The following is a 144,179-nucleotide window of genomic DNA, read 5'->3' as shown; positions in this document are numbered from 1 at the left end:
AGTTTGCAAAGCAACCAAATGGTTGTCTTCTGTTCATAGTGGTTCATCACCTCCTTTTATAGCTGTGGGTAGTGATGAAAGTAGTGCAAGAAGCAAATCATTTCCCCAGAACTATAGCAATGTGTAGAAAACCTCCTTAAGCAAATAACCCTTATTTTCTTCTGTCTTCTTACTTTTTATTAGTTGTTGTTTAATTTGGTATCATCTGCTTTTAAGTTTATCAGACCAACTGTTGGAAACTGAAGTTTTGACTTGCAATATTACAGTGTTAAATGCATTATAGGGATGAATATTGAATTAATTGAAAAATCTGTTTCTGATTGTTAAGGTCACCTAGCCTTAATAGTGCACAGGCTTGTTTTCCAGAGCTGATTGATACTTGTTGACATTAAGAAGAAGGATATCACCTTATATACAAGTCCCACTTTTCCTCCTCCTCGTTGTATAGGTTAAAGGTGTCTAAGCACAAAATGTCAGTCATATGCCATTGATACATTGTGTCCAGTAACTGCTATTAAGTCCATTTTGATAGGAAGCTTATCAAAAATTGTATTGGGAATCTTACTTTTGAAAGACTTTGTGATATACAGTTCAAAGTCAGATATATAAAATCCAATGTGCAAAGTGAAATTCCTTTACAGTTACTCTAGCTGTTAGATTTAATGGTAATTTAAAAAGTTAAAAATTTTGTCCAGTTTTACCTAGTACAATTAAAATATTATCTTAAGCACAGGAGAAGCATTAGAAGGTCTTTAATGTAGAAATTGTTGAACCACCTATTATGTAATTCTACTACATAATTTTCAAGAATGCAGATATTGGATCTAGTGTTTAACCTACTGCTATACTGAGATAGTATTATAAAAGCTGGCAACTGGCATGATGACCCCTTTAAATTCTCTAACAGCAATGAGTTCAATAGCTTTAGAAAGGTCCTTTTGGAGCTATCTAAATCAGTCCTGTGATTTAGAAATAGTCTTTAATTCTCTGCTAGAGCTATTCTGTGATATGATATAACTTTCTAACAATATTGGAAATATTTATCTTTAATTCTTTCTTCAAAGGTATTTCTTATTCCCATTTTATAGATGGCAGCCACAAAATATTAAAGAAAGAAAAAAAATCCTACTTGTTTTGGTATCTCTTTTTTTCACCAAAATGAGAATGGAGTGCAATCTCTGAGAGTGAAATTCCCCATTTCAAGTCAGGAACACAACTGTTCAAGACATTTTTTGACTGAGAATCATCTTAATAGAAAAAAATAAAAGCCTTCACTGTATATTTGCAGCGTATCATCTCCCCTTTTCCCCTGACATCTTCTCAGCTCCATTGTTCCCTTTTCTTCCCCACTTAAAACAATTCCACAAAAAAAAAAAAAAAAAATTATGTCGTTAAAGGCATAGAAAACAAAGCGTTGTTAAGACTTCTGATTATTTTTGTAGAGATTTTTGTCTGTGTCTCATAAAGGATGATACTGTATATTCACAGTGCTGAACTGTTAATTTCTTTCTGAGAAAAGTTAGAACACTTTTAAGTCACACTGCTGCTTTACACACAGTGGCAATGAAGATGGCTCTGGTACTCGTTGTTCCCATTGCTATGCGCCACCACATCTAATACTCAGAAATTATGCGGGCCCTGATTTATAACTGCTCTTAGTTGTTATTAGTCTCAGCTGCTTCACAGTGACTCTTCTGTGTGTAAAAATAAGCACTTAGATTTTTGCAGAATGAGGGTCTTAATATGTAACTGCATATGATCAAGTCTTGCCCTGACCTCATGAAGGAAAATAAACAATACATAACTATGGGCCCTGTTAATATTTTCTTGAGTCCTTTCACCCAGCTTCAGTCACTGTCACTAATTTGTTATGATTATGGTAAAATTTCAAGCGTTTGCATACTTTTATTTTGTCTGAATGACTCTACGGGGTCTTGGTTATTTTATATTACCTTGACTGTCACAAGCAAAATCAGACACAGATAAAATTATGTAAATGTAAATGTCAATAAAATAAATTATTCTATTTTTGCAGATGTTCTTCATCTGGATTGAATTTGATTGTGGATGCTTGTCTCCATGCATAATGATCCAAAACTAAAGGATGAAAGTGTTCTTGGAGCAAAGAAAACACATTCTGAATCTTTACTGTAAATTATACACTATACAAAATCAGTCCAAATTGTTCAAACCCTTGGACAATTACAATGTTATTCTACTCACCATGCTGAGTACTGTGTAATTATCATGGTTAGCAGCAGTTTGCTTGCTCTCAGTCCTGAAGGGAGATGCAAGCTTTACTGAACAAAAAATACATGCAGATGTTAGACCTTATTTTGTTTTCTGACTCAGCAACTGAAAATACCCACAAAATGTGGACAATTTTTCCCCTACTTATTTAGTTGAAATAGTATTAACAAAAACAGTGCTATTGATAAAATATGCACTGTGCTATACATAATGGATAGTGTGGTTAGTTGCATGATTTAAGAATTTGCTAAGTTGCAACCCCAAGCTTCATTTGTAAAAAAGAAAGAAAAAAAATCAGAGAGATTGTTCTCAAAGAAGGAAGATCCAGTTATTAAGAAACATTTCATTAGTTTTCTAGTTTATTGGCTCACCCCTCTCCTATGAAGTCCATGATAGATTTGCTTACATAGTTAATGATGCATGAAACATACTTCATATTAAGTCCATTTGTTAGGGTTAGTTTACCCGTTCTCTTAACAAAGATGATCAGTCTTCCAGTCTTTCTGACTAAAAGCTTTCCAACAGAATTAAATTCCAAGAACTTGTTTGTCTTATGGGCCAAGCTTTTGAACCTCAACAAAACTGGGAGATTAGCTCAGTTGGTTAGAGCATGGTGTTAATAACACCAAGATCATGGGTTTGATCCCTGTGTGGGCCATTCACTTAAAGAGTTGGGCTTGATGACCCTTGTGGGTCTCTTCCAACTCAGAATATTCTGTGATTCTAAACTTCTGTGTAATTGCTGTAAGGCTTTAATCTAAATCTCCAATACTGCAAACTTTGTGTGGGCCTACTGTCCACTTGACATCAAAATTTGGAGCAAATGTATCAGGAAATCAGTAATAGAAGACACCTTTAGTTTGACCAGTTAGAGAGGATAGATATGGTATTCCAGTTGTCATCAGGCTGTTTTGATTAGAAGATAGTAGTTCATGATTTTTTTATACCTCTGTGTAATTTCTGTCCAATAAAATCTAAGAAGTATTTCTAATATACCCACAAATATGTGACAAGAATATTGAGGAACAGTCTGAAAAATATAAAAAATGGCCCTTCTGCTTGGATGTCCCATTAGATATTATAGTCTTTCTTTCCCCAGAGAGTTGACCCCTGAGATGGGAACTCCCCAGTGGTAGTGTTAGCTAAATTAATTCTCAGCTGAATTATGCAGTTCTACCTGGGTCTTCTTGAATGTGTTACTGGGCACAGCATGCTGCTGTAGCTAGATACCTGAAAGACTAGGGCACTAATCACTGTGCACCTTGTCTGAAGGTGGCAGCTGAAGAAGGTAGAAAATAGGATTAGTTGCACTCTTTTCCTTCTTTTGCATGGTACAACACATCTTGAAGGAACTTGCAGAAACTTAATGTGTGGCCTCAAACTGCTTCTTGCTATAGACTCACCTTTAAAGCTATGTGAGGTTAGTAGTGGAACTGTTGTTTCTAAGTATTTAGGTTGTCTGTGATACCTCTTGGGGGTATTTCTGTCTGGTTAATGCACTTGCAGCTTTGACTTTTTATTGGCTACAGGTGTGCTCACTTTCTTTCTCGTCTTGTCTGTGTCTTTACGCATTTCAGTAGCTCTTGGCATTGGCTACAGGTCCCACAGTTGAAAGATCTTTTTTTCTACTGAAGCCTTATTAATTCCAGGGATCTGATTGCTTGCCTTCTACATCTGTCTTCCTACCTTCTAAACACGTACAATAGTAGAGATCTTTCTTTCTAGGGAAATTGTGTATTCCCAACACCAATTCTTTTGGTAAATATTTCACCTTCTAGCCTAGTAGGGGAATAAAAAGGAAAGTTTTCCATTAATTTGCATGGACTTGGACCATTTTTTTTATTCTGTGGCTTTTTAATGTTATATGTCAATGTGATTAGGTCATTCAGTTGTTTAGATGCACATGGGCTCTTGGTGGCACTAATTTGGGCAAAGCTTCCATGTACCAGAGCAATCAAGAGCCAAATTAGGCCTTGTGGGTCACGTTTTTATCTGTGTCTTTAAGAGGGTGAGGGGCCCTTTTAAAAAGTGTTTTATAAGCAAGCTTTGTGCATTTTGTAACTACTCAACAACACTTATGTGCATTGACTATAAACAGCCTTAAGACCTAACAATAAAAAGGAATCTACATAAGACTGTAGCATTACTATTGTAATAGGCTGTAGCATTACTATTGTAATAGACTGTTTCTATGAAGCCAAGTATTGTTTTGATTCTTGGTAATCAATTCCAGTTCTCAAAAAAATTGAGCTTTTCCTACCTTTCATACATCCTTGTGTCATGCCAGTAAATAAAGCTGACTTCAGGTCGTTACTCTGTACTGGTCTTTTCCTTTCTTTTTTCCTTTTTTTTTTAACTGAGATTGTAATTTTCTTCAACTCAAAATTCTTGATTTTACTTTACTGTAACATAGTCTGTAAATGCCAGAAGGACGACAGTGCAAAGTTGTTTTCTCACTAACATATTTTGTTTCAGTGAAAATTCAGTCTCCAAAAGAACAAATATATTTACTGAAAGAAAAGAAACTGTTAGTTGGTGAGTTGGTGATATGTTTACTCTATCCTGTTTTATACTTTGACTTGCTTAAAATGGCGCACTCTAAGTTCTTACATGGATTTGTTTTTACCAAAAAAAAAAAAAAAGCACTAATATTCCTGTGCATATATATATATATCTTAGAAAGAAATGGACTAAATACACAGACACTGAGTGGCTGTTGTATAGGATGTTTCCTTCAAAGTACTGCAATTAGGCATGCAGACCTGAAAAATTAACCTATCAAGTGCATGCTAATAATGAACTCTTTTTTGATCTGGACAGAAAAAAAATATATCTGTTATAAGTAGTTTTACTGCAAGTTCACTTTACAGGTGCAGTGAACAAAATCAGCCATAAATGCCACAGTTTAATTTTCACCTCCTACTTAAAGTAAGTTAGGAAGAAACCACTTAGAGTCTTTTTTTTTTTGCAAAGGTCTTGAGTGGTAACTTGAAAACCAGTCACTTTTTTTTCTGTGAGAGAAGCCAGCTCCATAAAAAATTATACAGAGATTAGGTGAGAGCTGTTGCTCATGTGAGGACTAAACCCGAAGATGATGCCTGCTAGGGAAGCAAAATAGGTCCTGTTAGCCATCTGAGTGTATTTCGTGTCTGAGAGTGATGAAGGTCCTGGACTCACAGCCTCTTTTTTGTTGAGCACTCATCTGGCAGACACCATCACTCACTGAGAGCAGATCTTCTCTCTCACTTTTGGCAAAAATTACTCATTTAACTCAAAGAGAAAAGTACAGAATGCCTTACACACAGAGGGGAGATTTCCTCTAGGCTCTGTGCTCCTGCTCAGCACAACTGCCCAGAGCCGAATGGCATCCTGTATTTCAGGGAAAATACAGAATGTCTTGGCTATTGCTGGGCTTGGTGCACATCTCTACCTTATTCAGCCCACAGTAATGTTGATGAGGAGTACACAGTACAGTAGAATGTTCTGAAAATCAGGATGTAAAATTGCACTTCCTCTTGCATATTCTGGTTTTCTCTGAATATGTGACCAGTCAGTTGCTTTTGATATGGATTTAGGGGAATCCTATGAAAGGTTTATCTTAGTCTAAGCATCCACAGCAGTGGAGGTGGCCAAAGAACCAAGCTCCACAGGTACACAGTTCTTAATTTCTTCTGGTTTGGCAGCTCTTTTTCAATCTCCAAAATCAGAAATCTGAAAATGGAGCAACCAACATGGGTTTCTGCTTTTCTATCAGAAAACCTGTTAGTATCAAATGAAGTCAGTTGACCAGGCTGTGGTGGAATCTGGCACTGGTTTGCCATCCCGAAAACTCAGTGTTAGTTCTACTCACTTTTAGCCAGCTTTAATGAATTCACCCAAGCTCTGCCTTCTGAGATTTGCCCAGGTTATTGTACAGCGACTCCTGTGCTGCTGAGCAAACACATTTCCTGAGCCTCCTTGTAGTATTCAGGACCGGGAATTGCAAACTGAACAAACGGCTGGTGCTTGAGCAACAACTGCTAAATGCAAACCAGTTTTGAAGTCCTTTCTGCAGCTAGTGGGTGTCTTCTCAAGTTCTCTTGTCTACCTGGAGTAAAATGAGTTCCTGCAGAGGTATGGTTCTAAACCCAGAGTTCTGGTCTCCAGCCATACTGAGGGTTTGATGTAATGACATTAAAGTAGATTCTGTATTAAAACACTGAAAAGCTGACATTCGAACATCTGCTTTGCTAAGTAAATATTATTAATGAATAAGTAGTTCCTCAAAGAATTGCCAGTGCTTATTCTTTATACTTTTATTAATCTTTTGTATATTTTTTTTCCATTCCTTCCTCCTATGAGAAGGAAATAGCTTCTTTTCCTGAGCTGTGGGTAAAAGAAGAGCTCTGAGGAATCACATTAATAACCTTGCACCCTGCATTGAATGGACAAGAACTTCTCTGTGGCCCACAGTTTTCCCAAGATAATTTTCTGTTTATTTTCCACAGTACTATCTCGTGAATAAACATTACTGTTCCCCACTTCCCATCTCTCACAGCTCGCTGTAGGTGACCAGTCAGCCAGTTGATGCCAGATTAATGACAGAAAACAGATTTTGTTGTCCAAGTTAGCTGTGAATGATGGGACTCTCTGTTAATTCCCATGAAAGCTAACTAATCTTCCAATTGAAATTCTGCATTTACAATCCGGGCTGTCATGGGGAGTAGATTTTCTTTTTTTTAAAAAGCAAAATAAACCACACACAAAATCTTCTTATTAATGGGGGGAAAGAGGAGGAAGGGCAATTTCATATATTTTCCTGAATTCTATTCCACTGAGGCCACTTATATTCCAAGGAAAATGCAAAAGCTCAGGGTCAGCCTGCTTTCATGGGTATGCAGCAATCCCTGCTTTCTCCTTGCCATCTTCAGCACCAGCAAATCTAAAACTTAGAGAAGTGGTGTGTTTTAGTAGTGAGAGACTGTGCAAAATGTTGGATTCAAAGTTGGAATTAAGTGATATATTCTTTGCCAAAAATATTCTATAAATATTACTCAAAAAATGACCAAACCATTAATTTCAGTGACCTGCTACTATTTATCTTGGTATTATTTATTACCTGTCTGTGACAAAATTATAGATAGCTATGGATATGCAAATACACCTTTATGAATATTATCCTCTTTCAAGCGTGAATGTTTGAAAGAAGGAAAATTCTGGCCTACTACTAATGTAACTCAGACTTAAAGAAAATACTATTTGTATATATCCCTTTTATTCAATATTATCCGTTCAGTAGTACCCCTGTCATCTTTGGACCTTTTATTTTTATATAAACCAAAGCAAAATCATTGTCTCCAACAGGTATGGGAGGGGACCTCAGGAAAAGTGTCAGAACTATTTGCCTTTGAGGTTTCTTTAAGTGTGTTTTAGAGAAGCAAAAATCTTTTATAACCTGTAAAGCAAAAATACAAAGATTAGTGGCAGTGGAGTTTATTTATCTTCCATGGGAATGGTTTCAGCCACAAAGCTATAATGGAGTCAAGCATTAGGCAAGCCTGTCCTTTCACCTTCTGTTCATGTGTGGAGAAATAGGTACTGTGCTTGAAGAAGCAGCTTTTGTATGTATGTGCCCATGTACATTTATTAGCAGTAGACCATTTAGGCATACTTTTTAGAGACAGCTTTGAGTCAAGAATTGTGTGGAAATCTGTTTTGTAAGTAAAAAACCCCAAAACATTAAGGATTATTAAGAACTGGATGTGTTCTTGAGTTACGTTAAGTAGTCCATGAACTTGCAGTGGGAACCAGGACCCTAGTGCAGTGACCTTGGAGAGCCAAAGTATAGTTTGAGTTGTAAGGACAGGGCTTCTGCTTTGTTTTATCAGCAAACAGAGGAATTAGCCCGCAATTCCCCACCTTCAGGCCCCACTTGGTCTGAAAGATACTCCAACCACGTACTGGACAAGACTACTCAGTACTTGGTGTTCTTCAAGTATCTAAGCAGCTGTGGGACGCTGAAAAACACATGTTGTTTAATCTGTTTGGTATTTTTTTTCCGCATCCTACCCTGAGGACTGGAGGAATCTTTGTCTGACAAAGTCATTATTTGAGATGTATGGTGCAGGTTTTGTCTCCTGGCCAGCTCCAGCTCCCTCATCCTTACTTGCTGACTCTTCAACCATGCACACTTGTTTTACAGGCAATGTGCAAAAAGATCGAGCAGAAACAAACAGCTCTGACTCTTGAAAGTGACAGCAGTGCTGGAGGTAGCAAGCTGCCTGCTTTACTTACACCAGAAAACAGGGTTTAAGCTTCCTGAACTGCCACTCCCTGCCATGGATCTCCACTCCAACAACATGTGTAGGTATGGGAGGACATACTTTTGAGAGAGTGGCAGCATTTGTGGTCACTCAAATGGCTTGACTTTCTCTTACGTGCATTAGGAGAGGACCCTGCCCAGCTGTTTTGCATAAACCCATCAGCAGCACAAGAAGATGAAGGTGGGCAGCAAGGTGAGCCATGGTGCTTGCCCTGGTGGATCAGAACAGGTGAGTGGAGGGTGTGAAGGATGACCAGGCAACTGTGGCCTCCCAGAGAAGGTAAAGAAGGTTCAGGTACTGCAGAATACACCAGCAGGATACAAAGGCTTCTAACAAGCCAAATCAGTTCATCAGGTTAATATACGTGATAAATTTATTTTCTATGTAATTACTCAAAGCACAATATTGATAATTTTTTAATTACTCTATTAATAAGTACTGAAGTTTTTGTAGAATACTTACATATTTAACAACCTACAGATAATTAGCTTATAGAGATATACATATATAGATAATTAGATAGTAATAATTTAAACTATAATTTAGGAAGACTGTTAATTGTCATGTAACTTTGTAAGCTATCATTTTAACTACCAATGCCATTCATTTATATTTCTCAGCACTTCACTGCATATTTTCTATTAAAATAACTCTAGGGCAATAAATCCATAAACAAATGCAATACAACAATTCTTTTACCTTTAGGTTACAACTTGCTGATCCAAACCCAACTCAGTAGTGACTACAATTTGTTTCTGCAAAACAATACTGGCAGAAGAACAAATGGATCCCATGAATATATTCAGGTTGATAATTAGGAGACAGTTTCTAGCCATCTGGAATAGAAAGCAGTCTACAGAAGGTTGTGGAACAGCCTTCAGAAGAATATTGAAATGGGATGGTTGAATTTTTTTGAAGATAAAACTCGATAAACTCCTGCGTTAAATTGTTCGGGATGATTGTCTGATGCAACAACGGGGGTTGAAATCAAAAAGTTTGTGCTGTAGTGTTCATTCCTTTGTGCAATGGGATCTCAGTCCATAAGGTTGAAATCTGTGTTGTGGAGTGAGGATGATGAATGTAGAGGCCAGGAACAGAATGGATATGGATCACTTCTCACTAAGCAGAGGTGAGTTGTTGCCCATCATAGTCCTGCTCCATTGTAATTGCAAGGAATTTCCACTGACATCAGGGGAAACAAGATGTTGTTAGCTGAGAAGTGGCTTCTAAGAGTGCCTTTAAAGATGATTTTGTGAGTTGTTTCTAATGCTTGTACTGTTAATGCCTAGTTGCAAATAGCAATTGGACTAACAGAGGAAACAGGAGTCTGGGATGTCAGTTTAGCTAACACTGGGAGAAAGATTGTGTTTCCTAAGATGTGCTTGGCTGGCAAGAGACTGGAGTGCTATACTGAATTGAGTGAAGTTTCAATGACTGGCATTTTCTGGTGATCTGCCTCAAAATCTATACTCGCTGTTTATTGGTTTTGCTGCATGAATCCTTCCTCAAAATGGATTCCAAAAGAGGGCAGGCCAGTTCATGGAGACTCGATCCACCGACAGCTGCAGGTCATAACCGTCAATACAACTTTTGATTTAACCTGCTGATTAGCAAAGTTTAGAGGACAGGTAAGGCATGAAGATGCTTACTAGCCATGCACTTGTACTTTTTTCCAAACATTCACTACTACCAGTTATAAGAACTGGGCTCTGAAATAGATAGTCTACAAGCCTCACTCACTATGAAGCCCGTATGTTGATTCCTGCTCTTTAAATATGCAGGTTTTTTCTCTTTTTTTGTTCTGAAAGAAATAGATTTGAAGAGTTTTGAAAAATCAGTATATCAGTTTACATTTTCAAAACTGTAGTTTGTATTAACAAATGCCACAAAGGAATATAATGATTATTCATCTTCCTAAGCACCTTTTGCATTAAACTTTTCCCCAAAAATGAAATCCAATGGAAAAATCTATTAATATTTTACCGTATATACAATTCATTTGTTCCATGGAACATCCTGAGTTTCTGGGAGTTTTTAATGTGAATTTTTCTTGAAATTTTGCCATGTAAAATGAAACATTCCACCATAATCTTAGGACCAGTTCAGTTAAGTGCTAAACTCTCAATGATGTTAGCAGTATCAGCATATTTTAAAGCTGAATCTTTTATTTACCTAAAAAGCTTGATATTTGGTTACCATTAGATCATTAAGTATACTTAAAAATTGTGGCTAAAATAATTTATGTGACATTTTTAATAACTGTGAAATGCTACTGAATCAGCTAGTCTCTTGACATCCTACTTATCACAGACTATTACTTTTAACCAGAACTTCAAAAAGCTTGTGATAGATCAAAATGTTTTTGTTCCTTTTGCCCCTCCCTACAGCTTGAAACTCCTTAGTTGGTAGAAACCTGTAATATTTGCTCATATCCTTAAACTATTATTTGCTTCTGTTTTCACCTACTTTCTAGAACCATTTCCCTAAATATGTGCTGCCTTTCCAAGCTAAGAGAAATATTTTAAATCATTTGTTAATTTGAAGGGGACGCTTTTTCGCAAAGAAAATTCTTTACATGAAGGAGAACTGCAGTGTGGGATGAAGTACTTTTCTTTGCAGCAGCGTAAACTTGGAGGGGCAAATCCTGAGAGCAATCATTTGTTTTCTCTAGGTTAATGGCTTTCAGCTGGATGTCTGCCTGCTAAACAGTGACTACACTGCTACATCAGCCACTCTCTTCCACTGCAAAACACGTGTTCAGTTAATGGCATTGACATATTGGAAGTTGCAATGAGCCTCCCCACTTGAGTTGTTCAAATATGATACATCCTACCAGAATGAAATTAAATAAGGAGATGTGACAAAAGAGAAGGATTCAAGGAAGACGATATTGTGTTCTGAAATCAGCATCAAAGAGACTTTGGTTTTTGACATCACTTGTGCTACTCGTTATTTAATCATTCCCATCCTGAGTATTTATTTTCTAAAGGGAAAAATTGGTTTTCAGATTTTAAGTCCTATGGTTTTGATCTTTAGTATATACTTGTACTACTGAGTGATGTGGAAAAATAATAAACAGTAGAAAGCTTGAAGTACTCTCTAGAATTGCTGAGAGAAAAATTTGAAAAGCACTTAAGCAGCACATAAAATGTCACGTCCTTTTCTCATTTAGTCATAGAATTAAGTTATCTAAGTTACAGAGACAATTTTAGAAAATATCTTGCCTTTTCTACAGCAGGGATCAGTATCTGGACATATGGGTACCAGTTAATACTTTGGCTGTACCATAAGATATATTAGGTTGTGTGTATATATTTTTTTTGTGTGTGATTACAGATGGGAAAATCCATTATTAGCTACTAACAAGGAGACAAATTGCTTATAAAAATTTAAAGTTTGATTTGATTTTTGCCTTTCAATTTTTGTAAAATAAAGCCCTCTGCCTTCCTCCATGTACCTTGCCCTTCATAGCTGCTCACCTGCCTGATGGAGGTTGATTGTAGTGTGAAGCCTGAAACTGCTTGGGTTTGGGTGTGATAGATTTCCATTTAGCCAGGCTAGCTTTTGCTAGATCTCTTTTGTTTCATGCTCAAAGGCTTCTGACCCCATCTGCCAGCCTCTTGGGTGGGCAGAGGTATTCCAGATAATGTGTGCAATGGCACTACACATGCAGGGAGTGGGAATTGGTGAGGTCCTAGGTGAAAGTTCATTGGCCGCCCAGAATTGCATTCCAGAAACGACAGAAGCTCTCAGTCTTGTGGGTGCAGACCCTTTCAATTTGCTGACAGTAATAATTCCACCCCTAACTCTTTGGTAACACATTAGCATTAACTGTAATTTTTGCCTTTAGACAGGCTCTGCAGTATGGCATGATGGTTCCTACCCTGTAATTGTAGGATCCTCATTAATCAGAAAGAATATTATGACATTGTGAGCTCACAAGAAAGACAATTCATGACTGACACAATAAAGGCCTAAATTATGCTGCTTTGATGATTGGAGGTGCAATTTTTTTTCTTTTTTGTTTTTTCCTCTTGTGAAAATAGGATTTAGCAGCTGTATGAAAAAATTCTGTATAATGAAAGTAGGAAGCATTGAGAGGCAAGCAACACCAGCTCTATCTAGATGAGGCCTTTATTTCAAAAGGAAATTAAAATTTCAAAGTTTGTAGGGGATTTTTATTGATAAACCTGAATTTAAATCAAGATCTTGAGGAAGAGCTATGTTAGAAGCTCATTGTTGCTGCACTGTGTTTAGCAGTTTGCTGCTCTTAACCTTTAAAATTACAGAAATTTATATATGGCTTTGGCTAGCTTACAAAATGTATTTTGACATATGTGAAATGATTAATACTCAAACACATCTCATAAATTTAATGCAGTTATATATAGTGTCCTATGTTCCTAGGGAGCCAGAGATTCTAAATGATAAATGACGGAGAAAAAAAATTAAAGCCAAGTTTCTTCTCCTGAAGGTATGTAGGCAAACCCATTCAGTTGCTAGAGAAAACCTGAAAGCTCTTTCACTAAGCACTGGTTTAAGTGAAACCAGTCCAGTGGTAACTCAACATTCCTTAAAGACAGAGGACTGGAGACTGAAAGATTGCTGAGGAGGTGCTGGGCTCTGAGGAGGACCTTGTCTTGTTTAGCTATATGTGATGGGCTTCTTGTACTCTGAAGGGCTGTGATGAATTAAATTAATCAAAATGGTGTTTTCTCTGCAGAGATTCCTTCCTCCAGAACAGACTGACTGCAGCACTCGTGATCCAAGCAACCAATAACTTAAACAAGCACCTAAAACTTAGGGAGACCCCCTAAAATTGCTTCCTGAGTTGGGCTCCTCATATGCACTGATGTTAAATGACTTATTCCAAGCACTAGTGTTTATCCATAGGTATTTATATTTATATGTGTTTTTAAGTATAGCTCTGACTGCTTGGATGGATAGATTTTGTCTGAGTGCGTTAGAAATTGCTCCCCTCTCTTTTCTGGAAAAATGATAGTTGAGGAAAAACAAGTGAAAAAAGTTCTCTCTGAATATTAACCAAGTCCCCATCTCTTTTCCAAACAGAACATTTTGCATACTGCCTCCTTGACCATTGTTTTTATTTGCTTGAGATTGTGACTTGTAGAGTGGTCAAAATTAACCATTGAATGTAATGAGGAAAATAGCAATTTTAGTTAAAAGTATTTCCTGAAATATTGTATATTCCTTACTTGTTGTTACATAAATGATTTAAAACAAGTGTTTATACAATTTCTTTCAGGAATGACCCCAGGAAGTTAATAAAATCTTTGTTTTCTTCATGTCTCATGCCATGATACAAATAATATGTGCACACTGGCATTACTTGGGCAGTAATCTGAGGATGCCTAAACTTCTACTTTTCCTTTAAATTCAGAAGGTCCAGACTGAGATTCAGGCATGAATTCACAATGGCATTCTTCTTCCTAAAATCACAGAGGAGTGATCAGGTAGGAGCTACTGAAGTTCCAGAGCAAGTTAGGTGTGGTGTCTAAACTAGGAATAGCTTGCTTTGCCCTGACCCTGCTTTTGAAATCAATCTCTCCCAGCTGCACAACTTGCTATGTTGGATTTGCATTGAGGAGCAGTCCCAGAGGACACAGACTGAACCTTTCCATAAGCTTCACCCGGAAGTCAAGCTTTCAGTACACAGGGCTAGACTGGAGTTAACTTGATATAAAATTTCCCTGAAATTCAGGTAGGGGTGTGTCGGGTCTTCAACATCAAAGATTTTGATCTATAAATCTATTCCTGTGGGGATATGCTACTTGTTAACAAAGATAATGCTTTGGATGTTCCTTTCCAACTGAAATTCTGTGGCTCATAGCAGTATCTCAAACTCTGTTGGGTATCTTTGTAAACACCATCAAGAAAATATCCTCAATATCTGCTTTTTTTTTTTTTATGCACAACTACCATTTATTTATATCTCAAATTCTTGTAGTTGTGTTTTTGCTGACTTCAGGACTGTACCATATGGAGTCATCTCAAGTATTAGTTCATTCTTTGGGGAGAGCTCCAGAAGTGCACAGCAGTTGTGCTGTGGGACTCCCATGACTGTTTCAATGATCACATACAGATGGTATGAAAACACAGGGATCCAGATGGTTCCCATGGTATAAAGACAAAATTACACGGAGCAGAGAATTCCTTCTGAGTGACTGAAAAACATGAAGATGTTTCTATTAAAATCTCATTCCCTTATTTTTTGTTACATTGGACCTATCCTAGCAATACATAATCAGACTCTTGTGACAAGGGGCCAGTGTTGTTTTCTCCTATTCTTCTGAGAGGGAACTGCCATGTACCACTGCACCGACCTGAGGTCAGAGAAACAGAATGACAAAAAAAAGGTCATCTTAGTCAGCTTAAAGAGTCCCATGGCAAAGGTCTCTCAGTCAAAATTTTATGTAGAAAGGTGGATTTAATGAAGTACTGTAGAAACTATTGTGAAATCTATTTAGAAGATACCTGTAAAACTAAACCTGAGGTAAAGCTATGTAGAAAACATTGTATACGTGTGTTTATTAGTTTGAAAACTGCTTAGAGTTAAATATGCATCGAGATTTTAAAAAGAAAAATCTCCAAAATGAAAAATTATTTCTGTCATTGGAAGTGATGAATTTTTTCTATTGTCCAACTCTGCAGCATTGCATAATGTCATTAAAATAACCCAAATGAAGACTTACAATGATGCAATTGTGTTGGATTTTTTTTCTCTGTTAGTGGAAATCGATCTTCCCTGATCTCTTCAACTGGATTGTATGCTACTTAACGAGGAGTATTACTGACATCAGAGAGAGGTTCCCTAAAGTGCTAAAACCACAGAAAGAGCATAAGAATTCAAACAAGAATGATTCATATTGAGTGGTGGTATCTGCAGTTGTTGTTTGTTCTTCCCAATTGCCTGTCCAAACACTGAAGTTCAAACTTTATTGATAAAAAACATGTTTTAATTATAATTTTACTTTTAAGGATTGTGCCCCTTCTTAGTCATGCTCCAGTAATATGATTATTTAATTTTATCCAAATATTGTGATGTATAATATTAATGTCTTAGATGATATTGGGTACTAATAAACTTACTAACAATAGTCATATGCTTAAAACAATGGCAACAACAACAACAACAGCCAAAAAAGTAAGAATAACCAGAAAGACAGCCCAACTATTTTTCTTAGCAACTGGACAAGTTTTCTTCTTCTAAGTCTTATCAGCAGTAAAGAGAAGTTAATGAAAACCTTGGGAGACTTACTGGTTGCAGGGCAGAAATTACTTCCATTATACACTGCAGAATGAAATCCATTTAATCTCTTTTAACTCCTTACTGCTCAACAACTTGGACGGGTTGAAGATTTCAATCTACATGCACAGTACAGGTAGTGTTCTTGGTTTCATTAAATGTTTCTTCTTTTCAGTAGTCTCTGTCTACCTTTCCCAAAATTTGAAATTGGCTTTATGAAAACCACTGCCCTGGTAGATATACATCTGACAGGAAAGGGCATCATTTAACAACAATTTACAATGATGTAAGTCTAGAAATACTAATGGAGGTAATTACTTGCCAATAGCCCTTATTAAAGCTTTAGTATATTAGTCTCAATAATTAGTTGCCCTATATGAGGACAGCATCTGGCTCTTCAAATCTCTTCCCGAAAAAAGGCACCGAGTTAGAAGTCCAGGTCTCTACAGACTCAAGTTTTTATGCTGTACATATAGTTTTTTAAATCATAACAGGCCAAGCTTTTTCCTTATTGTTTTTTAGATTTTCAGGTTTATATGGATCTCCAGATCTAGTAATTCAACTGTGATATATTTGATACCCTATCTTTTTCTTACTTTTGTTTTTCAGTTTTTTCTTGTTCCCTGTCACAGTAGGCTTTATGACGTGAATTCCAGTTACAGCTAATCCTGTTAAAAGCTCCAGTTATTTGGAAACATGTTCATTGGCAAGGACTTAAAAATGTAGAAAGTCCTATCAGGACTCCATGAAGTCTTTGCAGGCATTTTTATTCATTGGTCTATCATTAAAAAAAGACAATTCAACCAAAAAAAGAAGTTAAATTTTAATACATTTTTGGATTTATTTTTTTTTCTGAGCCCTATGAAGGCCAATATCTGGCAACAGCAACTGGACAGATGGGTCAAGCTTGTCTTGCCTGTTCATCAGACTAAAGCAATATGGAAATATTCAAACTCTGCTCCTTTCAGAACAAAGGTTCCTCCATTTTCATAGCTCAGCAGACATGCTGAGTTCATTTGCAAATCCATAGTCTTTCACTGTGTATTTTATCTTTCCACAGCATTGCTAAGGACAGGAAAAATATCAATTTTCTTTCCTTAGCAATGGCAGAATCACCAGTGAATTTAGCACAAAACATTGCAATACAGACCTCACTTGCAGAGACCTGCCTTAGAAGAACTGTTTGACAATCACAGCCTTTTAGCCACATAATTACTGCTCCAGAAGCTTCATCATCTTGTTAACAATTTCTATTGTCCTATTGTAAATATATATTTTTTACCATGATAAATGTATTTTATGAAATTTCATAATAGAAATGGCACTTCATCATACAATAAAAGATTTGCTAATATCAAGTCTTGCTGAAATAGCTAATTGTGTTGCATTATCATATTACATGAACAGCACTTGGGAATTTAAATAAAGAACTCTTGTCCATACAGCAGTGCCGTTATTCAGAATAAGTGTGGTGTCAGCTGGAATGCCTAAATTGTTGAGCACAAATGATTTTGTCATATTTTCTTTGTTTCTTTTCCTCTTTTTCTGATAAGACTTGGGTAGTGTCATAAAAGAATGGATTTAAGAGGTCTGTCCTTCTGCTACTGGTTGGAAAAGGAGTAAGATAGAAGTGGTTTTACACATTTTCAATTTAGTTTTTACTTCTAGATTGCCCATCTGAAAGCACATCACATTTACTGATGTAGTCCTATCTAAAAGATGAGATTTAAATGAAACTGCTCCCAAACCATCTTTCTTTCTTCCATTCCATATTTTATGTGTAAAGTGTTTTAAATTAGAGATATTTTGCATACCCGCATGCCCCCCTCTACCACGCTTCCCCCCAGGTTGTTTATTTAAATCCATTTTGGGACAATGATATATAGGAAAAAAAATCTTAGATAATGACATCCAAGCTTGGTAATAGTGATGAAAATATAGTCATTTTGAAGTTTTGAAACTCATAAAATTGCCACATCTAGTTTATTCTGCATTCCCCAGAGCCTTAAGCTGTTTAGCACAAATCTAATTTCCCACCAAACAGCTCAAGGCAGTTAGTGCTCAGTCTGGTTCCAAAGAATTAAACACACTGTTATAAATTGTGATAGTCTATGTAACTCTGTAGATAAACCCATTTTCCAATATATGTGTACCAAGCATGAAAATATAAGAGGCTGCTGTTGTACAAGGGATGATTACAATGGAAATAAAGGTGAAATTAAAGGGACATTTCCTTCAAGGCTAATTAATAATGACTAATAAGAGAGAAAGCACTAGCAAAGCTCAGCAAGTAAAGGATAAATTAAAGGAATTCACAGATAAAGGATATTCAATGTCCTAACCATCATGAGGTGTAAATCTTACCATGGCTATGCAGCAGACTCCCTGTATGAATCTAAATTTTTCATGTCACAGTGATGTGGAGTGAGATGGATTTTCTGGGTCCTCTAATCTTCCACTATCTAAAGTCAGGAAAGGAGCTGTGGTAGTTGTGACTGCAGTATATTAATCTGGACAAAAGAGAATATATGAGCTGAAAAACTCAGTTCTGCAGTACTACTATATATGCAGCATAAAAAAGTATCAGGGACTCTGGAATCTGACCCAAATCATACACAACGTATGGGCAGAGAGATAAGGATTTCAACTTTCTAAATTCAAAGCTCAAATGAGCCTGGGAGACTAACATGGCAATAACATGAAAATTGAAATGTAAGTTTTGTCTCCAAACTGCATACACTGTACCCTTTAGGAGAGGGGAAAATAGTGAGAGTAACTCACTAGTATATAATGGCAAACTACTGTATGTATAATCTAGTACAAAAGTAATTGTGGCCACCATCACAGATATTTTCAAACCTCTGTTTCAGAAGGAAAAGTTAAAAAAAATCAGAAACTTAAAAGACCAAAACCAATACTGCAACTCAGAAATGCCTTTGAGAAATTGAGGAGAGTTTCACCACTGACTGATTAAAACCAGACTTTTACCCTTATTGTTTATAATCAAGTGCTATTTTACATTTCTGCATTCTCTGTCTGGGTAGAATAAGCAGAGGGATTTTGGCTGTGGGACCTAGAGATCTCCAAAAGTCAAATGATTGCTCACTGCCAGGGTGCCCTTTTAAAAGGTTAACTGTGAGGAACCTTTTTATCCCCTCTCCCTCACTTAGGGATGACTCTGGTAAGCTCTACTGGGAAAAGTTGTCTTACGACATTCTGAAACACACCTGTTTCCTCCCAGTGACAGCCTGATATTGCTAGATTCGCTGAAGGTGTATTTTCTTTCTCCTAAAGGAAATGTGTGTTTCACAGCAATAGGATCCAAATTGAAAGTATACTGCCTGAGGGGGGAGAAGCCATCCTAATCTCAAGAGACTTGGAGAGGCCCAAAAAGAGTGATGGTATATTCCTCCATTGTTATTTGTATCACACGAGCCTCTTGATATCAGAGCTGCACTGTGCTAGGCATGGGAGGAGACCATCTTCCTTTGATGTTCCTAAAGCAGGAAGGATGCACAAGAAAGGATGATGTCCCTGGGGTGACGTTATATACCAGTGATGGAGCTGACAACTGAACCTTGTTCTTACTTCCTGTGTTCCCTGCTGTGTCTGCAGTGAAACTGTGCATGCCTCTTCTAGCCCTTGTGGGTTTAAGCTAGTTTTCAGTAGGTCCTGTGTTACTGGGTACATGGGTAAAATTCCCTGGTGTGCTGAAAGGCAACTTGAGACTCAGACTATCAAATTCCCACTGTTTTAATGTATAAGTAGGTCGAGTGTATGTTGGATGCTTTGCAAAAGGGGGAGTTTTGCAGACCCTGTTGATTACGCTGAAATCTTTGGATGCATTCTTGTTATTTAATTGTTTGTCTCTTGAGTTTCTTCTTTTTGTGTGCTGTTCTTCCTTCATTAACCTGACATGTCTAATGCAACTTTTACAGAATTTATTAATCTGACTGGCAGGGAACACAGAGTTCTGTTTTTTTACTGTACATTTCAGGTTTCTAATTAATTCAGTAAATTTCAGTTTAATGCAGCTGAATTACTAGTAGTTGCAACAGTAAGCAGCACTGCTAGCACACTTCATTGCTGCTTTTACAGTGTCAAACTCCCTTCTAGGAGAGATGGCCAGTGTTCATATAATTCTACACCACATAAAGCAGGCAGATAGATAGCTCTGTTTGGGATGTGTAAAATGGAAGGTCACTGAAATTAGGTCTTTGGACTTAATTTCAATTTGTACAGGAGTTTTCAAGGGCAGTTTTCTAGATTTTGTGTCAGAAGTGATTTGTCACAGAAGAGTGTGAGAGAAAGTCAAGATTTCGATGGACACAGGTGGCATCAAGCTAATAATTAGTTTCCTGATCCTTAATGTTTTTCTCTTCACTTTCTTCTAGAAGTTTTTCTTGTAAGCAGATACTTCATAGCAGGGAACCTCTATGTTGTACTGGAATATATGCTGTCAAACATCAAAGAAAATACACATAAATCGCATTTTAAAGCTAACCCAGGATGTCATCTAAAGTATTTACTGTACAGGTTGTCATTGTTGGTGTCTTTATATTTCTTCTCAGTCTTGCCCTTTGGTAGGAACAAAGAAACTGGTTGAAGGTTGAGTTCTGCTCTTTAATGGTGTATTGTTCATAAAGCTAGAGAAGTGGTGAATCTTTGACTAAAAAGAAACAGTTTTATTTTCTTGGTGATGCATTTCTTAAGTTATTTCTGACAATAATTATGTTGAAATGTCAATGTCTAATCCATTCTTCTACTATACAGGAGGAATAAAAAACCCAAAAGTGTCAGGCTGTCTTATCTTTGAATACTCTGCTTATATTCAGAATTGAACAGCCTAACTTCTTGTATCCTTCAACTTCTGGCTTTTACCAGCCAAATGCATCTGGTGTCTTGAAACAGCAATGAAACCTAGGTGGTATTTAGGGAGTCTTAACATCACCCCAATTACATTCCAGCGAGGAGATTTTCTGAATGTTACCCATATGCTGTGAACCAGGGAGGAACTGTGCTGGGGTGGGGGATAGGTGTGCTTGGGCTGGAAGGGTGCTGAGCAGCCAGTTTCTGTCTGGCACTGTCAGTGGGAAAGTGTTTGAGTTTGAAGGGAACATGCCTGCTTTTGACACACTAGAGTAATAGATTAAGACTGCCAGGCATCTGGGAAGATATGGCTTAGAAATGCTGAGAACCCTTGTCCACACACTGAGCTGTGTATTACAGCTCAGGTTTTTTCAAACTTGACTTCCTGCTAGCAGTGCTGTGTGCTTGAGTGTAAACCATGGTTAAGTTTTGCTGCCTTGTCTTTAGGTGCGTGGTTACCTGACTGAAGGTAGCCTTGTTTCTGCAGAGAGCTATGACTGCAAAGAAATGACAGAGGACATTTCTTTTAAATGCAGCATTGTGAGTGAAAGAAGGGAAAGTAATATGAAGAGAGACTGATAAAAATCTGGAGTCTATTGTTTTATGGTGTTATAGTTAGAATAGAAACTTTGTCTCTTTCTTTCAGGAATGAGGAGGCCTGCTGAAAAGTAATTGTACAGAGTGGAAAGTGAGAAGGGGGAAGAGGGGATCTTTCGGGGCACTGATGTTCTCTGAATACATAGTGCTCTGTGGAAAATAAATCAATCAGGTTAGCACATGATAGGCTCTTTGACCTTTCCATGCAAAAGATCAGGCATGATAGAACACTAATAATAAAGCCTTTTGGAAACTTTCTTGAATTACTAACTTTTATTAGCCATACTTAAGTCTAAGTAGTTTAAATCTCCCTCAGGGACCACTGCTTTATTCCACTTGATTAACCATGTTTTGTGCTTGCCTCCAAACCATTCTTTTTCTAAGAAGATATTATACAGTTCTGCCTAATAATATACTATGTGTTTCTTTACAGTAGATAACATTAACAGGTCACAGTGTCAGCAATGTCCCTTAACTGCCCCTCTCCTGTATTGGCTCTCTTTCTGTAGCAGGTATATTTATCATTTCTGCCACTCTGACATTTCCAGCTCTGCTTCCCAGGAACGGCTTCTTTCTCTCTGTAGATTAGTTTGCATTCTTCAGGATTAAAAGGGTTTAGAAAGCAACAGGGAGTTGGCAGGAAGAGCACGAGGTTTTAGAAATGTCAAAAAGTATCAAACCAGCAGCCATGTGGGGGACAGAAGCACTTTTCAATCAGTCTGTGCCAGAAATAGCATCACTAAGAAAGGACCGGGGGCACCACGGAGATGGTAATAAAACGTTCTTCTGTTCTAAGCTGAGAAGGGAGAGAGATTTTCTCACTCCTTGAGGCAGCCAAAGCCCAGTAAATCAAGCAGCAGGGCTTACAATATAATAAATCGCCACCCTTACTAAAAGAGCTCCATAGGGGTGTCTAGAGGGGAGGACAGATATAGCAGGATAAGATGGCTCTTAGCTGCATGTTTCTTTCACTGGGTTTATTCTTTTCACTGTCTCACCTTTCTGTTTTCCTCAGCATTTTTTTGGCTCTCCTTCTTTTAGAAAATATGTGAGGATTGCTTATAATGTTACAAACTATAGCACATGCCATCTATGGCAAAGATTAAAAACACTGCTATTGCTTGGTGTGCTGTAATGAACAGCAGCAGTATGTTGACATACCTCAGAGTTAATCTCTTTGCATTTAGACTCCAGGTATAAATTATTTGTGGTGGTGAATTAAATCCCCTGCCTCTCCTGTATGATATGTGTGTTGGTTGTGGCTCTTTTATAGGTGATAACTGTGCACAGTGGTTCAATGTGAGTATGGTTTGGTGGGAAAGGGAGAGAAGGGAAATACATCAGTGAAGGAGCTGTGAAGGTCTCTAGAAAGTCAAATGGGAATCTAGTTTTCTCACTGAGGCTAAACCAGATCCTTTGCTCTGCTGGACCTGATTCCTCGCAACTCTAACGGAAATAGGCTATTTCTGTCAGTCTGATGATTCTACCAACAATTCTCCTTCACTCACTTTCCAGCACACCAGGAGTTCATCCTCTACCTGGTTACAGTTCCATTACAGGAGAGGGTGATGCAACCATCATATTTATTTTGAGGACAAAGGCTTGTTTATATTTAATCTCTAATTTGGGGTCACCTACTCCAGCGATCTGGCAGAAGACCTGCCTCAAAACTTTTGCTCTGAAAGCAGTCCTTGTTTTTTGTTTTTTAAAAAAATCATGACTCAGTCCAGGTTTTAGAGGTTGTTTTATTCTGAGTGAGTGCCATCTGTAGTCAGCATATAGTTTTAGTCTGATAAAGGTTTGGAAATAGTTTGCTTCAAGAGTTATCATCTGTAGTTTCTTATTCAGATTGGAGTGTGATTTCTCACCCATGTTGACTAGAATAGAGACTTGCTTGACTGATTGATTTAGGAGAAGCTTGAATATTAGACTAAGGATTTTTATTATATCTTTCCAGGGGAAAAGGTTGATAGCCGTCAGTGAAAATGTCCCAATTTGCAGACACTTTCCTTGGCTAGAATGTAGTCGGTGCTCACAGATATTTTTCTATAATGTCATAGCAACACTGCCTTGGATCCTAGACTTAAAAAAATGCAGTCCTGAGTCCTGCAAAGATCTATATAGCTGTATAATCTTGCCATGAAATTAAAATGTGCTGGGCTAAGGGCATGAAGCTAAATCTTAATAAGCTGTTCCCAATCAGAACACAAGAGTGAATCTATATATTCAGAAGAAAAAAAAAATAAATTCTATGACAGTATAAGAGCATTCTTATCTCCAGAATCTAGATGAGCCTGAGAGAAAAGGAATGAAACAGAAAAATAATATTTTCTTACAAGACCTGTTATCCAAATGTAGACCAAAACAGTTGTTTCCACATGGTTCCGACCTGAGAGCAACCAAGTCAGTCAGTGGGGAATCCATAATGCAAGAACAGAAGGCTGCTGAATGGCTTCACTTTGATCCAGGTTACAGGAAGTCCTTGGAAGACTTGGCATTTTAATTCTCAAAGTTGATGAGTGTTGTGTTTTAACCCCAGCTGGCAACTAGTGTCTCACAGCCACTTGCTCACTACCCACATGGTGGGATGGGGGAGAGAATTGAAAGAGTAAAAGTGAGGAAACTACTGCGTTGAGATAAAGAAACTTTAATAGGTGAAGCAAAAGCTCCACATACAAGCAGAGTAAACAAGATTTAATTCACTGTTTCCCAAGGATGGGCAGGTGTTCAGCCATCCCCAGGAAAGCAGGGCTTCATCGTGCTGAATGGTGGCTAGGGAAGACAAATACCATCACTGCAAACATCCTACTTCCTCCTTCTTCTCTCAGTTTTATATACTGTAATGATGCCCTATGGTATGGGATATCCCTGTGGTCATTTGGGGTCTGCTGTCCTGGCTGTGTCCCTTCCCAGCTCCTTACACACACCCCGCCTTCTCACTGGAGGAGGAGTAGCAGCAGGAAAGGCCTTAGTGCTGTGTAAGTGCTGCTCAACAATAACGATACTCCCCCTGTGTTATCAACACAGTTTCTAGCACACAGCCCCATACCAGCTACTATGGAGAAAATTAATGGTCTCACGCTCAAAACCAGCACAATGAGCACTTAAAGTGCTTTCTTTTTCAATCAGTTCTCAGGAATTTTAGCAAACTAGATTTTACAGTATCATCTTTAGGTCTTTCAACATATTTAGGAAAATATGCCAAATGTCTGCATCGTAAGATAACCATGTGTCTAGGACTCCCTGTGGAGGAACAGCTTTGATGTGCTGTGGGTTGAAGGAGAACTCTCAAATGAGCACTTCAAGTGCCCAGATCTCTTACTTTCCTCTGGAGCTTTAATTTAACCACTACAAAACTAACTCCCTTCCTGACTTTCTGCATTGTGATATAATTCATTCATTCCCTTTACCAAATGTGTATATATGAACTTCTTTCTGGACTCTCCCATCCAGCCCTGCAGTGAGTTGTTGAGTACAGGAGGCAGCTTGGGGAAGTGGAGTCAGGCCACAAGGAGATGGTGTGGATGGGTTGGCTTTGCAAGATTACGGTGTCCTTGAGTGATATGACATGGAACCCCCCAAGGCTGGTGCCTTTGTCTGGGGATACTATGTTCCTCCAGAGCTGGGATAAGACATACTAATGACAAGGTCTTTTGCAAATGAAGGTGGTAGCTCTGTGCACTTTGTATTTTATTGTCTCATGGTCTGCTTTTTATTCCTGACTAATGCAGAGTAATCTAAAACCCTAGGAACTGGCTATAGGTTAGGAAAGGGCTGCCTAGTGAGTGAGAAGGCTCCCTTTTTCCCATGGAAGTGCTGGGTGAAGAGAAGCTGCATTTCATTGCTGCCTTTGTCAGATGGCAGGCTGTGCCCACAGGTTGGGGTCTCTCATGACAATTCACACTCGGGGTTTAAATAATTGTCATGCTCATAATTTGATTGCTAGTATAGCCTGGACAGGTGGCTTCATGTATTATCTCTGAAGTCATAATGTTCAGGCATTAGTAGGTTCTGTTACAGCCTCTTTGAACCGTCTTAATAAACTGCTCTTGTACAGGCTGTAATCTGGCATTACTGCAGGCTTCACTACAGGAAAAAAGCACTTTTGCTGGATACTGTATTGTCCCAAGGCTGAGCTTCCAAACTGCCTTTTTAATTTCAGTGTGGCACCATGCCTCCCATGTTACCTGGAAAATGCAAACACATGTGTTCCCACACCTTGTGTGTGTGTATATCTGTCCCCCGGCAGAGGCACCTCACTAGATGGCAGCAGCACCCCAGCTTTATGAAGTAGCCTCTGGGCATCTTTCCCCTCCCCCAGACTGCTCCTGTCTACAGCAGCAAGGTAAAAAAACAGGAAAAATAAAAAAAAAAAAAAAAGAAAGAAAAATCCAATACAATCTAATACAATCCTTCTACTATACAGGGCTTGAACAGAAAAGCTTTGATATGCTGAATTCTAAGCTTCATCATATCTCTCTGTTATGCTCATATATATATACACACACATATACATGTATCCACATGTGAATGTAAATATATATATACACATATGTGTGTGCATGTGTGTATATTTATGTCTAGGCTTTTCTTATAATTAGGAAGCTTATAGCTGAGACTGACTCCCCTAGAGACATAGGAGAGTCAGAGCTGGGACGGGCCATCTTTGGCTTGCCACCTCCCCAGTGGTGTCCCCCAGTGTCCTTTGTCATAGACTTGTGCACTGCAGTGCAGGCAGGTATGGCTGACTCCCTCCTCTCACACAAGTCTGAAGGAACCAGTCAGCCAGGAATGGGCCTTGCTGCCTGCTCTGCTGATGACACCATGTGGTAGCAACACTTGGTAAAGGAAAACAGCTGCTTTTTTGGAAGATGCTAAAATTTGGTGGTGATTTTCTTTCTCAGAAGCCCCCCAGCCAGTTTCCTGGACTAGTTCACAGGCTGTCACAGCTGCAGCCAATTTCTTCTGTTATAGGATGGCTCAGCTAGTTAATAAATATCGTGCCATACATTTCATTGAACCCAGGATTAAACGTCACATCAGTATAAGAGAATGTCACTTTTTCTGCCAGCTGCTGGCCATGTCCTCATCCTCTCTGTGGACAGTCACATATGCTAAGTGTGATGCCCTGAACCTTCTGCAGCAGATAGGCGCAGGAGTGCATGCATCAGGGAAAACACAGAGGTGTAAAAGAAAAACGTTGTTGGGTTTGCTTGGCTGGGGCAGTGCAAGGGCTGGAAGTTGAACGTGGCAGGAAGGAAAGAGAGAAAAAGAATTTCTCTAAATGAGTCTGTTGGCCTCTCTCATTCAACATAGATAAAAATATACTTTGGAAAGGGAGTATGAAAAATAGTTTCAGCTCCCAGGGTTGCATGTAGCCTTCTGCACGTGTGCCTGTAAGTCTAATGAGTTTGGGTGAGTGCTACTAAGTTTTGGAAAAAGCTACATCTGAAATTTGAAAACAGAAACTTTTAGTGACTATAGTTGTTATCTATGTGTTACAAAGGGTATTTGAAGCTAAGGAGGTATAGTGCTGGGCCAGTGAATCAGGGTTGTTTTTCTATCTGTAACTTGTCACCAAGCTATCCAAGATCTGCTAATCCTGCTTGTGTGAAGCATGAGAAAAAGTAGAAAAGGGCAATAGACTGGAAAGTACCACTTTTGACAGACAACACCCATATGGGTACACACAAATGAAGAAATTGCAGAGGCTTTGGAGCACAGCATGGCCTCTTTTAGAATAAAGAAAGATCCTTTAGGACACTCTGGCTCGGAGTGGTCCCTTGTCTGTGTGAGGCTGAGGTTGCTGTGCTGAGGGATGAGGCTCCCTCGCTGCCCTTGGTGCACTGTCCTGCTGCTTGGCAGCAATATCCAGCAGCTACATCAGGGAATTGTTTCCCCAGTGCTCCTAAGGGCCCAAAGCCAGTGGGTTTATAATTTGGCTTGGACTAATTCTTACCTTTTAACTTGGTAGCTGTAGTAGTGACAGTGCACTTTTATTTGGCTGGGTACAGGCATGCAGAAGTATAAAGCCTTTTTTTTGTAATGTAAAGGTGTTGTATGTATCTTGCCCACACCACTAATCTCCAAGTTCTCTACTAGACTGTTCAACTGAACATAACTTGTGTCCACAGAAGACTAGGTGCATGACACTCACTGGTGTCAGTGCTTATTTACCGGTCAGAACTAAAGAATTGCATTTGTGCTTTTTCATCATGTTTTAGAAACTTAAATATGCTTTACATACCACTCTCTGTCCACGGGTTCTGTCTCTACTGAAAGCATAAGTAGTAGTGAAACAGCAGTGGTATTACAGCTAAAACTGTGTTTGCATTTCTATGGCATCACATTTTAGCTGAGGTGAAGAAGGTCAAGGTTCTGGAAACATTGATTACAATTTTTAAGATCAATTCCAAATTAGCATAGTTTGTGAGGTTTTTCAATATCTGTGTTCACTTATGGTTTAAAAGTAGTATAATATTGATTATGACTTAAAATTTCTCTTTGACTAAAATGTCTATAATATCTGAGATACTTTCAGATTCTCTGACAATGAGATTGATTGTGTGTGATCCTTTAGTGAGAGTAGGTTGTACAAGTTTGTTTAAAGTATGCTAGTTGAATATAGAATACTTTAAACATACTTTCCAATTTAAGGTTGGGAAAAATTCCTGTCTCTGATATAGTGTGACAGCAGATCAGGATTATTGTCCATGATGCAAGGCAAAACGTCCCTACCCAGGACAGCAATTAGCTTAAGATCTAGGCTGATAATTATGTTATGTTTTATCACAACTTTATGATTCAATATCTACCTGATGTACTGGTTACTACCAAAAGATGCACTTGTATCACAAAATGAAAACCTCTCTTCTCTTACAGGAAGCGGAGCATAGAAGAGTCAGTTATTGTGTTTGCACTTATGGAAAGATCATGCTTATAGAGGATGGTTAAACACTTGCTAAAACATCCAAAAATCTGAAAAAGTACAGGTCACTTAATCCTGGGGACAAAAGAAGTATCTTTTGGTTATCCAGCATTGTCCTGAGTGTTTGTAGAAGTTTAAGGGTTGTCTACTGCCCTTCAATTAATCCACATGATGTTTTACCAGCTGAGGCAGTGTTTCTTGTCATGATTAGACAAAGCAGTCTGTGATGTATAAGACTGCATGGTTACTCTCACAATTTCACACGGCAAGGAAACTGGGACACATGTTGTGTGTTGATAGGCACTGGAAAAAGCAGAGAAGTCTCTCCTGGCAACTTGTGCTGCTGATATGAAAATGGCAAGGAATCCTGGAAACTTTCCCAAAACTTCTTGTTTATAGATTGTGACAACATGGGGATTCCTTTAGTCCTGGGCTGTGTCTCTGTCGCTTGTCCTTTGCCAGAAGGCACTGGTTAGTGTCTCACCAGAATGACTCTTTCCATGTCTTGGCCCTTGATGGTTTTATCCTTCAAAAGACTTTAGCAGGTTGGTGAGAAACACATCCCAGCTGCTAAGACACTCCAAATTTGTCTTGGTTTCTCAGCACCAAAGGGATTTTTCTGTAACAGTGCATTATGTCTATTTAAAAAAAGGGTACATCAAGTACATCAACGGAGTAAGCTCCTGATTCTAAGGTTGGAAACTCAGCTGTAAGTGAACACTATTGAGAACAGAAATATGAAGACTCGGCAAGTGTGCCATGAATCTCCTGTTCCTGCTGGCTCTGAGCAGTCCTTCAGGGCATCTCTCAGCTGCAGACATTGAAGGCACACCACAGCACTGCTGGTCTCCAGGGCTGCCCGTAGGAGCATGCCGCTTTGAGGTATGGCCCCACCCCACTGTAGGGTTTTGGGGACACCTCTGATTCAAATGTGCTCTCTCAGATGCATGACATTTGTTTGAAAGCTAAAGCCAAATTCCCCTAGAATCATGTTGCTTAGATTTGAGAGCTTGCTGGAGATATATTTTTTTTAAGATGACTCATGTTCCTCTTTCTCTCAGCCCCCTGAAGGATGTCATCTGAGACCTGCTAATCTCGCAAGGAGGAGGAGGGCGTGGAAGTGGGGCTCAAAGGAGCCAGGTGGCATCACAGGCTCACAAGAAACCATAGGCAACTTGGGAAAAAAACAGGAGGACATCAAAGTCCCAGTAGGCAATCATAATTATATAAAGACAAACAAAACAGAACATTAAAATAGAGGATCAGAGTTTGCTTAGGAAGGACTGACTGACAGAAATGAAGGAAATGAGGTGTGAATAAAAGGATGCCTATACCAAAAGAGTCCAAGAGGTGAGGAAAAGTAGTCCTCTTGATAGCCTCAATGCCATGACAAAAAGAGAAAACAGGGATGTTTTAATGAGTAGTTGTCTACTGTCAATCTATAATAAAACAAGGGAATTTCTATCACAGCAGAAGGATCAGATGGATGTGGATTTAATCTAGCAAAGTTATCCAACATCTGACTGTCAATAGAGATCTTTTAACTACCTGTCACGGACTGATTGCACCTGAACAGAAGGGATTGTCCAAAATTTTATCAGACTGTGTTGGAATAATTTTTTTTGTATGGATGGAGAACAAACAAATTAATGGGGACCTCTATAAAATTTGATTCTGACAAGAAAATCTTGCAGAGAATGTGAAGGAGAAAGGCAGCAATTAGGAAAGGAGAGTTAAAGAAAATCAATCCCAATTAAGCCGATTTTAAGAAGTTGATGAGTTTGATTTCTCTTACATTCTGGGAAAACTGTCTAACATTGAAGTAAAGAGGTAGAGTGCCAAGGAGAAGTGTGAAATGTCCATCGCTGGGAGTTTTGAGTGGATGAGAAAGATGGGTTAAGGGTCTGGTATTCCTGCGTTGGAGCAGAGGTTGCCCACTTGTGATATCTTCTGTACCCCCCCTTTGATGATCTGATAATAAAGAGGTTATTGAGTTTACAACATAAGTCATATCCTGCTTATACCTAATTGCCTATAATGATATTCTATAGTCCTATGAATGTAACTATCTGCTTTGCAAAACATTTGGAATCATCAGATTACACAAAAAGCACCATTAGCATGCAAGTTGCTCCCTCACAATAAACACCATTTTAAAAAGTAGTAAAGTTGCCAATATTTTATCTGATATCTCTAAATTGTTTTTTTTTCCCCACTGTAGTCACCAACTGCTGTTTTCAGACCATATTTGATGAGAGACAAGTCTATATTAATATATTTGTATTTGAGGAAGGGATAAATCCATGTTAAAGCAGTTGAGGAAAAATGCACAACATATTAAGTGAACACCACAAAAAGTGGCCCAGAATAGTATGGAAATGCCTGACAAATGTGAGTCTGCTGACATGGAAGAACACTTTTAATGCATTATTTATAGCTATTGCTTTACTACAAGCCACTGAGATCAAGGTCACTCAGTGGACTTCTGGGCAATGGGTCAAGACTTGAGAGGCAATATTGATAACAGCAGCTGACAGTTTCTTGGATACAGCTGGTATTTTTCTAAGCAGCAGCATTTTCTAACTTCTCAGGAACAATGGAAATCTGTTTGCTGTGAAACTGCTCATGTCTGTCTTGGTCACAACTCATTAATTGTGGTCAGTCCCAGGCTTGGTATAACTGCTCTCCCTCCTCCCTGCATCTTCCCTGCAAGTAAATGCATCTAATACAACAGTTCTAGATCGGGTTTTATTTTTTTACTTTGTTTTTAAGTTTCTCAGACCCTGTTTTTTCCCTCTACCTGTTTTCTGCCAATCAAATTTTCTAATATTTCAGAGTCCCAAAGCTGAACACTTTCAGTGTGCTGGGAACAACAATAACAAAATATATGCTGTGACAGAGGAAAACATAAATAGTTTTTGTTACTCTCGACATAGGATTTCTCTGGTTTTAAAGTTGTCTAGTCCCTTTATGACCTGTTCTTCATGATTTTCGTGACTTGTGCAGTTTTATTTTGGTTAAGTGCCATTTTTTGCTGGGTTTGGGTTTTTTTTTGTTATATATGGGGTTTGGTTTTTTTCCTAATGCTATTAAACATAATTTCTCCTCGGGGGAAGTTGGAAGGAAAAGCCATTTTGATTTCTTTAGTCAAATCACATTCTTTAGCAATCTAACTCACATTTCAAGGTGAGCTGTGATATTTTTCCCTCAAAGTGCTTTTACCTGACAAGGACTCCTAACTACGTAGAGTGTTTCCTCAGTCTTCTTGCTTAGAGATTCTTAATTTCTCTCTGACTTTCTCCCGTTCCTTCAAGTATTGCTTCTTATTGCTTTCCTGGTCCATTGGTTTACAGTCTAAACCAGTTAGCAAACTGCTGATGGAAGGCTTGATTAGCATTTTATTAAAGTATTTTTTTTTTGTAATTTCTTTTCTGTGCTTTTATCTTACAATTTCAGTGGCATTAAACCAGACAGGTTTATATGGGCATCTTATATTGGATAATGCACCTTCCTTTCCAGAAAAATCTGTCAACTTTTTTAACATAATGATTTTCATTGAGAAAATAAGCAGGAAATCCAGGTGACCTCTTTTCCACAAGTGACTAATATGTATAGGTAGTGTTAATTTTCTTCAGAGTGACCAGACTGCAAACTAGCTCAACGTCTAATAGAAGAAAGAAAAACTCTTGAAAATAAATTACCTCTTATAATCCCCATATTTCTTTAAGAGACTTAGGAAAGACTTCATTCAAAGTAACCAATAATCCCTAAGAATAACCAGAGTGAGGTGAAAATTGATGGATTCTCTCTGTACATGCTTTAATCACTTGGAAAAAGATACAAGATTATACAAAGAAAGCTAAAATCTGGGCACTGCGTTTGCCAGAGTTACTGAGTTTCCATTAGCTGCCAGACATTGTGGCATATTTTGCTCCTAGTGATCGTGGTGTAAATTATTCTTATTGAAATTGAAGGAGTTGCACTGAAATTAATCTGGCATAATCTAGTGCAGACTTCCTCTTCTTCCTTTTCTGAAGCAATTTGGTTCACATAATGTATATACAATAATTAATTTAAACTAAGATGAAATAACCCATTTATGCTTGAAAAGATTTGGCATTTGAAGACTTCTAGTCCAATTTTCAGGAAGATTTCTGTTCATGTGGAAAAACCAGTTGCAAAAATAAACTAGGGAAGCAGAAAAAAAGGAGAAACTCTACCAACTGTACTTTGAATACTTGTTTTGTTAAAGTTTGATGCGGAAACCTTTTTTTTGGTAATATATGATACCAAATCATTTCCTTGTATTAGTTTAAAAAAGAAGTAATCTTTGGTACTCCATGATGCAAGACATGCCCTAAGAGACAAAAATGTCATGTCTATATAGTCTGTAGGCACTGGTGTGTGTTGTGCCACTCATCAATCAGTGATTTTTTATTGCTGCAAATAAGATCAATATTTGTCACTTGTAAAATGTGGCTTCTAATCCAATATTTACATTGATTTCAATGGCTAGTGGCTACGTGCGTGTCTACTGTTTACTAGTGCAGTGGGGATCTGAGATTGCCTGGCAGGAGTGAAGCATTGATCATTTTGTTGCTGCTGGGTTTCACTGGGGATTTAGTGCAGTACCACTTCAGTGTCACTGATGAGACAAGGGTGAGTGCAGCCAGAGATCCAGGTCCAGGTCCTTGCCTCTGGTCATGAAAGAATGAGACTGGCTCCCACAGACTCTCTTGGGTGTGTTTGCAGCAGTCCCCATCTTCTGGTGTGGGGCCTGTTTGATTTGGCACAGTGTAAATGCACAGAGTTGGTCCCAGCTAGACCCAGCAGAAAGGCACACAGGTCATGTGGAAATACTGCATGCTGGGGTGTGCAAACAGTACTGTTGGTGGCATCAGCCTGGATCCCACATGCCCAGCGATCCCACGTTATTTACACCCTGGTGCACACCCAGCACATCTCTTCAATGTTCTCTCTGCTTAGTGTATGCAATGGGAAGACACCAGCCCTGGTTCTGTGTGGGCATAGCTGACACAGAGCAGTATTATATCTGTTCTGCTGTGCTCTCTTCAGAACTGACCTGGCCTGGCAGCAGTTTGGCCATGTTTATGTACCAATCACACCTGCAAATCTGACCAAGTGAAGGTACCTCTGTAGCTGGTATGTGAGGATCCAACTGCTCGTAAGCAGGACTTAATTGCAGGTCCTCATCTGCTAAAGTGTAAATGTCCAATCCAGGAATTGCTTAACAAAATGTATCTTAAAGTGGCAGGTGAGGTGCAATGATGAGTAATAGCTGACGACACATATGGTCTCAGAGACAAACCCTGGCTTTCCACACGCACCCGTTTCAGGAGATTTCATCATCTGACATCAAGGAACGTTCCTGTAATATTTCTTTCCTATATCACACAGAAATAAAGGGTCTGTTAAACAGATGGCACTGACCCAAATATTTCTCCTCCTGTCACTTTCACAAGTGATTTCCATCCTAAAATTATGAGACTTGAAACCTTATTGGCAAAGAAAAGGTGAACCTTTTCAGCTGCTTATTTACAACACCAAACAGGAACGTATTCCTTTGCTCAGTGTTTAAAATAACCTTGCTCAATTTAATTTTTGCTTTTGATTATGCTCTGATGTTTCTATGAATTTTTCAATTTAATTTGGAAAACCTAGTGATCAGTCAGGACTGTATAGTGAATTTGCTGATTTTTATGAGAAGTATTAAATGTCCCTTCACCGTTTGCAAGATGGTGCTTCTTCTTTTTCCTGCCCACCATGAGCTTGCCAAGTATTTCTTCTAAACGCTATGAGGGAAAAACACTCAGGCTAACTTTCAGTTTCTTTTGCTTCAATGGATTTTATACAGTTTGCTGGATATACCAACTTTTTCATAGTCAAGTATTTCTTAAACAAAATCACATGTACAAAAATAAATCCAAGTTATCTACTAAAACCTGAAAATGAATTAATATATCAAAGCTAAAAGCATAAGGCTTACTTTCCAAACTCTCTGGAGCTGTGCTCAGCTGTGCACTGCTGTGTGGAAGAAGACTCAGCATTAAATTGCTATTATGCCTCTCTAATCCCAGGGCCAATTGGGAACTGTGTTGGTCCCTGGCCACTTTGAAGTAATCTCTGAGCCTTACTGTTACTTATGACTCCCAGAAGGTTAATGTAGAGAGATGTAGTATTACTAAGGTGTGGACTCTCTCTGGCTACAGTTACTTCTGCCTGGTAATGCCTCTTGCAGTAAAGACTAAAAGAAAAATTTTATGTTGCTTGAAGTCACATGTGTGCAAGGTGAGGGGTTCTCCAGCTGAACTGGATGCCTTGAGCTCCTGGCGAAGCACAGAGCGTCTGGGACAGGGGGATTGAGGTTAACGACCTGTGGCACAGTTAATGTGTATTAACTGAACATGAAAAGTGTTGTTGGACTCATATTTTGCATGGGAGACCTTGGTGAGAATTCCGGATAGGAAGTAGTTCTTGCAGGAAGTTGGTAAGTGAATGCTACAGAAAGAGTGGTGTAGCGGCTGATGGATGCTGAAGTGTGTCACTGAAATATGCAGGTAGGGTGACTGCAGCTCCAGGAGACGATCTTGAGGATAGGTTGCCATTTGAACATGCAACATTGTGGAGTCATTCCTTCGTTCCCTTTTTTAAGATTCACCTTCCATCATCTTTGCTTCACTGTATTTCAAATATTCTTGTTACACCAACATATTTAAAAGGGGTGAAAATCATAAACTTGAGAAAGGGGAAGGGCAGTTAAGTCTAGACTAAGTGTTCGATCACAAAACAGAGCTCAGTTTTATAGTCCAAATTTCAAGGTACCCTTACTGATCTCCCTATAATCAGAGGACATGATTCATTCCTATGTCAAGGCAGATTACACCTGCTATACTCTATGTTCTCATGTGCTTTGTCCTCTCTATAGGCAAATGCCTTGAATGATGGTATTTCCATCTATACCCCCTAGAGACCATTCTGTGGGCTGATACATTGTATTATTAAAGCATATATTTTCCTTACTAATTGTGCATGAGGTTTACTTCCTTTCTTTCATTTTTTTTTTATTTATTTTTTGTTGTTGTTGTTGTAACAATCTCAAAAGCTTTTCCTCTCTTGTGATTATTCTTGGATATTTTATCACATATATTTGCTATGGCAGGAAAGAGATCACTTTGAGAGTAGATTTCCTGTACTAACAGATTGGACATATATTTCCTATGCTTATGGTGAAACAGCTAATGACCAGGTACCTGATAAAGTGTGTTTTATTCCTTTGTACCTTTTATATTTAATTTTAAAACTGTTGATGTCTTTCCCACCAACCATGTTCCTCTTGCAGTTCTTATAACTCTAAGGAATCCTGCAGATGAAGATATTGTTCCCTACTGTGCTTTGAAGCAAGAGACCTCTTGTGCAAATAGCAATAGGAACACAAGGAAAAGTAGCCATGGCTTTCGTTTACTGAGTCTGAGCTCTGATGCTCTGATGCACTGTAAGTCTAGGTCCAAAACTTTTACCTCACTGCTTATTAAAGGTGTGACATCTGGTGATACTAACCATGAGCAGGTTCTCTCAACAGTAAATTGCTGACAGTTCTGGGTGGTGTGTGTTTTTAAATACGGAAGAGACTGGCTGTAGATAAATATCTACAGAGAACTTCAAAACAGCAAGTTCTTAGAAATGACAAATCTGCACCCCCTTGGGGAATGGTTTCAACTGAAATGAGAATAACTGGCAGATGATTAAGCTTCAGCTTGTGTGTGTGTTTGTGTTGGGCTTGGGTTGAGGGGAGAGAAATGTCCTTTGCAAGCGGATGGACTCCTTGCAATGGACAAGTGCTGTGGCTGCAGTAATTTTATCTGCTGGAGCTTCAGAGGAACAAAGCAGGGAACAGGAGGCACTCTTTGGTACATTTTCCATCAACAATTTCAGGTGTAGAATAATGGGATCAATCCAGAGGCCAGGGACCAAACTCCAGCTAAAAGCAACGCAGCTTCTTGCTTTGACTATTATGGTAAGAGTTAAGTTTAAGCCAGCTAAAGAGTGGATGTTTGAGCAGTGACTGACATGATTGATAGGATAGTTGTAAAGTCAGGATCATCTGAAAGTGGAAATAAGCAGTCCGTATTGGGTATGACAGAGAAAGAAGCTCGTGAATGGTGCAAAGAATGGAAGCTGTGGTCAAAACAACTTCAGGGTGCAGTGTTTGCAGTAGCATTCTGGAGAGAGCTCAGCTGTGCCAGATTACAGTTGTTCAAGGTTTCATTTTTCAAGGAGTGCAGAAAGTGGATGTGGTGTGAGGGGAGTTTCACCTCTGCAGCTGCATGGGAGAAAAAAAAAAATCCAGATGTTAACACTGGGACTTAGACTACAATGAGTTTGAGACTGGACAGGCTGTTGTCAAAAGAGACACCATGTTCCTCTCAATTCCGTTAGTTTCCGTGGAGCCATGCTACCAGCAGGATTAGTGCACTGATCCAGTTTAAACCTCACCCAGAAAAATTGAGTTATGCTTTTTGTGGCAGCTCGCACTTAGGCTGGCCTAAAATGATGGAGACTGCCAGCTCAGACTGCTCTCCAAAGCTGATGTCCATATTGTGAGCCTGAGTGACAACCAGAATAATGGCATTGTCTACACAGATTGAGAAACCAGGTTGGGGAGGGGGAATCACGGTTTTGTTTTAACCTCCCTAACTTCAGCTGACAGCTAAACGCACATGACAAGACGTCAGAGAGACAGACCCAGACTTTAGCCCATAAAGAAGTCTGGAGCAGAAAGAGACGTCTATAGGTCATCAGGCTAGCAAGAGCAGATGAATTTAGATTGGTGTATAAAATTACTTCCATTTTTTTTCTTGCCTTTATCAGAATTCTTTCCAGTATGCCAGTTGATATATTTCTGTTAGAGAATGACTTCACACTCACCATACTGCAGCAGACTGATCTTCATCAAGATCGTGAAGTGATGTCCTGTATCTAAAGATCAAAACTGTGCTGGCCCCTCCTCTGAGTTTGGGGTATTGTAAATTCATGCTCTTTTCCATGCTTCTACTGTGTGTTTCTGTATTTTGGATTATTTCTCTCTAAGAAACTAGCTGATAATTTTTCAGGATATGTTTTTTAATTTCTCCAGGGGCTCTGAATAATATCTTATTATCTTTGCAACAATGTATGCAGTGCTTCTCATGGTACAAGTGAAACGAGATTTGTAGAACCTCATGGTATGTACACCTTGGCACACAACCCTTGTGAAACAACCACATAACCTGAATAAATATAGAAGATAAAATGTTTCTTTTCAGCAGTCATGATCATCTGAGTATTTCAGATTATATAATTTGCTGTTTAGCCTGTGTGGCCTTTTCTAGTCTCTATTTCCTTCCTGTATATACCCTGAGATACTGTAAGCATTTAGTTTCGATTACCTTGGTGGTAACAAACCTCATAGATTTTTGTATAAAAATTGTGAGGACTCAAAGACATGTTTAAAACAATGTTGTCAGTATTGTACAGTGATTTAAATGTCTTACAATACATTTACAGGACATGACAGTTATATTATCAAGCATCACAGATTACTGCAAACATAGACACTATACTACATTATAAAAATTTTCCTTTTACATTAATGGCTTAGACAAGCTCTGAAAACATATTTAATAAAATGAATAGCCTTTATCATTGAATAAAGGAAATTTTGTTGACTGTTGATAAGTTATAACTATTTAAAAAGCCATTCAAAATAAATTAATCCATTTGTGGATGTACAGTGAACAATTTATTAGAGTATTAGTAAAATACTCTACATTTGAGAGGGTGTTTTTTCTAATGAAATTTGAATTTGTAATCTATTATGAAATTTCCATCATATTTTAAAAATTATTTGGAATAAAACAATCTTGAAATTTGTATATTAATTTGTTCACACTTGAATGTGTTACAAACAAATAGAACCACTTCAAAATAGTGTATATGTTTGCATATACATATTATATGCAAATATGAAAATGCTAAAGTATTTACTGCAAATACTTTTCATATTTGCATATACATAAGTAAAATATGAAAATCTAAGGAGTATATGATATGCTAGGAGAAAAATATTTAATAAAATATTCCCGAGCTTCCCATAAAGTTTTCAGTTGGGAAAACTACTGTATTTTACTCCACTAGAATAAGATAGTGTTATTTTATGGAATAAAATAAACTGAAATTTTATAGAATAAAATGCTCCCTGAAATAAAATATTGGAAGTAGAGGAGTTATTTTCTAATACACTGGAAGAAAGGTTTAAAAGGTCAATAAATTGACTGTCTTCTCCCTAGACAAACTGAGGAGTGAGAAGCACAAGGGGAGAGAATTGTAAAAGTGAAAGAAAACTTTTTCATCTTAATTACAAAAAGTTTCCATTTTGATTAAGCCCATTTTTCAGTTCAGACTATTTTACTAGGAGGAATTTTAACTGAGGTTGCAAATAATGGATAGCCATCTTTCCTGAATATTAGGTTAACTCTCTGCTGTTTATTAATAGATAGAATTGAAAAATGATAAATAATTTGTCTTTCTTGATATAATTGTATCTATTAAAGGCATTTATTAGTGTTTCCAGAAAGAAATCAGAGGTGGATTGGGTTTGGAGTAAATTGTTTTGTGTAGACTGATGAAAAAGAATGTTTCAGTGGGAGCAGAAGTGGTGGTTTGTGTGATGACAGTGTCATCTGCAGCCACACAGAGGAGAACAGAGGCACAAGGGCAGGTGAGAAAACACGAACAACACCCTGTCCCAGTCCCCTCCCAGCTGTCCTAGGGGAGCCTTCAAATTCATGGCAAAGATGAGTATGTGGACAGAACTCATTGGGATGCAGGGAAGAGCCTTTTGTGATTACACAAAAGTTATTATGGGTTCTTTAGGGTACTCACCAAAGGGGGGGAAAGGGAGGGATTGAAATGGAGGAATATGGGAATAGCCTGGCCATCCAGAGGGGGACAGGGAAGGGGCTGCTGGTGCTGTGTGTGCGTATGTGAGTGCTGAGCGTGTCTGTGATGGTTTGTGTGGCTGGCCATGTGTCTGTGTGTGTGTATATGTGTGTGTGTGTGTGTGTGTGTGTGTGTGTGTATGTGTGGTGTGTGTGTGTGTGTGTGTGTGTGTGTGGTGTGTGTATGTATCATTATGGGTATTTGTGTGTACCCCTATTGGGAATATGTGCTCAGCTTGGCTGTTGGATGGACCTGGGGGCATGTAGTTGTGACAGCCTTGCCTCGATTGGTCTACTTGGTATTCCCTGCACACTGAGTATGCTGAAGAAATCACCATATACCTATTCATACAATGCTCTCAGTCAAACTTGCAAGGTTCACTTACTATTAAACATACTGTAATACTTTCTGTGTAAGTGTTCACTGTCAGTGACAAAGTCCTGGTGTGTTAACTTAGCTGAAGAAGCTGACAGAGTTCTTACCATAAGCATACTACTATTGCTCAATATATTTTACTGATATACATATATATAGTATAGATATTATGTATATTGTGTATATTAATATTTTTTACATATTTTCTTACATATTGTACTGTGGTTCTTTCCAGGTTTTCAAATTGTGAGAAAGTTAATATCCCATCACTATACATTTAGCCTCTTTCCCATTCCTTTTTGTGTGGTCTGGAAGTAGAGCAAAGCAATAGTAACTGGCTGAGAGCTTCACTGTTTTAGGGAGATCTGAGGGTGAGTGCTTCCTCTGCGGAAGGAATGCTGCTCTTTTACCCTCCTGACATACAAATAAGATGCATGTTTGCAAGCAGAGCAGACTGGGACAGAATGCCCTTCATTAAATTTATATATACTCTTTCACAGATGCATACCTCTGCAGAGCACTAGGGTAGACTGAGTAACCTCCATGCCTTAATTACATTCAGAGTTTTCCAATGCAAATCACAGTGGGATTGTGTAGGGCAGGTGGAATCCAATTTTTGCTATCAGTTCTTCATATTTTTGGGTCTCACACTGCTGAAGTGCCCCAGGAGCACTCGGAAACTGGATCTCTGGATGTATGATATTTTGGCCAACATAGACAAATCTGAGGAAAAAGGCAAGATGAACAGGAGTCTGAAGCATAATAGTTTGCCTGCCTACTCCTAACCTTGCCTACTGGCAGCTCAGCTAATCTGTCCCCTCTTGTATTTTACAATCCAAATTACATGGACTAAATACTCCAGGATCCTCATCTCCTGCAGCGTATGTCATCAAGTGTTGCAGAGAAGTGACTTTGTGCTGCCCTATATGGGTAAACTTCAATTGCATATGCAGAAAAGGAGGATAATACCTTAGAACTGACCTTGGGAATTGCTTTTTTTTTTGTTTTGTTTTGCTCTGCTTGCTTTTTATTCTTTGCAGGTTCTGGGAGACAAAGGCAGCTCTCCATTTTTAATTGCTGTAAGTAGCTTGTGAGTAGCTGGAACAGCTTTTTATGCAACCTGATTTGAATGTATTCCAGGCTGAAGATAGACATCTATTTTAAAGGCACCGCATGCTCATCGTGGCCTCCTGCCAATCAAGCAGTTGTCACTTGCTAGACAGTCCTAAACAACTTCTGCTCCTTCCTCAATTCACTGTCTGTCTGACTGATGGAAACGGCAGGGCTTCTCCCTTTCCCCCTCCCCTTTCTTTTCCCCTGAACCAGTGTCACCACATGGCAGGAGAATTCAGCCACTGCTGCTGAGAACAAGGCGCTGTTTGTGCTGTTGGCCTCAGGACTTGGATAAGGAGCCCCGAAACAGAACAGGGTAGATTATCGGTGTAATTCCCCAAGAATCCTCTCCTTTCCACAGCAACTTGGGGTGGATATGGAGGTGAATAGGGTTTAATTGGTTTTATTTTGCTTTTTGAGCTTCTCAAGCTCACTCAAGACTGAAAAAAAATGAAATCCAGATCTGTTTTTTCTGAACTCTGCCTAGCCAGATTATGCATAGATTGTGTGAGTATTGTGGTCTGGCCCTGTAACAATAACACTCGGAGACCTAGTCTGAAGCAAAGCTAACATGATAAGTGCATGGAAATATTTATTTTTCTGTTTTATCTCCACAATACAGTTATGGGTAAGCTTTGCTACTATATCAGATCAGCAGCAAAACAACCAATGTACCTCAGCAACCCTACAGAGGACTCAACTGAACTTCAGTATCTTTTACTCTATCTCTTCCCTTACCTATTGTTGGACTTCTTGCTTGCTTGCTGGCTATAGGCTCCAAGGATTTTGAAGAACATCAGAGAATCAGAGAATCACAGAATGGCTTAGGTTGGAAGAGGACCTTGAGGATCATCAAGCTCTAACCCTCCTGCCATGGGCAGGGCCACCTTCCACTAGATCGGGTTGCTCCAAGCCCTGTCCAATCTGGCCTTGAACACATTCTCTCTGGACTAATGAAAATATTCCAACTTCTGGTTCCTGATTTTGAGACCTTGATTCTTTGGAGTCCTTTATGGTTTTACATACACTTTTAAGTCTTCTCTTTGGCCAGTGACTTTGTCTTAATTCATTTAAAATTTGGCTGCTGGCCATCTGGGTTAAAAGCATATATGGGTATCAATCCTGCAATTCATTGTTCTTTATTATTTGTGATTTCTAGAACTTTTCCATTTAAGTTTTCAGGCAAGTTTTGCATTGCCAGCTTTACTAAACTTTTGACCCTGTGATGAATAAAAAAAACCAAGTTAATTCTGAGCATTATGATTCTTTATTGTATCCTTAATAATGTTAAATGTAAAAGTCTTTTTTCCCTTGGAATGGAAGTCTTCCCTAACTGACCATCATTTCAAAGACTTAGAGTGCAAGGTATTATTTCCAGTCTCTTTGTTCTTTCTTTGATTGGCTTAGACGAGATGCATCACTGCTATTAATTAATTAATAAGGAGAAAAAGAAAGGAAAACAAAGATTTCCCTCTGTGTCTCTTCTCTTTAAAACAAAACTGCTGCACATTTTGTTTCTGACTGAGATGTTTGGCAGAGTTCAAACTGCTGAAGGAGACTGTTCTTGGTATGAAACACTTTTCTCCCACATGCCTTTTCTTCTTTACTCTTTCTGGTTTTCGCTATTGCCTATGGCTTTTCCTAGAACTTTATTTGAAGAATGCTATAGTTTTTATTTAAATAACTGTTACCAGGATGACTCACTGCCTGTCACCAATGTCTTCTCTGTGTCTATGGTGTCCCATGCATGGTATCCAGGTTCTTCATACTCTGATCTCTGGACAGTTATAGAAATAAAAAATCAGAAAATGCTCTGTTACATTGTTCAGCACATTTTCTTACCAACATGGATATAGGATATTCTGTAATTTTCCTATATTTCCTGTATAATATCAACTATATTCTTTAATATTTCCATTTGTTTAGTTTGTTTTCTGCTTCCTTTCTACATTCCAAACACTAAGGCAGTGTACTCTTAACCTTTTCCATTCTTTTACTGGTAATAGTAAAATGGATACCACCTATAAAAATGTACTCTGTGTCTCTGACGTCCTCTCTTGTTAGGCCGCCCCATGACTATGTGTCCTTGATGTGTCTATGACAGCATGTGTCTAACTAGAGAAATTCTCTCCATGCTCGATGTTTATGCAGTTCAAATATGTTTAAACATCTATTTGTCTTTCTATCTTTGTCAAATGTTTGCCCTCAGCTTTTTCAATTTTTCCTTGCAAGGCAAGTTTTCCCAGGCTCTATGCCTTTGTGTTTGTTTTTGGCTTTTTCTCAGAAGTCACAATCTGTCAATGCAAAAGTTAGTTGGAATTTTCCAGTGAAAGCTTCTTTGTTTTGTTTTCTATTTGAAAAGTAATTTTTGGCAAAATCAGAGACAATTCTCTTGTAGAAGGTATTTGCTTCCCCTGCCCCCAGACATGTTTTAGGGTGGTAAGATCTGAATAGACACATGTAGCTTTTGAAACCAAATGGATGCCTCTTGCTTCTGGTTCACTGGCCAAAATATCTAAACTACTCTTAAATATTTTTTGTGGAAGAATTCAGGCACCCAATCACACAGCAGCCCCTTATCTGGTTGAAATATTACGTCAAAAATCCCATTAAAAAAAAAAATAAAACAAACCAACCAAACCCTAACATGATGTAGAGTGGCCAGTAAGGAATAAAGGGACAATTATCAAGCTAAGATGAATATTGGTAGTATTGGCTGCCTTTCCCAATCACAGCATTATGGAGTAGGAAGCTTTAGGTGATCCCTAATTCCAAACTCAGCAATGTTTGGAATGACTTGTCATTGCTGCAAGTCAGCAGCAGGTTCATTCATTACTATTATTACTGATTTCCCAGAAAGATGAGCTTAATTAAGCTGGCTGCTACCATCACATGAATTTTAAGGCAAACTTCTAATGCGAGCTATTTATTCCATGCACAATTGAACATACTGCCAATACTGCATATAATAATTCAAAAATGTTGTTATGATTACTAAGAGTGTGTGCTAAATGACTGAAGACATTTGTCACTTGGCTTCCATAAGGTTTAAAATATGTTGGCTGGGGTTTAGCACTAAAAAAGAGCCTAAAGAAGGGGAAAAAAAAAAGAAGAAATAATTGTTACTAAATGGTTTACCACTCCTAAACATATCATATTATGTTAGGGCAACTGGGTGGTTGTTCTAATTGAGTATAGCACCTCTCTCCAGGCACTGCTTTCTGTATTTCCCTCTTTTGCCTGTATTGGGCTCACTTATATGTATTTACTGCTACATAGGGTATGCTGAAACAAATCAAAGAAAAGAAAGCTGAGGGATGGAAATTCAAAGCCTTAGGACTTAGTAATAACAAATTCTCAATTATCCTGTGATGTGTTTCTTCAGAAATCTCTTTTCATACACAAGGCTCTTTGAGAGACCACATTATCTCCTGGTATGTAGAAATGTATTTTGCCATTGCACAGCCAACACTAATATATTTATTATTCATCTGATACTAGACCAGGCATTAAGCTGCGCAATGCTTTCCTCATCACTTCATTGTTTATTTGTTTTAATGAATATCCATGAGCTGGAGCCTGAATGCAGACCTGTTGTTTTACTCATGTTTCCAGAAAAGACTTCAAAGAAAATGTCTTATATTTTTTTCAAGGTGCTTAACTCCTAAATGGAAGTTATTTAAATGACAGTATTATTTATTCTTTTCCAGATATTCATGTACAAAGATATTGCAACACTTAGCAGGATGGACCTCTTTTAACATTATTTTATATCAAGGTGTTAGCACATGACCATGCACCATGAAAATCTTAGTTCATGGTTGCTTCAGTTCACTATAGAAAATAAACGCATCTGATCATTTCTAGCCTTGTTTATAAATTACCAAATTTGAAACTAATTAATGTCTCCAAAACCAGTGCCTCTGAGAAGGACTCAAAAAAAGAACCATTCGAACAGGATGTCCATGTATGATGTTGGAGGTACAAGAGCCAATTGAATCCTCAGAAGCCAAAGCAGGGAATGAAGTTATTTTTCCTATTTTTCTAGTGAGACCTAGAATGGGGTATTTATACACTGTTCCATAGTCATCCAGTGAAAAACAAAAATGCAGGAAAATAGATAACCTAATTGCCATGGTATACTAAGTAAATTCAATCTATTGCCTTTGTACAAGAAAATAAGAAAAAACTAAAAGAAATTATTTTATTATATGCCAAAAAACAAAAATGGGAAGACGATTCTTTAAAAATAGAGGCCTAATCAGTAAATTACCAGTATAGCATGGTACAAAGCTAAAGCAAAGGTGTGACATCATTCTAAAAAAAGTAGTGGACTGTGGCAGTTAACAAAATTGGCCATTTGCAGAAGTGACTTAGTAATGCTGACTATTTCCGTCTTTCATCCAATCTGCTCTCTAGACGAAGGCATGAGAACAGATCAGGTCACCAAATGACCTATTTCTACTAAGATGATCTTTGAATCTGCCTTTTGGTGGAGGTTGGGTCAGGCACCAGGTCCCCATAGGCTGTACCTCCCTGCATGGGATCAGCCAGAACCCAACAGGCTCCCTCCCTGCAGAAGGTACTCTCCCTTGGTCAGCAATTTGGCATGGAGAAATCTTGGCTCCTTTCCACATGAAGGTCTTATTGAAAAATATACAACCATTTTCTTTTTCCATTTCTTGTGCAGTTTGACTGACTTGGGCTCACAGTTGGAACGGAGTAAATAGTTTCTGTGTGAGCAGCTGAAGTGTCCGAGTTTGGCCTATATTCAGCTACAAAGAGCTTAAAATAAAATATTGAGAGAAATCGACGAGAGAATGGAAAAATCATGCTATATAAGTCAGAACATATTCACCCTCTATGAAATTAAGGCTAATGATAATAGTCTTGCCATGGGTAAAAACAATAGGCTTTATTTACAGTGTGTTAAGTTTCTGTTACTGTAAGGCTGAAGCGTGTACAAGTGTGTAAGTGTGGTAAAGCAACATGAGCCAGGCCAAACCTTGATAGGCATGTGAATTCTGCCAAGATACTTCAGCATGACAACTGGAAAATGTAGAGGATGAGACTGAACTGAGAGAGAAATAAACAGTGGTGAAAGCGCTGGAGCTGCGCTGGCCGTGTGCTCTGTAAAACAAAAGCAGCTTGTGTGGGATCTCCCATGCTAATATTCTTGTTGGGTCAAATTCAACTCACTTATATTGTAAAAAAGTCTTCTATTAAGACAAGAGAGGTAAGAGAGAATAATAGCAATTAATAAAGTATGTGAGGCGACTAGGTATTCTTAGAACAATGGTCTCCCTGGCTACATTTTTACTAGTAAATAAAATGGATTGGGGATTGTTCCCTGGCCCTCAGGTTAGAGCATTAGCATGACTTTTGCCCAGAAAACTGAAGTTTTTTCCTAAAATAGGCTGGGAATCCAGGCTGCCTCGTGGCACCGGCCTTGGACTTGGGCTAGCCGTGAGCCATCACAAGCACAGCTCTTGCATGGGATTTCAATATATCTTCTGATTCACTTTTGTTTTTGAGGAGCAGCAGAACAGAGGACCTGCTGTCCCTGGCAGGGCTTCAAGTGAAAGATAAAGCAACTATGTTTTTCCAAAGGTTCATAAGATCTTTAAAAATAATATTTTCTTAACAGAAAAAATAAAAGTCTGCAGTATCAGATACAACATGGAAATCAACACAGCTTACTGGAAAAAAAAATGATGAATATTGGGTTGTTGAGAAACAAACACCTTTTTTTCACCACAATAAAGATCATTTTACTTGGGTATCTGCACCTGAGTGGAAGTGCTGTGAGTGGGCCTCTGAGCCTTGCTGTGTGCTCCTCAGCTCTTTGGTACTTTTTTTCAGTGACATTCCAATGTAAGAAAGCATAAGCAAATTCTTTATCTGGGACCAGAAACCAAAACCCATCCTCAAACCAGAGGTTCTAATGTAAGCTAGACCACAGAATCAGGCTTGGCTTTTCTTAGGCTGTGTCACTCACTTGCCCCATAGAGATGAGGTATGGCAAGAAATAACGCAGTTTGATCCCAACTCAGACTCAGTTGCCTCTTGGAATATGGAAGCAACACATCAAGTCCCCCCAGGCTGACTCTCAAAATGATTTCCATCTCCCTGTGTGAATGCTGTATTTAAGAAAGTATTTTGCAGAGGTGAGGAGTAATAGAAGTATTATATCACACGTAATCATGTGTGGATTTTGGATTGAAATGTCTAAGGGATTAATATGAAATCTAAATGTACAGGACAGTCTGGGGTCTGAAGTGGACTTCTGGAGTTTTTGCTCAGGTGCCTAGGGAGCTCACTAGTCAAAGTGGAGAAATCAATTACTTTCAGGTACTTTCAAAACTGAGAAGATGTCCAAGAATAGCTTCTCCAAACTCCTTTTCAAAGATTAGACTCCTAGTTTCTATTTCAGGTCAAACTGAGGCAGAATTCAATTAAGAACAATCAATCTCCAAATTTTTATTTTTTTTTTAATTTCTGTCTATTCTATACTCTGCCCTTCAAAAAGAATTGTTCAGAACACATGGAAACAATGAAAGTATTTTTCCAGTAACTAGAAGGAAATGAAGAGACTGAATGTGGCCATAGATATCTTGGAGACATTACGAAGGCTCATCAAGGCTATGAGAACAGCAAATGTCCAGTGCAGGACAGCTTGGTGAGACTGCCACACCTGTTGTCACCGTTTTATACTGGGTGACAGACCGAAGCTCCCTCCTAGGCATTGACTTGGCCAGGGGATGGACCCTGGCCTGGGAGTTATGACATATATGTAGGTCTTGGCTGTGCTCTGACAATCAGACTGCAGTGCCTTGTACCCCTCATGCCACTCCTGCCTGACTCTCCGGCCTGCTGGTAGCTCAGCCAGCTCCAGTGCCAGGGCAGAGAGAAAGTCTTGGCTACTGTCTCTGAGTGCTGCTTTGCATATGGCAACTTTGATAAACAGGCTTCATTAAAATTGATATATTAAAAGGCTTCTGCAGTTGTTCAAAAGAGGCAAGATGGTTTGTGTGAAATGAGAGCAGATCGTTTTAACATAGATTTTTATCCACAGTTTAAGTGGAGCTTTCAAAAAATGAAAGAGACATCTTTAAATAAGTGTTAGTTATTTCACAGAATCACAGAATATGCTGATCTGGAAGAGACCCCACAACGGTCATCGAGTTCACCCTTAGCCCTGCACAGGACCATCCCCAGAAATCACCAATGTCCTTGAGCCTATCATCCAAACACTTCTTGAACTTCTGTCAGGCTTGGTGCTGTGAGCACTTCCCTGGGGAGCCTGTTCCAGTGCCCAACCACTCTCTGGGTGAAAGAACATTTTCCTAATACTCAATCTAAACTTACCCTGGACGCAACTTCAGGCCTTTCCATCAGGTCGCCAGTCACTATCACCGCAGAAGAGTTTCTACTGACCTCTGGATATTTCAATCCTGCTTTGAAAAAATAATAATAATTATTTTTATGATTTTTTTTCTGAAGTGGCTTTTTACTTAAACAGATGTTTTCATTTGTAAGATGGAATTTTTTTTATTTTCAATAAAGTGGCCAGGCTCTAGTGAAGAGAACATGCAAATCTAAAATCATTTATCTCCTCTTTCTTGCAAACACAAAAATCTTTTGTTCTTAAACAGAAATTAAAGAGGGTAGAGAAGAAATCCCAACACCCTGACTTGAAAGAAAATAATGATATTTATCAAGCTCTCCCTCTCTCTTCCCTTAGTATTTAGAAGGCTCAATTATATTTTCTTTTGGCATTAAGGTGTTAATTATGCAGTTGCCTGTTATTTTGAATAACTGAAAGACTGTGCCAGAAAACGGATCAGAGAGTAAAAGAGAGAGGGGGAGAAGGAAAGATAGAACTCATTACCTCTTGCAAACTGCTAATCATTGTAAATGGCCACAGAGGCCAGAGGAGACTGCAGAAATTACTATCAAGTGTGAAAGAATAAAAATACCCTAGACTATTTACTGGGAGGGAAAAAAAAGGAAAAAAGTAAAGAAATCTCCTTGATACTAAAGCAACTAAACTGGAAAGAGTAATAGAAAGGAAGCACAGTAAGGGGTCCTGGCAAACCCTGTAAGCAAGAAAATAAACAAGGGAGGTAGGAAATGGGGAAAGAAATAGATTTTATCATTATGTGTCGAATATATTGGCAGAATCCCTCACTATATCAGAGGTTGCTCTTGACGTTTATTAGCAGGGGCTCCACGAAACCTTGTTGTTATTCTGTTTTTCATGTTATTTCCTTGTCCATTCCTACACTCCTTCCTTTCTCTGGCTGTGAGCTACAACGAGGACAGCAGCTCTGCTTCCAAACCCAGCAGCCCCAAGACCCTCAGCTGAGCCAATGGGCAGACAGCACCTTGAAGGCGACAGCAGGACTTTCGGCTTGGTGTTGACCTCCAGCTCCAATCCTTTGCCCATGGCTGTGCTCTTGAGGGTGGATCAATACGAAGGATACAAAGAGGCTTGGCTGGATGCAGATAGAAAGCTCCAGGCACTGAAAGCAATATCAAGTAGCAGCCTTTGCAGGCCTGGCTTCATGAATATCTCACAATCCTGGCCCCAGTGGTCCCTGAGCCATTTAAAGGGTTTATTGCTTGCTCGGCAGCCAGGCTAAAGCCGTGTTGCTACCAAGAATTCTGCGCTAAATATAGCACTGTAGCTAAGAAAGCTCTCCCTCTCCCCTTTACCTCTATCAATATTAAAGAAGATAAAATAAGCCACTGAGGGGGAATATTGCTCCTAGAGTACAACAGAGGCCTGCTGAATCAGAAGAGCATATATAAGAACTATATTTCAGAAGAAAAAAGAAGAAGTATCTGTGCAACAAAAGAAAAGGAGCTCATTTTGCTAAAAAATAGTTTAGAAAAGAGCCTTAGACTGCAGAAAATTTGTGTCCTGCAGCCTGGACTCTTTTCCTTTGGTATTGTTTATGTCTTTTTATATTTAGAATGAACTTTCATTCAGGACTTTCTTTGATTGGATTCTGTTTTAGAAACACTATAGCTGATATGAAATCATGCAAATAATACTGGTGTCCTCAAAAACACAATAGAAACATTGTCAATATCTAAAAACACCCCTGAAAATCTACATTAATATTTATTTTAACAATCATCTAAATTTCCAAGGGGGTTCCTACAGTTCCATATCCAAACACTCACATGTACAGAATTGTTTATGTGTACAAAAAATTAGAAATAGGGCAGTTGTCTGGGCACAGTGGCAAGATATATAATATTTAGGTGTTATGAAATGTATTTGAAAAAGGAATTTGTTTATTCAAAAAGAGTGTTACATTTTTGACATGAAGTTTTATCCCAACTAGTGTCTAACTTTGACTCAGCTTAAGGTAGCAAAGGGTTACACAAGACTGAGCTCCGGTCTCTGTTAGGGTCTTTGTTACCATCCTAATGGTGCCAAACCCATGTTGACTGTGGATAATTCTCTGTCTGAAATCCTGGTTGTGCAAAGCACTACTGTGGCCAAACTGAAAGTCTCTTTAACCTCCTTCCCCCTGCCATCCTGAAGTAGTTTGATTGCTATGCCCCTCGTGTTTGGTAGGGCTGGCGCTCAGAGCCTGGGGTGGACGGGTGAGGTAGTTTCTTGAGGGGAGCAGAGTGTGTCATTGTTCTTCAGGGTGTTACTTTGAATGGATGTTTGGGGGATGGGTCCTACATGAGACTAATTTCTTCTGTGAAGAGGTTTTCTAAAGAATTTTTGGTTCTGTAAGACCAGGAATAGAGGAATACACTTATCTTGTCTATTTAGCATGGAAAACTAGGAATTTCTAAGTTGCAAGTTAGCAGAAGAGCTTTCTCTCTACAGTTCTTTCCCTTCCTCTGTTCTGTGCAGTGATGAGCACTTTCCACTGCTGACATCACACTGGGCTTTAGCCATGTTCGGCAGCTCAGTGTGGTGAAGTTTCTTCAGAGAAAACATGAAAGATGGACACTTGCAGAGGGCATTTGTATCATGTTTCTGTACATGTAGCAAGCTAAAGTTAAGTAAGCACACATTGTGCATATGTTTATGTTACCCTTTCATAAATAAAAGGCTCCTGTCTGTTGATAGCACGTATATGTTACTGGGTACAGGATCTATGTCCAGCACAAAATTTTCCCAATTTTCTTGTGAAATGTGGCATGAGAAATATAGTGTGTGAACAACTTCTTTCTGCATCACCTGGTTAGCATAATGGTAGTTATAATTGTGATATCTCTTGGGAAAAGGCTAAGAAAAATTAAATGGAGGCATTATTAATGTAAGGCATTATTAGAGAAAGGGGAGAGCAAAATTTAGATTTGCATGAATTCTCTAGCTTTTGCTTGTGGGAAAAGCACATATAACCTATAAATCTGCGCATGTGTGTGATTTGGTGTTACTTTTTCTACCAGGCCGGTTGTTCATTATTCTTTCAAGAGCCAGATGATGTATTTTTATAATAAGAAAGAATCAGAAAGGAGGCAGTTCTGAGGAAGCCCTTACTGGTAAGGCCAGGCTCTGCACTCCCACTCCAGGGACTGCTGGATCTGCATTGCCATTCTAGGACTTGGGGTAAGTGCTTCCATATCAGTTCATATATGTTGATCTAATGAAAACCATAAGAGGTTCATTTCTCAACTGATGTTCAGTTTTAGGCCAATTTTATCAAATGTTGGACCCGACACTTTCCTTTGGCTGATTTTGCTTTTTCTTAACCCAAACCTACAGACTGTTCTGCTTATCAAAGCAACAGCACATCAGAAAGCTCCCTGGACATGTACATACCCACGTCAGGAATGCTAACAGCATACTTACCTAATCCTGCTGTGCATTTTCTAGCCCACATTTCTTTCCTCTCCCTTCCTTTTTACTTCTACTTTCTCACTCTGCTGTCCCTATTATGTTTGTGGTTCATTTCAGAAATGTACCTAAAATGGAACACTTTTGCCAGTCCAAAGAAACAATAAGGAAATGAAACTACAAATCCACTGTAATTTTCTTGTTGTTCAACCCTTGATTGTGACTCCATGGCCTGTCATTGTCTTTCCTGGCAAAGGGTGAAAAAAATACGTATCAGAACATGAGTATATGCCATCAACTTATTGCAAAGGTACAATCAACCACTTCATTCTGACTTTTGCAGTCTCTTTTTTTTTTAATCTGACTGAGCTAACTTAGCTGGTTTTTTGTTTATTGCTGGTACAGATTTACATTTATCTTGATCTCTCTCTGCTTCTGCTCTCATGTGACCTGTGCACTGGTTATTATGTGCTAAGCAGAGCATCCCAACCAAAGGACAAGAACAATGCTTCATGGCAGCAGTGAGCAAGCAAATAGCTCTTGGCAAAATCCTCTGCTCTCCCTAGCAGGAAAATGTCAGGTAGCTACAGTCCCAATGGCAGTGATGAATGGGCTGTTTTCCAGTGTGTTGGAAATGAGGTGCCATGGCTTTGTTTTGGAGGGGTGAGACACAGGTCCCATGCAGCTGATCATCTCAGAGTGACCAAGCATATTTAACCGGTAATGTATTAAGATGTAGATGATAAAATATACACCAAATAGTTCACATTTACTGTTTTATTTTAATAAGCACACAGCTCATTACAGATCACTTTGGATATGACTGATGCTTTCCATGAACCAGCTATTTGACAGTAATCTTTATTTTACATAACTCAAGTTTCAAGATATTTTTCTAAAATTCTGTTTCCCAAGAGAAGTCTTGCTGAAAAGATGTGCAGCTTTGCCAGAGACCTGTATTATGTAAATCTTAAACTGAAAATTCAGCCTCAACATTTCAAATCTAATACCTAATATCCTTAAAAAGAAAGAAAAAAAATGTAGGTGGCTTTCAAGATGTTTCCATTCTGGTATGATGCAGAGAACTACAAAGAAGCAGCGCAACCTTCTTTTAACCCTTCAAGAAAGTAGCCCTTTTCTTTCCAGACTGTAAGCTTTCCACCAGTTAGTAATAATCTCTGCTATGTTTGCTTTAGAACATGCAGGAGTTGAACACAAATATTATGTTAGTAGAAGTGCAATAGTGTGTTCCTTGGCACAGATAGCCAGATATTTATTTGAAGAGCTTAAGGTAGTGTTAGATGGCTGGTGTCCATTCCAGGACTCTGTGCCCACCACATGTATGTAAGGGTGGTGGTAAGTCACAGCACCGTCAGGTTGCTCATTGTGGTGCCCTGAGACCCAGCATGACAGTGGGTGAAAGCGCTGGGCTCAGAGCGCAGCAGAGGTCCTGTGCTCCCTGTGCATTTCCTTATGACACCTCCTCTGTGCAGGATGATGTAACTGAGGTTGTAACATCAGCTGGAAAACTGTCTTCTTTCTTCCTCTCTCCAGAGGGTCCTGTGCATGGACTCCGGTCAGATCCTTTCTACCCCTCATTACATCTCTCTTTAATTTCATATTCAGCCACCCTTGTGCACAGTGTTGTTTTCAACAAGGCAGACTAAACTTGGCTCTCTGCACTGTGAAAACCAGTGCTTTTTAGTCATCTGGAGAAACTGAGCAATGCCTGAGCTCTCCCACTCTAACTGGCATATAGAGAAATGGAAATTGTGATCTGCTATCAAACTTTTGTGTCAAAAGACAGTTTAGTGCAGCACCATGAGTTTGCCAGGCAATCGGCGCATGCCTTGGTGGGAAAGGAAAAGGCAAAATATGAACTTGTTCAATTTCCAAGACTGTTTGGGAACCCACTGAATGAGTTGTAAGAGCTCCAGTAAATCTCAATTATTATTTGATCTAATTATTCTGATAAACAATGGAAGATTCAGGGTCCAATGGCAACAAAAGATGGATGGATGAGTCCCAAAAAGATGAAGTGAAACAGGGATAAATAATGTAGTCATAAAACTACATAATATTACCATCCTATATATAGAAGTTTTTCAGCAGCTAGCCAAAGACAAAATGTGTTCTTGATAGACTTCATAGCTTAAAAATTAGAGAAACTCTACAGAAAGGGTTTTGCTGTGGGGAGAATGGGAAGGTTAGGCTTTTTCACCTAATGGTCATTTAGATAACTGGCATTTTGACTGCTTATCAGAAAACAGGTTATGAAAACACTGAACCAGAAATTATAGAGTTCAAATACTTCAGTCAAACTCTACCAAGCCTTTATCCTGACAGCTTCACTAGAGAACTAAACATATGTCACTTCTATAGGATCTGTTGGTAATGTTTATTGTTATCCTGCTCCATTTTAGAAACAAATATGTATCAGGCCACTTTCTAATAGCACCTTCTTTTGAAGATGGTTTCTTCCACACATTTTCAAACGCTGACTTCAAGCCAGCCTGGAGATTTTGCCGTGTGTTCAGATGATTTTTAAGAGAAGATGTTTGTTTGCAAGGGAGTAGCATAGTCCTCAGTGGAGTTACTCCAATAGGTTATAACACATCTTTGTGAGGTATGATCATGCAACGCAACCTTGGGTGCAATGTGCTGTGCTGCAGTGTGATGCGTATGAGAAGGGTCAAACATTACAGACCCCATGTTCTTCCTTTTTCCTTTATTCTCTTTCATACCATAGAACTCTCTATGCCTGTTCCATTTCACCCCCTTTCACTGGTCTAGCAAGCAGACAGAGAAGATCAGAGCCAATCTGGTTCAAGGACAAATTGAACATATAAAGAAAAGCAGTGTGGGACTGAAAAGGAGGGAAGAGAGTAAAGGAAAACTAGCTCTTCTTAGTTGGTGAAAAGCAAATATTGGCAGTTCTGACCTTCTACACCCTGAAATGTTGGGACAAATCTTCCCAGGAGAAATCGAACTATGATTCCCGGATTTTGTTGCTGTAATTTGTACAGTTTTGATATATGTCTTCTTCATATTCTGGCAAGACAATAGCTTTAGAAAATTCAGACCTACCATACGAGGCAGGTTTATGACCCAAATGAAACCAATTGCTGTAATACCGTTTTATGCTATAAGAATTCCAGGATAAAATATGGTACAAGTCACTGATATTATCTCCATCAGCATAGTAGAAGTGTCAGTGGGAGTGGACTTTCTGAAACAAGGAGAACTCAAAGTGAATATTATTCTTTGAAAACACAGTGCAGCAATAGGGTCTGTGAAGGAAAGTGCACAGGGCATCAAAGACATGGATCAAAGTCTTTCTTTGTAATAAAAATAAAGCTTGTATAACTTTGTGGGAGAGGCGTGACCCAACCTATTGGATTTTCTATTTTTATTTTATATTCTTGTTTTGCTTTTGCCCTTCAGAAAACTCAGTGATTTTCAGAAATGCAAGACTCTACAATATGCTAGTGAAACATAGTATGAGAATTATTCTACTGTGATATTTGCACAAAACCTGGCATGACTGAAAGAAATCATAATTTGTGCTTAACAAACATGTCTTGATCTGCCTTTTACTATGCAATCTCACCTGAAGAGAACCACAATTTGTACAAAGTACTCATCAGCATGCCTAAAGGGTTGCCGAGTTGGCTGAGCATGTAAGGACAGTCATTGGTATCTTTTAGAAAAATGTCACCTTAACTGCCAAGTCATGGCTAAAATAGACCTTCTGTGCAGGAGATTTGTTAGTTGCATCCCACTTATAGATTCAAACATGTTTGAATTAGTGATAAGCTAAGTACGTCCTTGCCATTTCCTCTTCTAAGAACACACTAGGAACTTAGGTAATCATGTAACTCCCAATATTACAGATTTTTTCATGTCTTTCTTTAGAACTGAGTCACAGGGATAGAAATTCTGCCGTAGATAGACAGTTAGATAGATTGTTCTATTTAGGAACAATTATAAAATAGAACTGGATGTAATAAACAAATACATGGCAGGCAGATGATGCCTCAAGTTCACTACAGAATAAGAATTTATTTTAATTTATCTTGAACATCAAAAGCCAGGTATTCAGGCAGCAGTCATGAAAATTTAAGTCAGATAATAATTTAGTAGGGTACATCTGAACCCAAGCTGTAATAGAGATAATCTGGAGACTGATATACAATTTTCAGCCCTATAAAATGATAATCATCAGGAAAATTAGGCAAACAAGAATAATATGAGCCATTTCTTTTCCCCTCATTTGCTAAAAAGCAGTATGAACCTAGGAAGCTAACCTCAGTTTAATACCTACCAGTGAACTGTGGGTTTTTATTAAATGTTTTTCTGTCTCATTTCTTTCTGCTCAATTAATAATTTAGACATATAGTTGATAATAAGGTTTATCCAGTTACTACAAAGCCAATCTGATAAACTGTTATCTCAGCTTGTCAGTTTTGCTCAGACATGTGTCCACCTAACATGGTGGTGACATTCCATGCTTTTTTTCTACCCAGGTAAAATTTAGAACTAGAATGGTATCATAGACCCATCTCTAAACATATCAAAGACTGATTTCTCTAAATTCATCCAGTATCATACCACTTGACAATCTACAAACTTAATAGACTTACACATTGGTGATAACTTATTAGAAAGGCTCCATCTGCATTTAGATTTGGACAATCTAGCATTTCATTTCATGCATGCCAAGAGAAATATATTTACCTTTCTGAAGCATCATTTTCACAGACAAGGTTAATACTAATTTAATTCACTTTAATAGTAATCTAAATTAAATATCTCCAAGAAAATGAAGAATCAGAGAGACCTCTGATGAAATCCAATCAGATTCCTGTTGTTTCAGCAGTACAGCTTTATCAAATAGTGGGTGGTGAACAATATGTTTTCTTCTGTCCATACTGTTAGTTTGGTGAGAATATCACTTTCCTTTAGCTGGGCTGAAATTAATGGAGCAATCAGCAAATGTTTGAACTATGTATCTTGGTCTGGTATCCAGTATCTACACTCCTCTGGTTGGGAACAGATAGACTTATATCGATATAGACACAGATCTATATGGTTAAAGATTATCTATCTGTCTGGATCTATCTAGATATCTGTCTATGTAGATATTTGTAGATCTAGATAGGTAACCATACAGCTCTAGAGATCTAGATAGATTAGATAGATAGATAGATAGATAGATAGAAAGAAAGAAAGATTATGATACCTTTATCTACCTAGATAGAAATATTGGTATATGATATAAAGAAAGAAAGAAAGATCTATATCTTGATACCTTTATCTACCTAGATAGACAAATATTGGTATATGTATAGAGCCAGCTAGATAGACATCTGTGTATCAATCTACTAGGAGATAAGATACCTGGATGTCTATATCAGTAGCTATCTGCACCTAGATACAGTAGATAGATAGATATCCAGATATTTATATCTATAACTTAGTCTTTGTAGATATGTAGATGTCAATATATATCTGTCTTGCAGATGTCCCAGTCATGGAGCAGCAGGTAGTGTCAGAAAGCTCTTAGGTACCAGTGTGTTATAGAAGCATGGCAGGAACAGATCTCCCAGTTCATTCTGAATCTGATTCAGAGCCATAGTTTTGCTTATTTAGTCAGGAGAAGGATCAGGATGGCCATCAACCACTTAACCTGGAGAAGGAAGTAATTCCTTATGACAAAAGATTTGTAGTTGCTGATCTCTGATCCCTTGTTCTTGAAATGATGTTAGTGACTGTACTGCATTTCTATCAAAAAGGTAAGCCAGGTGAAAATGAGGTCCCTTTCTTTGGCATTCCAGCTTGGGAACAAGTGTCTCTGATGTCTTCTCGACTACTAATGAATGTGATATATGCTAACCAAAATGTCAATCAGCCTTAGGGTGTTAACAAGCCAAGTAGAAACAATCATGTTGCAGCAGTGTATTAAACATGGTGGATTTAGTGAAAAGGGCACAAAGCTGAAGGTAAAATGAGTATCAGGAGTCCAGGCTCTGTCTCAAAGACTATCAGTTTTCATGGTAGTCTCTCTTTCTCTCACTCTTTCTTTCCCCCGCAATAACCTATCCCAATAGTTAGCATGAACCCTATGGGATTACAGACACTTTTTGCTGGGTTCTGAGTGACATCTGTTAACTGTAACGTCCAGGCTAATAATGATATGAGATCCTCTTCAGAAACTGTTAAACAGCATCTCAGAGTTGTGCAGCACCAGGTTATTAAATCTGAGCAAACAAGCCCAACAGATTGATTTGAAGCACTGAAATTAAATGTTTTTCCATTCTTCACAGAATCATAGCAGGATTTGGGTTGGAAGAGACCTTACAGATCTTTTAATTCCAACCCGCCCTCCACAGGCAGGGACGCTTTCCACCAGATCAGGTTGCATGCAAACACTATCGTCAACCCTAATTGGAGGTGTGCATGCAGATGTGACTGCACAAGTGACAGTTTGATGTTAATGCTGGAAAATGGAATTCCTTGCAGCATTCACTGGCAGAATGTTGTTTTCATTTTCCTTAAACCAAAAACATCAAAGCAGTGGATTATTTATTTAATGTGGTTTTGTCAAAGAAATGGTGAACTTCAGTACACTGAAGGGACAGACTTTCAGTGTAGAAACAGAATAATATTTAAAGAGTTATTGGTGCAAAACTACCCTATAGCATATATAAAATATTATACACAGCTGGCTTAGCAAATGTACACATAGCTATGATTTATAATGAATTCTGTGGCTTACTGCACATATTCCAGACATGCACTCTCTCTTTCCTCCCTCTGCTAATTTGCTCGATTGTCCTCTTCTTTCTCTGTGTAGAAAAACCGTCTGATCAACATAATCTTAACATTGGCTTTGTAGTTGAAACCCTGAGGCTTCAGATAGCAGCTACCCTATTTAGCCTGATACAGTTTTATCTTGTCACTATAATGCTGCAGTGCTCATTTCTTACTGCTCTTGTTCTTCAGTGTTGTGAAGAATAATGGTAAAAACATTGGATGATTGTGATGGGACTGCAAACAGCCCTCTGAGCCTGCTTTCTTTCTTGTCTGAATGACCCAGGTCCATAAATAGCTTATGTAAAACAGACACTACATTTGTTGAATGTTGTTCTGTTGTAAGATTCATCTGTCAGGCTGTGGCAAGGCCAGGCTACCCTGCAGGAGGAACAGAGCAGGAGCTGAGGGTGAGGGAGGCTGGCAGGGCTCAGCCCTACCATACCTGAGCAAGGTGACCACAGGCAGCTGCACACCAGCCAGCTCCTGGGAGGCTGGACAATATCCCTGCCTTGCAGGGAGGCCACATGTATGGTACACTCAGAAAGCCCATAGGGTGTACAACACAAACCCTCAGTGACAGGTAACGATCCTTCAGTGGCATAGTCTCCAAGAAAAATCCTCTGACTTTCAGATCTCATGCTGTGTACTGCAGTTATAAACTTTAAAATATCCTCTGCTTGATGCCTTCCCTTGGAAAGTAAGGCCATTCAAGAGAGCTAATAAAGGGAGAAATTCCTAAACAGTTTTATTACATTTTTCTAATCCATCTTTCTTCTTTTTCAGTTTTTATGTCACTGGGCAGCTGAAGCAGGTTTGCTCCAAGCCCCAGCTGGCTGCACTGCGTTCACCTTCCTTCCTCACAATGGGGTGAATTGGCTTTCCTTCCCAGTCCTTACCTCTCAAATTTCTTAGGTCTTCTTTCTTTGAAAATTGCAGTGGTTTGGCCTTGCTTAGCTACCAAAAATAGTAGTGCCTGATTGGATGACCTTGAGTGGAGCTGGCTGGCTTCTTGCCAAGGTAGAGCCTATTACCTTCCACGACTTGCATGGTGTGGAAAGTCAGAGGCATATTTAATTTTGAACTAGTCATCATGATGAGTCAGTTATTACTTCCTGGAGCAAAGCTGCTTTTGCAAGGTCACTCTTAAGGAGGAAAATTAAATTTTATTCTGTGAGTGCATTTTCACCCATATTCAACTCAGCTAAACATTCATTTTAATAGGTATGATATTGAACAACTCTGTTATTTTCAGCTCCCCTTTTGTACATTGAGATGTGGCTTTTGGAAAAAGATTGAAGAATAAACATTCTGTGATAAGTATTAATTGGATATTTTTACGTGAAAATTAATGAAAGCCTTGGAAGGCTTTTTTTTTTTTTTGTGGGGCTAAGATATAATTTCTAATTGTTTACATGAAATCCTGTGTGTGCAGTAGTTTTATACTAAGAAAACTTACAGCATTAGATGACATTTAATATATTAAATAACTGTGATCCATGTAGTGTCACTTACATAATTCATATTTCTTTGCTAATCTGTTTCATTGACTGGACAAAAATGTTTTTCAAAAAATTAAAGCAAAATAAATTAATTTCTCCACCTCTCTGCAGATGTGGTACATGATAATTGTTAGTGAGAGAGGATACCTATACATGCAGGGCAAGCCTGGACAGTCTGAAATACAAGAGTAGTATGAAAGCATCCATCCACATCAATGTAAGGAAGACTGTACACTCATCCTGTAAGGATAGCTGGAAATGAGTTCTATCTGTTTGTTTAATGAAGCTTCAAGAACAAAGAGATTTAAATGGAACTAATTAATTAAAGATCCCTACAATAAGAAGTATAATAGCGGTCTAATTTGTGAGGGCACTAGTCAATATGTAAGGAAATCAGCTAGAGTGCTGCCAAAGATAACATCAAAGCCTACTGAAGATATGAAAACCCATGGGAATATCTCCAACATAGTTTGGATAATGCCTTGTGGTGTTTGTCTGTAACTCAGGAAAGATTAAGATGCAGTTATCAACAAATTAATCTTTTAATAATAAATTATACTTTGGAATGGTAAATTCTGGTCTTGACCACTGTGTTCTTTCCCTGTGGGGTACAGAGGAAGAAGGAAGGAAAAATCATCCTGTAATAGGCATGGGCTATTGACAAGTTACCCTGGAAGCTATACTTCTCCCCCAGAACTTACACAGTTAAAGCTGAATATATATGATGGATTGAGGTTAAGTGAATGTGGTATAATATTTATACTCCACATTCACATTATACATTTTTTATATAGTACATGGGCAAAATATCCTGATAGAGAACATTTTGCTTCTAAGGTATCATGGAAGACTAAAAACTGCAGCCTTTTTTCAAGTTTAAATGTTATTAAACCTCAGTCAGATGTAAACAATGCATGATGTAATTGTTGTGGGGTTATGTAGAGAGCTTATTTTAGGGCTGATAAAAACCTACATCAGGCAAAGGTAGAAAACCATTTAATTCTGCACTGAATCTTCTATTTGAGTAATGATTGACCTATGGACACTCTAAAAAGTGCTTCATTTTTAATGTCTGGCTTCTACATCTAAATATCCCCAGTTATCTTAACTATCCCTAGTTAAATTAATCAAATATTGATGACCATGACTTTGGAATTGAAAATATGGTGGAGAAACTTTGGCAAAGATAGAAGTAGATTGCATGTGAATGGAGAAATTCATCATAATGTCACTGAATACATTGGAGTGGAGTTCAAGCTGATTTATCACAACACAGTTTTTCATTTTTACTGGATGTTGATCAGGCTTAGGCTCAAACAGCCTCATTGTGCTCTCCAGTCAAGCGGTGAGAGTGAAACTGCTGCTTAGTAGGCACATTTTTTTATGCTGCTGCTAGGTAACATGCAGCTTTTTGAGGCAGTCAGCCTTGTTGGTATATACCTCACAGTGTCCAGAGCTGTGAGACTGCAGCTGAAGCCACAGTGGAGAGATGTCTTGAGAATTTCAGCACTAGGAAGTGTGTGTCTGCTTGCAGGGTAATGTAGGCTGCATCATGAGCAGACAGTGCCATGCATTCAGAAGTCCTGAGGCAGATCCCCTCTGATGATGAGGTGCACTTAGAAATGTGAAATCTTCAAAACAGTAAATAAGGATCTTTTTTCAGCTACAAAATACCTAAAAAGGTTACGGAACTGGAAAAAAAAGGCATTAGAGTAGCAAAACTGCAGACACACAGAACTTGTTCTTTCCAGTTTGCTATGTTGGGAAATTCTGAAGTAGATGTCAAATATGCGGGGAAGAGATCCATTCTTCAGGCTAGGAGTCTACCTATCCGAGGCTATCAGTGTAACCTCTGTGCTCCCCTTTCTCCATCTTTGTTCAAGTCATCAGCTCTAGAGTTGATGTGAGTGAAGAGATCAATAAGGGAGGTTGAAGTTAATGTACCAGATTATGACCTTCAGTAGCTGAGGACCCAATGTTTCCAATACCCCTGCCATGGCAGAAAAGTAGATAAAAAGCTCTAATCCCTTCAACTATTTCTGCTTTTTGTGTCATAGTACGCCGGTGAAAACTTGATGGCATGTGGTCTTCCACCCATTGCTGCTTGCACAGCTATGGGCGTTTTGGGATGCAGCCACCAGATCATGATGCTGACACTGAAGAGTGTTTCCAGTGCAAGAAGCTGAAGTCCATGGAACAGTGCAATAGGAGATGATGTAGCATGGTTGGTCTAGAGGAGTGCTCAGGACTCAACACTTAGGCTTTCTGCTCCATTTACTTGTATATGCAACCAGCTCCTGCTATTCCCTCACTATGCCTTCTTCAAAATCACTGGCTCTTGTATTTTTACCTGAGCTCAGGTATCGACCTCTTTTTCCCCTGTGATGACTTATGAGGGAATAATACATCCCTGCATGCTACTGTGGCTCTAGTACAGCACACTGAGGCTAACCAAAGAGGCTGAAGATGTTTCTGCACCCAGAACTCTCACTCTTGCTGTTTGCCAGTTTGCCTGTATGGTTAGGGCTCCTCAGCACCTATCTGGCCCTGTCCAAGGCTGCAAGTTTGTGCTGTATGGAGAGGAGTCCCATGCTCGAGCCACCACTTTGAGTGGGTGCCTGACTGCTGTGCAGCAGAGGCAAGGGGCAGGTAGCCAGATGCAACTGCTGGGCAGAGATGCCACTGAAGGAGTCAGGAATGGCTGGGACGTGACTCCAGCTCAGCCATATCACCTGAGCATGGTGGAAGTCAGCAGCTATGTGTGGTCACATACTGCTTAATTTTTTCTTAGGAGCAATAAATTAGGATGAAGCCATGTTGACCCTCCTATTTATGGCTTACAAAATAAAGTAAAAAGAAATTTGAAAGGTACATCAGGGAAGGAACACTAATGGATGGCACATTTGCAGTAGTATTTACGAAGAAAATTAAGGGAATAAGACCACAAGTGTACCACAGATTTTGCTTCCTCGTAGACAAAAAGGAACAACTTTTTGTATGTTTGTTTGTCTTTTTTAATCCACAGGAAAGACAGGTGATGGGAGCTAAGCAAGAAAAGGACATATCTCTTCTGCACCTCTGTACATGACTCCAGAGATCAGCTCCAGCTGGTGGCAGGTGATGGTTCATTCCCCTTTGCACCACAGGATGTACCTGGCCGCAGGCACAAGCAAAACTCTTCCATGCAATTTCTGATATTTCCCTCACACAGAGCCCCTTTCTTATCAGAGTCTGCAGTTACTGTTTTTCTTCCTGATTAAAATATGCTCTTGGGAATACAGGCTATTTGTGCTGTGCTCTTAGTAACCTTTCTACTGCATAGTGGGGGTGAAATGTCAAGACTGATAAATACCATGAAGTGAACCCCCAAAAGACAGGCTTGGATACTGCATCATTATTTTTGCCAGCCAGAGTAGTTTGGCCAAGCCCTTAGAGTATTGGTTCATGCAATTTCACTATAACATGTGTAAGCAGTGTGTATGCGTGTTTGTCCAATGTCAGATCCCTTTCTTTAAAAAATCAGAGCATCATATGTTCCTTACTTTAAATTAGGTGCATTGGTAAGAACTTGATATTGTAAGGATTTTTTCTATATTGCATAGACTTTTTTCTTACTGGCATTGAAAGGGTAATATTTTCTCAATAATTGATCAGGTTTTTTCAGCACTTTGATTTTAAATGAATGTGGAAGATAAAGCTATTCTAATAACAAAGGGAAGTATTTTATTAAAGGTTATAATTTAGCATTTTTCCCACTTCTTAGTGGGAAAAATAAAGAAGTTAAGAGATATGAAAGGCAAAGAAATTTGATGAGTGAAGGAAAAACAATGGAGAGGGAATCAAAACAAACCTAACTTAATTAGCGTTAAAACAGAAAATAAAAGACTACTCCTATAGAACTATGGAGGGGACTGTGTATATAAGCTGAGAAACCTAGTGAAAGGAAGAGTCCATATTGTGCTAATTGCATTATAACTGTAAGGCTGTAACACACCTGGGGTTATTTTGGTTTTGTTTTCTTTGCCTAGCAATGAAATTAAGTGGGTGTGATCACTGGTCGGAGCTGCTTCCCTTGAACTTATATACTTAGCATATAACAATAATTTTCAAGCAAGAGCTACAGCTTTGGGAAACTTGCACCATTTACCCACCTCCAGGATATGAATTAATACATTGAGAACACGCTTTATGGAGATTAGGCATCACTGCTTAATGCAGCAGTCTGGTTAGAAAGTCTTGGATATATAACTACAGGCTGTTTAAAACAGTTCAGATAATATAGTCTATAAAATACTTAGTAAAGCTTTGAGAACATGGGCTTTTAGGAAAGGTGCAGGCTTCTTCAAAGGAAATCCTGTCTCAGTAGCCTGATCAAAGCACTTGGAGTGTGTCAATGATCATGTCAATAAAAGGATAAAGGACATAACCTGGAGTTTCTGAAATTTTTAAGGTTCCACACCAGACGTTATTATGGAAATAAGCGTCATGGATTTGGAGGAAAGGATCATTTATGGAGGTTAAACTTAGTAAAGGGACAGGAAACAGATAGCTGTCCTTAAAGGTGTTTTTTCTAAATGGATATGAGTCAGTAGTTTGTTCCCTCAGAATTGGTGTTAAAACCAGGTTTATTCGGAACCTTCATGAATGATGTGGTGGTGGGAGTTCACAGTGCAATCTCCAAGCAACAGGCAGTAAGCACTCTCAGACAGCAAATGCCATGTAATGGCAAGGAACTTCAGAAGGACCTCAGAAAATGAAGCTTGAGGGTAAAAAGGGGGCGAAGGATTACCAATGCACATAAACATAAACAAATGCATCTGGAAATAAAATAATCTAAACTGGTTTGCTGCACTGAATTGAACATAGAGATGACAGTGATGGCTCAGGGAAGAGTTCTTAGTTGTTGCTGAAATCATTAGCTCAGCATGCAGCAGCAGCCGAAAAAATGCAGGGCGTTGTCAGGAAGGAGGAAGGAGGGAATTACACAAAAGCTGATGGGCTCACATCTTGAATGTGGTGTATACTTCTGATCTCCATAACTGAAGAGGATATTGTGCAGCTGGTGAGGAGGAGGATAACAAAATGTTCCAGGAGTTGGAGCAGCTACTTTACCAGGAGACAGTAAAAAGTTTGGGACTGTTCAACTTCAAGAGACAGCTGGGTTAGGAGAGACACGATGAAGGGTTATGAAATCCAAAAGCAGTGGGTAAGGCAAATACAGAACTTCTCTTTGCCACGCTCTACAATGACCGGACTTGGGAGCATTTGACGCTAGTAAGAGATTGGTTTAAAACAGAAAAAAGGATGTCTTTACACAGGGTGTTGTGAGCTTTTGTACGTGTTGCCATTTGAGCTGTGGAGGCAGAGCATACCACTAGGTTCAGGAAGAATTAGAGGAACTAATGGACAGTATTGGAAAGAATTAGAGGAACTAATGCACTAAGAATGAAGTGGACAGAATATGTCCTGGAATATCCTTAAAACAGTCTTTCTGGATGCTCAGAAGATGAGAAGAACAGACCACAAATGTGGCCTAAATTGCACTGTCCTTTTTGATGATGTGGACATCATTAGCTCTACCAAGCAGATATTTTTATTTTCTTAAAAATAAAAATAACAATATGTAATTAGGATGCAAAGAATTATTCAAAGTTACTCTGCTATTCTTCTGGACTAATGGCCCACACTTTAATGTCAGAGTGGAAATCATTTTAGAAAAAATATATTTTAGCTTTATAATGCTGTGCATTATGAAGAAACACTACTTCCATGTTCTTTCTATCAGCAAAATTCTTCCCAGATGTTTGTGTGAGATTTATGCTATCCCAGGCCATATCAAATTGCATTTGGAAAATAAGTCCCTGCTGGTTTTGAATGCAGCCCAGAATCAAAACCTAAGGAGATTTGAGGCTTGAACTTTTCCTTCAACCTTGAATTTCAAGGACAAGAGGTGTTCAGTTTTAAGTTTATGATTCACTGAACTGTTTCCAGTCCTTCTTAAAACTGAATCACACACAGTTTAACACAAAATCCCCCCCTTACTCAATACAGCTTTACTCATTTACTTTTTCCATTAGAAGAAAGAGAAACAATATGCAACAAAATGCACTGATGACATGGTAACCAAAACATCGACTAAGGTTTATAACACTATCCCAGTATCTCATAGCAGAGGTTCTCTCTTGCTCTTGTTCATTCTTGCAGCAAAACTCCCAAAGGCATCCACAAGCACAGAACAGGGCCTTGAGTTCCCAGTAAAGTTAAGGCAATGGGAAAACAAATGTGAAGGGAGATATCAAGGTCACTCTGAGAACATTTATTCAGTACTGATGGAAAAATCTCAAATACAAAGTGAGCAGAGAAAAGCTGGTGTCAGGGGCTAACTGTATCATAAAAGACAATTTCAAGGAGGGGATAAATTGTGGAGTACCTTGGAAGTGAAAACAAAGATGTCATAAAGAGAAGGAAGCCACTGAAAAATGTGAAGAGAGTTTTGATACAGTCAACCCAACAAGCTAGAAGAAGGTAAAACAGCTCTCCAGAGAGATGAGACAGCTTTTGATAAGAGCAAGGGAAGGAACACTGCAATATTCAAGATGGGGAATGAGAATTTCTGCTCTGAAGGAAAGACTTCAAGAGCTTTGGAGCAGAAAATACTAACAACTTTTATCAATGCAGAGCCTGGACGTGGTACCTCAGCATGAAGCTTGAATGGAAGATGTCCTGCAGAGAGATGAGACAACAGCAGGCCAATAATAATGACGGGTTTTGTACTGAAGAAGGAAGGTTATCTGTGTAGGGCTGAAAAAGGAAATCAGAAGGTCTTTTGCAGTAATGCTGAACTTGGGCTGATGTAGTATATCCCCGAAGTAAAATTAAGGGCATCAGCTGAGATGTAGGCTAGCATATTTAAGGTATTTCCTGTTTAAACATGTTTGCTTTTGGCAGACTAAGCTATGTTAATATAATGATGTAGGCAGTGTTTTGCACAGGTCCTTAAATTCCTGTCTTCCCACTCGCTTTTAACTCTTAGCTGAGGTACTGTTTACAGCCCTGATTTTTCAAGATGGTCTCAAAGTTTCACGCTTCAAGGGGTTGGAGACACAGCTGTGGAAAACAGATGTTATTAGCTTCCAGAAAATTTTTAAAATACCATACGGTTCCTTAATGAAGCAAATATTTAATATACATAAAAAATATTGTAAACGGTAGCACTAAGATGTATTTTGAATACCCTCAAAAAATTTTAAACAAAACTTACTAGAGTATTTCTGTTTGTATTCTTTATGCACTTCACTCACTTTCTACTGTTTTTATATCCAAATATGAGGTTTGGGCACTTTTTATGCATACAAAGGAATTCCCTTCTCATCTTGTTCCCAAGGCAGTTCTTAAATTTGTAGCATAACCACAGTATGTTTGTGAAACTGTCATCTGTGCTCAGAGTCTGAGAAGACTGTCCCAGCCACAGCATTTCCCACTGCTCACTGGCCTTCTGAGTCTGTCAGAAACTGTCTGGGGTGTCCGACCTGTTCTCCCAGCAGTTCTTGTCTGAACTGAAACTGATAAAGTTCTGGGACTTGGCCCTGCCAGCAGACATATCTCTTGATTCTTAATCAGTCAGGCTCAGGACAGTCCTTAACTTTCACTTTTACAAAGAATTTCTCATGAGCAAATGTGGATGACCCGCCAGATGGCTTTCCCACAATGGAAAGTTTTTTTAAAGCTTCAGAAACAGTTACCAAACATCTGAACATATTTAGTAAGTGCCATATCCTATGTCTACAGATTTCTGTGTAATCTACCCAAGTTACTCTATCCCACAGTTTTCAAATGTTTGGAGATCAAATTAGATTCCATATACTCTTCTCTGGCTCGCTTCCATTTTCTTGAGACAGAAAGAGCAAATGCCATAATACAGGATATGTGACTTTTCCTCCAATTTTTCAAAATGTAGCATGTTGATATTTTCCCTACTCTCTCACAGAGGCAAGCCTGTGCGTCTTCCACCATCATACAAGTGTTCATGGATCTGAAGAGTCCTTTTAGTGTAGAAAGGAAGGATAATTTTCTCTTGTATTCACAGTGGAATCTATCCATCCCTGGTGACAAATAAAGTATATCTTATGTTCTGCAGAGTTTTTGGTCTCTTGATTCAGGTAAATGAAACTTAGGCTGCCTCAGTGTGTGGAAAAATTAAAATTGCATTACACTATGGTCTTTGGTGTTGTATCTAGCCATCATATTATATGGTCCAGAATATATGATTTATCTCAAATCTCTGCAGTTGTAAGTATTGTTCTTTCTAATTTAGTTAGATTATAGCAAAGAAGTGATTCAAAACATTTTCTTTTGATTTCTAGTCATACTTTCCACTAAAATAATTCTGGAAGACAATATCTTGTTAAATGTACTTGTAGTCTGACATTACTTCACATTTGAGAGAGGCAGAATCTGCTGATGCAATGCTATTTTCTGCTGCTTTAAAAGCTACCTACTCCCCTTCTGGTGGTCTAACTGGGAGTGTGTTTTGCTACTGAACCAATGGCATCTCAAGAAGGATCTGCTCTCTTGAGAGCACATTTGGAGACTTGGGCCAACTAATGCAGAGAAGCTGGAAGGTGGATACTTACTGGCCTTCATATGGCTCCAGATTTTAGTGACAGAAACAGGTTTTAAGTGGCAGGGACAAAATGATGAGGTAGTGATGGGAGTTGCAAGTTCCTTCTGCAAGTGTTGGAGTGAGGCAGTTAAGAGGTTGTGTCCTTGCAGCTATAAAATACGTTGGTTTGCAGGTTAAAACCTGGCCTTATAAATTTAATTTGTTTTCGGGAGTAAGGTCTTTCTTATTCAAATTATCTTTCTAGTAAGAATTTCTAAACCAAGCACTCAGTTCCTCTTGCTCAATTTAAAGCTTTATGAGCCTTGAATTTGCTTATTAAATTAACACAAAATCAGAATTAAGATTAAAGGGAATCTCCACATATGAACAGTCTAGAAGGATGCATCTAAATCACTTAAACCATTGCCTCAATACAGAATGTCTTAGTCTTTTGTACAGGTACAAGGATACAGGCAAAGACATGTATATTGGACAATATGGGGAACTATGATAAAGCACTATTGTAATCCCCCTGATCATTATATGTGGACAGCACTTAGACAGCAGTCAGACAAATGGGGATGAAATAGGCATCTGGACTAGAATATTTTAAATAAACACTATTTTAAATAAAATATATTTTAAAAGAAAATATACCAAAGAAGGAATGTTTTGTATTCTTCAGGAATGGTATCTCTGACTAGCAAATCACCATAATTCTGCCTCCCTCAGTGCCTTCTCATTTCTGGAGAAAAAGAAAAAGAGACCCCTTGTCAGTGTGGTTTTAAAGGCATGCAAGCTTGCAATGGACAGACTCATTTCTCCTGCTCTTGGATTCTGCAGCAAGAATGGATGTACCAGATGTGTGATGGGAAGAGGGAGTGGATTGCAGAGGGGACAGTGAGATTTTTTCTCTGCTTACCTCCTACCTGTGTTATCCCATTCTTCCCTTTGCTCCCCCAATTCAGGATGCAACTGGCAGTCAACTCTCAGGTAAAAATCAGTGCTCAAGAAGCTCCTGTGTTAAGTTTTGTGTGTACTAATGAAGCTAGCAGTGATGGCTGAGGAAGACTTTGACCTTTCTATGAAAGGTCACTCAGGGCTAACTCACTAACAATTTAGTTAATTTCTTTGTCCCCATCACTGATTAATGCTGCCTATCATTTTTTTCGGCATCGGTTTCCGTCCATTCTAACAAATGTACTTTATTCACTTAAACTGACAGTTGTCAGACAACCTAGTTTTGTTTATTTAGGAAAATAGGGAGCGGATTTCACCATTTTTTTGTCACTCCTTTCTCAAAAGAATTAGTGTGAGTTGGCGTGAGCTGGAGTCTTTATAGGTCTTGGAAAAATTACTTGGGAGGAGTGGTTTGAGGAAATGCTCAGATAAAGCATTGAAACATAGAGGTTGTGCAAGACCATAGGCAGTTATTTGGAAACCATGAGTTGGCATTGCCAGGAGAGAAACTGAGGCACGTTATGTGACAGTATGATACCAGAAGGCTGTCTGAACCTTTAAAGTTGTCACAATCAGAGTTTAAAAACTTTGACTTAAAAAAAGAGGATAGAGACATTTTTTTTCCATCAGCTTGCCTAAGCTGAAATGGAAAGCCTACAAAAGGCTGTGAGCCCAAAAATGCTAAAACAGAGCAAACTGAGAATTTGTTAAATGAGCTGAGAACTTGGGCATAAGAAGTGGACATTCAGATGAAAGGACAAGCAGCTGTTTATAAGCAGTCAGAAATCAAATTCACCCATGCAGCTACCTGCCCATTTAATTGGTCAGAGATACCTAGAGATGTCTGGGATACTTATCCCTATAAAGTGGGAAGGCATGTGTGTTCTAGCAGGTAAACTTACCTTGACACTCAGGTCCTGAGATTGCCCATAGAAGACAATGCCTTTTAAAAATCCCAGGAAGAATTTAGGAAAGTAGCCAACACAAGTCACTCTGTTAGTGTCATTTAAGACAAATTGTGAGATGTTCTCTTTGCCAATGTCTTGAAGGTGTGTTTATCACAGACTGAGAAGATTGTGTACACCACACCTTGTCAGGCTAATAGAGTTCAGGGGCTTGTGTCTGAGCACCACATGCCACATCAAGAAATTGGAACCAGAAAAATAATCCCAGCTCTAGGAATGTTAAAGAGCCTCTCCAGTATCAGTAATGTTCCATATAATCTATTAATTGTAGCATCAGATTTCACCATTTTTCCTGAGAGATTTGACATTTTCCACATTCTGAGTTGGAGATGCCCTTTGGTACTCTGATCACACTTCTTCCCCCTATTTATCTTCCACATTTTGTATGACGAACCTTCTGACTCCTGCATTGGGCCAAAACACATTCTGCGGTGCACAAAAGCCCATGTTGAAGAGGTTAGACAGAAACGAACTGAAGGATCGGGCTGGTAAATGGATGTCTCAGAAAGCCAAGAGGTCCACAGACCTGAGTGGTGCACAGACTTGCCCTTCACCATGACCTTCGCTGGCACCCGTACGGTGGAATTTACCGTCTGCATGGCAAAAACTCACACACAACCCCAAAGCCTGTTTTAAAGACTTGTTAAAGTCCATGTTAACAGTTTTGTGGGCATCCTCCTGAATCTGCCAGACAGTTCATACCAAGGCAATTTTGCTATTGACAACTGCCCCATGTAGTGCATGACTCAGCTTTATTCCTTATTAATTTTAAAAGATGAAATATGTAACTACACTTGGGAAAGCCTGGTGCTTTTTGCTTTAGAGATGAGGAAATTCTGCCATTAGATGCATCATGCAAACCGGGTGACTTCTGAAAATAAGTTTAATCAGCCTCCAATAACTCTAATCCAGTGTGGTTAATGGCAAATTTTGTATAATTAGCTTTTAAGAAAACATATTTTGCTCATTGTCTATTCTGACCAGGAATGGCAACTATATCAGTTATACAAAAGTCCTGAGTGATACCAGGCAGAACTGTAGTTGAGAGGAAGCTCAATATTTACTATAGGCTTGAAGGTGCATGCGAGCTTAAATTTGCAAAATGGGACCACTTCTTAGTTTCCCAAACTCAGGCAGCTTTATCTTCTCCAAGGTCTAAGGAAGAATCTCTCTGCTAGGTTGAGCAATCTATATACAGGTGACAAAATTGATGAAGTGTTTTCCTGTGTGGAAAAGATTCCATTTTTTAATATGTAACATTATAATGGCTTGCGATATTCTAGGTTCTTAGGAATACCATAGAGATCAAAGCATTGCAGTATATTTTATCAACTAGCCTGTATGCTGAATCTATGAAATTGTATTTTTAACTTGTTCTTATTCAATTTCTGATTTATTTTTCTCCCAGTATAAATCAGTTTCTGTTCTGTGGATTCGTGGCAGGTATTCCATCTTGTTTTTCAATATGCTATGCCTAGAACAAATATCTAGTCAGTCATGGGCATATAAAGTATTAATCATATGTGTTTGAAGGTATGTTGCTATAGCAATTCCTTTAGTGCAAGGAAAAATCAGCATATAGCAGGCCAGGAATATGAGAACTGTAGGAATTACAAAGCTATAATAGCACTGTTAACACATTATTGCATTGTAATGATATTATTTCCTAACTATTCCAGTCCCCAGCTGGCTAATTTTTAGGATAGAATTCTCCAGCAGGGATTTCATAAATGACTCTGACACAAAAGACAGTTGTAATATGAAGAAGATATTAAGCAATCTGAAGAAAATATTTTTTAAAAGAGAAAGTGGGTAAATATGCAAAATATCTTCTACTTATGACATACCAGGTCCCTTCTCTTCCCTATTCCAATGTGATCTACCCTGAGGTGCCAACATGACAGGGCTGAATAGAGGAGATTAGCAAGACCCATCTAAAGCAAAAATGCTGTGAGTTTAGCATGTAAAGCTGCAGAGCAGAAAAGCTGGGAGAGCTAGCGGGAGAAGATATGGAAATGTAATTTCATCTTGTATTACAAATCTAACTGGAAAATTTTAAAACCAAAGCAGAAAAGACATTGTCTCTGAGAGGATTATAATTATCTGGGGCAGAAAAGAAGCTGTAAGTTATGGTGTAGTTCATGTCTGAAAAAAGAATGCAACAGTAAATCGAACTGATTGGGAATATGGACTGAACCATAGCATGAAAGAGGAGCTAGTCAGACATGGATACACTTAGCTTGTATTAAAGCTGCTAATCCCCTGTGTATATTGGTATTGCATTCCCTGGAAGGTAGGGTCAGCTTCAAGTAATCCCTCTCTTGGTATTTAACTCTTTGAGTTTGATGCTTTCCTAATGTAGATGTTTGCATTATGTTGCAAAATATCATGAATCGCCTACAACAGCTCTAGCCTTGCTATGCTCTGTGTTTTAAATATTGAGCTCTTGAGGTCCAGCTATGTTAGTACCACTTTTTCAACACATTCTTTAAAACACAGAAAACAAGAATCCCACAAACAAACGAACACTGCGGTAGATCTTTGGATTTGTTGCATTGATTTAGTGTCTCAATGAACAAGAAAGAACATTTATATTCAAATGGATGGGATCAAACAGTAAAGATCAGAGGAAGCTAGCTATGCATCATCCACATCCTTTCTTCTTAATTAAAGACAAATATAGACCTTCAAGAAAAAGAAGCAGCAGTTCAAATAGGTATTAAGTTTAATAACAAACAACCTTTACAGAGATGGATCATTTTCTTACTGTTCAGTTGTACAGCAAAGTGACACTAAGAAGCAAGAAAGGGAAAACCTGGAGACTTTACCTGTCACAGAAAAACAGAAAGCAGAAAGAGGCTGCTTCTGTTGAATAGGATTTCGAAGGTGGAAAAAGATTTCAAAGCAGATAGATTTTTTAAAAAATAATACAGTTAAAAGGACACACTTCCTTTTTCGAACTCTTTGGGAAATGTGTAAAAAGTTAATCAAGAAGCTTACTTTAAATTGTGATGGAAAGAACTGCATCAGGAAAATAAAAATACCTTGGCATTTGGAAATTAACAGCTATGCTTCACCATTGGACTCTTCTGGTAAGCTGCAACTTCCACCTAGATTTAGTTTTCCAGCTACCTAAGAGCCAAAATTAGAATACCTGAAAAATTCATTAGAGGTATCAGCAGCATCTTACATTTGTATAGCACCAGATTAGGCTGCACTGCAGAGCAAAACTTTTCAGCACTGTATAGTGCCAAGCTTGTGGCAAGAAACTGTGATACCACAAATGTATGGCTTTTTTGTAAGGAAAAACTCTCAGCATCCAGAAGATATCAGTTACCCAAAAGAGGTTATGAAAGTGCCAAGTAAATTTATTAATAAAGTGATTGATGTTTAGAACTAGAATTTTGCAAGCAGTACTGGCTGGTGAAATATTCGTGGTCGGGGTCTGTAAGATTTGAAAAGGAGGGTCTGCACAGTGCATGTGCATTCAGGTGAGAACAATGCACGTGGCTGCATTATAAGTGTCATTATTTCTTTGTACATCTGTACATTATTGCTGTTTATGTATCTATGAATAGCGATTGCAGTGTCTATGTGTACCATCTACACATGTGCATACATGTAGTCATTAAACGTGATCTGAAATTTTCTAATTATATATTCCTAACTACCTTATCCAAAACTTTGGAAATATTAATATTTTCCAAATTTAAAAAATATTAAGTTCTTAGAGTAATCTTGCATAGAAAGCAAAACCTGTATGAGAGGCTATTCCTACTTCTCTCAGTTATTGCTCTTTCTCAAAGACAATTCCGAATGTCTTAACAATACATCTTTTCCATTTTTATTATAGGGCCATTTCCAATCCTTGGGAAACTGACTTTTACAGACCTCCTGAATGCTTCTTTAAATCAGGTTTCCACTAGTGGGTCTAATCTAATACTATACCTTTTTAAAGTAATACACAGACACAAACAGAACACAAAATGAAAATGCAAAACGCTGAGGAGGGCATTGAGCCAAAGCATACATCTACTGCATTTTGTTGGTCTGTTTGGTTTACGGTTTTCAATTAGCTACACTGGACCCTTATGGATCAGCTATCCATTTACATTGCACCTTCAAGCGCTCCACCCTGTAGGAACCCTGGAACTAATAGAGGGAAAAATCTGATCGCATTGAAAGCTTGGAGAATTTTGCTACTGACTTCACTAAAGCCAGGATTTTACCTTATATGTTTGTTCAAGGAAGAATGGAGCCCTTTAACCACAGTATATCTGCCCCTCTGCCACTGCTGTGAGTGCCCTCAAACGCTCATGCTCAGTGTCAGGAAGCACAGTTGCCATTTATTTGCTTCTATTCCTAGCTCAACTGAGCGTGCTAAGTGAGAGATGCGCCAGCCCCCCTCATCGCAAATGGCCTTTTAATGAACTAGTCAAGGATTTAAATTATCCAAGAACCTGGGAAAAAGCATTTTAAATTTAAGACCCTTTTAAGCAATTAAAACCTGACATGTTGCCATTGAAAACAGGCCAGGGAAAAAGCGATTCCACCTCTTGAGATTCACCGCTTACAGGGAGAATAATGGCATTTCAGGCACCCCAGGTACTGCAGCCTTCAGAGGGTGCTCGTATGTCAGCTTCATGAATTGATTCTCGCTGTGCGGCATCTTGAGTTGATCCTTCAGGCGTGAGAGAGTGTTTGGTCACTGAACAAACTGGATTACTGTATTTTGGGCCAATGCCATTTCAAAATACGGGGGAGGAGGAGAGTGAGAGAGAGAGAGAGGAAGATTTCCACAGCTAAGAGATTTGTTTCACTAGAGTAAACAGTTTTATTTCTGCTTTTGGGTTGGTTTGTTTGTTTGTTTTAAATATGTGATTTGATTTACTTCTATTTGAGAACAATAAGAGTTGAATATCTTAGTGCTCAATATATTCAGTGTTTGCAAACTAGAAAGTAATTTGCCATTCAGAATTTGCTAAATATCATATCAATAATATACTTTGAAAAAAAAATTGCTGAGATACACTACTCTGCCGTAATGGAAATTTTCATGTCCTTTCCAATTACCTCTTGTGTGGCACTGGAAAGGCTGAAACATTAAGTAAGTACATACATCATGCTGAAAAATTCTGTGGTGTGGCCCTGAGAAAATAACTTTCTGAAAAATTCCCCAGTGGTTAAAAAAGTCATAAAGTCAACTCGTAACTGCAATCACTCCTATTTTGATTCTCAGGTGCTGTGTCAGGGTCATGATTGCTATGCACAAACTCTGCCCATGTAGACTCAGGGAAGCCAGGATGCGTTTGCCTCCCAGTGGTTATATCTCAGAACCCTTATGCTGGAGATCACAATTTGGTATGTTTTTCAGCTTAGCTCTGTCTGTCTGTTACCGATGGTCTCAGTTTTTACAAGCCTAACCAAAGCATATGTTTGCTGCTCAGTCTCCTATTGACGTGTGGCAGAATCAATTCTCTCCTTTACCAAGTTCCTTGCATTGCACATGGTCTGGCTACACAGGTTGGGCTGGCCATGTTGTGAAATCTTGCAGGCAGCTGAGGAGCAAAGCACTGGAGACAACTACCCAGTTTCCTGGAACATAGGACCAGAGGAGCTGCAAATGCTGGCACTGGCTACATGAGTGCTGGTAAGGCTGTTTTGTGAAAGCTCACAAAAGTTCAAAAGGGAAACCTGTTCTTCATCAAATCCACTGCTGCTGAGGCAGAGACCTTCTTGCAATGTATCCACCTTATCCCTTACAACTAAATCCACATATGTATTTAAGATTAGTTAATGGAAAAACACGAAGTGTTTTGTTTTAACCAAAGCTCCCCTTTAGGGAGGTAGAGCAGCTCTGTTTTGGAGTGATCCGGAGAAGTGCCTAGCTGTCCATTGCTGTGAGTTCCCTGAAACAACTCTTCTTTCACAGCCACCTTCTAACACTGCAGAGGGCAGAAGATTTTTCTTGCTTTTCTAGTTGTAAAATATCATTCATGAGATAACTGCAGTATGCGTAGAGAAAAAGACATCTGTAGAAACTGAATTTTTAAGTTCACCATTTTTCAGAAGAATGTAGATGTATGATGGTGTAAGAGATGAGAAGTTGGCTTCTGATGTGGTTGGAAAGCTGGTGGGACTGGACCAGGCATGATGCTGGTGGCTTGAAGTGATTCATGGTGGCTGTTCAAATGGAGGATTATTTGCGTCTGGGTGATTAAACAAATATGTGTTTTTAACTGCCTTTACTTCTTATTCTCTGTTTTTCATGGAAGTCCATTAAAGGTGTTTTTTACACAGCACTCAACTCTCATGCATTTAGATTTTTTGTGCATTGAATGACCTTTGAGGACTGGAAAGAGCAGTCTCACATGAAATAATGAAAAAGGTTTAAGTCATTAGTTAACCTTTTTATTCTATCTTGTGTTTGGGTCTAAAGCGTAAATTCACCTCACTATTTCTGAAGCTTTTCCTACAGAATGCTAGAGAACTACTTTTAAAACAAAGCAATTATTAAAAGCATGTTTCATGTTGTCTCTGAGCCTTGAGCTTTGAAGAATACCAATATCACAGAACCAGAGCCAATGGAGAAAAGTGGAGACCTCTATATGGCTTAATATTAATTTTTGCAGTACATAATTTCATTTCCTAAATTTTCTATATCTTTTGGATTTTCTGTTCCTTTCTCTGGGAAGATATATATTTAATAATCCTCCCATGCACTGAAGAAGCTATAGATCTAAAAAGCCTAATACTGTGTTTCACCTTGGTGCTATGTCATTTTTGGTATGGGTACAGAAATGGAGGATATGAAATTTGCCAAAATAACTATGTTTTACCTTTATATATTTTTACCCAGGCCAGAAAAGAAAACACTGGCTTCCAGTGCCACTTGGACTAAGGGCACCTATTCCCAAAGGCCATTTCTCCACTTTCCAAGCTTGTATACATTTGTGGCCCTAAATTTTGGCATTTATGAATGTATGAAGGATATTTCATCTAGGTTCTGTCTCATCATTCTGTTCATGAATATCCACATCCTAAAAAGAGTTTGAAAGCAAAATAATTAAAATAGAGCAATGAATCTAAAACACTGATCACAGTTTTTAGTGTGATATCAGAAAAAAACCTGGATTCTAGTGGAATATTCCTTAAAGTTTCTGTTGTCATAACCATTTTCACTCACATGTAATGTTTCTAGGCAAGTCTCACTGCTCTGAGACCTACTTATTCCAAATAGCAATGTTAAGGTTTTATGAATGTGAAAACAAAACAGTTTGAACTGAGTTAAATCTGCAGCAGTGCCAGCACTTGGTCTCTGAATATTAACTCATGAGGAACAATAAACTTATATAATTTCAAAATTAAATAATTAAAAGCAATCCTTCTCCCTCCCTGTTTGTATGTCCCCCTCCCTTTCTTTACAGCTAATAATTATAATAACATACTCAGATGCAGGCAGTGTTATTATCTGATAATGCCTGAAATTTGAAATAGGCCTATTAGCCACCCGAGGCGAAACATAATTGCCCAGTTTCTGTGCACTATCAGACGGCAGATGATGCTGCTGAATGTTATTACTTAAGTATTTCAATATTTCATATGGTGGAAAAATTAAATTTCAACTGTGTTCTGCAGCAAAACACTCCGGTTTGAAGGGTATTACTATTTGTGAAAGGTTGGGATGCTGGTAGTGTTACCCCTCTAACCTTTGGTAAAATTAGTGCTTTGACAGCATGATTAAAGCTGAAGAACATTGCTGCTGAGAACAGTAATGTGGTATATACTTCAGTGAGTATTTGCACTTCCAAAAAGCAATCACCCTGTGTCAGCTTTCCTAAGTATGTGAGACCTGAGTCCATTTCATTGCTGGGCTCTTTATCCATTGACACTAGCACTAGCTGAAATTCCCCCTGGCTTTGTGGAAGTCAAGGATTTTGATCAAGCAACAGGCCTCCTTGTCTGTGCTCCAAAGTGTGCACAGACTCATGTAAGAAGAAGAGCAAATTACCTTCTTTTCACCTGTCACTTCTGAGAGAAAAAGATGCATACATTCATTCATTACTAAACCTTGAGATGGCAGACATTAGCCCCTCTCTTCAACTGAGAGGCAGCTGAGCTGCTTTGTACTAAACAGTGCTTGATTTTAGTAGTGTGGAAATACCTTTTTTCAGTTTCTTCAGGAGAAATCTATTTTGTTCCCAAGTCTGAGTTCTTCTTTATGCTACATGTTTTAAATTGTTCAAAACAAATTCTCAGCTGCTGCTTTTTTTCTCACCTGGGAGGTTGTGTGGGGCTATGGGCCAGCAGGACTGATGTTGCTAATAAGGCCTGCTGGTGTGACTCAGTATTAAAGGTTACTTGCAAAAAAAGAGGGGTGCAGCTTGAATAATTTCATGTTGGACTGAAACCTTTGGGACTCCCTCCCAGTGGAACAAGTCTAATAACACTGGCTGGGCAGGATAGACTATGGGCCTTAATTTATTGGCCTCACATACAAAAGTAAGAAGAAACTATGCTTTATAAAAATCACAATGTACTGGTATTTAACATCTTTGTGCTACTGCCTAAGGCAGGCATGAAACAGTAGTTATTCCAATCTTTCAAAGCATTGCAAAGAGTTAAGCTCTTTACAGAGCTGGCTTTTTAAGAAACTTCTGGTTTTTAGCAGAGGTTATGGCCAGTTCATCTGTATAAAGCTTCTAGTGCTGTGATTCCCTCTCCAGTGTCCCAGTTACGCAGTACTCATTCACAGGTAAAGAGCTAAGTGTTGAGTGAAGTCTAGTCTCCTGAAAAATTAACTCTGCCTTCAGGTCCCCTGCCCTTACTTTCCTTTGAAGGAAAAAAAAATAAACCTACAGTCCAACAAAAAACAAACAGATAAAAACCAAACCAAACCAAACCAAACAAACAAACAAAAAAAAACAAACAAAAAAACCCCCCACAACGATTTGAATTGCTTTTTTTTTTTGAGAAACTCATAATGTTTAATTTTCATATTAAAATGCTGACCGAGAAAAACACTTAATTGTTGAACGTGAAAATATTTCAATTTCTTCTCCCCTTCCCAGATGCTTTGGTGAACTTTCCTGCATCCAGACAGGTACATTAACTGCTCTTTCTTATGAACCCATGAATCAAGGATTTGAACAAGCCAGTGGCCTTCAGCACCAGTTGACAAAGAAAGTCCTTTGCTGACCTAAAATTGTGTGGTGTTTAGTCATGGAGCTGCAGGACTTGGCAAGTCTGGGTGTATTTCAAGAGAATTCAGTGAGGAGGCCAAGGAGGCAGGCACCTTTTGGAATTTGTGAGTGCTGGTGGTGGCGGCGGCAAGGTTCATTGCAGAGAAATCAGCTCAGTTGAATTGATGATACTTAAAAGTAGCCTTCAAACACAGAGGAGCATACTGGAGGATGCTCATCATCTAGATGAACTTCAGTGACCTGAGCAGGTAAAGTGCACTCTTGATGATGTTTTTGTATATACACACCTCCTACACATTGGGAAAATAAGTATAGCAGTCTCAAATCTTTGTAAACCCAAGGATGTTACTCCCAGATGCAGGATACGCAGGGGAGAAGGAGCTTTATTTGCTCTTTGGCTTATTGGAAATCAGTATAATGCTGAGGAAAAATCCATCTCTGAGGCCCTAATTCTTCTCTCAGAGCGTCAATAGAAATGTGAAGAACTTCGCTGGAAAGCAATTCTTCCAGAAGATGAGAGGGCAGTCTGGATTCTGAGTGTGACAGGTCCTGATAGCCTCTTTCCCCTAGACCTTGTTGCTAGTCTGCAAAATGAGGAAGACCAGTACTGTCAAGGGTTTGGCTCATTTCATCTCTAAAATAGAGCTTTAAAAGTGGAAGAGCAGCCTAACTCAGAAGATGTAAACAGATGAACAGTTAGTAGCTTAAATTCATTTTTAATATTCATCTCCCAATTGTTTTGGAGAGGGGGTTAACAAGACTACTCAGAAATTCTGTGTGAATGCTGCATAATCAACTGTGCTTTGGCAAAGTTGCTGCTAAGCCTCCCAGAAGCCCTTCACAGCACATCGAGCTCCCAGAGTGGTATAGCTTCCTCTTGGCAAGGGCGTTTGATAGTCCACAGACTTCAGTGCCAGATCTGGAAAACAATAAAATGAACTATAAGCTATAAAGGAAAAAGAAAAAAAAAAATAAAAGAAAAATTATACTCATTGTAATTGAGTCAGCTTGTTGAGGGACATAAAAATCTAATCAATTGTTTTTGCATAACAATTAGTTGTCACGTTGGGCTCCAATTGAGCAGCCAGATGGAGTCCTGTAGTTGTAGACTGTAGTAGTAGTATTCCTGGGACACACAAAACCACATGAGGCGATGAACATTACGTTCATCTTTCTATTAATGTGTAAAGAGAGCTCTGCTTAATGGGCAAAAACAGATTTCCCAAACCAAACATATTCAACTCAATGTGTTTCTCCCCTATACATGGCAGATAGAAACCTTTCTTGTAATAGATCCTTTCTGGGCTTATAGGTATTGCTGAGTACTCTGAAACTGAAGCATGGGTGGCTTCCAAATGCCCAGATGACGTGGAGTATCTACAGGAACTTCATTTCCCTTCTAACATTTTTGTATATGCTACGTATGTGTGGCACATTTAAAAGGACACTGACGAGACGTTTTTCATAAACATTCTGTTCCTTAAGGTTTATAAAAGCTTCTTGGGAAAACTGAAGCTGAACTCCTTTTCTTGAGTGAATTGTTTTTCTCCTCCATCTGGATGCTTTGATTTACTTGGCTCTGAGCTTTCTATTAGCAGCAGAAGCAAGTGGTAATAAGAAACTGAGAGTATTTAACAATTTATCCCTAAAATTAACCAAAGAAAGGTAAGTCCCATTTTGGCTGTGCAAAGCTTGGCAGCATTCTTTCAAATAGGGTGTTGAATCAAATGTAGTCAAGAAATTAAGACGGCCAAACAAACACTTTTGGCTTAAATGCAAACTGTGTTTCTGCCCCTGTCTGTATTCCCTAGGATCTTCTTTGTCCAATAAAATTTAGTGCCTTTGAAAAAGGCTCAACAGAACCACACCAATGTCTGATTTTATTTAAATGTACCTGTTTGCCAACAGGTGGGCAAGTAGGCAACAGTTTTGACTAGAAGATATGGGAAAAAAAGTTGAATTTGGTGATTCTTTCCCTAGCTTCCAATAATAATTAAAGCAACAATAATTCCTTTAAGATTTAATGATCCTTTTCTTCAATGGAAGAGAACTGCTAAGGGCAGTTACCACTGCTGCACTGCATGAATTTCGTATAATGCTGTTTGACCTTGCACTGACTGTGTGTTGCACACATGCTATGGGCAGCCACCCTTCTGCTGAAGCTTTGGTCAGCCTGCCACATCAACCTCTCCCAGGAAGATATCAACCTCTCATTCTTTTCATTGATTTATTTGACTGTAAAGAAGATCTTTTATCTTCATCATGAAACCTTCTTTTTTACAGTCTCCTTCTCGTGTAGTCTTCGGATGGAATTTCTTTCTACTTTTCTCCTACTTTCACAGTTCTCTCTAATTTCTTCTCCCTTCTGTCTTCTTCTAATCTGACTCCTAGTTTCACAGCTGTGCAGACTACTTATTGAGAGCTGTCATATTCTTTCTTATCTCTCCTCCTACTGCTTGTAGCTGAAGATCTCAGCTACAAATATGTGGTTTATGTTCTGGGGATTCCACAACAGCTCTTAAGGATCAGTGCACAAGTTGCTTTCACTGCTGTAAAACAGTATTTGATAACTACCCACAAAAACAAAACTCTTCTAAAGATTCACCTCCTACCAGAAGACATTCTAACTTCAGTTCTCAGGAATATCTCTATGTTCCCTTTCACTGCAATTTGCTAAAGAATGATTAAATTGAATTGTATTCTATTTTATATATCTATTTTTATCTATACATTATATATGTATATCTATTACTATATCGAAGTAGCATACATATTACTCTTTTGAAGTCATTCTAATGTAATACTACATAAAAACAATGCACTGATAACTGAAAGTAATACTTAATACATTTTCAATTAATAGTTTGTCTAAAAATGGATTATTGTCAAAGAGATGAAACCCTGTTATTATTATTTCTTAATGATTGAACTAAAATGAATGAGTCAGGGCTTTGTTCCTCTGAGAAATCATCAAAAAAAAGAACCTCTTTCTTCACATTTCAACCAAGGACATCAAAATTTCTACATGCTTGTGGAAAGGCTGTGCCTTTTGGGGGACATCCATTCCCCATATGTATATCTGAAACATCTGAAAAACTCTCTTTTCATTTAGCCTGGATAGGCATTTGTAGTCATAGGTACCAAAAACCCAACCATTTCAGATTTTTGTCTTGGCCAACACTTTTCAAATATGAGATGCTATATTTCATTAAAGTACACACAAAGATTATGAGAAAAAATACTCTTTCTTACAAGAGAAAACTGCTTAATTGCTGCATTCATATTAAAATGCACATGAATATTTACTTTCTTATTCTAAGCTGGGACAGCCCTTCAAACTAACGGTGCTGGTATATTGCTATTATGCTGTCATGTTAAAAAAAAAAAAAAGAAAAAAGAAAGAAAAAAATTTTCAATTTTAACAACTTCTTGGCTTTTTTACCTTATAATTATAGATTTATTATGGCTTTTAATCTCACTTTTTAATGTGCTTTTTATTGTTAAGGATGATAGATCCAAGAGGATTTTTGGATTTAAGATGACTCCTTTGGAAGTAACCTGTATAAGAACTGCTGGATGCTGCAGATAAGCTTGACACTTCTGGGAAGCAATCTATGTGTGGGGTTTTGGTGGGACTGTGTTAGTGGCTCCAACCACCACCTAGGGACAGTGTGAGCCCACAGTTAGCTCAGTGTTCTTGACCCTACCCTGGTAGAGTGTTTCTATTTGGTTTCTTGCTGAGGCAGTGGGCAAAGGCACTGATAAGATTTCTTGTCCAGATGTATCACTGAAAGGTCACAGGCAAATTCCCAAGTGACACTTTTATCGTAAAAGTCCGTCTGCGCTTTGGTGTCTGTATATGAAGACACACACCCAGGAACCTTTGCTTGCATTGGCTTGCATTGGTCATGTTCAAACGAGATGATTCTACTGTGGCTATATCTATTTAATCCTAGGCCTACCAGGGTGAAATTTGAGACTCCAAATGACTACCTACTGCTGTGCATGGCGAATGTAGTATTCCTAAAGGGAAACCCATGTAAGACAACCAACTTCCCCCTATCGTGGCAGGAGAGGTATTTGGAAGTACACACAGTCTGTGAGGTGTTTGGTGACCACATCTAGGCTCTTGGGGCTGCCTCTGGTCTGTCATAACTATACACCTTTTTGCAAGGGAAGCAGTATCTGTGTCCTAACTAAGTGTCTTTCTGGATGAATCTAATATGTCAGGAGTATGTGTCTGTCCCATGCTCCCATGCGGGCTCTGCAGTCACAGCATCAGCCTTAGAGAATCTCAGGATTCCTTAATTGCCTACTCTAATGAGATCTCAAACTTGAGGTGTAGTCTTATGGGTCATGGGACTTGTTCTGGCATATTGCAAACAGTTTCACCAGGTGTTCAAATTTCAGATATTTGTCTATGGGCCTGGGACTTTAAAATTTTTGTTTTATCTATGTGTGTTTATTACTTTGGTATAAACAACATCCAAAGGTGCCTTGGTTTTTGGTGCTGCCTTGGCATATAGAGTGTCATGAGATTAAGCATTGTTAATATGTCCCAGGCTCCAGACCTCCTAATCAGCCTAATCAGGCTGGCTGGGCCGTGCAACAACTTAGGTCTTGCTAAGCTTGGTATTGGCACCTGGAGAGAGCCCACAGAAAAATACCAGTGAAGAAGGCTTCTCAGGCAATCATGAAAAATACATTCATAGGAATGTTCTGAACTGTCTGGAGATGGAAGTTTTGACATGGGTTTTTTTCCCAGGGAAATAAAAAATGTTGTAAAAAAATTCTCATTTGCAGTTTCTCATTTCCTGGATGACCGCCACAGATTGCAGAAATGGAAATCTGCCTTTGAACTAAGTAAGGAAGCTGTATGTGTGGACACCCAGCTGTTGACTTGCATCTGTCGGATTTAATACGTTTTGATAGTAGGGGAAGTGTCAAACCTGAAACATCAAAATAATATACATGCCCAGATTACAGTGTACAGTCTTTGCCAGATGTCTGATAACAATCTTCCCAATTCACTTGGTCCAATGCTTTAAACATATAACAAATTAAGCAAAGTCTTGGTCTTTTGTCACTGAAGACCACAAATTGCATCTTATCACTATTGGAAAATGGAAATTGTATATGCCTGTGTGTGGTCTATCCCTTATCCACCAAATTTCTCTCTGTAGAGATACTTTTTTTTTTTATTAAGTTTTCATTACAAATCTATTGCAAAACAGAGATTTAAGTAGAAGGAAAATCTTGTGTGTGGCACTGGCAGTTTTACTAATTGACTAAATGACTTGTGGGCGTGGATTTACCTGAACTTCAGCGTCTGGACACTTTTTAGGAAACTGTTTGTTGCAAAAAAACCACCATACTGACATTTTGATGTCTGCAACTATCTCCATCAATACTTGTTTAGAATCCTTATGTGCTGTCTACTCCTCAACCTTGGCTTAAGGATTTAGTTTTATTTCGTTAGCTGAAATTAAAAAAAAAAAAGGTGCCCTTAGATCAGAAACACACCCCTTTCATTGTAATATCATCCTGAAATTACTTTAACCCTAGTGTAACTTTCTCAGAAAATATTTTTACATAAATGATCTATATTGCAACAAATACGCATTTGTCAGGCAAAAAAGAAAAATAATAGTTATAGGTAGGTTTGTATTTCTAGAATATTCCTCATATAAAATTAATGTAGTGTGACACATACACACAAGGCGGTAAAAAAAAAAAGAACATTGAATTAGTGATTCAAATTCTGTTTCCAATTAAGTTGTTGTATACCCAGAGCAATTCCACAGATTGCTGCATTATTACTTTTGATTTATTCCAGTATAATTAAGAAAAACTTATGTCATCAACTCCAGCGAAAGCCACAGTCTGAAAATTTAAACTAGAGAATAATCCAAGATAGTCTCTGGCTAATGAATTGAAACATAATTCAGAATCAAAAGAAACAGTGATTTAATAGTAGTATCCTTTAATTGTCCTACGTAATTTTGCATTCCAGGTATATATCCCAGTTAGAAAAAAACCCTAAGTACTAAGACTCAAACAAAAGCATTTTTAATTTTATTTTTTTTATATTAGAGATGTTTGTCTGCCCATCATTCAACAGTTAAATTCATGGAACAATCTAGGCCTCTAGCAGAAAAGACTCAAAGCAGAATGAGTATACTATGCTCCACTAGTTCTGAGTCCAAAATAATCACATTCTGCTCCATTTTCCTCATTCTGATACTTTACTTTCCTGATACATTCCTCAATATGGTTTTTTTCTGAGTTTTACCTCCTGATGCCTACTCAAATAATCACTTTGTTTGCTGTGTATATCAAGTTGTATTTAGCCCTCACATTCCCAGATTGTAGTTATCTATCCCCCTTTCTGCTAACAACCTTGCAAGGTTTAGTGCAAATTTGTCACTCATAAAAGCAGATGTCTTTTTGCCATTAATTCTTCATCACCTGTTTGATTCAGTCAAACCTTATTCTGAATTATTTTAAACACATTCTCATACTTGCTGAGTGATTATTAAAAACTCTGTCCTGAGAGAGGCAACTTTAGATGGCATTATAAGGATGACCTGGCATGAGAATTTTTGAGCAGTCCCAGAACCTGTACTGTCAGTACAGTGCCTGTACAGTGTCTTAGAAAACAAATTAAATGTTGCTGGCCACTTAATCAAGCACCATGAATCCTGCTACAAAATCTAGTAATAAACTAACCAGGAAAAGCTATAATTCTGTATTCAATTAATTTTTTTTCCAGAGAAGAGGGGATAAATGTCAAACTCACAGAGAGAGACAGCTATTTCACTGCAGAAATAATTAGATGGACCTTTCTTGACTTCTAGACTACAGAGTAAAATACTTCTTCCAGGTAATAGTGCCCTTTGTGCTGTTTTTAAGAGTCAGTGACTGATGCTTCCTCTTGCAAAGGCACACTTCCCTCTGTGATTAAATATTTACTGCAGTGAGAGATCAGTAGCAGGACTATGTGTTTCCAATTAAATATTGTGGAGGTTCATGAGGGACTGCAGTACATGCATAAATATTTTAAAAGATCAGGTCAGAACAATGTCCATATCAGGCCATCTTCCTGTAGATCAGGGTGTACTGTTTGTTGGTAGGCAGATGCATGCCTACTTACCAACAAACAAAACCTCTACTTTACTTGCTGTGCCTTTGCTATAGATCACTTGTTAAATTATCACATTAATCACGCATATGAAGAGCTCTGCTTTGCTGGTGATTACTGAGGGCAAGCAAAACATAATTAAAGGTGCTACAATCTGTTTTGTTTGTCCAGGGTATTGTTATTGTTTCCAGGGTTCACCCACAGGAAGGAAATTCACATCTAATTCTCTTGACCTAGAGGTGTCTATATTTATGGGGATCTTAGCCACAGGGGAGTCATCTGTGTCTGCTTTCATTGAAAAACAAAGGACAGGGCATTTTGCCCCAGGTCTGCAATCAAGGGCATTTGGAGGGAGTGGAAGAGAGTCAATAATGCTCTCCTAGGCTGGCTGCTGACCCAGGGCATAAGATCATGCTCCAAGAGGAAGGTTGGCCAGTCCTTGGCTTATATCTTAAGGAAATGGATCCTGTGAGTCATCGACAGGGCTTTGGATTTAATGGCCACTTGCAGTTTTTTCACTTCTCTGTGAAGAACAAATCTAACTTGGGGTCCATCTAAAACCTACAGTTATGGAATTCATCTGGTTTGCCTGTACCTTCAGTAGAATCCCTAAAGAACCCAGGGCTTGCAGTCTTCTGTCTGCACTTCTCATCCTGACTACATGTTGTTTGTTGTAATAGAAAGAACTAAGAGGAAAAAAAAAAAGACAAAACCTGAAGCTGTGACTGTTGCTACAGACTGGAAGAATCAGAATAATAATTTGTTTTATACTGAACTGTAGTCATATAAACAAATACACTTCTGGATGTGATCAGGAAACTAATTAATCAACAGTTTAGCAAACATATGTCTGAAATTAGAGTATGAAACAAAGCAATTTTTATGCAACCCTTTGAGATTTGAGAACACATCTTTATAAGGTGTTACAAAAGCTTACAGCAGTTTAAGGCATGTGCCTGAAACAGATTCATTGCTACTAAGACTGAGACAATGACAAAAGTATATTTCAGGCAAGGGATATACATTGCTGAATTTGAATGCATTTTCTTTTCTAACAGCTCTGTTTTCAGTTTCTCCATCCTACTTCATACAGGCATGCATTTATCTAAAACTTAGACTCTCTATTCAGGATCACCTCAAGCAGACTTGTGTTTTGGGGTGCATTGTAATACATTCGGAGCAGCACAATTTCTCCTCAGCTATATTAGTGGGCAGCACTGGGAAGCAACAGAGGCTCTTTAGGTTTCCTGAGATCTCACATGTGTAGGGAGGAGAGGCAACCGCTGGGGTTTTCTGGGAGTCCTTGCCTGTCAGGCCACAAAAGAGCCATTTATACTCACGGGATCTTTCAGTATGAACCTGTTTTGCAGTCAGATGCGTAAAGATGCTTCACGCAGTTGGTTATTTCTGGTGGGTAACAGGCCTTTCATTTCAGCAGTTTTTTGTGCAGGAGCTGAGAAATGTCTTTTTTTTTTTTCAGGCTAAATAAAAAGGAATTCATGAAAATGTGAATACTCTGAAATTTAACAAAAAGTCTGGTTGATAAGAAGAGGTTACCAACACTACTTACATTTAGCACAGAGAGGCATATTCAAGGGTAGGACCTACTGAAGCAGGAATGAGGTAACCCGGTGCTGGAGCTGTTGGGGATCATCTTTTGTAAACTGCTCTCCTTGGGGCTGAGGAACAGCACTCCTGTCTCACCTCTGCTTGAAGGACTCCAGGGTCTCAGCAGTGCAACTATTGTTGAGAAAACATCCAAAACCTTTTAGAAAACATGAAGCAGGGCAGGTAAGCAGTATAGGGCCTTTCTTTTGCCCAAAGAAAACACAAACTGCCCTGTAACTTCTCCAATGAAGGGTAGCACTGTATCTTCACATGCACTTGTGCAGCCTTGGCCATGATGAAGCTGCTATGCTGGTCAGATCTTCTGTAAGCCATGCCCAGTAGGTGTTGAGAAGGCTAATAGCTCCTACCTGCGTTATATGGAAGAGATGAGATTTGTTTATTTATTTTTAGAATGGAAAACGGCTTCAGTTTTGGCAGAAAACCGTGAGATTCTTTAACATATAAAACAGGTTGCAACAATGTCCATGGCAGGTAAACAGCCTTCTTTTTTGTGTTTAACAGATGTACTCTTTGCCTTAAAGTTCAAGCTTGCACACATTTTAGTCAATGGACACCAGTCAGGACATACCCTCTTTATAGGCAGTGCCTTGAAAGACAGGCTTCACTTTTGGATCATATTAAAGAAGAATGGACAAGCGTTAGGTTGTTATTTCCTTGGATATGTAAAGATATGTTTCAAGTGTGCTGATCTTGTAATTGTGATGATGTTTGTTTTCAGTAAATCTGACTGAGTGGGGGACACATGAAAAATACATTTCAGGCAGCATCTTATTTTACAAATTTAAAACTACATACTTACATGAAACACCTTAGCAGGTTCATTTCTGGTGAAATGAATAAGTACCAGCACACATCAAACAGGCCATCAAGCCACCTGTGACTGGCTTGGCTGAGAAAAAGAAAAGCTTTCCTATGAATTATTATGATAACAATGTCAGAATAATAATTATCTTTTTCTCCACAACAACATGTGCACAGCAGTGTGAAAAACCCACTTCTTAACATGTCTGTCATCTCAAAGGAATCATAATTTACCATTCCAACCCTATCAAATGCTCAGGAGAGTATATAGCTGCTACAAACTGAACATGTTAATTCCCATTTAAAGCTGTTTTGACTTCAGTAGTACCCAGAGATCCTACGTAGGCCTGGGATGATAAATATACTCCAAGATATGGCCAAGGGCCAAGGAACTGTTGTTTCAATGCTTCCTGCTCTTGGTCCTTGACAGAGTCTTTAATAAAACTGCATCTCCCAGGATGGACCACAGTCACAGTAGGATGGACCAAAGTTCACAGTAGGAGAATGAGAAACCCTGGGGGGATCTGAGAGAGTTTTTCTCTTTTTTTTTTCTTTTTTTTCTTTTTGCTCATTCTAATATTCAGTAAATGTTCCTGTATTAAACAAAAAGGATTAAAATTTTCCCTTTCCCCTTCCCCCCCTTTTTTTTTTCCCCCCCAGAAATAATGTTGGGAATTTTTCCAAATATGCCTACATGGGTAAAAGTCTCCGGTTAACACACCCTCTTTTCAACTGAATTTATTCCTCTCTATAGCATGTGCTACAAATATATTCCTTAAATAAAAATCAGAAAGGAGAAGGAGCTGCAAAACAATGTATGATATCCTTTAAAAATTCAGAAGAGTGAGCACAGTATTTGGCCAGAAGAATGGGAGGGTCCAGAGTTCTTCATCTTTGTGAGTTTACAGAGAAGAATAAAAGGAAATGCTTGCACTTGCTGACAAAATTTAGAGGATGCAGGAGTCAAATCCTCTAGCAAATTAGATACATTGACAGAAATACAGAGAATTCCCTTAGGTATTACCTAAATCTTTCATCTGGAGATGTGAAACTATTTCTTAAGGCTTTAAGAACTGCTTTCATAGTGACATCTGGGACAGCTACTCCTTAAAATTACTTCTAGAAATATTTTGGCACAAAACAACACAGAAGTTAGGTCTTATAAAACTGGAGATGATGGTGGTGTTTTAATTGGAGGAATGGTAACATTCTACATAAAAAACCAATTGTCTGAAAAGTAAAACTGTATATGACCAAAACTATTCATAAACTTTGGATAAATTCAGAAAATTCTTTTTACACAAAGCTTTAATAATGATACACATGGGACAATATAGCTGAGGAAATGCATGTAGAAAATAGCTTCATTATTTGATTGAACAGCTTGAAAATGTGGAACAAGTTCAGACAATGAAAATCTACTTCCTAGCAGAAAGGGGAGCATAAATGAAATGGCTGCATGACTCAACCAAAAATAAAGGCAAAGCAGAAAGTTGAGTGCATATTTAATAACTCTACTTCAAACCCAAGTACCCAAAGCTGACAATTCAGAAGAGGATGGGTATATATGCCATGGTACGAAATACTGTGAGATGTGCGAGATGTTTTTCTGATTAACAAAGAGAATTTAGGAACCATTCAAATGCTTTAACTCAAAGGGACTTAAAACTACATGGCTGTCTGGTTAATTGTTGTGTAAGATGTGATTGGGTTAAAGAAATTATGCACGCAAAATAAAGACATAATATGCCTTGAATTTGATTTTTGTCTGTCAGTTACAAATGGATTTCCAAGTAACCACATATTATGTTGCTTATAAGAGGACTAAAGAGAAGCAAGTGACTGTGCTGTGGAAACACAATGTGCTGTGGAAGCACAATTGCAGTAGACTTCCTCTTGGGATTACTTTTGAAGTTTTAACTGGTAAACATAGATATATTTCAATAGGTTTTGGAGTTTTTTCTACATGTGCCACAGATTCTTGGACTGACAGGTTGAGAGGAGATATTCTAGTAATCTACCCTGATTTACAGGCAAGACTAAGAGCAAATATCAGTACTTTAATTGAACATGATAGAAACATAAGAGGCTATATTGGTTTTAGAGTAGGTTTGGGGACAACAATGAGAGATGTAGCACTATGAAAAGAAAACAGTGGTGTTACATAAAATTTCTTATTTTCCTATTCTGAATGTTTACCAGGTATGCTTTCAGTGTCTGTGTGAGAATTCCCAACAGGCAGAAAAGCGGGTGCCTCCACTGTGGTTTGAAGAGAAGTAGTGGCACTGGCAGAGAAAGGACACATGGAGCAGTTTGGGATGATGCCAGCCCCATTTGCAGAGGAACCAGGGTGGTGAAATTAGTATGAGAGGAGAGGTATATAAATATACAGAGGGTCCCAAAGTACTACCTGTATTACTACGTCACTACTAGAAATTTTTCCTATTTTTCGTAATGGGTACTTCTTGCAGTTTCTTCAGAAAAAGTGACACTTTCACCTCAGTGAGGTTATTGTCTTAGAAAGACTAAAAATTAGTATTTTACATGGATTAAATTAATAAGTTATAACTAAAAAGCAACATTTTTTTTAAGTAACACAAGGCTTCAGGCCTCAGAGTTCCTGCAGAGGAGTATATCAGGACTTTGTCACATCCTTCTAGGCTGGAGTGCTGGGCTAAATAAGTCTCCAGCACCCAAAATGAGATGTAGTCCTTACTAATACAGTGGTAACCAGAAACACCTGAGCATCAACTCTGAGCAGACATGGGTAACCTCAGCATGCCTTGCAGAATTTGTGCTGTACATGTGCAGAGTGACTGCCAATCTGGTGCATAGGTTAAAGAAAAGAGAACAGAAGAACTTTCCTAAAATTCACAAATGTCAGTGATAGATCAGGAACACAAAGGACAGTGGGAACAAACTGAAATGAGAGTTTCATACTGCCCATAAGGGTAGCCAAGCAGGCTCATGGACATATTGTGCAGTCTTGCAGCAGGGTGTAGGGCTGGGTGTCGTCCTTCCAACCTGATTTATATTGTGATAACAAATGTGGATATCACAGGTTCATAGATGTTGCTAAAAAAACCCCCAAAACAACAACAAAACAACCTAAAACAAACAACCAAATAAAAATCCCAAACAAAACCCAACCAAAAAAAAACCCCAAAATACAAGAAGTCTTTTATTTAATACTGCGGTGCTCTCTAGAAAACTAGAAAAATGGTGGTGTGGAAGTGCAGACAAATATTTATACAACACCTGTTATATATGATATATGAGAGATAACCAAAAGAAGGTAAATTGCTCACTCAGCAAGAGATGAGTGAAAACAGAAGAGATTTGGATGAAAAACAGGCTTTGAACTTGCATTGATTAGAACTTCACAAGTTTAGTCAATGAGCTAATGTTAAAAAGTCACCTTGGTCAAGTGAAATTATTAAGTGGAAACATTTTTAAAGGGACCAAAATGCTTGCGAAAAGGATATGACAGTCTGACAGAAAATAAGCATCTGGTAGCAGACTGAAGTGAGAGCAACTACACAGAAAAAAAAGAAAAGAAATGGAATATTTTAGTTTGGTTTCAATAGAAGAGATCAATCACAGGGTTCGTGTTGGTCTTGTGGCAACTTTTTCTACAACTGTATTACAAAAGGTGCTTAAGCACCCTATAATTGGAGCCCTGCTGTTTTTATAACAACACTAGAGGAAGAGAACTTAAACTAATATTTTAAAAACTCTTTGGGAACTTTAGTATTTCATTGTTTTATTACGACAGACACGGTTTTCATAAAATGGAAATTTTCCCTAAGTGAATCAGAAAATGATACCTGAGGTTTGCTCACCTGATTGAACTCAAGGGGTAGCTTTTAAGTCGGGTGGGCAAAGAGCATTTGTTACACCTGTTGTCAGAATAGGATCTGATCCACCAAGGAGAGCATGGACCTGGCAATATAGACTATGGATCACAGAGTTCTCCAGCCCTGTTGGAGGAAACAGATCTGTGCTGAACATACCCTCATCCCTCCCAAAAGTTCTTGTGCTGTTAAGTGAAATGAGAGAAGTTTGCAAACGACAAAATATTTTGACTTGCTTGGCAATGTCAAACTTCATTTTGACATTTCTGAGGCCCTTCTATGAAACTGAATCCTTTTGTAAATCATTTGAAAACGTAGATTTTTCATTTTAATTCTGGATGCAAACAAACAGTGAAATATTTGAATTATCCATGAGGTGAAAACTGATTTTGACCAGTTCTATTTGGTAATCAGTTTAGTCACTGAATGGATTTTAGTGATTTACAAAGTTCCCAAGATATGCCAGATATTTTTTCTTTCTCAAGAAATGGTGCAATGACCTCAAGCATGGTAAAATGGATGAATTTTTCTAATCTTAGACAGACCTGCAAGGACCCTCTCTAACTTTGGTACCTTTTACTTTCTTTCCCCTGTGTAGACATATCTTGCTTAGTAGGAGCTGTGAAGCATAGTTGTTCATAAAGTGTAGTTTTTAGACCACAAATTATGATATACATAACATTAGGAGTAAGGTTTACATATAGTTTACCTTATCTGCTGCTAAGCAAGTGTGTTTAGGTACTTATCTAGAGCCTAGTATTAAAATTCATCTGCTTGTTACTTTTCTTCATTTCAGCCCCTTTCCTAGAGTGATTTCTTCCCTTGCTGTCAGACCAGACCTCCTCTAGGGGTAAGGAAAGAATCCTGTATGAAATTATCATATTTAATGAGCATTTTGCTACCTATTAGACTTTACCCTCTTCATTATCAACATTAACATCTCAGGCAGTGCATTTGCTGAAAAGTTTCCTGGGTTGTCAGGAATATATCTCCTTAGACATCTGGCCTGCAGTTTCTGTGATCTTCACTGGACATAGTTTGTGCCCAGGCTAAGTTTCCTCAGCATAAATAACAGTGTATATTGGTCTTTCTTGAAAGTTCACATCAAGGTTGAAAGACTTATAGGTTAGTATACAATGTCAGTGAACTCTGAAAATTGAAGCTGAGGATTTTGCTGTGAATAATGACAAGCCTAGACATGATCAATAGCCATGTTCCAAGGCGTCTGTGCATAGCTGGTGGTAAAATAGGCACACTTTATTTCCTCATATATCTGTTCAATTTTAAACCATGATGTACCTACATGTACAGATCAGATTTTGAATTTCGTGCTGCATGTAGTGATTACAGCTGATCATCTGAGTAGATCTCAGAAAAAGAATAGGGAATAGGAAAGCACTTGATTACTTGGCCTAGATCTTCTATAGCACAACAAAGGTCAGCAGAAAATTCACATCTGTTTTCAATAGGCTGATCTGGATCTCGCTTCTGTTGCTGAATAGCAAAAACATTCATTTAAAACTGATCTAACACTGTGCAAGTATAAAAGTACAAGATCAGAATGAGAGTCAGGGGAAACCTTCAATAAACATTTTTATCTTTGTAGAACGGTTTCTCACATTTTTAACCTGTTCTAGAAATGTAAATGTAAACTTTATTGGGAAAAAAGACCATATGGGAGAAGGAGATTGAATATAGGTCCTGGCAGAAAACACAAAAAATCTTGTGGATCTTTTCACAGAATTGTGAAAAAATGAAGCAATCTCTTCTTTTTTTGCAGAACAGTTCTAAGATTACGATGTGCTATGGCTGTATCAATGAGACTGTGATCAAAGTAATGACTTAAAACTCAGTGAGATATGTTGGGTTTTGGTTTTTGTTGGTTTTTTTTTTTCAGGATAGCTATTAATGGAAGAAGTCCCAAAGACAAGCGCTCGTTGACCAAAAGCAGGCTAATTCGCAAAGATCAATGGTCCAACAGCATTCATCTATCATCTCGGACATGCGTGCACGGTAATCAATGGCCATCCATCTCTTTCCTGTAGGTCGATTAATCTTTTAAATTTTGTAGGCTTTCTACCCTGGTATAGTGCTTTTTATAATACCTGCACAAGCTTTTCTTTTTATATAAAATTAAAAAAAAATGGTGAAACTGTCTAAACTGTGTATGATGTAGTTCTTCAAAGTCTAACGGGAATAACTGTTTGAGGCGTGAAGTTACCTCGTGACCATTTCTTGCTCATGTTTTGACGCCACACAGTTTGAAATGCCTTTACCTATAATGATTTTAAACTCAGTTAAATAACAGAATTTCAGAACTGAGTTTACGGTTTTTGAAAATGAGCAAATTAATCTTGTAGAATAGCATAAAGAGCCAGTATTGTCAGATGGGATTGGTGCAGTCTTGAACTTGCAGTAAGATCTGTATCTTACAGAGAAAGAAACATTATCTGTAATCTGAAATAGGAGAAGGAACTATGTTAAATGCATGTGTCTCTGAACGTTTAACTCGGGAATAGACCTTACCATCCTCCTTGTAATGTTAGATCTCTATCTTGATCAGGGAAACCTAATCAAATATCCTTCAAAACAGACCTTCAACTAGGTGGAATAAATGGCCACCTGACAGTTTATAAGATATCTTGGCAAGAAAAGAACAAGAGTTGTCCTTGGAATATCCCCCAGTGTGCAAAATACTTAGAGAAAGATAGTATCTTGCTCATAATACAACCTATGCAGTCTTAATTGAAAGACTTCTCAGCTGGAAAAAAGTAGAAAATACTTAGTTAAATTATCATCTTGCATAAGGCAAATAATTCCTCCTACTTTTGTTTATTTGTTTTGTTTTTCTCAAAAAAGAATTTCATCAAAACCTGTAATATTAGCAGAAAATTCTAAAATTAGATAAAAAATTAACCTTCATTATTATTAGTCTCATTTTTACTATTTTCTTTCTGATATATCTTACTGTGTTCTAGTGCATCAGGTTTTTGTGAGAACAACCTGTTCCCACTGTGTTTTTGTAAACACTGCTTAATGCAGAGTGTAGATGGATGGAATAATATAAAGTATGTTGATAAAAAAAAAGTTGAAATCACAATTTACTGAGTGGTTTACATATGTCTAGCATATTGTTATATTATTGTATATAGATTTTGATTTTTAAAAAGTTAAGTGCTTCAAGAGAAAAATTAAGGAAATTTATCCCAGGCAGATTGACCACAGTTGTCTGAGTTCTGTTATAATAAAATGATGTAGCAAACTGGAAGCAAAATAATTAATGTTGAAAATATGTGAACAGATATTTCCTGTAGGTATTCTTTAGTACCTAAAGTCAGATGTGTCCCTAGTGATTAGTATGATGGCAAAATGTAGACAGCAGGCTGATGTTATTCATCCAACAAATTTTTATCACTTTCTGAACTAAACTCCTCACATAACTCAGAAATAAGCTAATGTATAACTAAAAAAAAAAACCAACCAACCAACCAACAAAAAACCACAAAAAATAAGCCTCATATCTTGGTTAGTGTCTCACAGGAAGACTGGCAAAACAAAGCACCCAAATCTTCCAGGGCTTGGTTCTGTTCCATAATATTTTTCACAGAAGACAAGTGTCACTATGCAACTGCCATTCAAGATAAGTGGAGTCTGCATTTCATTTTGACTCTGGGGTGTCGATGTGCTGATTAGTTTTCTGATACAGCTTGGTTGTCAACATTTAAAACATTTCTTGGAAGAAGAAAAATAATTTTGAACAGAAGGCATTCTGTTATACCTATATTTATACACATTTCCCTGCACCCTCAAAACCCAGTTATAAAGCGACTTATTGGAAGAGCTGTCACCATCACCTTGGAAACTGGTCCATTGACAGCATGTTTCAATCAGTCGTCTCTCACAAGTATATAGCTTTTTTTTTTTTTTTTTTTTTAAGCATGTTTGAATAGTTTGAAGGCTTACCCTGAAAAAGGAAAAAAACATGCTAAATTCAGAATGGACATTTTGGAGGGTGACATCTCTCATCAAACAGAATAGCTGACTTTTTTTTCCTTTTTTTTTTTTTTTTGCAACTGATCACAAATTTGTAATCAGGGTGTTTGCATGAGAAGAAGTTCCAGTCGATGCTCCGCAGGCTGCTTCAGTTTCATGTGAAACAGTCATTGATGATGAACCTACCTACCTGGTATCTACTCATCAAGGCACTTTTACTGTCTCCTTTTTTGCCACAATATGGGAGAGTACCTTCTTTCCAGGATAGTGGGTAGCTTTAACATTCTCTTGGGAGACATGCAGCTGCAAATCCCTTTAGGTTGAGGAATACAGGGAAAGTGGCTTTTCTGCATTTTTGAAAAGTGATCTATTTATGTAAAAGGCTGAGGCCATGTCCTACAGTAGCTGTGCTCTCCAAGGGAGAAAAGAAGCAAGCTGTTTTGTCTTCATAAGGGAAGAACTAAAGCTCTGATTTGGAGAGAGCAGGTTGTCTTTTGTTTGCACTGCACACAGCTCGTGGTGCCTGACAAATCATGGTGTTTAAGACCTGCCCACATCAGTCTTGTTACACTGGATACCCACCTCTGGGTTGCCCAGGGGAGATCCCCAAGTACCTGTCTCAATATTACAATTTCTGTTCCAGAACTTTGACCCCTCAGGCTGATTATTTCAGTGCTCATCATTGCGGACTAAGCCCAGTTTTGGAATTGTGCTTTAATCAATCAGTACTTGTGGATACAAGGCCTGATCTCAGATCAGGACCACCAAATACTGGTAAGAAGTTTTTGCTTATGGATAAGAAAAATGATGATATTTCCCTGTATTAGAAGGGCATACAGAAGAAAATACATGAAGACATCACCTTTCTTGCTAAGATATCCAAACTTTTTCCATTGAAATAGTACTGAATGAAAGAGGTTTAAGGCCTACCACGAGTGAAGTGCATATGTTGTGTATTTTTCCAGGGATATCATTAACATGAGTTATTTCTGAATTTATTATTATTTGTTGTATAAGTAACATATAAAATGCCTTACAGAAAGAGGATTAAAGGAAATACATATATTTGCCTTTTCTAATTTCACTAGTATCTTTTGGCAGTGCTTTATGCATGGTCAGATTTAGTTTTCACTTTAAAGTCAATTACTTGGTCTCTTCTTTTATGTGCTGGTTTTTTAAAAAGCAACAGAGGACAGATGAAGATTTTAAAATATGATTTTAAGTCCAGAGAAGTTGTCAAGGAGACTCAGCAACAGGTAAAAAGCTTCACAACTGCTTTAAGCTCTTTTTCAACTTCATGGCATCTGCGGGTAGATCCTTGACCGAGGCCACTCTCTGTGTCTTAGGGGACTCACTGTCTTCATTTCCTATGCAGCTCAAACAGTTGCACCTATATATTAATATTTAGGTGACTGCAACACATGCTCTTGTCAAGCCATGGCGCCCAATCTACTTCCAGAGCACACAGACAGTTTCTATTTTGCCAGTTGGTTCTGGTGGCTTTCTTGGAAACCTCCCTCCTAAGGTCAGCTGTGAAAGTGCTAGTGAATTTAGGCAACCTCATTGTGCTCCAGGGTACAGATGTCCTCCCTCTAGGGTGGTTGATCTCAAAGGAGTGGTTAAATTCCTTATGTATTCAACCATCTGTGCTACTCTTTGGGAGGTCACACAGAAATGGGGTCACAGTTGGAAATCAATTAAGGTGCTGTGCTATGGTGTTAGGCTCCTTCTTTGCAGGTCAGGAGCTCTATGAGATGAGATGCTGCACTCAAAATCAGGAATCCCAAATCATGGTCCCGTAAGGTCCTTGCAATGCAGTAATAGTGCAGCCCTGAACCAGGGTCTTCCAGCTGCCCTCACTGAGGTGAGAAAGAGGAGTCCCCTTAGAATGGTACAAAGAAAGGAGCTAGTTCTTTCTGGCTGGAAAAGAGAACAAGATGCACTTGTCCTGCTCAGGGATCCCAAGAAATTGAAAAGTTCACAATCCTGCTCCTTTTCCCCGCCAATCTGTAAAAGACAACATCCTTCAGACCCTCAATCTGTCATGCAGCACAACAAGAATTAGCAGATAGCAAGTTTCCCCCACCTCCAAAGCAGACAGTCTCTGGATACAGTTTTCCTTTAAGAGTTTTACTAAATCTGCACGTGAGCTCAATCTGCCCATAGAAGAATTTCAATTTGTGCAGATGGTATCATTTGGCAGATCACTCTGATGTTGGCAGCATCACAGGGGTCATATTTTTGCACAGATGGACTGTTCTTCATCTGTTTCTTTATTGTAATAGACCCAAATAGGTTTTCCCACAATAGTACATATGCACATTACAACTCTCCTTGCTTCCTGTCAGACAACTTATTTAGTGAGAGCACACAAAAATTTCTCTCTCTCTTTCTCTTTGTTCATGTATCAAGTCCTCTTTGTTTTGAGGATGCAGGGTGAGGACTAGGTAGAGCTATCAAGGATCTCTGTATTTCTGAGACATAAAATCTGATGGGATCACTAAGATGATATTCAGAGTACTGCTATGAGTTTCGGATGTATAGATTTTTTTTTTTGGTAAACATTTTTTGCACAATGCACATATTTATTACGGCTCCATCATAAACCAAGAGCACTTACAGCTGACATGTGAATGGACAATTGGAGGGATTGGAGAGGCTGGGGAATCAATAATTAAAAACTAGAGATCTTGAAACCAGAGCAATGATTTGACTCTAGTAGTAATGACCAGAAGCTGTTACCATTTGACAACCGGTTAGAAAATTATGCTAAATGAACTCATTTTTTTAGTGGTGAGATTTATTTTTTTTTTTTAGACATCTATCGTCACTCTCACTTGCAATCTTAGTGTGGCAGCAGTGAACTGAGTGGATAGCTTTCAGGAGTTGTCCTACCAGAACTGATTTATGGCATAGAAAAAGGACATTTTGGAAAACTTGCACTGCTTCTATTTTGCTTTACACAAGGATTTGCTTTGTTAATAGAAATACTTTATCCCTGCATGCCTTACATTTTATTAATGATGAACTTGTCTTGTGAGGAAACTTGGACATTTTCAGTCTACATGTTGATATCAACTTTGTCTTTTCCTTCTCACTTGCTAACTTCTTAGATATCACAGGTAGTGCAAATATTTCAGTATGGTCATTGCTTGCTGTGTACAAACATTAAGGAGTTTTCACTGTGTGTAAATGAGACCAAAATAGCTAGGGAGCTTGCACAGTGAATTTCTTAACATGCATATGCCCAGACTCCTAAACATAGTATCTCAGTAATGCAATTTTTATGGATGAGATAGCATATAGAGTACCCTTTTTTTTTCTCAAAAAGAGTACTGTTTCGAAGAAAAGTAGTTGCTTGTAATGTAAACATTACTGAAAAGACAATCGCTTCTACAACTGCTTCTAAATAAAAAATACTTCTGCTTATTTACTGATTGATTTTTAACCTTTTGGCAGCCTAGTGAACAAAAGGTGTGAACTGGGTACCAGATGAAGCATTTGAATCAAATCAGGAAGAACTTGTGAGTGAAATTCCAGTAACAACAGTTAAGTAACTTCTTGGCTATACTGGGTAACAGGGAGAATAAAATTGCTGACTGTAGTTAAATATACAGATTATTTGGGAAATACATAAAAACTCAAAACCAACAAATCCCCCAATCTTTAATTTTATATCCATCTGGTAAGTCTTCATAATCAGTCCCTAATTATCTTCTTGTTAATCCATTTCTGGTTACTCTGACACCTTAGAAATTTTGCTATGAATAGATTTCTTGCCTAAGGCTATGGAAAATTATACATGCTGCTATACGTGCTTGAATACAGCTGGTTTCTGTTTTGGGGTCGTTTTCTTTTTCCATCACAGTTAATGAACATATCTAGACAAATAGTTGCACTGAATTTTGCTTTTTCACTACAATTCTGGAGCTTAAAAAGCAGTTTAAACCAGAATGTTCCTAGAAGACTAGCAGCTACAGGAAGCAAAATAAAAAGAGGGATGCAATTTGTAATGTAATTCTGTAGCATGTTATCATATGATAACGTATGGGAGAAGAGATAGAGATCAAAAGTTAAAATACTTGTGATGTTGGAGGTTTTGGCTTGTTTTGAGATAATTTAGTGTTTTTTTCTTGAACAAGGGACAAATCTTTCCTCCTGATTTTGAAAGGCATGTGACAGGGTGTTTCAGTTTCTGGAAGGTTTGCCCTCTCCTTAGCTATGTCTGATGCAATGCAGTAGGAATTTCAGTCAGCACATTGCTGACTGGTTTCTCCAAATCAGTCTCTAACAGCTGAACTTCTTTTCCAGAGTTTGGAGGTTTAAGCAGTTTGTGAAGCTGAACAGGAGAGGACTTTTGCAGAGAGACTTGTTACAGATTAGTTGTACCGGTTCAAATCAACCAGACAGCTGACACCAAGGCCACTTACGTACTATATTTATATTTAATAAATATATTTGTAGGGGATGGATTCTAGAGAAGATTTAATTTTCTCCTTTCGTTCCCCAAATACTGAAATGATAATCACATTAATAACTGTGAATCCTAAACCCCAAAGAACACTACAATATGTGCAGTATACTGGCATAGTAAAATAGCAAAATATTCTGCTCATCAGAAGAGTGGGTTGAGAACTCAAGATATGGGTATCCTTTTCTCTGAGGATGAGTAGTAGCCCTGCTGGAGCTGAACTGTATGATAAGTAAGAACAAGCACAGACTGATGATACTTTTGTCACAAGAATTAAGATGATCAGCAAGCACCAGTTTGCATAACCTGAAACACTGGTGGGCACTCAAAATATGGATTCAATAGAACCCAGATACACCACTGTTGGTCTCTAGCTTCTTGTCTATATTGTCAATATTTCACTTAGGAGGTGATGTATGGTTTCTGAAAGGCAGTGGAAGAGAAACTTCCTGCTTTACAGTGGCAGTATGAGACAGCAAAGCCAGTCAGAACAAGCAAAAAGAACACTTTTTGAAATCTACAGTCTTTGTGAAAATGAAGGTAGTCAATCTTGTGCTTAAATTTTGCCAATATGAGTTACTTTGTAAAACACTCCAAAATGGAATACAGGCCTGAATACAAGCTGACTTCATACACACTAAGTCAAGTTGAAGTAAATGAGAAGTGAACCCATGGTTTTTATGCTGCAAATGTCTGAGATGTTCTGATAGACACCCAAAACAAGGATTTTAGTCAGTTGTTAATATTTATGTCTTAGAGAGGGGAGAGAGGGGAAAAAAATTGGAAGATGAATGTAACTAGCATCATAATGGTGAGATTTATCAGAATTTCCATTATCAGAGCCTGTTTACAGGTTGTAAATATTCCCTCTGGGTTGAGACTTAAAATTCAAGGTCATACACAGGAAATTATATTTATCTTTGCTAAATTAAAACATTGGTTCAGCAGCTTTAAAAAACTGCAATCACAAGAAAATCCTCAGAGTGCAAGAAGTTCAGGTATTTCTGCCTAATAAACATGGCATATACTGGGAATTTTAAAGCCTTGACCTGTTACTCTGACCTTAGTAGTAGAGATATATTGAAAAGTGATGTAATGAAAGTCTTTTCTTGATGACATTTTCTGTTATTTTGCTTTTCAAGCTCCATAGTGTTCAGTGTTCCTTCTTTATATTAATAAGAGGATTTTGTTGCAAATAAGTCTTATCACTATTCAAATAGAGTAATTATTTTGTTCATATTAACATTTCCTTTCCTAAACAATAATAAATATATCTTTATACTTCTCTATTTTTGAAGGTATGTAGAAATTAAAATGCACTTAACGACTCATTATTTGCATGCAAATTGTCAGCATGAAGGAGAATGTGAGGATGTTAAAAATAGTATGTAATTTTCAATTATATATAGATATATATACTATTATTATAAATATCTTCCAAGATTTTTTGACTTCTGATAGCATGTCTTAACTGTTTTTGTGATTTAGAATATAATTTTATGATTTAGTTTACTAAGGAGTATTTTATAGTCTCCAGTATTTTTTTCCCTCTAATTCCAAGTTAAGTATGAAAGAATTAATCTGTATGGGGCCAGTCAAATTGTCTGTGAATAATTTTCTGTTAAATAGTATTCCAGCAAAGAGTTCTTCATTTCCTGTAGTATTTTAACTGGTGTTTACTGGAGCTAATTGAATACTGCCCATTTATTATATTGACACATTTTGGTGTGACCGAATACATTACTCAATTAACCATTTCTGTAATATTAGACTAGCTGTAGTTTTTGCTCAGAGTAATAGACCTGATGTGAATTCACTTATGTAGAACCTGTGTGTGGTTTGATAAAACCTTTTCCCTCACTTGTTTTGATCAGAATAATAGACATTAGGTTGTCGTTCAAAACAGATTGTTTGATCTGTGATTTTGCTCCCCTTACACTGTATGTTTAAGGAAAAGATCCTCTTTTCTTATAGGTCTCTAAATACTTCTTCTGGGTAAACACTAGAACTTTCTTTTTTGAACTTGCAGGTAAAGACACTAGTGTCTGACTCAACTCTTCATCTTCATCAGAAGTATTTCCATCAATTTCATGGATGGCATGTCTTATCTATTGACTGAACAGCGCCTGTAAAGCCTGACAAAAGTGTGTACATTATAATTCATATATGTTTAATTTAAACATAGCCTGCCTTCTTTCTTAAGTACCTCCTTTCTCAGTGCCCATTACAGCAACATATTACTTGCATCACCTCAGAGCAGGCTGCTTACACAGGTTGGTAAGGATAGCTTTGCTACCCTGTCCATTGTCCAAAGGGTGCATAAAAATTTATTGCAATCCTGAGGGATAAGGTGGCTATGCCCCCCAAATAGGGGATTTCCCACAGGAAGACAGTGTTTCTTGCCTCATCTGTCAAGATTTCTTGAGTAACTTGTTATTAGTAGCTTATTGTGGAAGGAGAGGTTTACACACAGAATGTCCTGCCAGAAGTGGATAAATTAGGCCATGAATCAGAGAGCTGTCAAGATTCCAGGCACAGCTTATCGTGGTGATGATTAAGAATGATGCAACAAGTCACTTTAGAAGGCAAAGACTGGACTTAAGGCAGGAAGCTCAGTGTGATCCTCCCTTAACATTGATGCAATAAGTATGTGTGGTCCAAATGCTATGTCACACAAGTCTGTTTGGGGGCTGAGTCATTTTTCACCAAGTGCACCAGAAATGGCATCAGTACAAGAACAAAAAAAAAACCCAAACCCGAGAGTAAAGAGGAATTTGAAGAATCTGGGAAACTATTTTATAGCATTTTATATGGTGGATTCTGTTCTCACCCTTCAATGTGGAATGAAGGAAGTTGCTAAGGAACACCCTAAAATCATAGATGCCCCATAGCCAAGTACTGGTTTTGAATGAGGCCTTTCATCTCTTGAAGACAGTTCAGAGGTGTCACCTTTGCATTGGTTCAATGATAATCATTGCCTTCACAGGTCATGAAGTTGTGGTGTCTTCTACCTTCAGCAGCTGGCATATTTTTCCCAAGATGTTATTTCCTCAGCTTCTGCTGTAGGTGAAAAAAATCAAAATGTCTGTAAAGTTTCAGGTGTTGTAGTTTTAACAATATACTTTTTATGGCTATAAAAGCTTTTGATTTAGTATATGTTTACGTTCACTCATAGCTGCTGATCTATCTGAGCTACCATTAAAGTATCATACACCTTTCATAGAGCTTATATAACAATACCTATTTTAAAATTAATTCAATTTTAAGTTGCAAATCCCACAGTATATTCATAACCCTGGCATATTTGCCAGTAAGGCGATTTCATTTAGAGGTGGACAGGATGTGCCGGGTACAGGCATCCAATTTATATGCCTTAGTTGTGAGGTTAATTGTTTCTGTGTTGATGTTATAATCAATACTGAACAGAAGAGGCTTCTTAAAGGACAGCCTTGATCCCCCAAATTAAGGATCTCCTCTGAACTACTATTCAGAGAAGACTATTTCTCTGTGGTGGTTGTCTACAGGGACTAGCCAATTGACATAGGCATGGAGGTGGATTCTTGGATTTAGGAGATACCATTGTCCCTCTGTGACAGCTGAGAAAATCCATCATAGTGCAAAGGCAAGGGCCCATCACAGAATAGTGGTTAGCAGTCTTAGCGCAAACTAAGCTGAAATTTCCTAAATATGAAAGCTATGGTCTAGAAATGGTGACTATTCAAATAGTACTATAATTTTCAATGGAAACACAAGGAAAAGTTCATATGCCTTTTTGTTCTTTTATAACAATATAGTGCTAGGGAATTCATCTTGAAATTTATGCTATTGTTGCTGTTAGCCTGTAATACGTACTTAAAAACAAGTACTGCGAAGAAGGGAAGATATATGCAAATAAATTATTAAAGAGTAGGGAAGATTTTTTTTGGAATTGCATGACGCAAATGGTGTGATGGAAGAAAGGTCAGCTTAAGTTACATCAGACCTTTGAGTTCTTGTTTCAAATCAAAAATGATTTCAAGCAAAACCAAATGAAATCATGCTGAGAGAAAGGCCACAGTAATATTTCAACACTCCACTGTACCATAAAGTATTATCTGATCTTCCATATCACAGAAGTTATTCAGTTGGTCTATTTGGATATTTTAGTAATATTCAGTATTTCACATTAGTGGATTATAATAAGGAAAATCAGCCCCTTTTAATTAAAAATGGTTCATGCTAAGTCAACATTTCATATTTTCAAGGCAATTCTTTACAAAAGTAATTAAAATATCTAGACATCTTTTAATGAGCTGTGGATTTAGGTATTTTGTTTTTCATTCAACTTTTCCCCTTTCTTAAAAGTGCAAGAATAATCTTTTTTTTTTTTCTGTAACAGATACTTCTTTGGCTGTTTGTGTGGACACCATGCAAAGACCTCTCAATGCAGACCTACAATGTAAGGAAATGCAATAGTTTCTTCAGTAACAAACTTCTAAAGAGTATTAGGGGAATTCAAGGTGAAATGAAATACTACAGAAAAATCCACTTCAGAGCTCCCGCTGAATTCCTTTAGGGCCAAGATTTCATACTTTCGCCAGGTCATGTCCTAATCAACACTGAAATGATGCTCAGTTCACAAAGCTCTTTTACTGTTCAAACGCCCTCTGGAACTTTTGATATATTTAATATGAAATGTAAGAATGAGTAAAATAAAGTTCAGGAAGAAAACCCGCCAAACTGACAAATTCTCTCCAGCAACCAAAATTGCATTGTGTGTGGGCTTTTAAATAGTTATTATACATACACAGGCAAATCGGCCTAGTGAATATACTGCAAAATTGCTAATGATGAATATCTTAATGCGGGCTCAAATGCTGCTGTTGGTTAATGTTTAGTGTACCCAATGACTGGAATGGTGATTCTCCTGGGCAGAAGGTGGCAGTTTTTGGCTGAGTATTATTAGGTAATGTCAAAGTAAACATTTATAACTGAGAAAAACAGTGTAGTTGCAATAGCCCACCTAGGCCACCTCATGGTTGTATTGTAATAGTTTCACTCACACCTTCCTCAGCAAGAGGTCAATGTGGATCAGAGAAGCATTTTCTCTTCCCAGTAGCATCTTAATTAAAGAGTTAGCCACTTTTACAGATAATTCTCAGATAAACAGGCTGTCTTCAGTAATTCATAATACAATGTTTCTGGCAAAAATAGAAAGTGCATTTTAAAGATAATAACAGATCTTTTCCATCCTGCTGGCAGATATCAGTTATTCTGGGAAAGCACTGTGGATGTTCTGTAGATACACTAATACGAGGGACTCATTATTCACATGATTATAAGTGTGATAGGAGAAACTGTCTCAGGACAATGGCTTGGATCAAGAAAACTTGAGGAAAGAAATTTTACAAGCAATAAAACCTGCAAAGATTTGAGCTGATCTTTTGCTTTTCTGCTTCCCCCGTTATTAATAAACTCACATCTTAGGAGAAGAGAGTTTAGGCTTTGCTACAATAAGAACTACGTTTCTGAGCAGGCCAAAAAGGACACCTATTTGTTATCCTAAAAAACAGCATTGAAGGATGAATTACCAGTTAGCTTATGTACACATTTACAGTTCCAGAAAGCTGAGGAGCAGTAATGCCAGTTGTGAACCGGGACCACTGACTTACAAAGGGTTTAGTCTAAAAGACTCTGCTTTTAGAGTCTTACATGGAAAAGTTGGCAGTCGATGGATGAAAGAATAGTATTATAGAATACATAAATGTTTATGAAAAGGGAAAAAATGAGGAATGAATATGGCAAACAGAAGTAATTTTGTACTGTTTTAATGAGAGTCTCCACCATTGCCTTTTTTTCCTCATAAGCTTTATCAAGATAGGGTTGTAACACTGGTATTTTTGATCTGGTATGCAGTCATCTGAATGTAGGCCCTCGTTTGCTGTACTGATGCTGACTGCAAAACTATGGAACAGAAAAGACACAAGCCTAGCAGAAAATGTGTTGGCATGTGGAATTATGTACGTAGGCCCATGGACTCCCAGGTGAGGAAAGTTCAGCTCTTCTCAGCTGAGTCCAATTAAGAGGGTAGGGCAGCATATGAAAGAAATGAAGGAGGAGGAAGCTGGATAACGTGGTGGGAGGTCCAGTGGAAGGGCAGAGGGAGTGACAGGGGTATTTTGCCTCCTGGCTGAGTCCAGGGAGAGGAGCTGAGGGACTTATCAGCTGACTTCTCTGAATGAGGTTGGGAACTTGGACAAAGCAATAAAAGCTGAAGGCCAGGGAGACAAAAGACTGTTTTAACTCCTCAACTCTCCAAATGAGATTTAGTGAGCAAAGGAACAAGTGAAAATGCAGGCAGCTGATCTTTAGGAATGGTGGTTGAGTGCGCTGCAAGAAGGAGTTGTTGATGGAAGGTGTTTTGCTTAACGGTCTGTGTGACTGTGTACATCACAGTGCCTCAGGCAAGAACCCTGGAACTGGGAAGGTAGCAGAGGTACCGGAGTATTTGAACTGGGCCCAACTTGCTTTATGTGAGGGTATGTGTGAAGTAGATGCTTTGTGGGCTTTCCTGAGCCAAATGTTTATGATGTGGTTGCAAGGAGTTGAATGTTGTGACTTTCCACTTTCCAGGTGGTCCTTTCCAGTTCCATCACTCATTTGAGATTCTGAGGGGTTATGCATGTGTTATGGATATGCATGCTATATATATATATTCTGCAATACTGAGGAAAGAAAAAGAATTCCCAGTATAATATTAATAGACATGGGAAACCTCCAAGAGGATAGGTGGATTGGCAAAGGATACGCAGCCAGCTTATAAGTAAGTTATATGTAATAGTTTTAGGGGAAATGTTACCGAACTAAGAATGGGTAGTTTCAGAAAACTTGCCACTTTTATTGTGAAAGTTGTTCTTCACTGGTTAATGAAGTATATTCTCTGAGGAAACTTCCAGTTTTATTCTCTTCTCAATTACCTCATTATTTATATTTATCCAATGCCAAAATCTGCTCTCTGTATCCCCCATAGTCATCTTCTGCTTGGTCATGGACCAACACAGAACAAAACTGGACTCCCTTCCCCAGAAAGGTTACAGATTAGTTATAAACAATGATTGTGTTTATTTCTGCATGTCTCTCTGTTAAATGAGTGACTTAGGCAGCTGTTGAAAGCTGCCAGAAGTCTTTTAGCAGGTTTTACTGTGAAGCAGGAATTTCTACAGGTCTAGAAAACACAAACATTAGCTGTTCCCCACCCTCAAATACTTAAAAAAAAAATAATTAAAAAATACCATAAGCCAAGAACTATAAGAAACGAGTATAGGAAAAAAACCCAACCACTAGTGTGTCCTACTTATCCCAAAGAAATGATACCTCACAATAAGAATATTCACTTTATCTTGCTAATATTATCCCAATGACCTCTGTCTGTTGTTGTCTGTTATTGTTTGTATTTATCCAAGTGCATGCACGGTACCTCTAGGTAACCCCACTAATGCTGGCAGCACTCTGAATAACTGTTTGGAGAATCAGGGCCTAACATCAGCAAGAGAAGGACTCTTTTGCAGGGAAATGAGGAGGATGAAAAGTCAAATTTTCCAACAGATTTCATTATGTATTTGAAAACCTTGAGTAAAGAAATGAGGAAATAATGTTAAATCCTGTGATGACTTTTCTTTTGCAGTGGAGGTGATACTGGTTGAAGGGGAAACCCCCTACTGCATTTAGCAGAAATTCTGAAATAGTACTTAAGATTCTCCTCTAGTACAAGGGAAGAATAAGGAAGAGTTGAATTTGATATTGGCTGACAAAAGCTCCAGGAACCAGAAGGGGGGTAGGTCTTGTCCAGCGTGTGAGCACAGACTTTGGCCCTCACCCCTCCTGTGAGTGTAAGGTACGAAGAAAAGTCAGTTCATTAGCTGTTCATGCAGACTCAGAGGATGTTAGCAAGATCTTGCTCACTCAATGTCTTGTTATATGGGATTGCAACCCTCAACATATAACAGTATTACAAAGAATCTCTGCATCTCTTCTGTCATCATTTGACTTCATTGCTTATCCTGTGTCAGTGCCTGGGTGTTAGTGGATAGAGTTGCTGAGGGTTGCAATAGCATTTGGGTGAACAACTTGAAAGATGACAGTCTGGAGGTCTTCTTGTTTACAGTTTGTTTTCCATTGGTCTATTATTTCCCAACACGGCAAGCCTGAATCACTTCATGGTCCTGAAACATTTGCTTTGGACTACAAGCTCACCTTCCTTGCAGCACCTTCTTGCTGTGGTGTTGTCCATACTGTGTGATTCGAAAATGCATGCTTTTAATAGCTACACAACACAAATAAATAACACACATGAAAGTTTGTGTGAGTAAGTCTGCATTGCAGTGTTTAATATTTTTCAGCCTGCTGCTGAGCGGCAAGTCAGTCAGAATATATCAAAACTAAACACAGCACTGGTAAGATTAAACAGCAGTGGATTTGCACATGTAATAAACCTGCTACATTGAATTTAATCCATGTGTAATTGGGAATAGATAAGGCTGAAGCTGAATGACTGCGCAGGAACTGCCTCACAGATGGAAGAGGGGAGAGGGGGAGAAGACTAGTGCAGGGAGACTCTGCAGCCCCTGGTTTGTTATGTAGATGTTGGAATAAGGAGTAGGTCTATGCTGTTTTACTGGGAAGGACATTAGAAAAGTGGTATGATGTTGATGAGCCACAAGTACAGTAAAGGGCTTGGCTGTTGGAGAACTTCAAGCATTAACAGGTTGTTTTCCTCCCTGGCCTATGGGAGGGACAGTTATAACTGGGCTTAGTGTCAAGAGGTATTGCTGATGTTTTCAGACTGTCCTGATTTGACCAGTCTGATTATAATACAGTAAGTAAAACCAAACAGCGAGAATAAAATAGCTGCTACTCTATTGTTCTACCTTTTCCCCATCATCTCTGTTTTTCCATTTAGAAAGGAAAAACTCATGAATGATCCAAACTCCTCCCTTTCCACTTCGAAAATTATAGTACTGTGGCAGTCAGTATCTATGTTGGCTTTGACTCTGTTCCCTGGTAACTGCTTGGCAAAGGAATGTGATGTTTGCCTCTCTTTCAGCTTCCTTCACAAACCTATTGGTATTTGTTGGATTTGGATTTTGTTCCCATGAAATGCATGAATGAATAACTTTTCATGTGTTTTGAAATACATGAGATGTACATTAAAAAAATATTTTCTTAATTTTATGGGATGCAATTCTTTTTATGTAGTTTCTCCCTGTAAAGAGTATCTAATTCTCTTTCTTTTTAATTCCCATTTTCAGCTGTTCCTCTTCATTGGCTCTTACTAGTGCATTCCTGCGCTTGCTAATGAATCACTGATGATTTTGGTAGCTCTGTTACCGTCAGACTTGATGCCTTCTTGTCTCTTAGAAAGCCCCTCTGCTGAGCTTTCTGTCTCTATCCCTGTTGTCTTACTCCTGTACTCATACTCTCTCTTGTACCTCTGTAGCCCTAAATGTCTGATCCCCTTTTTGTCTCTGTGCTTCCTTTTCTGCGATTTATCTCACAGTTACCACCAGCACACAGCAGCTCAAAACAGGCATTAAATGCATACACAGCCAATCTTTTCCACTTATGCTCAATAGACCCAGTAGGCTTGTAAGGACATTCTTAGGCAGTAACAGAAAGATTTAGCAGATCCTTAATATGTTTAGCTCAAATCCAGACAGCCCACCCTAATTTTCATCCATTACAGAAACTAGAGGATCAAAGGGCCAACATTTATCACACAGGACTTTGTTTTCCTCAGTTGTCTTTCTTTTAATTCAATTAGTATGGCTCACTTTTAAGCGAGCATCAGATTTTGCCACGATTTTACATGACTCCACAGCATGTGAGTGTGGAGTAGACACCAGAAGAAACTGGAAAAAACACAGTAATTCATCTGTTGTCAAAGCTGGAGTTGGGCTTGTTTTCCATCTCCTGAACATAAGGGTTCTGCCTGGCCTGGCACAGGGAAATTTGCTCTGGCCCTGACCAAGTGCAGAAGTAGAGGATTTTTTAGCAGTTTGATTCTACATGTGCTTTCCTATGTGATTTTGTCTGCAAAAATATCCCTAGCTGTGAGTGTCTGAATCCAGAAACAGTGTTTCTGACAGCACCTACTCAGCTGCTGCTCAGTCGTGTAGGTACCACTGACTTTTTTTCATTTTGATTTACAGAGGTATACCTGAATCATGAAGTTGTGCCTCTCTGAACACCATGAATTACTTCAATCCACACTGGGAATAAGTGATTCATTGTCCTCACAGTGACACTCATTAGGGGTGTGAAGGCAAAGTGATTTTTTCACCTGTGTCTTTTTGGATGTGTGTGTATCAATTGAGCAGGTGTTCCTTGAGGTTACCCAACAGGCAGTGACAAAACTAAGCTTCTTGGAAATGTGCTCAGGACCCCTACTTGTTTTCAAACTGTAGCAGTGCAACTGTAGTCCCCTTGTTTTACATCTGTACTGGTCAAGCTGGTGGGGAAGTTTCAGGATGGCAAGGAAGGACCTCTCCTGACCTCTCCAGTGTGTCTGACCCTCAAGCTGGACAGCTGTGTTGCAAGGACCATACAAAACATTTAAAGTTCTGTTGCACAATTTTTTGGCTGAAACTATGGGGCAGGGTTTTTAAAATCTACTCTCTTCTCTTATGGTCTATGTGTTTAGTAATGGTTTGAGTACAAGAACTGTACAATCATTTCGCAAATGGGTTGCGCTTAGCAGCAATTACAATAAAATGTAATCCAAAGCCTCTGGATATGGTATTTTATACCTCTTGCTTTGTTATTTCAGAGTCACGTAATTTGTGCATTTTAGTTTGAGTGATGTTGGTTGTATGTTTTTGCCACAGGATTCAAATGAGAAGATAATGAATAAATGTGGGATTTGCATGATTAGATTGGTTTCTTACCTCAGTGCTTCTAGCTTGACCCCCTTGGCTCCATCCCCTATTTAATGTGAATTTCTTCCTCAATTATATTTTGAAATTCAGTATTGCATATGACTCGAGTGTCCATGTTACAGCATGATGGTGACTTGGCTGCTGGTAATTACATGGGCATTGTGGGTGAACAGGATGGTAAGGTAACTAAAAATTAAGTGAAAGTTTTGAGCAGAAAACAATTTAGAAGAAAGTAATTGCAAATGCAGTATCTCCGTTGGGGAAAAAAAACCAAAACAGAGTCAGGTTTCCATGTGAGACTGTGCCTCCCTAATGCTTGTGCTGGGGAGTACATAGCATAGTCTATGCATTTCTCATATCTATCTCTACCTAGGTTGGTGAAGGGCAATGGAAGATTGGTCCTGAGTTCCCTAGTTGGACTGGTGCTGTGGCCATGACATCTACTTATGCAGCACAGTGCATTACGTGATATTAAATTCTGTGTTCATGTTTCTGCTCTAGGCAGTACTACTCAATCCAAAATGTTTGTTGAATGGTTAACAGGTGTGGCGGTATAAAAATGTGTAATTAATAAGGAAATCGTAGATTTTGCATATAAGTTGTTGTATTTTATTGTATTGTATGTTCTGTCCTTTCATTGGCTGATATTTGACGCAGTACCATATATGGTTATGTTCAGCCCCTATCTTCTATGATTGGTTGTAATTTGCATGCTCCACCTTAACCACACCTTCTGTTCTAGTGCCTTCCTTACCCATGTTATTTAAGGCTGGAGCCATTTTGTGTAGGGCTCTTTGGTGCCCTTTTTGGTTCCTCCCTTTAAGCTGTTCAGTTGCCCCGCTACTTTTATAATATCACCTTACCAGATGTACCCAGAAAAGTTGTGGAGGTCTTTATTCCAGCGCCGACCTCCGCAAACAGGGTAACAATGGCAATAGAAAGGGCTGGCTCAAGTGAAAGAAAAAAAGATTTTTGAACCCAAAATTTGGTTTGTAACGGACTTTTTTCACTCTAATACACCTGTTCTGGTCTGATTTTTTTAATTTTATAAGACCATATAGTTCTAGCCCAAAAGTAGTTATTTTGTATTTGGCTCTGTATATAGCATCACTTCTTTAATCCTGTAAGCTTCTGTTATTTTCTCTCTGACAGAACGCCCTTCTCGACCCGAACAAGATGGGTTGCCAAACAGACTGATGGACTGATACAGCTCAACAGTTCCTATTTGATTGCTTGTGGTTTTTCTTCTATTTTTTTTTTCCTCTGCTTTAGTTACAATACAGTAAACAGGAGTTTACTTTCCTCACCTTCTAGCATAACTCGGAAATTCTAGGAAGTAAATTGTCTGCATTATTTCAAAGCTTTCCCTGCTTCACGAGTGACAGAGTCACAGTGTGTCTGTTTACCACTGAAGGAAGCTGACAAGTTCTAAAGGTTGACTTCCTCACTATCTCTTTTGTGGAACTGTCCAAGAAATGTGATTCATGGGGAAAAATAGGGAGGTGTGACTACAGGAAATTACATATAATCATTATTCATTTGCACTTTTTTGTTTGTTTCATTTGGGTTTTGTTTGGTTGGTTTTTTTAAATGTGTCATTCAGTTCTTTACTATCTTTTGCAGGAAGGGATGAATGCATTGGTGGAGACCCATAGACCTAAGCTGAGGGCTTAGAAAGGGCTGAGACTTTATTGCCATAGGAAGGCTAGGAACAGTGCAAAGGTGTTTAACCTGTGCTTTGTATAATTCATGTTTGGCCAGGATAAGCTGTTTGGTTTTTTTCTTAATATATATTAGCACCTAAAGAGCATGTGCAAACCTAATAAACTACTTCAAGAGCATAAGGACCACTGGTGTTCACATACATCTTTAAATCCCTCAGTGAGGCGAATCAATTTTTTCCTTCCTAAAAGCAGTTTCAGAAAATAAATCACTGTTTTCTACAGTGAGTGAAGAGTATGAAGCTTGCATGTATGTATGTATATATGTCTGTTGGCCCCCGCCCCCCAACCCTGTCATTGTGGGAAAAAAAAATCCATTTCTTTTTTCACTTGTTTCTTAGTCTAAAATAGAAAATATAACAGCTTTATTACCAACACTTTTGCAATATAAGAAACTGAAGCTAGTAAAACAATGTAGTAAAAAGACACTGCAAATTTTCAGCTCCCTGCTGGTGGGTGTATAGTTTTCATTCTTTTGTCAGCAAAAATTCTGCCAACTGACTTGTGGGTGGAAGGTACAAAATTTGTGTTGGCAAAATAAGATATTTATTTGCTGCTTGTATGGATACAATTTATGAGTCACTTCTGAAAGCAAATGCAAAATATACTTTTTATTTTTCTGTGTGATGCTCTATATTCATTATAAGTGAAGTTTTTTCAAACATTTGTCAATATGGTTTAGAATTACCATATAACAGTAGTTACTATGGATGATTAAAATTGTTGAGGAAAAACCTTCTTAACATATTTTAGACTTCATGTACACATCGATCTCTAAGACAGAGAGATGTGTAGTGCATTTTAATCATATTTGAGTGACTTTGTATAATGCAAACTATCTCCATTGAAGTCTGAAATGAGTCTGGCATGACCCAAAGTCAACATGATAATATATTCTTCATATCCCTTACATGCTGATAACAGTTCAGCTGCACTAAAGGATTTTGTCAAGTTATGTTCATTTTCTATAGGTGTTAATATATTTGGCAACGAGAGTTCAAATTGTTATGCTTAAACTTGTGTTGAATTTGGGTCATCAAGAACTCTAAATTGAGCAATTTCACCAACTGTTGCAGGATGCTGTAGCAAACCTTTGAGTTAAACTGTGCTCCTGTGCGTTGAGGGTTGTAATTTAATCAGAGGCAAGCTGTATCTACTTGTCTTCCTCCTGGGAAAAGATGGAAATATGTTATTTTGATATTGCTATAACTTTAAAAGTTGAAGTAGAAACAGGGCAGCCTAAAAGGATTGGTTTGTTTCCCACTTCGTTCCCCTTGTCTGTTGAGTCAAATCCTTACTAAGATTTTTCTTGGCCTGGTTTCACATTGTTTAGCACAAATTCCATTTTCCTAGGTATCTTCATATTTTAAAGACAAGTGTAAAACAGCAGTTCTGTGCCAGGGAGAGATGTTCCTGCGGCTCCACATTAAAGAAACACCAGTGGTCACATTGTGTTCTCACAAAAATAAACCAGATTATTTAATCTAGGTTACTGGTTTGAAACTGAAAGAGCTGAATGCTTCTTCTACTCATTATCCTTCCTAATTCAAGCACCTCTGCTTACCACCCTAGATTGCAATGTAGGCATACTTGGAATAACAGAGAGAAAACGAAGCTAGGAAACCAAGCCCAGCAGAAAAACATCGTCACAATATTTAAGAAAAGATCATAGCAAGACTTTGAGTAGGATAGTGTTTGAAAAGATACCTGGAAGTGGAAAGAAAGGGACTATTTCCTGCTGCCTGCATTCCTGCTGTGCATATATTCAGGGTTTTATGTTAATAGATGAGTTTGTAGGAACTGGTTGCACCCCTGACTTTTCCTTCCAGTAGGAGCAGCGCCTAGAACCCTGCAAAATGCTGAGGGCAGGAGAGCAAGAGCAATCTGTTCATTTTCCCAAATGTGTTTTGGCACAGACATTTTGGTCAACATTAACTTTGTGATACCCATGGTATAGGGGTTCCCATGACAAATACACTCATATCTAACCCTGAACAGCAGGGTTAATCCCAACCCTTCAGGGTTAATTAAGAGGTAATTGCATGGGCCTCAATTAATCCCTGTTTAACTCAGTTGCATTTGATGGAAGGGCACTAGAGATTAATTTGGCATAGTGCCTCATCAAATTCATTAATTTCATTAAATGTGAAAAAATATTTTAAGTGTGAGGTAACAGTTGTGATTCTTCTGCCCCGTGATGGAATCTAGCAGCACCAGGCAAGACCTTAAATATGTGTCATAAGGCTATAGATATCAGTATGTTTGGCTGAGTTAGAGAACTGCTACCTCTTCCTCTCAGAGGCTACAGAAAATCTGTAAGCTACTGAATCACACAGTAGTAAAGAACTGGTCTGATGGAGCAGTAAGGACATCTTGGATTCCTTATGATTTGTGGTGAGAATGGCAAATGCTTGCTATCCCTCTCTGAATCAAGCCCACGATGTTTCACACAAGAGTGTGCATTTGCAGGGGGATATGTTACACAACATACCCTGCTTAGTCTTAATTAAGGTTATAACTGAGTGGATACCAAAATGTTTTGTCATTATTCTGCAGATTACTGAAATCTTACTAATGAGATTTGACTCTAACATCTGCTTTAACAGTTAATTTAGATCTAGATGAAGAATTCATATGTGTTAAATTGCTCAGCACTGAAAGTGTGGCTAAAGTAGCCCAACATCAAGTCTCTGTAGATTGTTACTTCTGAGTGTGAAGTAGGTACCTGACTGAGGGGGACAGGGGGGCTCAGACAGGAGGTAGATTACTGGGTTTTCACTATGTACTTTGGTTGGTTTTGCCCCTACAAGCCCTGATACATGCCACAACACCTGCACATGTCACAAAATACTCTGGTTTCCCTGCCTTTCTCAGTTAACTATCCTCCAAACCACAAAATCTGGGTGCGCTGAAGCTACAGCATATACTCAATATGAAAGCTGACTCAACTTCTGCTGCAATATACTGTACCAGGCAGCTCTCAAGAGATGCTGCTGCAATTTATCACCATAAACTGTTTCATATTGGAACAAACAATACTCATGAGGCAATCTGGATTCAAATTAATTCAAAAGCACCATAACTGAAAAGTGAGCAGTTTCTTTGTGTTGTTTCTTTTAACAAGATTTTATGATATGACTAGACTACAAATAACTCTATTCATGATAAACTGGCAACTTTGCAAATTGTATATGCTAAAAGCTATTTGTTGAACAAGCTGTTCTGGAAAAATACTTAAATGAAATCTTCTCTGCTGGCGGATGCAAGGCATCAGTTGTGTGGGTACTGCCACGGGTGTCCCATTTCTGGAGCCCCATGGTTATGGGGGCAGTGGTGAGAAAAGACCATCTGGTCCAAAAACCTTTAATTGCTCAAACTTAATCACTCCAAGGTACTAGAGTAGAGGGCAGGTCCATTTGGAGACAGTTTTCCAGTCTGGTTGGGAAAACATGCAAGTATGAAGAAAAGCTAAGTGGTGGAATAATTGCTTTTGGTTCTAACCATTTGCATTTGACTCTAGGAAGCTCCCACTATATGATTTCCCTTTGAAAGCATAGCGATATTGTCTTCCTCCAAAATATCCTAGAAGCAACTCTACTTTAATTTGCACTAAGAGTTCTGCTATTATCCTTCAGAGATGTGCTGCATTTTCAGCATGAGCCCAGGACATAATTCCAGATAAACTTATCTTTAAGGATGAGTGAACTACTGAAAGAGCCCTAATGTGTTTTTGTTCACATTGGTAAATACCTCAATCAACATACCTTATGGTATGGTATGGAACAAGTCATTAATGCATCTTCTCTGTAGGAGCATTTTTAGAGCCAAGGAGAAGCATTATAGTTATGTTTTGATGCACTTATCAAATCATTCCAATTCCTACCTCCAGGTATAATTATTTATCTTGGAAAACCAGCACCATTTGCTCTGGGACCTTTTCAAATTATTTTTACTTTCATAACAATAATTGTAAGTACATTGGAGATTAAAAGCTATCTGTAGAGCAATTAGAAGCTCTTGAGAAAAGCTTGGATCTTAATGTAAAGCCATCTATGGGCTAAAATTTCAATTGCACATGTGAGATACACCTACAAAATAATAATGCATGTCAAGACAGAGTATAAAATGTGAAAACAGCTGGAGGGAGAGAGGGTTTAGACATCTGAATTTGAAGCCTCAAAACTTTCTCAGCTGCCAGTTAGCTCTAGAATGACCTAGACAAGTAGGCAGATTGTGACAACAAAGATTTGAGGTGCATTATATTCAACTTCTAAATAACCACAGAAGTTGCCAGCTTTTGGTAGGCATAAACATCATGCAGGGTTGAGCACTGCAGGAATCCACAAAATGGGCTGTTTTGGGAAAGCAGCTTAGTATAATGAATGTTTTCTAGGTGCTTCTGATGCAGCAAGCTCCCAGTCAGATGTCATTTTCAAATGGCATTTTCAAACCTGTCTCATTTTTAAACCCTGTTGTGGAAGAGTTGATATTGCTGCCTTCTCTGCCTATCTGAAAAATCGATATTTAGAGCACATGTCCAGAACATGGTAACTGGAGATTTGTCACTTATGCAGCATGTATATTTTCTAAGAAATGGCCTAATTATTTAGATAAAAAAATTCAGTGAAGTAGATGGACTCTCTATTCCTGTTGTTATGTGCTTATGAGCAGCCCGGGGTCCTTGTCCTGAGGCTTAATTAGATCTTTCAGTCAAGGATTGATTACTGTAAGGAAACCAGTCCCTGACAGAGGAATCGAAGAGCAGGCATGTGCCTCCAGACAAAGTGGTTGTGCTGGCTCAGGACTGTCTCTCTCTTCACTAGCAAGCCTTGAGGTGCTCTGTGTAATGGGGGGCATAGTCAGCAGCACAGAGGCAGCTGCCAGCAGTGGGACAAGCAATTGCTTTCCTTCTATGGAATGGAAATGGTAACCTGGGTTTGCTTCCTCCCATGTGTGTGCTGTGCTCACTGGTCTGCTGGATAAAATACGTGTAATCTGAAAGAGGAAACAACCTTGTTCCAATTCAGTTTTCTTTTAAGGTACCTTCCATCTAACAAAACAGGGCTCAGACTATGATATTGAAGCATAACTCCTCGAAGATCGGCTTTCAGAAGGCTGACTGAAGTCTCAGATTAAAAGTCTGGAGAGGGATGAAGCCCCCTTCAAACACAGAACAGGTGCTGGGAAGGGAAAAGTAGTGTAGGATAGATCTTATACTGCACCGACGCATATAATGTTATTTGTTAAAGGCAAAAGAGTGGGCATCTTACAGCCACACATTCTCTTCCCTCTTTTCTTCCAGCCTTTAAGTCAGAAGGGTCTCACAAATGGGGGGGTGAAATGGGATGCAGAGGTATTTGGGGTGCAGATGGCAGGGTGAGGAAAGCTAAAGACATATTAAGAGCTTGCAGGATGACTGATGTGGCTCGTGGAAACTGAGGCAGGCACTGAGTGTCCTGACCAGTACTTTTTGGTCCCTGGTGCAGGTACGTCTGTGTCTGTGGATGGATGATAACATATAAATTGCAGTGGAATAGAATATAGGAGCTGCCCAGAAATTTTGTTTTCAGCTTGCACCTTGGTTAAATGCACTTGGAAATCTCCCTCTAAATTTGTGCTTACTGTATGGACTACAACAAAAAAAACCAAAAACAAAGCAAACAAAAAAAAGGAATTCATTAAAGACTAAAATTGAAGCAACTTAGCTGGAATTTAATTCAATCCCTCAGTTTGGTTTACCAGTATATGCTGTGTACTTCATCTGTATGTAGTATGATTGTAATTATGATATCTTTGTTAGTCTCACTCCCCAGAACAAAAAAGTGCTTAGACATTAGCTGGCTATCTTCCTGATTTTTAAAGCCAAATGTCTAATTAGAGCACTTCTGTTTCTTACATTTATTTTCAGTTCTAGAGAGTGAAAGACAAGAAATCTCAACACAGCTGTGGTTCTTTTATAAACTTCAGCTTATTAGAGCTTTTGGGTCAAATTCTCTGGTGGTGCAACTCCATAGATTTACATTTATGCTGGTATAACTTCAGATATAAATATAATTCTCTGTACATCTGTCCACATGTGTGTTCCTCTGTATATACCAAACCCATAGCTGATATAAATCAGTGTAGCTCTTTTGACTTCTGTGAAACTGTAGTGATTTCTTACCAGCTGGGTATCCGGTCCACAGCATCTGGTTTTCCTTTTCCCTCCCTTAATAGCACTGATGAATCAGAATTCCTAAAGGAGGATAATACTAAACATAATTAGGCAGGATATGTTCAAGAAGAAAATTTAATTTGAAGAGGTTTGCACAGAATTTTTATTGGCCTCAGGTGGAATGCTGGAACTTTATCTTAATGAATCCTTTCTACAGATCCATTTCAAAAACTACATTATGCTATTATGTGATGGAGTGTACTTTAATGGTGCATTGCACATGTGTTTATTCAGTTGGATTTAAAACTTCTTCTGTAGATTAGTATAATAATTCTGGGCTGCAAAAAAAAAAATAACATAAGCTGAAATTTTAAAATATTTACACACAGAGAAGTTTATTTAATATTTGGCACGTACATACATTTTAGAAAGTCCTGTTAGTAAATCAAATATGAGACTGCAGATTGGAGCTATCCTCAGAATTAACTTGATGGTTAAGAAATGAGCCTTTTTTATAATTTTATTGTGTCCCTTAGTGGTTCACAATTCAAATAGCAATATTTTATTACTGTGTAATATTTTGTATTTTTAAAATCATATCTGACTGTTACCTTTTTATTGTAATTGCATAAGCACAACACATTCTGGGATTATTTACATAAATCCAGTTAGATTTTGTAAAAATATTTAAGCCACTGGGTGAAATCTTTGCTTTTCCTGATCACATATCAATTTGCCTTTTATCTTCAGAAGACCTTTCTTATTTTTATTATTAATAATAACAGGCCACATCTTGCTGCCATTTACTGTGATATAACTTTATTCTAATTAGGATGCCATGTATCAGAAACAGTTAAAGGAAAAAGAACACTTTTTTTTTTTTTGAGTGAAATTTGGGAGGGTTGTCATCGAGGCCAACATCAAGGGGGAAAAGGCAAATAAAAGGCAAATTGCTTCTGAGCACAGAAGGGGGAGAGGAATTAGTTGAGCTGCTAAGTCTGTTTCTCTTCTTCTATAATTGTATTCAAAATGATGGAACCTTAACAAGGAAGTATTGGAGCTGTTGTACAAAAGCAAGCCACAAGCTTCCTCTGTCCTGGCACTGCAAAATGAGATTTACAAGGTGATAAAGTCATATGGAAATGGAATGTCTTCAATGTCCCTGATATTTTTTCACTGACTACTGCTAGCATAGGGGTCACTGTTTTAATTTTTTTTTTTTTGTAGTTTCTGTGTTAAGGATTCTTAAATAAAATTGGAAATCTGCATTGTCTTCTTTATGTGCGTCAGACATCCCATCTAGCTGGTGATTGAGTTCTTGATGAATCTAGCACTGCAGTGAAAAATTACTTTGCAACCATTAGGTATTCAGAACATGCAATCAGATAGCGAAATATAACTATTCAAAACAGTTAATGAAGCTTGAAGAGTTCTGCTGAACAGTGCAGGCAAACAAAGCAGTAACCTGTACTGCTGCATGTAGATTTACGGTTTGGTTTTTTGTTTTGTTTTTTGTTTTTTTTTAAAGGGAGGGGTAGGAATAATAATGAGGTATCCTGTGTTTTAGACATTAATTTTTTAATAGGTCTTCCAAGGAAGGGTCAGGACAGGATTTGAAGCTCCAACATGATTGCTGCTGCCCCAGGATCAGGTACTCAGAAAACATCTGTCAAGGTTCTGACATGGGAGTTAACCATCAGTTTGCAACATGTTTTATAACAGCTAGGAGCACCTTTTTCCATGAGTCCCACTGATGAATGAGGGCACTACATATTCTGACTCCATGTGTTCTGTTTAATTTAATTAACAATTGTTTTTCTAGCTCAGGTCCAACCACAGTGCAATCTGATCACAATGATGAGAGAGGTTCTGTGCCTGTAAAGGCAGATCTAATGTTGTTAGATGGCAAAAATAAATAGTTCACCCAGCAGATGTTGCTTCATCTTCCAAAGCTGTTACTTAATTTACATACAGGTGAAAATCTAATCTCTATTTGCCTCCTTTTTCAGATATTTTGCACCTTTGTGGACTTACAAACATTCAAGTTTTTAAAACCAGGAAGGTGCTTGGGCCCCTGCTGTTGGGAAAGGAATCTATTGGGAAGAGAAAGAAGTGATTGGGTCCTTCTCACACAGCCCTTTTCCATCATTATTAGTACTTCTTAAAAAGTATGTGTCTGGCCTCAGTGAGGAAAAGTCAGTGCTAGCCTGAATATCCTACCTTTGTGCTGCTTTTAATTTCTGTTGGGATGGAAGTGAACAAATTTGTTTCAATAAAATTGAAACCAAAACTCTGACATACACTGTGGCAACAAGCAAATCCATGTTCTTGTGATAGATATCATATTTTATAAAAATGATAAAGATACTGGTCAAAAAAACAAGTTTCAGAGAGTTCTTAGTATTTTGGGAGACAGAAATGTCCCATGTGTCTCTGTTACTTAAAAGCATCTACCCAGAAGCTGGGAAGTAGGTAAAATCTAGGCAAGAAGCTGACTTCTCACTAGGGTGAGAAATTTCTACCTATCCTTATCTTTTTCTGTACTGTTAGAATAGCAAATACCCCAATGGTTATGGTACTCAGTGTTTGGGAAAGCAGGGTGCAATTCTGGGCTAAGACTCCAGAGACAGCGCTGTGGATATTTGCAGCCTTGAACTGCAGGCACGTAATAGGAGTTAAAGTAACTGTACTTTGGGTGAGGCTGTGGATTCTAGAGTGACCAATTTAAGTATAGATTGCTTCCTTGTAATTATAAGGGAGTTGAGAGATGTGGACTTGTGAGCATCTTCTGCCCCCAGATTGATGTGCATCTTTATCTGATTCCTTCCTGTCTCCTTCACTTTCTATAAGAAATGAAAGTTTATTGTTAATAGCACCTTATTTTCTTTCTTTTCCACCACAATCAAAGTTCCACTTCTAATAATCTGACATTTCCCTGGTGAAGGAGCTCTGTCAGAAAGTGTGCAGCATTTCCAGCTACAGAATTTCTTGCTAAACTGAGGAAACTTGTCAAACCTTAAGGCTAATTGATCCAGCATTGCAGGGGTTAAACACCATTTTTAGGAAATCAATTTAAATCAAAAGTCAGGGATTAAAATAAACTCTTTTCTCTGTACAGCTTCTGTCTAAAGAACTGTAGACTTTCTTGGTTTGAAGAATTCCTATTTGCAAGGGAATTGTAACCAGAAATGTTAGAAATACAAATAAGATGGCATTTTATGGAAAGCAGAGGTGTCTGTAAACTGTTCCTGACTGCAGCAGATTTCTTCCTCAAAAAATGGTCTCATCTCCACTTTCTAATTAGAGAGTTAGATTTGGTTAACAGCATTCCTGCCACCTGAGTAGCAGGACCTGTGTTTAGGAGGTATGTACAAACTCTACAGAGTCTACCTAGTAACACTAATGTAGAACTACGGTAAATTTTGTCCGTGTGGCACAATTAAGGTTATTTTGGCTTACTATACTTATCATGAGTGTTTGAGATGTTTTATTTATAATTCCCTTTCTTTTGAATTCTTTTCTGTTGACAAGGCATACAAATATTTCAAAACATGTTTCCATTTAGGAGCCTGGACTACTCAAAAACTTTGACTTTTATGCCTCTTAGCTGGTCTGGTTAGCTTATTAAAACAGAAATTGCTTAACAAAGGATTTACTAATGTCAATTGTTGCAATCGAGTCCTGAAATAGGTTTCTAAATGAGACTCAAGTCTATCTACTGGGACAATTGTGGAGGGTTTTTTTATTTCTTTGGGAAGAATAGGTCCGCTCCTAATGTTCTTATTTATTTATAGCCATCAGCATGACTACTTTCATGGAAGTAAAGCCCACATCTCTGAGTATATACTGTAAGTTCAGTTTCATGACAAATAACTCTGTTGTAGTTTGAGCTGTAAGAGCCATGAAACCCCAAACAGAAAGGGTTAAGATGACATTTTCCTTAGAAAATGCCTGTCCACCAAAATTGCAAGTGGTATTATAGCCTTCTAGGGTTTATTATAATTTTTTTTTTTTGAAAGTTCTGAATTTTGGCTGCTAGATGAGAGCCAATTGCTCCAATAGAACTCTGTTGTAGCTTTTGGCTCGGGCAGAAAAGACTAAATAGATGTACTCTTCCTAGGTTATGTCTGTTCGATTTGAATTTTTCACAGGGAAAAGCCTTGTTTGCCAAGGTGACTAGGTACATTTCTCTAATGTACCTGATAAAAACATTGAAATATTTTGATCATAAACTGACACAGAAAATGCGTATTTCTTTATGATCAAGTTGCAGGAGGAAGTTATTTTCTTCTATCCAGATTTACTCCCAAAAGACAATATTTACTGGCCAGTCTGTGTAATGGTGCAATCTATGCACACAAATATAGAGGGAAAGACAGACAACTTTCATAAGAATAGTTATTCCAAAATGATTTACTGGGAAAGCAAGTCTTTCGAGTTGTAATGACTATTTAGAAATGTTGTTCAGCTTAGAATCAAGCTAAGAATATGAAGGAAACACCCACACCAGGAAACCGATGCACTTAATTAGATCTTGAATTTGCATTCAGTTTAGGGATGGATTGGGCTAATTTTTCTCCCTTTTGTGTGCACTTTTGCAGAGCATAATTGGCAGGGGGCAATTGAGTTATTTCATTTATCTTCCCAGAATTTGAGTCTGCTGCTACAGGCTGTCAGCTACCAGCAAACGAGCACTTCATTTAAAATACTGTTGAAAAGTTGGGTTCAGTCCTGTTGCATCTGGTATGCAGATGGGATGCTACTTTTTGTTCAAATAAACAGAAGAAGCAATTAAGCCCCTTTTGGAGTAAGATATCTGAAACAATAGGAGGCACCATCTGAAACACAAGCTCAATCAGATGCTGAACGATGTGGATAGCAGAGTTTCATAAAAGGTTGAATGCAAGCATAGATTGGCTAAGTGTGGTTTGGGGCTTTTTTTGCTTTGCTTTTCCCTTGTTTTTGGAGTTATCTGTATATGAATAAAGATATGACCAGAAGGAGAGAGAGCAGCAAGAGAGGATGGAGAAAAAAGTCCTGAAGTCCACAGGTTTTTCTTGTGTCCTGTATTATTCTGAAATACCAAAGACATGACAGCAGGCTTTGCCTTCCTACCTGGCAGTTCTTTGTAGGATCCCATGGCCCCACAGACTTTCACTGCTCCAGAACAATGGCAGATGACTCACTCGACCTGTGACAAAACAACTTGTACTCAAAGATACTTGTTTTTTGGATTTGCAGGCATCTCATTGACTCACAGAAGAATGTTTGCATCTCTAATTGCTATTACTCTTCTTTTTACACTTGAAATTAGTTTAATGACAAAAACAATCCTGTACCTTTCTTCCTCTTTTTTTTTTTTTTTTCTGACTGTTGCTGACTGTTTTTGGCAGTATAATATTTGTCCCAGTAGAAGGGACAGCTGATACGCAGGAATATATGTACAGCACAGAAACATATACTAAATCTTCTTTGGAAAAAAAGTACTTAAATGATACATTAGTTGTCCTCAAGAATGTCATACTGGCATAGGAAGTGGCAAACCTATGTACTCACAGTTTTTGGAATGTGATGTGTCTTGTTTTAAAATAATTTTTTCATATGTCCCATTAAGTTACACTTCAGTAACACAGATAAATTAGTCTTCATCCTGCCTTTTCTTTTTTTAAGAGCGTGTGTTTTTTAACATGGCAGCAAAACTTCTTATGTTTTCCCGTGAAATGTGGAAGTAAGATTTCTTCCCAAAGGCTCCACCTGCCTATCTTGGAGGAACTTCTCCATTTAATGGATGACAAGGAGTTTTGGTGGGTGAGACATTAGCACCCATCCTCCAGATTCTAAGCTCATATCAATGGCAGTGCAAATGACTGACCACTACTTTTAAAGGTCATGTAAATACAAACAGTTGACCTTGAAATAAGAAAAGTTACTGTTTTACTATTGTTAACATTATGACTTTTTTTTACTTAAATCAAAAAAATTGCCACTCGTTCTGAAGGTAGAAATAGAAAAAGTTTTACAATATTTTTATAAAGTGTATCAAAATGTTTTGCATCTACAATTGCCATGTACAAATGCAAAGGAAGTAAATGTAGGAGCCATAAAATACCTAACTCAGCTTTAGCCTGCAATTAGTTTTTGTGGTCCTACAATTGAGTTATAAAAGCAGAAAATTATCACAGCCCTTACACTTGGTTTCTTACAATGCCATAGATGTTTCCTATAACTGAAATCATGAGATCTCTGTGGACCCCACTTTCCCATCTGTGGAGTGGAATTAGAATTTCTTCCTTAGCCTATAATGTCACTATGAGAATAACCACATAAGTAATAATGGCTTTGACACCATCCTGCAAGTGCTGTGGGTAGGAAATGATAGATCCTTGGGATCCTAAAGGCTCCAGATTCAAAAATAAGGAATTTAATATATTTTTTTTTCTATTAACACAACTTCCCAGGGTATGAGTGCAGTGGGAATAAGTATAGAGAGGGCAAAACACAGTAAATAAAAATATAAATCACTGGAAAGAAGGCATCTGAGACCTTGAACCTCCAAATCTTCTAATTTTCTGAAGTCCTATTAGGTATCATGATTTGTGGGGATGATCTTGTTGAAGCTGGGATTAACAAAAGATATAAGAAGCAGAGGGTTTTGTTATGCAATTAAATATCTCTTATTAAACCAGATGACGTACTTGGGGAGAAAAAGCAGGTGAACTTTCTGACCCATCTCGTGCCTGAAACACGGTCTGAGGAAGATTGTGGGTGTGTCCATCCGTCTAATAAGAGGTACTAAATCTTCTTACAAACTTTGTCATGTACAATACAGTACACAGTTCAAATACATAAATCAAAATCTTTACACAAAAAGCTTGATAAATAATAGAGCAAAAACAAGAAAATATTTGGGTTAAGGTCATACAAAAGCAGAATTTATGGAGGGTTTTGAGTAAAATGAAAAATAAAACTTTGTATCAATTAAAATTCTACCTGAGTCAAACAAAAATGTTTCTTTCAGTTTTTAGTAACCTTTTGCTTTACCATATTTCTATAGGTCCTGCTAAAATGACTCTCTCCATCAAGATTCAGTTTAGCAAAGTTGATATTCAACCCTGTCCCTGTACAAACAGTTTTATTAGAGTTCAAACTGTGTAGGACTCTAGACTGTTAAATTACGCATAAAATTCAGCAGTTCTGACACACCTTTGGATTTCTATCTGTACATATAATGAGATTGCACTATACTCTTGTCTATATATTGGTGCATTTACTCCTGCTTTTGCTGATCTTATGATACGCTGTTGAAATCTTCTAACTTTTGCGAACTCTGATGACAATCCCTGTAGAAACAATATCTATTGTTAACAAATTTAATGAAGCCTGTATTTTATTCTTCTGAGATTTGCCATCTTAAAGTCTTGATGGCATAGCTTTCAGGATGAAGAGTAGGAAAAAGGCAAATGGACTCAAGTGTCTGATCAAAGCCATGGAGTGATGTTTAGGCAAAAAACAGATGTTATGCAACCATTTTCAGAATCAATTCCATTGAAAAATATTCCACTGATAAAATAAAGAGGGTATTAGATAAATGTTTCCAGACTTCAGGTGGAATTCCATCAACCCCAGCTGCCTTGCTGATTTTCACCTGCTGTATGGCCTTGAGGGTTTCTCCTAAAGTGGGGGCAGTATCCAATTCATACTTTACTGGTTGTTGTGTGATGGACTGAATTGCTGAATCTTTGACTACACGGCTGGTACTGAAAAGAGTCTGAAAGTGTTCAGACCATCGATTCAGAATGGAGGTTTTATCTGTTAGAAGGGTTTGACCATCAGCACTGAGTAGAGGGCTTTGGACCTGGTATGTAGGCCTGTATGCTGTTTTCAAGGCCTCATAGAAACCTTTGTGATCACCTGTATCTGCGCATAATTGAGTTTTTTCAGCTAGATCGATCCACCAATTGTTCTGGATGTCACGGAGTTTCTGCTGGAGCCTGCTGCAAGCGAGACGAAAGGCTGTTTTTCTTGCGTGACAGGATGGCAGTGCAAGGTGTGCTTGGTGGGCAGTTCTCTTCTTCCTCAACAAGTCTTGGATTTCTTGGTTGTTTTCGTCAAACCAGTCCTTGTTCTTCTTGAGGGAGAACCCTAAGGATTCCTCAGAGGAATGCAGGATGACGCTGCCCTTGTTGCCCACACAGAAGCAGCCCTGCAGCATTTAACATCCTGCTTTGCAGATGCTGCTGAGCTCTTTGGGCTGGAAGTTAGCTTAAAGAAGACAGAGGTCCTCCATCAACCTGCACCTCAGGAAGTCCCCCATCATCCCCACATCACCATTGGCCAATCAGAGCTCAAATCAGTCCAACAGTTTAATTACCTTGGTAGCCTCATCTCCTCAGATGGTAAAATCGACGGAGAGATAGACAACAGGTTAGCTAAGGCATTTAATGCTTTTGGAAAACTCCACAAGAGAGTATGGCGTAATAAACACTTAAAGAAAAGCACCGAGATCAGTGTTTACAAAGCCATAGTGTTGTCTACTCTCCTATACGGCTCCGAATCATGGGTCATCTACCACCACCACCTGCGTCTCCTAGAACGCTTCCATCAGCGCTGCCTCCGTACAATCCTTAACATCCGCTGGTCAGATTATGTGACCAATACATCTGTACTAGAGCAAGCAGCTGTCACTAGTATTGAGGCCATGTTACTGAGAACGCAGCTGCGATGGGCAGGGTACATCTCAAGGATGAAGGACAACCGCCTCCCTAAGATCCTGCTCTATGGTGAACTTGCCACTGGCTGCCGCATGAGAGGAGCCCCGAAGAAAAGATTCAAGGACTCCCTGAAACAACATCTCAGCCTTGGCCATATTGATCACCATAACTGGTCTACTCTGGCCTCCAATCGGGAGGCCTGGAGACACACCATCTATAACGCAGCTGTCTCCTTTGAGAACTCACGCAGGATCACTCTCGAGGAAAAAAGGCAACGCAGAAAGAACCGTTTCTTGCAAAATACACCATCTAAGGAGTCTTTCTGCTGCGCCTTTTACAATCGGATATGTCTGTCACGTATTGGCCTCATAAGCCACCAGCGTGCCTGTAGCAAATGTGGATAGTGCCTTCCCAAATCTTCGTTCACGAAGCCTAGCCATGATTAGATAAATGTAGAAGGACCCTTGAACTTATTTAGTCCAACAAGTTCTTGGACTTGCTTGTTTTATTAAAACATTCCCTGTTTTAAATGTAAACAACAGCAAGTTCCTATAGCAAGTACTCCCAAACTTCCCTCTCCTTTTCATCCATCAGTGAGTCTGACATTTGTTTAAAGTGCTGTCAAAACTCATAACTGAGCAAACTGAAGCATTAGAGTCAAGTATGAACTTGGTATACTGCACTTTTCATGAAAATGTATAGTAACTATGAATTCTCATAACGAATACACTTCACCTAAGCCTAGGGCTATGAAGACTGAAACCACCCCTCCACCCTGGTCCCAGACCTCGACATGTGTTTCTTTCCAGGCTGTTTTGAGGTAAGCCTTTTCCCAGGCAATCTGCTTTCACCATCTCTCCCTTTCTCTCCTCTTTTCCCTCCATATATAACATCACAGCTAAGCATCGCTGACCTGTTTAAAAGTGTCCAGTGGAATGCCTTTTGTGTGTAAGCTTCTAATTGAATATGCCTAATTAAAAAAAAAAATAAATTGAAACTGATGACTTTTAACACTTATAGTTACCCTAGCAAAGGCCTCAATCTAAGGGAGTGAAGGAATATGAAACGAGTACTTCATATGAATATGGAACTTTCATATCAAGTGTTGATTTTTTAATTTTATTTTTAACAGTCATTCCTTTTTACAACACCAGCAACTGTCTTATATTCCATTGATTTACCTGACAGACCACTACATTGTTGTTGTGTGATATTTTTCTGTTGGACAAGCATTAGCAAAAACCAGTTTGATCATAGCATGCTTTGAGTGCTGTAGATCTAGTTACAACAGGTTAGAAATCAGAAAAGGTTGGAAATGTTGTTTGTAGGATGAGAAAGCGTATATCCCATGTAGAGTTGGATTAATGTTGCAAACCTCTTTTTAAACTAGCTACACAGTGCTAAAAAAAAAAAACAAAAAACCCAAAAAAACCCCCAAAAAACCCCACCAAACAAACAAACAAAAAACCCAAACAAAAATCAGTTTTGGGACTGTAAGTTTTTATGGTGGGTTTTTTTTTCCCCCTTTATGAAAAAAAAGTTACTTCCTAACAGGAATTTTTGATAAAACAATCAGCTATGAAATAATGTTTCAGAATACTTGTGGGATAAGAGCTCCCTGTCCAGAACCTTTAACCATGAAGGGGCAGTCATACCCAATGATCTCCATGAGCAGTCACAAGAGCTGAAATTTTAGCAGCTGTTTACAAGAAAAGTGTAGCTGAATGACTTTGCATAATGAACAAATTGTTCCCAAACAGATAGCAAAATTTGCATAGAGAGTGGTCTATATCATGGTTGCACTGACTTTCTCTTCTCCTTTCTTTTTAGGAGTTGAATGTCTCCCCTATATTTTGTTCAGAGATTTGTTCTATAGTTGTGACTCTTACACCATAAACTAGCAAATAAATTGTGACAGACAGACCTTGGGTAATTTTAGTAGGAAACTTCAAAATATAGAAGAAATATAAAAAAGGTGTTGCAAAATAACCTGATCTATTGATAATATATGGTAAGATTTTAAAATAAAAAGCATATAGAGTAAAATATAAGAGACAAGTAAATTGCCTTGTCTGTTTATTGCACTTGAACCTTCTGTTGCCATTAGAAGTGCACATTGCTATAAAACCAGTCGTGTTAAGCAGGGAAACACAACTAGCTACAGAGAAGGAAGATTTCCCATCTCCCTTGATTTTTTGATGTGACAAACTAGCTTGACTGCATCAATGAACTGACTCACTAAGAAAATATGTTCCTCACATAAATACTTTCCCTCTAGTAAATCTCTTTTACCTCTCTCAGAGTCCTAAATTATGCTGAGTTAATAGTTATCTGAAGAGAGTGAATGAAAAAGGCAAGCCTCAGCTGTTGTTGTGTACTAAGCTGATGTCCACCTAGGTGCATCATTTATTGCTGCCAGGAAGAGGTCCAGTGATTCAGTGCCTCTCTTTCAGAGCTAGATCAACTTGGTACTCTTTGTAAATGAGGTACACTTGCATCAGGTGGGCACACCATGATGTTGCATGAGTGCTGTTTGTATTTCTCTGTGGTTAAAGAGCAGTTTGACTAATGATTCCAGTAGTTTGGTAGCCTTTATCAGATAAAAAAGTCATGAAAAATCCCAGTGGCCACTGACATTATCCCACTAGATGGTACATTCAAAGGATACTTCTGGGGCCAAATAAATAAAAACAAGTGAAGAATATCTGTAAGGAAAAACAGCAACAAACTTGAATGTAATGAAAACAGAAAATGAGTTAGTTGCTACTTAATGTTTCCATATCATAATTCTAGGTCATTGCACGTCCAAGCTTTTTTAGCCTGTTGAAACATGATACTTTGTCTTAAACTTCTTAGTTTTAATTTCAGCACTATTCATCTGCTAACTAGTATATCGAGAGAGATTTTTTTAACCTATAGCTTGTTGGAGAAAGAGAAGACGTAAGTCAGAGATGTTTGGGTGGAGTGAGGAGGGCTATTATGGCAAAATATATGCCTCATGTCATAATAGAGAAATGGCTCAGCTTTGGAGAGCACTTCTCACCACCCATTCCCATACCCACAATCACGTTGCCAAATTAAATACTGGGAAATACTGGCCACCTTAAAATAGAGATAGTAAGAGAGATAACAGTAAAAGAGTAAAACCTCAGTGAAACAATAAAAGGAATGGATGATTTGTTCCAGTGTAAAAGCACAATGATGGAATTGATTTTCCTCTGCAATGTCTTGAAAATAACTAGAAGATACTTTTCCCTTTTTTAATGTAAAAGAAGTATTATGAACTACTGTGTCAAGTAGCCAACTTTCAGTCTAGTTTAGGCATGTTCTCAGTGCAGCATCTGAGTTCATGGACAATTAGCAGCAGGTATAAATTAAAGTGCTCTTTACAGTAAGGGCAGATAACCACCTTTATTAAAAAGACTCATAAGTGTATCTTTGTCTTTAACTATTTGCTTACTTCCACTGATATGGTCAAATATATAAGGATGACTGGGTTAGGTGAGGTTGATGCAATTTAGCTATGCTTCACTGAGCAAGGTGAGATTTTCAGAAGTGAGATTATCATTGATTTCCTTTTAAGTTGTGAATGCTCGACCACTGTCTTATTAAAGTAGTTCTGGTTGGCTGCGTTTTGGATATGGATTTTTTTCTTCTCTTAAAAAAAAAGTAAAACGTTTTCCACAGCCATCTCTACTTTTCCTTGCTGTATGAGAACAGTGCCTTCTAGATACTATACTACAGTAAAGAAAGACATCTTGTAATCAAGTATTGAGCAAAATTACTTGTTCTGGGAAGGGATAACCCTTAACCTTGAGAACTATGTGCTGTGTTCATGATAAGTACTGCCCACCATAGGAGACAATCAGATTCAAGACCATCTAAGGAACCTTAATGTGCACAAATCCATGGGACCTGATGAGATACATCCAAGGGTCTTGAGGAAACTGGCAGATGAAGTTACTAAGCCATTCTATCATATCTGAAGAGTCATGGCAGACTGGGGAAGTTCTGCCATGGTATAACTGCAGCCAGCAACTAAGCACCAAGCAACTGCTCACTGACTTTCTCCTAGCGCTGTAGGAGAGAGAACTGGAAGGGTAAGGGTGAGAAAACTCATGGGTTGAGGTAAAGGAAGTTTAGTAGGGAAAGTGAAAGCCACACACAAAACCAAGGAATTAATTCACCACTTCCCATGGGCAGAGGGCGGGTGTTCAGCCCTCTTCAGGAAAGCAGGATTACATCATGCATAGCGGTTACTCACTCACTCATGGCTGGGCTTCATGAACAAAGATTTGGGAAGGTCTCTACCCACGTTTGTTACAAGCGTACCGGTGGCTAAAAAGGCCAATACGAGATAGCCACGTCTGGTTGCAAAAGGCACAGCAGAAAGATTCCTTAGGTGGTATATTCTGCAAGGAACGATTCTTTCTGCATTGCCTTTTCTCCTCAAGGGTGATCCTGCGTGCTTTCTCAAAGGCATCAGCAGCGTTATAGATGGTGTGTCTCCAGACCTCCCAATTGGAGGCCAGAGTAGACCAATTATGTTGATCAATATGGCCAAGGCTGAGATGTTGTTTCAGGGAGTCCTTGTATCTTTTCTTTGGGGCTCCTCTCATGCAGCAGCTGGTGGCAAGTTCATCATAAAGCAAGACCTTAGGGAGGCAGTGGTCTTTCATCCTTGAGACGTGCCCTGCCCAGTGCAACTGTGTTCTCATCAACATGGCCTCAATACTTGTGACTGCTGCTTGTTCTAGAACAGATGTATTGGTCACATAATCTGACCAGTGGATGTTTAGGATTGTGTGGAGGCAGCATTGATGGAAGCGTTCTAAGAGTTGCAGGTGGTGGCGGTAGATGACCCGTGATTCAGATCCATATAAGAGAGTAGACAGCACTATGGCTCTGTAAACACTGATCTTTGTACTTTTCTTCAAGTGTTTATTTTGCCAAACTCTTTTATGAAGCTTTCCGAAAGCACTGTATGCCTTTGCCAACCTGTTGTCTATCTCCCCGTCAATCTTACCATCCGAGGAGATGAGGCTGCCTGGGTAATTAAACTGCTGGACTGATTTGAGCTCTGATTCGCCAATGGAGATACGGGGATGATGGAAGAGTTCCTGAGGTGCAGGTTGATAGAGAACCTCTGTCTTCTTCAAGCTGACTTCCAGCCCAAAGAGCTCAGCAGCGCCTGCAAAGCAGGATGTTAAACATTGCAGAGCTGCTTCTATGTGGGCGACAAGGGAGCGTCATCAGCGTAAAGCAGCTCCCGGACAAGATGGTTTAAGGTCATAGTGTGGGCCTTCAGTCACCTTAGGTTGAAGAGGCTTCCATTGGTACGATATCAGATGTAGATACCATCCTAATCCTCAAGGTCTACCGTGGCCCTTTGGAACATCATGCTGAAAAAGATTGTGAATAGGGTAGGAGCGAGAACACAGCCTTGATTCGTGCCATTCTTTATCAGAAAGGGCTCAGAAAGTGCATCGTCATATCTGACTTGGCTGTGCTGATCTTCATGGAGTGAGATGATCATTTTAAGGAACTTGGGGGGGCATCCTAAACATTCTAAAATCTGCCATAGACCTTTTCTGCTCACAGTATTGAAAGCCTTGGTGAGGTCAATAAAGGTTACATAGAGACCTTTGTTCTGTTCCCTACACTTCTCTTGCAGTTGTCTGAGAACAAATACCATGTCTGTGGTGCTCCTGTTGGCTCTGAAACCACATTGGCTTTCAGGTAGAATTCCTTCTGCTATAGTGGGTATTAGTCTGTTCAAGAGTATTCTTGCCAGGATTTTGCCAGCGATGGAGAGCAGAGTAATACCACGGTAATTTGAGCAATCTGATTTAATTCCTTTCTTCTTATACAAAGTGATAATGACTGCATCACGAAGGTCTGACGGTTGTTCGCCTAGTTCCCAACAGTGCACCACAAACTCATGAAATTTAGCATGGAGTGCAAGGCCCCCATGTTTCAAGACTTCAGGTGGAACTCCATCAACCCCAGCAACCTTGCCAATTTTCACCTGCTGTATGGCCTTAAGGGTTTCTCCTAAAGTGGGGGCAGTATCCAATTCATACTTCACCAGTTGTTGTGTGATGGACTGAATTGCTGAGTCTTGGACTACACGGTTGGTACGGAAAAGAGTCTGAAAGTGTTCAGACCATCAACATCACGCATAATGGTTACCAAGGAAGTCAAAATGCCATCACTCTATATGTCCTTCCTCCCCTTCTGCTTCACCTACTTTTTTATTGCTAAGCATGATGTCACATGATATGGGATATCCCTTTGATCAGTTGGGGTCAGCTGACCTGGTTGTGTCCTCTACCCACTTCTCATGTACCCCTCAGCCTACTTTCTGGTGAGGTGAAGTGGTGGGCAGAAAAGTCCTTGGCTCTGTCTAAGCACTGGTCAACAATAACAAAAACATCCTTATATTATCAACACAGTTTTAAACCCAAATCCTAAACACAGACTCATACAAACTTATGAAGAAAATTAACTCTGTTCTGGCCAAAACCAAGTTTAGAAGTTTCCTAGGAGCAGCAAAAAGGGGAAACATAGCCCATAGTTTTAAAAAGGGAAAAAGACCTGTGTCCAGCAGATCAAGGGAGGTGATTCTTCCCTCTACTTCACTCTTGTGAGACCCTACCCTGAGGAGGTCCACAAAGATGATCAGGGGACTGGAGCATCTCCTCTATGAGGACGAGCTGAGATAGCTGGGATTGTTCAACCTGGAGAAGAGGAGATTCCAGGGAGACCTCATAGCACTTCCCATAATACCTGAAGAGAGCCTACAAGAGAGCCAGAGAAGGACTTTTTACAAGGGCATGTAGTGATGGGACAAGGAGTAATGGTTGTAAACAGAAAGAGGGTAGATTTAGATTAGATATTAGGAAGAAATTCTTTACTGTAAGGATGGTGAGGCACTGGAACATGTTTCCGTGATAAGCTGTGGATGCCCCATCCCTGGAAGTGTTCAAGGCCAGGTTGGATGGGCTTTGAGTGATCTGGTCTAGTGGAAGGTGTCCCTGCCCATGACAGGACAGTTAGAACTAAATCTTTAAGATCACTTCCAACCCAAACCATTTTACAATTCATCTTAATAATGGGATTCTGGGCAAGCATATGAATTTTTATAGAGCTTTTTCTTCCTGTAAGTGAAAGAACTGAGGTCAACTTGAAATTGAAATTACTTGAAATTACTTCCCATTAAGTCAATGGACTTTCAGAATAACTACCAATGGACATATTTTGCTACCTCAATAGTTTTCTAAGTAATTTTGTCACATTGTACTCCCTCCAGGAATATCCAACTTAAATGCCAGAAGTAAGAGCTGAAGAATGTACAAACTGTAATTTTATCCTCCTAACTACAACAGCTGGAAGAGAATACTTCAATTTTTAAAAGCTCCTATAGATTTATAGATGCAATAGTGGAAGTACCACTGGCTGTCATTTCTGACAGCTGTCAAAATTTATTTAACAGCAGCAGCTTTACACAAATTATATTTGCCCCCAAAAGGAAATATTTTCTCTCTTTCAGTGTTTTCACTGAAATAGTAGGTTTTTATAAAATTATTTCTATTCAATTAAAATTTTATATGTATTCTATATATATATATTTAAAATGAATATTGTAAGTAGGAGCTGCTGTCCCTCCCAAAATCTCAAGCCAATTAGGGAGCATCAGAGAGATTTAGGAAGGATGGGATTTCCAGCAATTTCTCTGTCAGTGCAGCTGCACGTGCAGCTGGAAGTGGCACTGCTGTGCTGCCCTTTGCACTGTTCCTTTGTGCCACTCCAGGTGAGCAGATGTGTTTATACCTGTTGGCCGGGTTTTTTTACCCTGGTTCTGGACAAGTCTTGGAGGTGCAGGGCTTCTCTGGAGAAGTTTCTTTTCTTTGGGGAAGTTTGTTATACTCCAGATTTGCTAAGATGTTGCATTAGGTCGCAGCAAAGATAAGGTTTGAACGGAAAGCCAATCATTCCCAAATCCAAAACAGCTTATGCTGGCTTGCTGACTTTTCTTCACATTCTGAAACCAAAAAAACACTCAAACTGTAGGTTGTAGAAACGAAAACAGACACAGACAGTGATTATAACCTTTCTGAAAACAGCTCTTACAGGGCAAAAATCTTCTATGGTGCTAAGGACCCAGGCCACAGGCTGGCTGCAGTGAGGCTACCACTGTGACACAACCCATTCATGGGCAGGTGGAATCCAGCAAATTACTCAAATGTTGGGCCAAACTACTGTGTCTCCAATATATGGGTCAAGAGGTACAACTGAGACCTACATGGAACCACAAGCATTTAATGTCAGCTCCTAAGGTCATTTTGTTGGGATGCAGTAAAAGCTGAGTAGCTTTGGTTTAAGGAAGTTGACAAATTGTCTGCAGATGCATTCATGGTTGGGTATGTATCCTTATCCTCTCAATCAATATGACAGATTTCCCATGGGACTGCTGGTCTTTGGCCACTTTACATGACAAATGGGGACCTGGCTTTGCCCTCTGCACTTTTCTACTGGAAACTTTTAAGGTTTCTTAGAGTGGGATAATGTAGGTAAAGCTTAGCATGGTGGAAGATGGATCACAGCTTTTCTTCTAGACTAGTTCATCTGTGCACTTCATTCCACTTTGCAGCACTGTAAGGATGGACTAAATGTAATTGGGATAACAATAAATACATATTTTGACATTTTGCTGCCCTGGTTTAAACATGTCTACAGGCATTCCTTTGAAATAGAGTAATCCTGGTAGTGGTCACTGATTACTTTCTGGTTTTTGTAAAGGCCCCACTCCTTTCAAAGGCCTAAACAACACTAGTGATTGGAACAGATTGTAGTCTAGAGTGTTTTTATTCTTGAAAAGCAATTCCAATTTCAAATCACTCTCAAGGCACTGTAGAGTTAGCACACAACAGCTGAGAAAAGTCTTTGAGTAATTAAATCTCAAACACAAATAAAGAAAGGTGTTTTTCTTCATGGATAAACCATTAATTTTACTTTTTCTCTTCAGCTAAAGTGGATAAAAGTTTACATTTCGTCTATCCAAGTAAAAAATAAAAATCAATCCAAAATAAACTGTTAGGTTAAATTCAAGTTTAAAACCTCAGCTCTACCATCATTTTGGAAAGGACTCCTCAGAGGTTTTGGTGCCTGAGTCAGGCAGCAGACCAGAAAGTTGACAGCAGCTAGAGCTGCCATGTCTGCAAACACATTGCAGACACAGGCAGAGGAGTGAGAAACCTCTTGTAACCCACCCTTTCAAAAGCACCCTCTGCTAAAAGAGGGTGCTCTGGTTTCAAGAAAATTAGGAGATTCAACGTGGACGAGTGGTTCAGCAAGATGCCCCTTCTGTGGCAGTAGAGCTAAGATGCCCTGATTGCTCAGGGTATAGGCAGGAGGTGTTTAGTCAAGCAAAGAAATTATTTCTTCCTTCTTGGGTGAAGAAATTTTGGTAAGCATCAGGGGACACTCCATCCTTTAACTTAAACTGTTTAAAAAGAAGAGAAATCCCAGATCAGACAACACCACATGGAAAATTTTATCCCACTTGAGGAAGATTTTATAATATTTGTTAGTTGCCAGGGAACAGGGTTTTATAACAGGAGATGCTGAGCAACATTATTTATGACTGGTGAACCCAGTTTGTTGTGAAGTGATGAATTGGTGCACCGGGTGTCTTCAAACAGCAGTCTTAGGGCAACACAGAGCAGGCAAAGGGCAGGTGAGAGATGCACGGACAGTCTGCAGCCCTACTGCTCCCCGAGTGACCTCTCACTGTGTTGGGAAATGGTCATGCCATGGCCCAAGCCAGTCCATAGTCCACAATACCAGTAAAACCCAGCACCTGCAGTTCTGGCTGCCTTCCTCTCACTGGTGTCACCAACCAGGCACTCGCCAAGGGTCTCTGCTCTGCCCACTCCTACCTTCCTCAGGGCACCCTAAAAACTAGTGGAATAATAAGGTCCTTTTCTGCAAACCTACCTAGACTAATACAGTGAAAAGAGAAGAAAAGACTTTTCTTCTTCATCAAAAAAAAAAGACAAAAACAAAAAACAACCCAAAACCTCAGAGTGTTCTTCATGCATACATGCTCACAGTGTTTCCCACCGTCCTGGAACTGCTTTCCCCAAACATGAGCAGGGTGATGATTGCAGGTGACCCTCCTGATCTAGGAAAAGAGAAGGAGGAAGCAGATTAAGAGAAGATGGGATTGAAAAGTCTTTGGTGAAGGAGGCTGGTATGTGTGAAGGCAGCAGATCTCACAGTGTTTTCAGACTGTTTTGAAAGAAAGAATTAATAAATCTGTAAAATGTCAATAGTTTGAGGGAAAAGTGCTGGAGTTCCTGGAAAGGTAGACTCCTAAATTTTCTAAAAAATAAAGTGTTGTGGGGCTGAAATATTATATTTATTCTAACTCTGAAGCATTGCAAAGGTATCAAATATGGTATATACAGTTCCAGGATTTTTTTCACTTGTTGCTTTTGTGTGTGTGTGCGTGCCTTATTTGTTTATAGATAGAAACTGTGTACACACGAGAAGAACCTTCCATTTCAATCTACTTAGAAAATGGACTTTAGTGAGTACTTACTCTAGTTATAAGAGATTTTGAAACCATCTTGAATTTTAAGATTCTAGCTTTCTTTTCTAACTAGACATTTTAATGTGTTTTTCCCAAAGACCACATCAAGGCTGGCTTTATCTTGAGATGCAAAGCAGAGAGAGGAGTGGGGCTGGCTTCCACTGGCCTCTTCCAACTGCACCAGAAGAGACTAGATTGCTGCTAAGGAATGATCCAGCAAAACTCTACTTTTGTAAGTGGCTATAAACAGATTTTATATCCAGAATAGGGATATAAAATACTTGTTAGTTTGTTTGTTTAAGGGTGGATTTTTGTGTGTGTGTGTCAAATAGACCTGGAAGGCAGAGCAATAAAACATGATTATCAGGAAAAAAACCCCGCATAATTACAGAAAGCAGTAGTAAAATCGTAGAAGAATTATTCTGATTTACTTTTTTTGCACATACTTCTAAAAAGTCTCTCTCCTCCTTTCACCCCAGCCTAATTGAGATCTGCAACCTAAATTATTCAAATAATGACCCAAACATACAAAAAAAAGAGTCAGTATTGATAACATGTCATATCTGGCAAAAGCCAGAATTAAACAGCAAGTCGTTTACCCCGTGGTGGCGTGAGGATATCAGGTTCAGATAGATTTAATTTATCAATAGGGTCAGGCTGCACTGAATATAAAATCAAATTACACTGAAGCAGATGTTGAAGTCCAAGAGAAGAAGGTGTAGATTGATTGGAGAAAGGCAGCCCATCAAAGGGGCCTTTGTCCGGGTTTGACTGGGTGAAGCAGCTGACAAGTGGCCATCAGATACTGCAGCCAGGCAGCTGCATGATGGGAGTTTGACAGCTGACTCCATTAGGGCCCCTAGGACACGTGCAGGGATGAATCTGTCCTTTAATTGAGCTGGGCCTGGCAATAGCAAGCAAGAGGGCAAACGGGAGTGAAAAGGGCTGAAATGAACCCAGAGGCCAGATAGGTAAATTTAATGCTCTTGTGATATTTGACATGTATGCTGTATTTGTATATACGACATTTGAGTATTTATCACCAATCTTAAAAGCCTTCAGAACTCAAAATATATAAGCTGCAGAGAAGTCATCAGGAAAATTTCTGCCCGGGTGTGGTGAAGGGTGAAAGTATCACATCGATCTGGGAGTCCCAGAGGTGATGACTCTGTATGAATAGCCTTCCACAGCCCATTACTCTGGGAATAAATCTTGCCTTTCTGTTTGCATTAATAACATAATTTCTTGCTTACATAATAGATGGGCAAACTCTGTAAAGCAAATTCTGAGACTTGTGTACAGTTTTTCTGTTTACAAGTCAGTGGAGTTTTCTCCTGGTATAGAAGAGCATTTACCATTACAAAAACCTAGACTGAGTCAAAATGTTAATACAAACACTTCGTTAGTCTTCCTTGCCTGGCTTTTCATCTCACCTTGCCAAGTTCTGCGTTGATTTTTACACATGAAGTGGAGGTGATGGAGGCTCTTTAGGGGTGGAGGGAAAAAGTCCTTCAGTTTATCCTCAGGCAAAATGTCAACAGAAGGCAGGACTCCCATGGAAGGAGACAGGAGTTTGGTTGTAATATAGACTACTTTTTAAGCATTCCTATCAAAGTAGCCTTATGCAATGCTCAAGCTAATTAATATACAAAAAGGACTGTGGTGCAAAGCTGTAACCAGTAATCTGAGTCCTCTAGCATCAATGACACTTAGATATGTATATCAAGTGGAGAATAGACTCCTTTATGTTCTCTCAAAGCATAAATATGTGATCAAAGAAACAACATGCACTAGAGCTGCCCTTAAGCAATGACCCCAACCTTATGCCTCTCTTCCCATCGCCAGTATCCCCAGAGCACTCAACAGATGTCAAATACAGTTAAAGTGGAACATATCCATGCATCTGATTTGGAGGCAGAGTGATTGCTGGCAAAAATTGCCAAATTCTAATGCACTTGTTCAAAAGCTTTCTCAATTTACACACCTCTGAGCAGTAGAGTTTTACTAATTATTAGTATTGAGTAATATAAATTTTGATGAGTGAGACATCAGCGACCAAATTTAGTAATAAAATGTGTAGAAGCATCTTATCTAAAATGTGTGAGCTATCTCAGTCCAGGAAATCTGCTGATTTTTTGTCTATACACTTCTTACTTTGGCTGCCACCCCTCTAAACCTACCGCTGTTCATGCAATGTATAGTGACAGCAAAATGTGCCAAAATCTGCCCTAAGATGAGGCGTTGTTAAAAAGTACATCTGCCTCATATAGTATACTTACAAACAATACAAAACAAAACAAAATACCACAAACCAAACAAAAAACAAGAATCCCCCAAACCACAAAAAAACTCCCAAACAAACAAACAAAACCCCCAAACTAACCAAACTAGACAAATAACAACCCACTCAAATTACTAAATCAATTTATGTATTAATACTTTTGAGATTGCCATAGTGACTTCGTGGAGTTTTCTGTATTCCAGTCAAGCAGTTTGCTGGGACAAGTAAACAAGTTCTCAATTTTATTACCTTTCTGGTATGTTCCAGTAATCTTTTCTGTGAGATTGTACAGGGCTTTCATTCAAAGGAATGAAGCCCCTGAATTAGACCAGAAGATACTTTTTCTCTCTTAGGACACAAAAAGATATTTAGGCAACCAGTGTCCATGGAAACTCTGCAGGAGCTGGAGACAACTCCAGAAGTCTCCCTCTTTGTTTTGTAAGCTGCTCAGAAAGAGAATGAGGAAGGGAGGAGGAGACAGGGAGGTCATAATTTTTGCTCATAGAGATTGTTTTTGTCTCACCATAGTGGGGTGGAGGTCCTGATTCCCAGAGAGCTGTTCATGGCTTAAGAGCCTATTTTTCAGAGAAAGCAGATATGATCCTATATTCCTTTTCTACTGTCATTTTTAGCTTATGCTCCAAGAGAAGGCAATGAAAAATCTCCTCCATGCTGAAACTCTATGTTATCCAGAGAGCTCTCCCTGGCATACTGGCCACACATTCAACAAACTAATGACTAACTTTTAGCCAGAGACCTAGAGTAACCTCTAAAAACAGTGGGCCAGGAAATTTTGTTTCAGTTCTGAGCTCTGTGATGATTAAGTAGAGTTTCCTCCATGAGACTGTTCAGGTCCAAACTTTTATATAAATTGTTTTGCGATCTGGTTAGGCCTGGTGCCAGCCACGCTTCCCCATGTGAAGCATGTTTATAGCTGGAGTAGGACCTGGAGGAGGGAAGGAGGATGATTTCTCTAAAATCTGGTCTAATGCTTGGAAAATAGGCATATTATGTATAAAGAAAACTACATCCGCTTAGATTGCTCCAATGTGCTTTACTTTCTTATCCTCTTATCTAGAGAAACACTGAGCCAGGATACAGACACATCTGAGAAAGATTTGGGGAATATACATTCTCTTTGGCTTCTTAGAACAGGAAGCCTTGCCCCATGTATAAAAGACTCAAGGATAAAACTAAAAGGCAAATCTACAGGACAGCTACAACTGACGAATCTTAGATATGCCAAGGACTTTTTGAACAGGGCTAACCATTTCTCCTTAACATACACATCAGCATTTCTTTAATCTATACCATGAGGGAATTTCAACCAGCAAGAACAGCTGTGCCTTGCAGAGCTGATCTTGGCTCAGGTCCCTGTGACTGGCCCTACGCAGCCCATCTGGAGGAGTTCTACCCCTTCTCCAGCCGATGCAACTGGGGCATCACAGACCAGGATGGCCTCATGCATGGCTGCCCTTTGCTCACGGGAAATTTGCTGCTATAGATTGCATGTTAGTGGCTTGGGTATAGTAAATGTGGTCTGTGAGAAGTGATTATAATCTGTTCCTGTGTTTTCCCAGAGATGGGCAAATCTGCTGTAAGCTCTGTCTAATGGGTTGTTCTAACTCTGGAATAATTACTAATATTTAATTTTTCATCTAGTTTTTGGCCCTGCTCCATGCTGTCTTCTCCTGCCTTTTCTTTCTGTGTTTCATGTCATACACTTTTTTTTCCTACTATTTGCAATACTTCCACTTTTGATTTCTACACTTTTATGCATGACAGCCAGAACCAAGGAGATATAGAACAGCTTATAAAGAAGAGCAGATTTATTGCGTTTAGTATTTCAGCTCTGGCAAATAAATATGAATGCTGCTATGACATGGTGAGCAAAATCTCAATTCAGGCTTCTCCTACTATTAATGATGGTGTATTTTGCTGTGGTTCAGCATAGGTTCCAAGAAAGCACATTCAGACCAACCAATTGCTGTAATAGCTGGATAATTGATGTTGCCTTTATAGGCCCCCTTGATAATTACCTCAAAACACCCTTATCCCCTTTTTTTATTCTATTTTGTAGGTTTATTAATTAGTTCTGTACATTTTTTGCATACAAGCAAATTAGTGAGTTTGATAAAGAAGCTTTTAGACAGTAACAAGATACACTTTTTAAAAAGCTTATATTTTGCTAACCTGTAGCTGGGTCTGCTGCAAGTGGTGAGACAGCTGGTGCACTGATTAATAAAGTCACTGTTAAAACCTAATAAAATAAACATTTGTTCAATATTGTCTGATTCAGTAATCCTTTGTAATGGCATTCAGCAAGTCAATATTTTTCAAGTAATGGTATTACTAT

At 38.6% G+C, this 144,179-nt stretch overlaps 3 long non-coding RNA genes across 5 annotated transcripts; all 3 read left to right on the top strand.

The window, feature by feature from the left end:
* The first annotated feature begins 51,128 nt into the window (after positions 1–51,128).
* LOC116794432 lies at positions 51,129–94,994 on the top strand. Of its 2 annotated transcripts, XR_004359796.1 has the most exons (6): positions 51,129–51,284; positions 84,361–84,420; positions 86,330–86,440; positions 88,179–88,489; positions 93,779–93,832; positions 94,880–94,994. It is a non-coding gene; the product is annotated as an uncharacterized LOC116794432 (long non-coding RNA). The 2 variants fall into 2 exon arrangements; XR_004359797.1 differs by lacking the exons at positions 93,779–93,832; positions 94,880–94,994 and adding an exon at positions 91,331–91,444.
* Positions 94,995–97,065: 2,071 nt separating this feature from the next.
* On the top strand, positions 97,066–114,318 carry LOC116794424. 2 transcript variants are annotated; one of them, XR_004359791.1, is made up of 8 exons: positions 97,066–97,168; positions 97,619–97,749; positions 98,159–98,231; positions 100,435–100,523; positions 104,433–104,508; positions 105,825–105,884; positions 112,733–112,902; positions 113,281–114,318. It is a non-coding gene; the product is annotated as an uncharacterized LOC116794424 (long non-coding RNA). The 2 variants fall into 2 exon arrangements; XR_004359795.1 differs by having other exon boundaries at positions 104,433–104,512.
* A 13,014-nt stretch (positions 114,319–127,332) lies between these two features.
* Positions 127,333–133,266, top strand: LOC116794440. Its single transcript, XR_004359800.1, has 3 exons — positions 127,333–127,824; positions 129,392–129,765; positions 130,776–133,266. It is a non-coding gene; the product is annotated as an uncharacterized LOC116794440 (long non-coding RNA).
* Positions 133,267–144,179: the final 10,913 nt, after the last annotated feature.

This window comes from Chiroxiphia lanceolata, chromosome 1 (genome assembly GCF_009829145.1).
Source record: "Chiroxiphia lanceolata isolate bChiLan1 chromosome 1, bChiLan1.pri, whole genome shotgun sequence".
Lineage (NCBI taxonomy): Eukaryota > Metazoa > Chordata > Aves > Passeriformes > Pipridae > Chiroxiphia > Chiroxiphia lanceolata.
The sequence above is the reverse complement of the archived record's forward strand: the minus strand, read 5'-3'. Positions and strand labels throughout refer to the sequence as shown.